The sequence below is a fragment of the Mauremys mutica genome, chromosome 1 (assembly GCF_020497125.1).
Source record: "Mauremys mutica isolate MM-2020 ecotype Southern chromosome 1, ASM2049712v1, whole genome shotgun sequence".
In the NCBI taxonomy this organism is placed as follows: Eukaryota; Metazoa; Chordata; order Testudines; family Geoemydidae; genus Mauremys; species Mauremys mutica.
In genome coordinates, this window is record NC_059072.1 from 164867242 (window position 1) to 164989137 (window position 121896).

General features: G+C 40.8%; 2 protein-coding genes and 1 long non-coding RNA gene across 9 annotated transcripts; 1 reads left to right on the forward strand and 2 right to left on the reverse strand.

The window, feature by feature from the left end:
* Positions 1-34180: 34180 nt before the first annotated feature.
* DCBLD2 (discoidin, CUB and LCCL domain containing 2) lies at positions 34181-96671 on the forward strand. Of its 4 annotated transcripts, XM_045001728.1 has the most exons (16): positions 34181-34311; positions 50923-51150; positions 57062-57199; positions 62423-62474; positions 64665-64737; positions 65773-65906; positions 67646-67686; positions 70054-70269; positions 74763-74887; positions 89137-89284; positions 89729-89863; positions 91143-91236; positions 91848-91897; positions 93094-93231; positions 95003-95441; positions 95672-96671. In XM_045001728.1, the coding sequence occupies exons 1-15, from the start codon at positions 34203-34205 to the stop codon at positions 95428-95430; spliced, it is 2109 nt and encodes a 702-aa protein (XP_044857663.1). In that variant the 5' UTR covers positions 34181-34202; the 3' UTR covers positions 95431-95441; positions 95672-96671. The 4 variants fall into 4 exon arrangements, with proteins under 4 accessions (XP_044857663.1, XP_044857662.1, XP_044857666.1 ...); XM_045001727.1 differs by having other exon boundaries at positions 95003-96671; XM_045001731.1 differs by lacking the exon at positions 95003-95441.
* LOC123361672 lies at positions 44390-50695 on the reverse strand. Of its 2 annotated transcripts, XR_006576186.1 has the most exons (4): positions 50644-50693; positions 49386-49497; positions 46909-47085; positions 44390-44887 (listed from the first exon to the last, which is right to left on the reverse strand). It is a non-coding gene; the product is annotated as an uncharacterized LOC123361672 (long non-coding RNA). The 2 variants fall into 2 exon arrangements; XR_006576187.1 differs by lacking the exon at positions 49386-49497 and having other exon boundaries at positions 50644-50695.
* Positions 96672-96686: 15 nt separating the features above from the next.
* Positions 96687-119104, reverse strand: LOC123361670. 3 transcript variants are annotated; one of them, XM_045001732.1, is made up of 9 exons: positions 119005-119104; positions 116290-116972; positions 111619-111721; positions 110103-110221; positions 106008-106109; positions 103778-104004; positions 101588-101651; positions 100657-100719; positions 96687-99970 (listed from the first exon to the last, which is right to left on the reverse strand). In XM_045001732.1, exons 1-9 carry the CDS (start codon positions 119081-119083, stop codon positions 99773-99775), a joined length of 1638 nt encoding a protein of 545 aa, XP_044857667.1. In that variant the 5' UTR covers positions 119084-119104; the 3' UTR covers positions 96687-99772. The 3 variants fall into 3 exon arrangements, with proteins under 3 accessions (XP_044857667.1, XP_044857669.1, XP_044857668.1); XM_045001734.1 differs by lacking the exon at positions 119005-119104 and adding an exon at positions 118555-118788 and having other exon boundaries at positions 96688-99970; XM_045001733.1 differs by lacking the exon at positions 119005-119104 and adding an exon at positions 118864-118985 and having other exon boundaries at positions 96689-99970.
* Between the last annotated feature and the right edge of the window lie 2792 nt (positions 119105-121896).

Here is a 121896-nt window from a genome sequence, read left to right on the forward strand (position 1 = left end):
TCCAATTTGCTCTTTCTGTCATATGTATGGTGCAACCCAGACATATGTTAGTCAGATCCTGAAGCCCACTTCCTCCAGCTCTGTCTCCCCAGTGGAACACAACAGAACCATTGCTAGGGTGACCAGACAGCAAATGTGAAAAATCGGGATGAGGGTGGGGAGTAATAGGAGCCTATATAAGAAAAAGACCCAAATATTGGGACTGTCCCTATAAAATCGGGACATCTGGTCACCCTAACCATTGCGGTTCTCAGGTTCTGAAGTTATTCAAAATGTCAGTTGCTAATGCACATCTTAGATCTACTGGATATTTTTGTGTGAACTCAAGCTGCTACCTGAGCAATCATTTCCAATTGAACTAATTATTCTGAAACACTAGTAGGTCCTCTCCGGCTGTTAAAGTAGACAGATGTCTTTTTGTTGAAGCTCACTTGACTATGTATAACAAGAAAGTTGTTTAACATAAACACTTGCCACAGAGGATCTCTGGAGTTGACTGGGGTATCTTCAAAAGGCATCTTTCTTGGATCTCGTTTCTGAAGTAATCCTGCACGTTCAGAGAGACAGCATAATTTCCTTGAAGGTTTCTAAAGCAAAGAAGACTTCTTTTCTAGGAGGGGGCTGGAAGTCTTGTTTTCAGTGGCACTGATTCCATTCTGGTTGTGACAGCTTGTTTGTTTAGGCTTCAATCACCGCCTCTTCCTTAGCAAACTTGAGGCCTGAGGTATCTGCCTTTTTATGCACCTCTCTGCTCAGTTGTGAAGTCCAGCTGAGTGAGATCAGATTGTGTAACATCCCCCACTGTACACTCTCTCAAGCAAACGCTGAGGCCTGGTCAGGTATATTAATGATTATCTGATGTTCCTTGAGGTAGCTGAATTCATTATTTTGTGAATAACAGCTTTTCTTACCTCCTGGATCATGGTAGACAGTCATATAATGTAATGATGCTTTTATTCTTGGATAGGGAAGACTGTAACAAACTAAATTCTGGGCAAGTCGTTGTCTCTTTTTTTAAATGTGATGTTCTATACACTTTTAACCCCCGTCTCCTTTTATTCTCATTATAGAAGCTTATTTTCTGTTCTTGCCTGCGGCCACCACAGCAGGCCGTGATATTCCTCAGAAACTGCATTCCTGCCTAGGAGGATAAAATTCTTGCTTTGCAGATGTCCTGCCTAAACATTAAGGGCTTGATCTACTGCCCATTAAAGTAAATGGAGTTTTTCCATTGCCTTCTGTGGGTATTGGATCAGAACATTTGCAACTCAGAGAAACAGATGTTAATAGTAACTTCCCCACCCCCCACCCCGCATTTAAAGGCACATACTCTCCTAAACAGTAAAAATCGACCTTCATTGTCACATTGGTCAGACAAGTTCCTCTCAAGTGGCAAATTACTATCTGTGATATTAAGGTGATTGCCATTTTAAAATCTAATATTAGAACAGTGTTTATTTCCTTAAACTCTTTAAACTCTGGCCAATCTTCCAGTCCTTCCGCTAAAGGAAATTAAAGGTTACAAGGAGACCAGGAGAAATATTTGCATTTTAATACTAGCTACATGTCTCCCAGTATCCCACCAGAGATGACATCATTGCTCCTAATTGGCAAGGGCTGGTCACATGGGAGGTGATGTTTTTATTATGATCAGCTGCAGAGAACTGGTGAGGATGATCTCATCTGCAGCTGAGTATGTTTGAACTTTGTACTTTTCAGTATGCGGAGTCAAAACCCTCTTAGACGGGGATATGTAAGACAGTCAAATTTCCTGTAAAATTTGAGATGTTAGTGAACAGCTACAAGAAAAGAACTCTTCAAGAGGGGAAAAAAGTAAATAACACTCAAGTGAACAGTCACTGTATTGACTGTGGAAGTTTGGCCCCTAAGGATATATTCAAGTCTTAATTAGGTCCCATCTGGATTAATTACGAAAGAGCCATTCTTATGGTATAAATATCAGTCTTGCTGCTAATCCTAAATCTTCAGAATAGCTAAAAGGATTTTTTTAATGTATTTTCTTGTATTAAATGAAGTGAATTCTACCTAGGGCCAAGGTGCTGGGAATCTTCTGGAAGATGCTGAGAACCCTCAACTCCTAGCTGAAGTTTCAAGAACAGGGCTTTAGTTAAGCCCTTGATAAATGTGTGCCACTTCTGCTTCACTGGGATGATTTCCAGGGAATGTGCACTTCCCTGACTTTCAAAGCGGAATGAATGGCAATCTAGTGGCATATTTGGAGTTGTCTACAAATCAATTTACAGTAGTGAAACAGATTTGAATTGATGCTCACTCTCATCAATGTTCAATTATGCAGCCCTTTGTTCATTTCATCCCACTTCCCTAGCTGCTAAAGGATTATATTTACCTTAATACATTTTTTGTTTCAAAAAATGTTTTGATACTTTGCACTGTGGCTAAATTCTGAGGCTGTTCCTGAAATAAAAGCAAATAACTCCCAGCACAGCATGAAACTCTGATAACAGAAACAATCACTTAATCAGCACATTTCTGTTACCATTGGAGTCAGGGCTAATTAACAGGATCAGCTTGTATACAGAGGGGAGGGGAGCGGAGGATATAAAAATATTTCTCTGCACAACTGATCTAGTCAAGTTTATTTACATGTTTTAAAGAGACAATGCTTTCAAAACAGCTTCCTTTCCAAGGTAGCCTGAGAAGCAGACCTAAGGGAGCCATGTGTTTTTGCCTAATATTAAGATTTCACAACCATTTAAAACGTATGCATGTGACTCATATGGTCTGTCTTACCTAATATCATCTATTCAGGTGACACTGAGTTATCCTGAGAGACATCTTGAAGAAGAGAAGGAGTGAAGAGAGAAGCAGAACTAGGTCTGGAAAATGTCTCCATTAGACACTCTCTCTCTCTCAGTCTCTCTCTCTGTTATGACTTAAGTGAAGGCAAAAAAACAACTTAAGGATATTCTATTATCACAGAGCTAACTTTGAGTTAGAAACATACTTTCTTATCTTTCTGTATTTTCTTTCCTAACTTGGGTTATGAAGACTGGGAGGCAGTAATTTGGTCTGATGCATTTTTATGAGTTAAAAAGAATGGATTTGGGGTTAAGACACTGGACTGGGACTCAGCAGATCTGGTTCAATTCCTGGCTTTGCCACAAACTTTCTATGTGCCACAGTATCCCTGTGCCTCACTTCCCTATCTGTAAAATGAGGACCATGATATTTTCCAATCTTACAGAGATGTTGTGTCATAAGGGCATAAGAACAGCCATGAATGGGTCAGAGCAATGCTCCATCTAGCCCAGGAGTCTGTCTACTGACAGTGGCCAGTGCCAGATGCTTCAGAGAGAATTAACAGAACAGGGCAATTATCCATCCCCTATCATCCAGTCCCAATCTCTGGCAGTCAGAGATTTAGGGACACTCAGAGCATAGAGTTGCATCCCAGACTATCTTGGGTAATAGCCAGTGATGTCCTATCCTCCAGAAATTTATCTCATTCTTTTTTTAACCCAGTTATACTTTTGGCCTTCACAACATCTCCTGGCAATTAGTTCCACAGCTTGATTGTGTGTTGTGTGAGGAAGTACTTCCTTGTATTTGTTTTAAACTGGTTGCCTATTAATTTCATTAGTAACCCATAGTTCTTGTGTTACATGAAGGAGTAAATAATACTTCCTTATTCCCTTTCTCCACACCAGTCATGATTTTATCGACATCTATCATATCCTTCACTCTTAGTCATCTCTTTTCTAAAATGAACAATCCCTATCAATCTCTCCTCATATGGAAGCTGTTCCAAACCCTTAATCATTTTTGTTGCCCTTCTCTGAACCTTTTCCAATTCCAATATATCTTTTTTCAAAAAAGACCAAAACTGCACACAGTATTCAAAGTGTGGGCATGCCATGGATTTATATAGTGGCATTATGATATTTTCTGTCTTATTATCTATCCCTTTCCTAATGGTTTCTAACAGTCTGTTAGCTTTTTTGACTGCTGCTGCATATTGAGTGGATGTTTTCAGAGAACTATCCACAATGACTCCAAGAACTTCCTTGAGGGGTAACAGCTAATTTAGACCCCAGCATTTTGCATGTATAGTAGAGATTGTTTTCCAATATGCACTACTTTACATTTAGCAATACTGAATTTCATCTGTCATTTTGTGGCCCAGTCACTTAGTTTTATGAGATCCCTTTGTAACCCCTCATAGTCCATAAATATTTGGGTGACATTCTTATACTATGATGATGAGGGGCTATGCAAGTACCTAGACAGGCAAAAAAGAATGTGACTGTATCTCAGTAAACTAATCTGTGAGAAAAAGGAAGACCACAGAGCTTTGAGGCAATCTACACATTTCCAATGAAAATGGGAGAGAACTGTGGTCTGAAGCACAAGTCTGAGCACCAGGTACTCCTGACTTCTAATCCCAGCTTGGTCACTGATTTGGGCATGCCATTTACACTGTGATTCAGTATCATCACCTGTCAAATGGGGATGTTACTTTCTTTCCTTCACTGCATATTGTGAGAAATAATTAATGTTTGTAAAGTGCTTAGAAAAAGAAACCTGCTCTATTAAAGAAAATTGTTTTGATTATGAAAATCCCATGCACTGAAATTTTTTTCTACATAACTAGCACTTTTACTGTCAGAAAGCATGCAGTAAACAGTAAGCTATTTCCCCATTATTTTTAGTGTGAAAAAATTCATTCAGAACTACACACTTTGTTATCTTCCATCTATTAGCTATATAGATCTATATAAATCCAGTTCGATCTTTGTGAGATCCAAAATTTAATAAAGTGATTGTTCTGGTCTCATCTTAGTCAGAAATTTAGTTAAGAGCCTATTATCAGTATCTAACAAGAGGTATTGATCTGTAAGCTCTTTTCCAACTTGAGTCTAACTGGAACAGTGGAACCCTGCCAAGATCTTAGTGAGATGCTGGATTGTGTAATATGTGAAATATTTGAGACAACCACTGAAACTTGGTTTGGTGGTCAGAGTGAACTCATTCTAATTACCATCCACTCCAGGTTACGTCTTTCTTTCCAAAGATTTTAATCACATCTGTGACTTCCGGACCATCTCTCGGCAAGATTAGAATCTCGGCCTATGTATCTGCCAATCCAGAGAGACTAATCATATCTAAAAGCTATCTTACATAAACTGACAATTTCCTAAGAGGTCTGCTTGGACCAAATGATGCAGTCATCTCATCTGCACTGATTATGGATTTTGTGAATAATAGAGAACAATGTTTGTAATTGTCATATAGGACTGTTGTTTTCCTAACTGTAAATCTGGAAATCTTCTGGTCCTTTTCCTGTGGCCATGTGTAGTGTTGTAGTATTATTCACGAAAGATAAAGTTACTGTATTTTCAAAATTACAAACTGGGATACTCTGTGGTGACAATACTTACACAAAAGTACCCTTGGCTTAAAATTGCACGCCGGTGTTGTGCTGCCATCTTCTGACTCAGCAGTGGCCCATGCATACTTCTTGGAATGAAGGCTTTTTTTCAGTATCTTATGTTCTGAGTATGTAGTGTGGCATTGAACAAAACAGCTTTGATGGTGTCATTTGACTTTTCTTTTCACTCCAAACACTATTTATCACAATGGACACTCATTCCACTGGACAGTTTGTTCCTGGTAAACATTGAGAAAATTCTATTCTCTATAATAAGTCATGAACAAATATTTTGAAGTTATTTGTAAAAATGAATATTTTGAGTGTTGGAATGAAAAACCAAGTGTCCTGAAAGTTCAAGAGACACCAGGACATCAAATGAAAATCCTGGACTGTCCTAGTAAAATGAGGACATATGGTCACCTTAGTTAAAGAGGGTTACATTACATAGGTTAGTTTCAGTTTGCAAGGCCTCAGAGTGTTCTGGGTTTCCTCAGAATCACTCAAGCGCACTCTCTCATTCAAGAGACACATATTACAAAGAGATTGATCAAAGGCAAAATACAAATTCAATGCATGAAGTGGCAAGAGGAGGGTATTACAACACTGCATAAAAATGCAGACAAATTGGTAAATAAACTAACAAGAATGGAGATTAATAAAAAACAAGGGAACAGCTTAAATAATGACCAATAAAATCTCAAAAGATGTTAAAATGGGGAACCTAATGACCCACTTTTAAGTCAAATATTGTACAGAAGTATTACTGACATATCTGAAATTTGGTACAGTAAACCATATTCCCAAATTCTTGAAATAGGCCAAGTCACCAGATGCTTCCTGACAGCTTGTGAGACACTTGGTGCTTGCGTGCAGTTCCTAATGCAGATTAGTCATGTGAAACAAAATGATCTAAGCTAAATTCCCAAGGCACTTGACCCAGTGTGTGATTTCCTAGGATCAAAATTATGTACAAAATACTGAACTAAAATATTTTCAGGGCTCCATATATACTATGATTCCATGGCAACAGAATTTGCTGTAGAACTGTGTTCCAGAAGCTATTATTATTAGTTAATGTACAAAGAGGATGCCCAGAGTCCCTGATCAGGATCAGGGCCCCATTGTGCCAGCTACTGTGCAAACGTGCAGTCCCTGCCCTGAAGAACTTGGGCTAAATAAGGGCAAGGTGCACAAGAGGGTGTAAGATATAATGGTAGCAGACATAGTGCTGAACTTCTAACCTTTGTTTTATGAAAGATCTATGTTTCTAGCCCTCTTGGTTGTAAAGACAGTATTGAAAATGCTAGCCAAGTATAATTATTGCAGTGAAGTATTCATGAGTTTTTAGACAGCTTGAAACAATACATCTGAGATATTAGCTGCCTTATTCTTCTGGATGGATTGTGAACTCTGGGTCTTAAATATCACCATGTAAATAGCAATACTGATAAGTGTTTAACTGCTGATGATTTAATGGAAGAGCTAACAGGCTCATTGCACAATTCCAAATTGCCTTTCACACCTCCGCAGCTACCACACATCCCAACTGCCCCTGCCTGGCTACCAAAACCTTCTGCTTCCACCACCAACTTCTACAATATGGTTATGTGTTGTCAACGCAAAAAATCTGTGGTGCATTGAACATGAAAAACGTAGGGACAGCATAAAATGAATTAAAATGGATATCAAGATAAGAAGCCCAGAGCTGCTTGTGCTGATTGGATAGTTTGATTTAATACGCAGTTAATTAAAACCCTACATTTTGAAATTTAAATGAAGCTGCCATAAGCTTTCCAGCTTGGTGCATGACAGTGCCACAGAATCCAAGCATCTAACTCCAGAATTTAGGTCCAGCTTTTCACTGAACACACAGAGCCTTGAATATAATATGCAAGAAATAAATACAGCCCCCGAAAATGTCTGAGTTTGATTATTTTTGAGCTGAGAAATTATGTTCTGTAGCTATTTTAGTCCAAAGGAACAGAAGAAATCAAATATACTATTGAGAAGACCTTAAAGGAGCTGATTTACATAATTTGTATTCAAGACCATGTATAACAGGGGTGGGCAAACTTTTTGGCCCTAGGGCCACATCTGGGTATGGAAACTGTATGGTGGACCATAAATGATCACGAAATTGGGGATTGGGGTGTGGGAGGGGGTGAGGGCTCTGGTTGGGGTGCGGGCTCTGGGGTGGGGCTGGGGATGAAGGGTTGGGGGTGCAGGAAGGTGCTCCAGGCTGGGACCGAGGGGTTCCGAGGGTGGGAGGGGGATCAGGGCTAGGGAAGGGGTTGGGGCTCAGGAAGGGGTCGGGGTGCAGGCTCCGGGCGGCACTTGCCTCAAGTAGCTCCCAGAAGCAGTGGCATGTCCCTTCTCCATGTCCTATGCAGAGGCATGGCCAGGCAGCTTTGTGCACTGCCCCATCCTCAGGCACTGCCCTTGCAGCTCCCATTGGCCACAGTTCCCAGCCAATGGGAGCTGTGGGGACAGTGCTTTGGGGGGGACAGTGCGCGGAGCCCCCTGGCTGCCCCTATGCATAGGAGCTGGAGGGGGGGACATGCCACTTCCAAGAGCCGCGCAGAGTGGCGCAAGCCCCCAACCTTGCTCCCCGGTGGGAGCTCGAGGGCCGGATTAAAACTTTTGGAGGGCCTGATGCAGCCCCTGGGCCACAGTTTTCCCACCCAATGTATAACGTATAATTTTTGAAGACATAATTTCACAGTCCTAAAAATACCTTTCTGTTGTATAGCCTAGACGATTTATTTGCATGATAATGGAAGCCAAGCACTAAACAATTCATACCCATCCATATAGGTCACTAATAGAGAGTCATACCCCTAAGATCCTTAACAATTCTGTCTCGACAAAATTCATTGTTGGGGTAAAAAATTTGTTTAGGTTTAAATTATGGTTAAAGGGTTTAATGTTTATACCCCTTCTGGTGTATTATTAACTGTGTCCGGTTAGCACTGAGTGGACTTTACGTACAACTTAAATGCATCTTATTTAGACATCTCTAATATGAAGTCCAAAGTGTAACTGCTGGTGAGCTGGCCACACACTCTACTGGCAATACTCTGTGGAGTTAATATTAGGGTAGAGGCCATTTCATATCAATCTTAATCCAATTTTGATACGCTCGGGTTTGTTAGCTTGTTTTTTGTCCAACTCTAGTTTGGAAATTTATCCCATCTTTATTTTATACTAGAAACTACAGGATTCATAGCAACAGCATCCCAGCAGCACAGGAGTTGCAACTATATAGGCAGCCCCCAAAGCCATACTAAGCAGACAAGCCAAGCAGAGACTCTCATGCATGAGCCAACCCCAGGAGACTATCTGAAGCCAACCAAGGGGTCAGCCAAGTTCAGGGAGCATTCCAATCTTGTCAAGGTTGGGCTGAGGCAAAGCCCGGGGCATCTGACGCCCACCAAAGGTAAGATGAGCTAAGCCAAGTTGAGACAGGGGAATGAAGGCATCTGAAGGCAAGCCAAGCCCACGGAGTTTTCTGAGTTTCACAGAGGATGAGCAAAGCTGACCAAAGTGCAGCAGGGCTACATTAAAGTTCCCCTTTATTCAATGGAACTGAAACCCACTACACTTAGTCACTAACAGTTTACAGTAAATTCTGAAGCTATCTATCCCCATCATCCTTCCCCAAGGCAAAGAAAACAGCACAACAGAAAGATGTTATTTTATTGCGATGGCAAGATGTCTCATACTCCCCCCTGTTAAGATAACACATCACATACAATCATTTCAGTTCACATGATGGTGAAAGACTGATTCACTCAGTCCACAGCACTAATAGTTCTTTCTTCCCAATGAAGAAAGGTCTATCTCTCTCTCTCTGATTCAAGCCATAGCATACTTGTCTCAATGATGTCTAAGGGCCAGATCTGAGACCTTTATTCATTCTGGATATTGTTTTACTCCATGAGAATTTCCGTTGATTTGATTGCGCCTAATTCACACTGTAAGATGCTATTTTCCGAGTTAGGGCGATATAATCAGGCCCTAAAGGCGGCATGCTAACAATCTACAACCATTTAAAGGGTGTAAACACCCAGAAGGGAGATTAATTATTTATTATGGTACAAGGGGGTGTGACTAGGCATTAGGGAAAGAAATCAAGATAGATCAAAAAATTAGATTGAATCTCAGGAAAAACTTCCTGACAGTGAAATGTATTATGCTATAGAAATGTCTCCCAACAGAAGTGGTGGAAACCCAAAGCTTTGAACTTGCTTTCAGCCTGATAAAGCACTATACTGTATAGTGTATACATATACTGTAGTGAACAATCCTGCATGTTTAAACTGGCTGACACAGGTCTTTTCCATCCCTAACTTCCACGATTCTATGTCTTCTACCTTCTCCTTGCTCCCTGATAGATCTTGTCTCTGTCATTGAAAGACCTACCTAACAAACCCCCTTCCAGATTGTTTTTCAGTTTTCCCACAACATTTTAGCCTAAAATTTGGAATAACTTTATACAGCTTTCCACCTACTTCATTGGCCCTTACTCTATTCTCCTCCTCCCCCTTCTTCTTCTTTTCTTTTTAAGTTCTGTTTCCATCTGTGGCTCAGGAAAGAAAAAGGGTAGGTGCTACTTAGCACTACTGCTAATGAGCAAAACATACTTTCAGGGCACTGCTTGCAACCTGCATTTGACTATCTGAGCCAAAACACAAGTGTTCTCATTCTTTCTGCTTAGTATCACGTTCTGAGGTTTGCAGTACCAGTGGGTAGGGGTTGATTTTTATAGAACTGGTTCACATACTTCTAATTTCTCCACAGTCCTTCTGTGTACATTGTTAAATTTACATACATTCCACTGCTAACGTTGTGTTGGAGTCATTCTTCATTTTCCATTTCGCTAATCCATCACTATGTACCCATCTAGATCTGTTAGAAGTGTTTTCTTTTAAAGTCAAGCTTTCTTACATCAGCTTGACATTTTAGTCACTTGGACAAGCTGGATTAATGGTGTTAGCATTGTACGTTTGCTTTGCAATGAATACTAAGCAGCTTTTGTATTGGCTTGTTTCCTCACATGGTAGCCACTAAGGGCCTGATCTGGCAAAACCTTATTCATGTGAGCAGGCCCATTGAAACTGATGGGTCAGGGTGATCAAGACCTAAAATTTGTTTTCAGCCTGAAGCAAGTGGCAGAGAATTATACCTTAGGTTTTGTCTATACAACGCACCTTTTAGCGACATGGCTGTGCCGCTACACCCATGCTGCTAAAAGGCGCACAGTGTAGCCGCTGTTTGTCAGTGGGAGAGAGCTCTCCCGCCGACAAAAAACATCCACCCCCAATGAGTGGCAGTAGCCTATCGGCAGGAGAGCTTTCCTGCCAACAAAGCACTGTTCATACCAGTACTTTGCATCGGCAAAACTTTTGTCATTCGGGGTGTGTGTTTTTTTCACACCCTGCCCTGAACGACAAAAGTTTTCTCTTTCAGTTTCCAGTGTAGACAAAGCCTTAGTCTCCTGCAGGGATCCTACTTTTATATATACACGATAATGGTTAATGGTAGATAGTTTTGTTCACCAGGTCTTCTGAGAATGTCTTCATTTTAGAGCTGTAGAGCTAACGCCTGCAGCCCCAATGCAGGCAAAACTGCCATTGACTTCAGTAGGAATTTTCCTAGAACTGCAGGATTTGATCTACAGTGCATAGCTACTGTTATATAGTATCTCTCTCTGTGTATGTGTGCACCTTTGTGTGTGTACACATTGATAGGGTCTGATTACAATGTTACACGGGGGATAAACATCAGGAGTAAATCCACTGAACTGGCGTTACACCAGCATGAAAGCTGTGTAAATGAGAGCAGAATCAGGCTCATCAATATATTAGAGAGGAGCCTGAACTACAAAGTTTGGATTCAGATCCAAAGTTTCTCAAACTTCAGGAAGTCAGACCCAGGGTTTTGATATGGACCCATGATATATAATTTATAAAGTGTGTGTTGTTGACTATAGCTTGTGAATGATTGGCGAAAGCTTTGAACATATGTATATCCCAGATAGAGATATAACTGGACTGGTTGAGTCTGCTTTAACCTGGTTACTGAAAATATCATAGCGTTATCAATGCATGTTTATTTTCAAAAATGATTTTCCTTCATTCTACACAGAGGAGGAGAAACAAAATAGAATGACTACATATGATTTTGGCATGGAAATTTTTAGTAAATGTCACAACAGAAGTGCAGGGAAAATATGACAAATCACAGAAAGGTCATCAAATAATGTAATTTCTGCTACATTAATATACACAAGAGTATAGTAGGGGTGCTAAAAAAGAGGGGGCTTGGTGAAGAGCAAGCCTACTCTGCATTCACCCCTCAGCAGCAGTTCCAGCTCCAGATGTTGCAACCCAGCACATGGGGGTCACAGCATCACTAAGGTTTGGCACATCTGCCCTCCATACATGGGGACAGACGGGCAGATGTCTGTCACATTCTGGTTGGGCTGCAAATCCAGATCAGTGGGATTATGTTACCACCTGTCCTGTAACTATGGGTGCCTCACAATGCTTTAGAATCATAGAAGATTAGGGTTGGAAGAGACCTCAGGAGGTCATCTAGTCCAACCGTCTGCTCAAGGCAGGACCAATACCAACTAAATCATCCCAGCCAGGGCTTTGTCAAGCTGGGCCTTAAAAACCTCTAAGGATGGAGATTCCACCACCTCCCTAGGTAACCCATTCCAGTGCTTCACCACCCTCCTAGTGAAATAGTGTTTCCTAATATCCAATCTAGGCCTCCCACACACAACCACAACCAGCTAGGGTGACCAGATGAGAGGAAGAAACACATGGGGGGTGGGGTCGCCGGCAGAGCAAAAAAACAAACAAACCTGAGTGCCGTGAACTATCAGGACAAATTGGTCAGGACGCGGGACAAATGCCTAAATATTGGGACATTCCCGATTTTATCAGGATGCCTGGTCACCCTACAACCAGCGTACCAGCATGAGGTCACACCCTGAGTGTCTGTGTGCTAGGCAGTCCTGGGTCAGCAGCTTTGACCCCAGCAGCATGTCTGCAGCCCCACTCTGGCTTCCATCAGCCTTGGTTACAAGGGTGACCCCAACAGACTCCTAGTCCCAAATTTCTCTGGAACTCTGTGCTCTGAAGTGTCCAGCCCTCTTCTGGGCAGCTGAGAGAAATAATGAGGTTCATTTGTTCTTCTAAAGACATAAAACACAACACAGCTTATTAACTGAACTGGGAGGAGGGGGTAACTACACCCTTCCCTTTAAACACTGCACTGAATTGGTTTCTGATAAAAATGAAATAAAATTCATAATAAAATATACATAGGATTAAGTGAGTCCAAGTATAAGGAATTAAGATAAAAAGAGTTACAAATAAAACAAAAAATATACATTTCTAAGAGTCAAAAACTTAATCTAGCAAAATACAGGCTTTGTTCAAGATGGTTCCTCTCGCCAGTCATTCTTCTTCCCAGCCAGGGCTGACTTTCCCTCAGTCAGGACCTTCCACAAAAGTACAAGGTGCTGGCTTCCCTTGTCGTCTTATGGGAATGATCTTTGCCTCAGCAGGTTTCTCACCTATATTCAGTTCTAGAGACTTCAAGCCCCCCTTGGTTGAAGGCCCCATCTTTCTCAGCTTGCAAGAGCTCGTGCCTCTTATGTCTGTCTAGTGATGGAGGCCAAAGATGGCTTCTGTCCTTGCCTGTATCTCCCAAAGCTCAATGACTTTGTTTCATGAGGCAGGATGATGATGTCATTCTGTTCTTCCCTTCCTGTGCGCTGGCCATCCCCACTGTGTGATTCCCATGTAAATGGGGCTTCCATTGTTTCTCATTCCACCAGGCTTTATTTACGTAGGAGACAGGTACATAGGAAATAGCTGTGACATCCCCTCCTGTCTGGACAGACCGTACAGCCTCATATCAATGAGTAGTCATAATTCCTTATATAGAGTTAATTCATGTGTTTTGCAATGATATTAATCACCAATGTATCATTAGCTTGCAGAAAAGACCTCACTCGATACGCTTTTATAATACAGTAATATTGTACACAATTAGTGTGATTCAGGTGCTAATCACTTGAGATTCAGCCCCTGTCTTTAGAGAACAGTACATTTTTAAATGGAGTCTTCTGAAAAGTAAAACCCAGCCCAAGCTTCTCTCTCCTGATGGATGTAGATGCCATGTTGTGTTCTCCTCCTCTTGTTAGTATGAGGTTTGCCTTCACCCTTTCTTAGCTTTATGGGTCTGTTTGCTGCTTATATGTGAAGTGAGGTAAACACACATTCCTTTGTTTAGGCTAGACCTATTTAACCACTCCCCCGACATACCTGGTTTGCACACATACCCCATGTGACTGGGATCCCAGAGGGGGCCAGCTGAGCTCAATTAAGGTGAACTGCAAAGAGTGGGGCAGACAATCCCCAAAGTGGTGGATTTTTCAATACTTAGATTTACCAAGCCAGCACAAAACATCTTCTTTATTACCTCACTGGTTGCCCAGAAACCAACAACACAGTTCCCTTAAAGTAGTTCAGCCTCAGGCCTCCATCCAGGTACCCAAGTCAAATATGATGAAGACTTCTGAAAATCTTATTTCATCATATAAAAGAAAAGGTTCTACCAATCCCAAAGGATCAAACATGTTACCTCTCAGGTTACTGAATATTCCGGATCTTACCCAAATGCACACTTACAGCCAATTCTTATTAACTAAACTAAAATGTATTAAAAAAGAAAAGAGAGAGAGAGTATGGTTAGAAGATCAATATACATACAGATCGAGTTCAATTCTTGAGGTTCAGATCTATAATAGAGATGGTGAGCTTTGTAGTTGCAAAGAATTCTTTTAGAATTTAGTCCATAGGTTATAGTCCAATGTCCAATATAATAGCCAGTGTGTACCAGCTTAACTGAGATCTCATCTTGCGACTCAAACTTCCCCTGGTGAAGCTTAAGCAGATCTGAGATACAAAGGATTGGGACACAAACATCTTTTATACAATCTCAAGCCTTCTTTGACAGATTGGAGTCCCTTGGGGAACAATAGGTCCTCATTTCCTAAGCATCATCGTTAATTGTTCACACAGATTAACATAAGATAATTGCCATTCACAAGTGATTTGCTATACATTTCAAAGAGCGATGAATACAGCTATATCCCGTGTTTATAATTCATTTAAATGCTAGGATGTTCTTTTGATCTCTGAATTATCAGAATACAGCATAGACCCATATATATGTAAATTCAGAAAAACACTGAATACATACATCATACAAGCATATAAATTATCCGTGAGTTATTAGTTTTCAAATGATACTTCACAAGGCATATTTTGTACAAGATTATTACAGTAGGGTGCAGGGTGCTAGCATCACAACGGGCCAAACCTAAGTGGTGCTGCAACCCCACGCACCAGATTGCAAAGCCACTCAGTTTGGGGGGGGCCTAGTCAAATGTGTTCATACGGCCATTTCCAAGATTTCACTGATTTTTTTCAAAATCACATTTTCCATGACTTCCATGACAAAATAGTAGCCCTCCACATGAAACTCGCTCACCTAAGACCTCCCCGTTTCAGTGGATGCCCATGAAAAGAGTACACACAATACCGCCCCAAAAAAAGTTCAAATGGGCCCTATCCTTAGGTGCTTAGGACCTGATTCTCAGAAGAGCTGAGAGCCGGGACTGTAACTGAACTCAGAGTGAGTGCTTAGCACCTCTGAAAACCAGGCCCATAATGCTGGCCTCCACTTCCAAATAAGTCTTTTTACAAACTCCCAGTTTTCACACTGACCTCGAATGGGCATTTATAAAATGCCTTCAGTAACTTATTACACTTTAATTATACCAGAATAAAGTCACTTTTATTCCAGAGTAGAATACCCACATGGGGTATAATGAGAATGCTATAGTTCTGCTGGTCAGTTTCCCTCTGTGGACAAGTCCTGAGTTTGTTACAGACCTCAGCTTGGGAGTTTGGCATTTTAGCCCTAGCTGTAGAGAATTATGCTTTCAGCTCTGGAGGTCCTTGGTATTGGACAAGATGATGGCTGTCACACTATGTTATTTAAGAGGGACTGATACGCATTAAGAAAAATAACCAAGCACCTTCAGTGTTATAATAATACATGGATCTCAGTGACTAAACATTAGTTCCACCAGTGTGAGAAAAGGGGAACATAGGGATCTCTTCACCCTCGACTGAAATGCAACATAACAAGGAGGCTTGAGATAAAGTAGGACACCCACTAGGTTCTTTAAACACTTTCCTGCCATTTGCTTTTTTTGCTAAACGTAGACCCCTATTCTTTTGCATTTCATTTAACTGAGGCTTTGTGAACCCAAAAATATGCACTAATTTAAATAAAAGTGTGTTTTTAAACCTAGTTAGCTAAACCAGTGCAAGTTTGTGTGCAGTCAAGGAGAGCAATCAGGAGAATTTCCCAGTCCGCCATCACAATTTACCATGTAATTTAGGGCCCATCCCCCTGGGAGTCTGCCACATAAAGCATCTTCTCACCAGCTCCATCCCTTCAACCTGATATTATCTTCCCAATTGCATATAATTTTGTGGGGGCAGGGGGGCATAACTAATGGCTACAGGGATAGGAGATGGGAGTAGGCAGTGTGCAAAGAGCACCACCCATTCCCTCTTCCTGTTTCAAATGCTTCCTTTCCTTGCAATTTCCATACATTCACTTCATTTCACACTGCATAATAGAGGAGGCCATCTGGCCCTTTATTAGGACAGATATTATACTAATGAATATAAATCAGTTACCAAAACAATAAATACCTTGAGGAACACTACACTGGTTGGTTTTTCATACCAGTGCAGGTCCTAGTGTCTCAGGAGAACAGAGTGAAAATTCCTTTTGTTGCTTATTGACTTCCATTGTTACAATTTGAGAATGTTATGTGATAGGGTACCGGGGCGCTCCCTGGTGAGCAAAGAGCTAACTCTAGTTCACCTTTCCCCTCCCATTGCTATAGAGTTACAGAAATGGCTGCCTTAAGAGAGAGGGGGAAATAATGACTTTGGGGAGGCTGGACTTTCAGAATTAGTCAATGGAAAGCAGAAATTTCCTGCAAATAAGTCCCTATCTTTGACTAGATCTAACTGGACCCCACACCTCGGCATCATAGGACTGGATTAGACTGCAAACTGGGGCGTTTTCCTGTTTACCTTCAGATTATGTTAGCATATTTTGCTGTCTTGTTATAAACACTGAGCCTTGTGGGAAAACCCATGCTGATTGCACTGTTTCTTTCTCTGCCGAGCCATTCCACAAGCATACATCTTGCATATATTCACATTTTATCTCTTCTAGGGCTATGCCTTGCATTCCTAACTCCCACCAAACTCCTTTTGAAATGAATGCGTTTTGCTCAGATAAGGGCTTCAAGATTTGGCTCCTAAACTTTAGAAACAAACAAAAAAGCATCACTTATTATTTCCTATAATATTATATTATAACATAATATAATAAATTGTGCTAGAGACTGAACAAACATATAGTGCTAGAGACTATGCAAACATTTAGTGATAGATGGTCTCAGCGCCAAAGAGTCTAAACAGTCAAAACAAAGAAAGGAAAGATCACATGGGGACTCACTTCTTTTTACACATGGGGAACTCACTTCTTGAACCCCAATTTTCTTCAGTACCTGACACATCAAAAGGAAAAACACTGAGCATTTAACCAAGTGATTTTTTTTTCAGTTTACTTTTCTTTTTTATTATTTCTAGCTATAAATTATGTGAACACGGGTGGAGATCGCTTTTTAAATGCAAATGCGTTAGGAAAGGAAAATTCTCCTCATTGAATGCTGGTTTTGTGATTAAAAGTCGATGCAGGGAAGTACACAGATAAGTTGTTGGCAGTGGTACAATAGAGTCATTCGCTTTGGGCCAAATCCTGACCATTTTGTGTGTGGGAAGGAGAGGGCACATAAGTAAATCTGGGAGCTCTGCCCTGGTTTGACTAATCTTGAGGATAAGCAGGCTGGCATGGAAAGGGTGTGGAACCACATGGTCAGGCCTGGTGGGGATGAAAGGCTCAGGGAAGGCCCAGGGAAGCAGAACAGTCAATGGGAGCAAAGGGAAACCTTCCCATAGTTGCAAAGAGTCCTGTGGCACCTTATAGACAGATGTATTGGAGCATGAGCTTTCGTGGGTGAATACCCACTTCGTCGGCTGCACCCATGAAAGCTCATGCTCCAATACATCTGTTAGTCTATAAGGTGCCACAGGACTCTTTGCTGCTTTTACAGATCCAGACTAACACAGCTACCCCTCTGATACTTCCCATAGTTGGGACCCTCCTTCCAGATGATGTTGGGGTATCCTCTCGCACTGAGGTTACCTCTCCGGGGGAGGGAACTCCAGTCATTAGGAAGAGGCAGGTGTTAGTAATGGGAGATTCGATCATTAGAAACATCGATAGCTGGGTTTGTGATGACCGGGAGAACCGTATGGTGACTTGCCTGCCTGGTGCAAAGGTTGCGGCTCTCTCGAGACATCTAGATAAACTTATGTGTAGTGCTGGGAAGAGCCGGTGGTCGTGGTACATGTAGGTACTAATGACATAGGGAAGGGTAGGAGAAACGTCCTGGAGGCCAAATTCAGGCTACTAGGAAAGAGGCTGAAATCCAGGACCTCTATGGTGGCATTCTCAGAAATGCTTCCAGTTCCACATGCAGGGCCAGGTAGGCAGCAGAGCTTCAGAGTCTCAATGCATGGATGAGACGATGGTGTAGAGAGGAGGGGTTTAGATTTATTAGGAACTGGGGAAACTTTGGGGATAGGGGACCCTATACAGGAAGGATGGGCTCCACCTAAACCAAAGTGGATCCAGCCTGCTGGCACTTAACATTAAAAAGGTTGCAGAGCAGTTTTTAAACTAAGAGATGGGGGAAAGCCGATTGCTGCAGAGGAGCATGTGGATCGGACAGAGACTTCTCTTAGAAGAGAGTCTATTGATAGAGATCCTCTAGGTTTTAGTCAGGAGGAGAGGACGGAAGAGGATAATGTATGGGCCAGATCAGATGAGAAACATTCACATAAAAAATAATGTGACACATCAAAAAAGGGCAGACAAACAGTGACAAGTTTTTAAAGTGCTTGTACACAAATGCTAGAAGTCTAAATAATAAGATGGGTAAACTAGAGTGCCTCGTGTTAAAGGAGGATATTGATATAATAGGCATCACAGAAACCTGGTAGAGTGGGGACAATCAATGGGACACAATCATTCCAGGGTACAGAATATATCGAAAGGACAGAACAGGTTGTGCGGGGGGGGGGCACTATATGTGAAAGAAAATGTAGAATCAAATGAAGTAAAAATTTTAAATGAATCCACATGTTCCATAGAATCTCTATGGATAGTAATTCTATGCTCTAATAAGAATATAACAGCAGGGATCTATTATCGACCACCTGACCAGGACAGTGATAGTGACGATGAAATGCTAAAGGAGATTAGAGAGGCTATCAAAATAAAGAACTCAATAATAGTGGGGGATTTCAATTATCCCCATATTGACTGGGTACATGTCACCTCAGGATGAAATGCAGAGACAAAATTTCTCGATACTTTAAATGACTGCTTCATGGAGCAGCTGGTACAGGAACCCACAAAGGGAGAGGCAATTCTTGATTTAGTCCTGAGTGGAGCGCAGGATCTAGTCCAAGAGGTAACTATTACAGGACCGCTTGGAAATAGTGACCATAATATAACAACATTTAACATTCCTGTGGTGGGAAGAACGCCTCAACAGCATTTGATTTCAAATGGGGAACTATGCAAAAACGAGGAGGTTAGTTAAACAGAAATTAAAAGTGACTAGAGTGAAATTAAGTGTAAAAATGTAATAAGAAAAGCCAAAAAAGAGTTTGAAGAACAGCTAGCCAAAAACTCCAAAGGTAATAACAAAATGTTTTTAAGTACATCAGAAGCAGGAAGCCTGCTAAACAACCAGTGAGGTGATCGAGATACAAAAGGAGCGCTTAAAGACGATAAAGTCATTGTGGAGAAACTAAATGGATTCTTTGCTTCAGTCTTCACGGCTGAGGATGTTAGGGAGATTCCCAAACCTGAGCTGTCCTTTGTAGGTGACAAATCTGAGGAATTGTCACAGATTGACATGTCACTAGAGGAGGTTTTGGAATTAATTGATAAACTTAACAATAACAAGTAACCGGGACCAGATGGCATTCACCCAAGAGTTCTGAAAGAACTCAAATGTGAAATTGCGGAACTATTAACTATGGTTTGTAACCTGTCCTTTAAATCAGCTTCTGTACCCAATGACTGGAAGATAGCTAATGTAACGCCAATATTTGAAAAGGGCTCTAGAGGTGATCCCAGCAATTACAGACCGGTAAGTCTAACGTTAGTACTGGGCAAATTAGTCGAAACAATAGTAAAGAATAAAATTGTCAGACACATAGAAGAACATAAATTGTTGGGCAAAAGTCAACATGGTTTCTGTAAAGGGAATTCATGTCTTACTAATCTATTAGAGTTCTTTGAAGGGGTCAACAAACGTGGACAAGGGGGATCCAGGGGACATAGTGTACTTAGATTTCCAGAAAGCCTTTGACAAGGTCCCTCACCAAAGGTTCTTACGTAAATTAAGTTGTCATGGGATAAGAGAGAAGATCCTTTCATGGATTGAGAACTGGTTAAAAGACAGAGAACAAAGGGTAGGAATAAATGGTAAATTTTCAGAATGGAGAGGGGTAACTAGTGGTGTTCCCCAAGGGTCAGTCCTAGGACCAATCCTATTCAACTTATTCATAAATGATCTGGAGAAAGTGGTAAACAGTGAGGTGGCAACATTTGCAGATGATACTAAACTGCTCAAGATAGTTAAGACCAAAGCAGACTGTGAAGAACTTCAAAAAGATCTCATAAAACTAAGTGATTGGGCAACAAAATGGCAAATGAAATTGAATGTGGATAAATGTAAAGTAATGCACATTGGGAAAAATAACCCCAACTATACATACAATATGATGGGGGCTAATTTAGCAACAACTAATCAGGAAAAAGATCTTGGAGTCATCATGAATAGTTCTCTGAAGATGTCCACGCAATGTGCAGCGGCAGTCAGAAAAGCAAACAGGATGTTAGGAATCATTAAAAAGGGGATGGAGAATAAGACGGAGAATATCTTATTGCCCTTACACAAATCCATGGTACACCCACATCTCGAATACTGCATACAGTGATGTGGTCTCCTCATCTCAAAAAAGATATTCTGGCACTAGAAAAGGTTCAGAGAAGGGCAACTAAAATGATTATGGGTTTGGAATGGGTCCCATATGAGGAGAGATTAAAGAGGCTAGGACTTTTCAGCTTGGAAAAGAGGAGACTAAGGGGGGATATGATAGAGGTATATAAAATCATGAGTGTTGTGGAGATAGTGAATAAGGAAAAGTTATTTACTTGTTCCCATAATATAAGAACTAGAGCCACCAAATGAAATTAATAAGCAGCAGGTTTAAAACAAATCAAAGGAAGTTCTTCTTCACACAGCGCAAATCTTCTCTGCTCAATTGATCCAGCTCTGTATAACCCATCCCCAAGACATACAGCACTCCCAGTACTGCCAATAACAAGCTTAAAAATCATGAGTCAGGCTCTTAGTAATCATGAGACCAGTTTAAAAATCATGTGATTTAAAAAAATAATGAATTTTGGATCTTTTTGTTTACCTTTGGAGTCTTCAGACGTTCAGGTGCACTCAAGTCATACGTTCAAGCTTCTTTCCACAACTATGAGGGCTAGAAACTTAGGTTTGTTTTTTTGTTTTTGTTTGTTTTTAATGAAAGGTGAGATTCTCACTCAATCACTTGTCTCCAGTAGCTGGGGACATATATCACGAGATTCATGATAAAATCATGAGCATTGGCAACACTGCACTCCACAGAGGGATGCTGGCACAGTTTGACCTAAAGTATACAGCTAGGAGTTTATGAAGAACAGTCCAGTTAGTTCTCTAGTTGTCTGTAAAATTTATCATATTCTTTCATTTTTGTATACAGAATTATTCACATAGCACAAAATTTCTTCTAAAATATGTGATTTTTGTCATTCTATTTTCCTTCTTTAATTCCAATTCCTTGTTGTTGCAATTAAAGACTACATTAAATTATAAGGAACCGTGCACTTTTCACCTACAATTCCTGCTATTTCAATTCCAAATAGCCATCAAGCTGTGAGTGCCATTCAGCAACTGTGCATTATTTAAACCTGTGCAAAAGATGCATACAGTTTCCATCAGGGACCTGGTGTTCCTTGATTTTATTTTCACATATTGATTTTCTCTCTTCACTGAAAACCCTTTTTGCCTTCCATTTAAGTGATGTGCTTGCAGCTTAGCTCTGACCATTGCTATGATAGGATTGCATTCAACCATACAAAACATTTAGGCTCCTGCCCAAGTTCTTTATCTGGAACAGACAATGTTGATACCAGTATTTTTCATGGTCTGAGTCACAGTTTTAGGACAGACAAAACAGAATCTTTTGTAGAGTGGAACTTCTTTGCTACTGAGATTCCTTACCTCATGTGCAAAAACTGATATCGTTAGAGAATATCTGTATTTATCAAATACAAAATTCTATTTGGAGCTGTGTCTATTGGATCAGTACCTAGATTCTAGGTACTGTATTTTATGCAGCAAATTGCCAGTTTTTTGGATTCTCAAACCCTATCTCACCTCAAGTTTGCACCTTCATCTCTGGCTCCTTGTTAAAGCTATAGACAAGCATTGCACTCAAATTACACAGCTTGGCATAACTGGTCATATGTCCTTGATGTATTTACAGGATTTTTTCAAATTTTGAAAACAATGGCTGATAATATTAAGCACTTAAGTTAAAAAAAAACAAGCACATAGAACCAGCTATGTTGATTATTTCTATAACATCGGCAAATGTGATCAGCACTTTACAAGCATGTTAAAAAAAATTAAAGTGGTCCCTGTCCTGGAGAGATTATTAGCTAAAGTCTGAATACTACAAATATTCCTATGTGTAGTTCTATTGGAGTCAATGGGACTTAACAAGGGAATAAGTGTTTGTCAGATCAGGGGCAAACTCAGACTAATACAATGGGTGAGATAACAATTCAAGGGCAAGAACAGGGTGAAGATATGATCCAGGGTGGGGAGAGCAAAGGAATCAACATTGCAAAGGTATATGTAACAAAAGGGTTTTGAAGGTGTGAGGGACTCTTGGTGCACAAGAAGTGGGAGACCATTCCAAGCAGAGGAATAGCATGAAAGAAGGTGAAAATCTAAGGGAGGGGGGAAAGGAAATGAGGGTACAGTTAAGAATGGAAAAGAATGTAGGGAATGAGAAAGAGAGAGAGTAGCAAGAAAGGAGAGGATAGAATCAAGGCAGTAGACTCAGAGGCCCCGATTCAACAACGTACTTAAGTACTCAACGTACTTGATTTCAATGGGACTAAAGAATGTGTTAAAATTAAACGTGTTTAAGTGCCTTAATGCCACTTTGTTCCTGCAACTCCGATTGAAACAGAGGATTCACCTCGCCCATGGAAGTGTAGGGTGCTCACCTCCAAACATATGTTTTGCTCTTTGCAGCATCAGGCCCACAGTAACAACATAGACTTCCACTTGATCTTTGCTGTAACCTACTGACATAGAAGCATCTCTCTAGTGCTGGGCATTGATCCAACAAACATGAGCTGCTTCAAGGGTGGAAGGACAGTCTGAAATCCTCCGGAGTGTTTTCCTTCCCCAAGTTAGTTTACACTGCTTACATAAACACAAACCAGTTTTTTACGTGTCATTTTCCAGCATTTTCTTTACATTTCACATTTGCAGTGCAGTAGAAAATATTTTCTGCATATAAAAATAAATTGTTCTTGGGATTTATGCCACAAGTTTTTCCCTGATCATAATTGTAAGGTAAAGTAAACTTAACAGATGTTGCCAAACTAAACCAAAACTAAATTTAAAATCACTCATTCTGTATTCAGCAAACTCAAAACATTATGAACCAAGTATCTCCAGATGCTAAAATAAATATGCACGTTATATAATTGTGAAACTCCTATCTAAAATTAATTAAAAATTCATCTTTGAAAAAGTTCTCCTAGAGATCTGGTAAATGAGTTTCTGAGGATGAGATTAATTGTACCTACTGATGTGAGTAATGTACAATCAATACCCATTTTCCATTTCAAAAGGCTTTTAATCAGAGCCAGCTTTGCATTTGGGATTTCTTTTCTTTTAAAAAAATATCAACACAATATGCAGAAAATACAGAACAAAGAAAAAAATTAAGAGGAAGCCCTTACTGAAAATCATAACAAAAAGTGGAAAGATCAAATAAGACTCAGGTGACTGGTTACGAGATATGAGAGTCTTTCAACTCTAAGCCCTGGTCCTGCAAACACTTACTACCAGACTTCAATCTTGAACCATGAACACTTAGTACTTCAGCTAGAACAGCTATAATTACTAAGCCTGGAAGTGAGTGTTTGCAAAATCAAGCACTAATTCCTCAGGTCTAGCCCAGACTTGTAGAGTCTAGAGCTAGCTAATTTTTTTTTAATGTTTCCATTTCACAGGGCTCATGAAATTTGTAATTCACATTTTATTGAAAGTGTTCTTGAAACCTGTAGCAAAATATTTTGTTTATTAAAACTAGGGATTTTGGTAAACACAAAATATTGATAACCATTTCTATACAGGGTTCTTTAATAATTGTAATAAAATGATCCATAGTTTTAAAGGTCAATTTACTTTTACAAAAAATGTTTTAAACTCAAAGGGCCATTTTTTATTAAAAATACTTTTCATTCCAAAAATTTTGGCCAGTTCTAATAGTAACATGGCTTTTCAATGCCTTGTATCAAATAAATTTGGTGGTCTGAGTTCAGTTCTTAGTGGACACGTGTTAACTTGACAAAAAACACCAGTATATTTATCACTCAGTAATTCTCAGCAGAAAGACGATTAATTGAACAGGACATGGATATTAAACAACTCTTTTATCTTTAAATGGTCCTTCAAGAGTGGGATTAAGGCACATCATTAGAGCGGTAGGGAAGTATGAAGTGCCACAATGTGTGTGCCTTCTCTGTGGATAACAGTTCCCAGAGCTGTTTATCTACTCCATCAGTGTCTCCATCCCCTTGCAAGAATAACATGAGGCTTGTTCAGGCTGTCTGCACTGAAATGAATTTCACTCTTAATGAGTAATTCTTTAAAACTCATTTTGATTAAACTAAATGCAACATTTAAAATTAGCTCTAAAAGTAGCGACTTTGAACTATACTATTAAATGCTTAGAGTATGCTATGGTTTGTTGCAGTTAAACACATGAGCAATTCCATTGAAGTCAATGGTTTACTCACATGCTTAAAATTAAGCACATACAGTACTTAAGTCTTTGCTGGCTCATAGACAGAGTTCTCAATACCTTGCAGGATCAAATTCTTATAGAAGATGTCTCTGAAAGGCTCTACTATAAAGTTAATATGCAATAGTGAGACAAAGTCGGTGAGGTAATATCTTTTATTGGACCAGCTAGACTGCTGGTGAGACTGACAAGCTTTTGAGCTTACACAGAGCTCTTCTAAAGGTCTGAGAAAGTTACTCAGAGTGTTACAGCCAAATACAAGGTGGAACAGATTGTTTAGCGTAAGTAGTTAACACAGATTTCAAGGGACCAGTCAAGATGAAGTAATCCATTAGCACCCCTCCAGTTATAGGGAGGAAATGAATTGTGGTGAAGGCAGCTGAGGGGGGTTGTTAGTGGGTTATAGCTTGTCTCTCTCACCAACAGAAGTTGGTCCAATATAAAATATTACCTCACCCACCTTGTCTCTCTAATATCCTGGGACCAACACGGCTACAACAACACTGCATGTGCAACAGTGAGCCATTTGTTTTGGTGTCAAGAGCTCAAAAACCATTAGCCCAAATTGATTGCACTGAAGCAGCAGATGTAATCTAAACATTAGGACACCATGTGATATGCTTATTATGTACATAACATAATTCTCTTGACTGAAAGCCCAACTAAGCCTGGGAGTGCATCTTGGAAAAAGAGGAACAAAGTGAATGGACTAATTATTAAATGCATATAAGAGATACTATGTGAAACCTGAGTATAGAGCAAAACATTTTAGGAGTGTAACAGAGTGATTGCTTTTGGGAACAATTCTTGTAATAACCTACCAAGCATGCTGTTAATACCCAAAGGGAGAAACTGTGCCCTCGAGTGGGCATGCAGAGCTACCATTAGCTTTGAAGGGGAGTCACTTCCACACTGCCACAGACCACAGCTGGTCCAAAATACGAAGTGTCAGGCTTGGGAAAGAGAAGGTGAGGGTGTTTGTAAGGACATGAAGCTTAAATGTTGTTGAAAAAATCAGTACTTTAATTATTATTATTTGTCCATTTGAAGATTATCAGAGGGGTAGCCGTGTTAGTCTGGATCTGTAAAAAGCGACAAAGAGTCCTGTGGCACCTTATAGACTAACAGATGTATTGGAGCATAAGCTTTCGTGGGTGAATACCCACTTCGTCAGACGCAACCAACCATTTGAAAATTGTTACTTCTTTCCTTTCACAGAAGCTGAAGGAATTCCCATTAAATAAATTCTCATTCAGCTAGAAAAGCAGAAGCAAGTAAAAGAGCCAAGTAAATCATAGAAATTAGAGAGAGAAAAATCTTAACAACTCATCTAGAGCATCCCCGGCCAATAAAGGTCTGTTCCCTATAGTATATTACCTAGTGATTTAGCCATTGAAAAGTGCATCTGAAATACAGTAAAAGAACCATGAAAACTAAAGGGTCAATGGTGGGGAAGAAGCATTATGCATCAGAATCCTCTCCAGGGAAAAGAGAGAGACAGACAAAATGAACCATACACAGAGGTAATCATTCCATTTATCTCTGGAAATTATTAGTGATGGAAAAGAACCATCAGAGAAAAGCTCACTGATTCTTTTTCTTTAATGGGCTAGCATCCTTATACTATGTATGGTAAAAATGGGTTTTTCTCTTAACCTCTGAAAAGGTTCCATTCTTTGTGTTTGTTTCTTAATATTTATTGGGAACTAGTCTCTTAATACTGATAGTTTATATATGTTTTGCATAATATTTTAATCCAGTATCTGTCTATTGGTCTTTGTTTTTTCTAAAGCATCTGTCACCATGGTATCTAACTGTAGGGCTAATTAGCTATAGGATGTTTAGATATAGACTAAGCTGGGGTCCATGTGAGCACCAGTGTTCCTACTGAGAACAACACTCAAAGGTTACAATTTATGGTATTCTGCAGTTATTCTAATTAAATCTGGTTTGTGTTTAAATCTACTTAAAGAAGGAGGCTTCTAGAAGCCAGCAGGAGACTGTTTGGATTTATCTCTAATTCCTTGGAATGATTTTGCTGTGTTTAAATAAAAGGTAAACATTTATTGAGGTAATCACCCAAGATAGTTGTGCTCCTGTGGGACAGTGCAGAACACAAAACCCAGAACGAGCACATGAAAGCTGTGGACAAAACATTCTCAGTCAAGGGGATCTGGCTATGGAACAAACTTCCAGGGGAGATTAAGAGAAACCAGCATTTAACTGTCTTTGAGAAACCCTGCAAAACCCTTCCTTTTAGAAAGTGACACACCAGTCTATCAAAAGAACACACTAAAATTAAAATAAAGTAATAAAAAACCTGTAATGTAAAAAATAACCCTAACCTAATGACCCTGAAAAATACCCCAAGCAAAGATTTTAACTCTAAAAAGGGAGACGTGTTAGAGACTACATAAAGTCCATTAGGGACTTTGCTATTGATTGTATATTGATTGTGGAAGATGCTCAGATACTATGGTGATGGGTGGCAGTATAAAATCATAGATATATCCAAGTGGGTGCTTTGTGATTTTTCAGTATTCAGTAGTTACCACTAATGATGGGGAATACACTGTAATTCAGAAAGGATATTATTACAATTATGTAACTGCTTTATGTGCCCTAGGGTAAGCAGAATTTCTATGTCCGGTGAATGAAGCTCAAAGGAATGCGTAAACAGATGACTTCTGATTCATGTTTCATCATACGTTGCAGAACTTCTTGGTAATCACTGCATCCCACAAACTTATATAAAACAGCCTTAGGGAGTACATCTTTCTTTTGTCCCTGCTTTTACGTGCATTATTTCATCTGCTGTTCTGTTTCCTTTGCAATAAGGAGTATAATTAGGGCTGTCAAGCGATTAAAAAATTTAATCGCGATTAATCGCACTGTTAAACAATAATAGAATACCATTTATTTAAATATTTTGGATGTTTTCTACATTTTCAAATATATTGATTTCAATTACAACACAGAATACAAAGTGTACAGTGCTCACTTTCTATTTATTTTTATTACAAATATTTGCACTGTAAAAAAACAAAAGAAATAGTATTTTTCAATTCACCTAACACAAGTACTGTAGTGCAATCTCTTTATAATGAAAGTTGACCTTACAAATGTAGAATTATGTACAAAAAATAACTGCATTCAAAAATAAAACAATGTAAAACTTTAGAACCTACAAGTCCACTCAGTCCTACTTCAGTCAATCACTCAGACAAACAAGTTTGGTTACAATTTACAGGACATAATGCTGCCCATTTCTTGTTTACAATGTCACCTGAAAGTGAGAACAGGCATTTGCATGGCACTGCTGTAGCCAGCATCACAAGATATTTATGTGCCAGATGTGCTAAAGATTCATATGTCCCTTCATGCTTCAATCACCATTCCAGAAGACATGCGTCCATACTAATGCCGAGTTCTGCTCAGTAACGATCCAAACCAGAGCGGACTGATGCATGTTCATTTTCATCATCTGAGTTAGATGCCACCAGCAGAAGGTTGATTTTCCTTTTTGGTGGTTCGGGTTCTGTAGTTTCCGCATCAGAGTGTTGCTCTTTTAAGACATCTGAAAGCATTCTCCACTCCTCATCCCTCTCAGATTTTGGAAGGCATTTCAGATTCTTAAACCTTGGGCCGAGTACTGTATCTATCCTTAGAAATCTCACATTGGTATCTTCTTTGTGTTTCGTCAAATCTGCTGTGAAAGTGTTCTTAAAACGAACATGTGCTGGGTCATCATCCGAGACTGCTATTACATGAAATATATGGCAGAATGTGGGTAAAACAGAACAGGAGACATACAATTCTCCCCTGAGGAGTTCAGTCACAAATTTAATTAACGAATTTTATTTTTTAATGAGCATCATCAACATGGAAGCATGTCCTCTGGAATGGGAGCCAAAGCATGAAGGGACATATGAACGTTTAGCATATCTGGCACGTAAATACCTTGCAACGCCAGCTACAAAAGTGACTTGCAAACACCTGTTCTGACTTTCAGATGACATTGTAAATAAGAAGCAGTCAGCAGTATCTCCTGTAAATGCAAACAAATTTGTTTGTCTTAGCAATTGGCTGAACAAGAAGTAGGACTGAGTGCACTTGTAGGCTCTAAAGTTTTACATTGTTTTGTTTTTGAGTGCAGTTATGTAACAAAAAATAATCTACATTTGTAAAAAGCAACAAAAGCTTATGCTCCAATACGTCCATTAGTCTATAAGGTGCCACAGGACTCTTTGTCGCTTTTTACAGATTCAGACTAACATGGCTACCCCTCTGCTACATTTGTAAATTACACTTTCACAATAAAGAGATTGCACTACAGTACTTGTGTGAGGTGAATTGAAAAATACTATAGTTTGCATATAATTTTTACAGTGCAAATATTTGTAATAAAAATAATATAAAGTGAGCACTGTACACTTTGTATTCTGTTTTGTAATAGAAATCAATATATTTGATAATGTAGAAAAAGATCCAAAAATATTTAATACATTTCTATTCGTATTCTATTGTTTAACAGTGCAATTAATCGTGATTAATTTTTTTAATTGCTGTTAATTTTTTTAATTAATCATGTGAGTTAACTGTGATTAATCGACAACCCTAAATATAATCAAAATACTATGAAAACAAATACTTAATCTCAAATTTAGTTTTCTGCACACACACAAAAAGACCCTCTACCACCATTCGCTGATTATTTGTGAAGCCAAATAGCTCCAGAGTGTGCACCACCAGTTTTTTGTACTTAGCTTGAGTCCATGTTGAAATCTTGCAAGATTTGGTGCATATGTGGTGTTACAGACATGCCCACGGTGTCCTAGAGGGTGGGAAGGGAGCCAAACTAAGCACTGCATACCTTGATACAGTTACATAGAATCATAGAAGTGTAGGATTGAAAGGGACCTTGAGAGGTCATCTAGTCCAGTCCCCTGCACTCAAGGCAGGACTATGTAATAACTAGACCAAATGTATGCAGGTAACACAGCCTTATTAATTGGACTTTTGTGGTATATAAAATCTCTCATACATCAATGGAAGAAGAGACCCTATAGTTTCTTCTTCCACTGGTGTGTACTAGACTTTATGCAGCCATGTTTCCAGACAGAATCTCATGATGGCTTTGCATTGGGCAGTTTATGGCCCAGATAAAACTTGTTTTTGTAAACCATATCTGAAGCTGTTTTGGTCTCTTGCCATATACCTCCAAAAAACAAGCCAAGACTTCAGATTTACAATACTGTCCAAATAATAAAAGCGAGAGTTAAGGAAAACCACAGGTTGCATGGACAAATGTAATGCAATGATTTGAACTACTGCAACTCACCTGAAGGGAACTGTGTCCCAGTGAATGTGATGCAGTCTGCCTTAGCAAACCCTTAACAAACATTAGCTAGCTAATTCTCAAAACAACTGTGTGAGGTAGGTAAGATAAAGCATTAGGGTGACCAGATGTCCCAATTTTATAGGGACAGTCATGCTTTTTGGGTCTTTTTCTTATATAGGCTCCTATTACCCCCCACCCCCTGTCCCAATTTTTCACATTTGTTGTCTGCTCATCCTATAAAGCATCTGTGGAATCGCTTCATTTACCACTGTAACGTAGCCAGTAGCTACCCTTTGGCTGGAATGCAGTAACTATAACAGTTTGACAGGAAATGCATAAGAATACTTTTCAAATTAAAACGTAGGGAGTAAGAATGGAACCATATGAGTTGGAGTTTGGCCAGGACACTATGGCCAGTACCTGCATTGGTCCTTTAACAGGAGAAGAGAGGAAACATGGAATCAGAAGGCTCCATGGCAGTAGCACGGCCACTCTTTAGAATGCTGGGCTCCAGAAGCCCCGTTTGAGGAGGTTGATGGATGGGAGAAGAGAGTGGCAGAAATCTTGGCTAATGGGGCTCTGAGGAGGGAAAGGTTCGGAGCTGAGGAATTTGAGGATGATTCTTGTTTCCTCTCTCTCTCCCCAGACCCTGATAGGAAGGGAAGAGAATGAAACAGAAAGCACAAGTACAGAAGTCAGTCTAGGACGGTGCTCCTGAACAGCTTTCCTGCAGCATCCTCATGCCTGCCTCCAGAAGCTCTGGCACTCTACACCCAATCCTGGATGTAACCCCCCACAGATAGATCATAGCCAGCTCTGGAATAACTATTATGTGCCAAGATGCTTCTATATAGCATTTGCAGTCAGCGTTAGCACAAGATCTGATGACTTAGCAAGCTGCTCTGGGAGGAGACAAATGCAGTTTTCCAAGCCATGCCCAACATGTGAACTTGAAACTGAAACTTGGAGGCAACATAGGACACATTTACACTAGATATTTCTAATTAATACAAGGCACTTAACACAATTGTAAAGGCTAGTCTACTCTGGACACTCCCCACACCTTTGCTTCAGGGCCACAAAAGTTTGTAGTTTACTCTAAGCTGATACCCAGGTGATTGGCACCTGGATCTGGCTGGATCATGTGTTTTGTCTCAGTTTCATTTGTCAGAGTTTAAAGTATACCCACAGTACCAGATTGAGTCCAAAGCTTGCTTTCCTCCATCCTCTGTCTGCAAACTCTGTCTCTGTCGCCCTTCCTGCAGCCCACATTGACCTGAAGCGGCGAACCGCAGCCAGTGGGAGCCACAATTGGCTGAACCTGCGGATGCGGCAGGTAAACAAACCGGCCTGGCCTGCCAGGGGCTTTCCCTGAACAAGCAGCGGACCGGCTTTGAGAAGCACTGATCTAGACCATCCCTAACAGGTAATTGTCTAACTCCAATGATGGGGATTCCACAATCTGCCTGGGAAATTTGATCCCGTGCTTAACTACCCTGGCAGGACATTTTTCATAATATCTAACTTAAATCTCGCTTGATGCAATTTAAGCCCATTACTTCTTGTCCTGTCCTCAGTGGTTAAGGAGAACAATTTATCACCCTCCTCTTTATACTGTTACAGGCATTTTACATGCCTGAAGACTGTTATCATGTCCCCCCTACCCATTTTCTCTCCTCCAGACTAAACAAACCCAATTTTTTCAATCTTTCCTCATAGGTCGTGTTTTCTAGACCTTTAATCATTTTTGTTGCTCTCCTCTGGACTTTCTCCAATTTGTACACATCTTTCCCAAAGTGTGCTGCTCAGAACTGGACACAGTACTCCAGTTGAGGCCTTAGTGCTGAATAGAGTGGAAGAATTACTTCTTGTGATTTGCTTACAACACTCTTGCTAATACATCCCAGAATGATCATATTACATTGTTGACTCCTATTTAGTTTGTGATCATCTATAACCCCCAGATCCTTTTCTGCAATACTTCTTCCTAGGCAGTCATTTCCGATTTTGTATTTGTGCAATGATTATTCCTTCTCAAGTATAGTACTTCACATTTTTCCTTATTGAATTTCATCCTATTTATTTCAGACTATTTCTCTAGTTTGTCAAGATCATTTTGAATTCTAATCCTGTCCTCCAAAGTGCTTGCAATCTCTCCCAGCTTCCTATCATCTGCAAATTTTATCAGTGTACATTCTGTGCCATTATCCAAATCATTTATGATGATATTGAACAGAATGAGACCCAGGACTGATCCTGCGGGACCCCACTCAATAGCTTGATTATGATCCATTGATAACTACTTTTTGAGTTTGCTTTTCCAACCAGTTGTGCACCCACCTTATGGTAGGTGTATCTAGGCTATATTAATCAGATCTAGTAAGATTCTGTGTAATGGACCATATAAGCAGTTATATCTTAGAAAAAAATGCTGCACTGATAGTTTTGATACACTCCTTTTTGAAAGCTGAGCATTACCAGTAGAAGTTGGTTCACTCCCTGACACTCTCTAACTGGATAAATTTCTTGGATGCAGAGGTGCTGCCTATAAGCAAAACAAAAACAGTGGTGTCAAAAACATCAAATTTATTTTTCTTCCATTGAGAGATATGCAAATCAAAGTGCACATGTTGAGCAGTTTCTTATCAATCATGATATTTTTTAATCCCATGGAGTACTTTGAGGGTGCATTTTCTCCAAATATATTTTTTCCCCATTTTGGGGAATGAAATCCAGTGTGTTGTCAACTATTACATTTCTCATGATCTTTTGTGTTTTTCCTAAAGCTCCAGCTCCTGGAGTCACATGATTAGGTCAAACTCTCAGCTTCCCTTTTTTTTTTAAAGGTAAGTTTGTAGCCCTTGTAGTTGCAGAACAATGCTTATAAACATGAACCCTAAAGGCTCAAAAACCAGAAGGCAAATAAAAAGAATGGACAATTTAATACATCATGATTCCTAAGCCGATCACGATTTTTTAATCATGACTCGTGATTTTTGAATACTTGGGATTTGCAATGCTGAGTCCAGTTCTCTTGTCATGCAGATGTTTATGTGGCTGCACATTCATATTTTTCAGGGGAAAAAGTTAGAAATATTCTTTGTCACAATATAGGAAATTTAAAGGGCATGTGTAAGGCACAGAGAATATATATGAGTGTAGATGGAGGAGACTTTTTATTCCATAGGAGTGTTTGGCCCCAGAGGCCTTTGAATCAAGTTAGGCTACCCTGAGTCATGCACATTTTTTAATTTAGGGCATGTATTATGAGCTCTTGGAGCAGTAAGGTGTGTACCTTTGCCTGTCTAGTCTGTTGGAGATCTGATCAGATGGTGATTTGAGGTTTTGTGACCCGAGCAGATGTTTTGGGGCTTCTCAAGGACAACATAGGGAAAGAGCAGGAGCAGCAACTATAGGAGTGCAACTACTTTAATGGGGTTCTCAGTGACAAATTGACTGAAGCCAAGTCTCTTGCTGGCATATTGTCTGGGTTTCCTTTCCTACGTTGCCTTCCGGCTGTGATGTATTTCTGCGCTGGGGTGTGTTGGCGGGGGGGACACACACGTTAGAATCTTTCTGGCCTGTTCATGTTTGCGGGGTGGAAGGTTGTGGGTCTGTCTGGGGGGATCCCTGGTGGATGTAGGGGTGGGTGTGTTTTGTGGTTTAGGTTAGTTTTTTTTTATGAACACCACGTTTGGGGGGGAGGGGCGTTTACTTTTCCGTGGCGCCTCCCCGCCCCCGCTGCGTGTGTGTGTGTGTGTGCAGAGGGGGGGACCGGGGAGCGCCGCAGCCCCACACTCAGGGGGGGGCAGGAGGGGGCGGCCGGGGTCGGAGCCGCAGACCCGGAAGCGGTTGCGCCCCTGGCAGGGGGCGGTGCGCGGGCTCGGCGGCGGCGGCAGGAGGGGCTGAGCCCGGGGGCGGCGCCGCTGGCTGGTCCCGTCGCCGGCCGCGGGGCAGGGGAGCGGCGCGGCGCGGCCCGCGGGATGCACGGGGGCGGCGGGCGGGCGCGCTGGAGACGCCGCGGGGCATGGTGAGCCCGGAGCGCCCGCTCCCCGCGGGGACCCGGCCGGCGGCCGCCGCGCTGCTCCTGCTGCTGCTCCTGCTGCTGCAGCTGCGGGGCGCCGGGGCGCAGAAAGGTGCGTGTGAGCGCGGGAGTGACAAACCCCCCCTCCCCCTCCCCCTCCCCCCCCCGCTGGGGGGTGGGTTTGCCCGGGGGGGGGTGAGAGGCAGGGACACCCCCCCCCAGGAGTCCTCAGCGCCCGGAGCCGGGTGTTTACCCTCCGCCCCCGGGGTAACGGGTGAACCAGGGGCGGTGTCTTGTGAGCAGCCCGCAAATCCCCGGGGCATCTGGAGGGGTAACTGGCCAGGCGAGAGCTTGTGTCCGCTCCCCCCGGTGTTTGACGTGCTCGCCCTGTCCCAAGCCCCAGGGCTGCCCCCATCCCCGCTTCTGCAAATAAAGGGGGAAAGAGGTGTCCAGTGTCTGTACCCCCTGCTCTGGGGTCCTCATCGCTACTCGAGGGGGGGGTGTCTGGTGAGAGATTTGTCACCCCACACAGCCCTGTGTAGTGCGGATGGAGAAGAGGGGAAGCCTGGTGCTCCTTCTTCCTAATCTCAGGTTCCGTGAGAGTAGTGATCATCGCTATCCGAGGACATGTAGCACCCCCCACCCCCATTACCCATCAGTCACTGAGTTGTTCCCCCAAGATTAGCGAGGGAGGTGGGGAAATGCCTCCACACCTGTCCTAATGTGGGAGGAATTTGGCATTGGTTGTATCATTTTAACGTTGCTTCAGCCCAAAGTTGAGGTGGGAGGCTTTCACACAAGCTGGATGCATGTAGGAGGATGGTACATGAAAGTATAGGGAGATGCCTTCCAGGATTTGGGGAGCAGGAATCTGTTGGCTCCTATGTTTGCATCATATTGTTGTGTGTGATTTCCTGGTATGTTCTTTTTCTGAATTGCATGTTACTGTATTTCTGAGATGATTTCAAGAAACATTGGAAAATGCAAGTTCAGGAGCTGGTGGGTAAAAGGGCAATATTAATGTTGGGGTGGTATGCATATTTGAAATGTGGTTTCTGTGGGATCTTCAGTGTATTGACAACGACTTGCAGGTTTTTTTCTTTCCACAATGTGTGCAAACTGGGATCAGCTAGAAGGCAGGAGTTAAGAGTGGTTAATTTATAAAACCAGAGTTAGACGCTAGAGATATGTAACATAATGTGTACAAGGGCAAAAGGGACATCTTTGGCAGAATAGCCATAAAATGCACAATTCTTTTAGGAAAGTTGATGAGATGTCTCCTTTTTTCGTGAAATAACTCACTGCACACTTATGTGTGCTGAAATTTACAAGGCAACATTTGGTCTTTTGACAATGGTGAAAGAACCAGGAGTGTAAGATTAACTATTACTTTGATTTTATGCTAGAAAAAAATGGCTGAAGGGAATCATTACCATCTTAAAAATCTCCATTCTGTACCTAAGATTGTAAATAAGAGATTTGAGGAAAAATATTTTTCAGTTTGCTTTGCTTCTGACTGTACATTAGAAATAGTGATGCTGACTGTGCACAGTTTTCTCTGGTTTTGCGTGTCTTTCAGATGGTAACACAGGAGAAGAAAACATTTTTTTAATTGTAAACTACAGGGGGACTCAAAGACTGTAGTAGTGTTAATCTACATTTAACTCATTTTTGACCTGTATCAGAGGTTGCACAAACAGTAGTCCACAGAGCATAGTAACCACACAGTTCGGCCTTTCCACCTTGTTTCCAGCTAACCGCATGAAAAGAAATTAAAAATACGCTACTTCCCATGTAAAACTAACACTAGTAGAAAGCAATTGCCATAGTAGCCACAGGAATGCCACATTGTGAATGGGAAAGCTGTTGATCCACAAGACACACTCTTTAAGATGTCCATCCATGAAAACGTACACTAGCTTTCAAGTTGACGGTGTCCTTTGAAATCTCACATTTCTCCTGAATGAGGAGGGAAAGAGGTGAGAACTAGATTAAATGGCAAATTTTGTTTAAAAGGGGAGGTTGTTCTAAAGTTTTGTGGCCCCAGTGTTGCTGAATTCAGTGCTGTTCAATATGAGTGATTGTCAGGACGTTGTAGAAAAGTGAGATATGTGTTATGTTGTTTCTTTGCGAAAAATATTCTTCAGGTTTTTTGGGCAAAGATTAACATCAGTCTGTTTCCAGGGGTGGAGGGTGAAGAGCCTGTTTTATTAAAAGCTATAATAGTCCTATTTTGTTAAAGAGTCCCAGAGTAAGATAAAACACTTCCTCCCTATGTAATCCATGAAAAATTCTATGCAAAACACATGAGAAACGATTATATGCAAAACGCACAAAATGTTTAAAAGAACATTATTGAGATTGCAAAGACTAGCACAAAAAAGTCAGGAAATGCCTATGTAATCTTAATTCAGCCCCTTGTGCGTATGCATTATGATGCAGTCTTTAATTACATGCTCTTACTATTTTTTCAAAGGACTTGTGCCCCATTCATTGTTTAGAATGGACAGTGCTCACTTTATGAGAAACTGTTCACTATTTTTGTGTGTCCTTGTTCAGTATGTGGCCCTAGGTTTTCTAATCTGCACAAACTCTGCTCTGAAGATAGCATGATTAATTTCCTCAAGGGCTTTTCTATGGTGGTCATAACTATAATATCAAAGTGCTTGAAAAATATTATCTTCACAGCATCCCTGTGAGGTGAGTGGGTGCTATGATGGCCCAGAGGAGTAAGATTAAAAGTTTCCCCAATTTGAGATACTAGGATCTGATTTTTCAGAGTATTTAGTGTTATATAGCATTTTATACATTCAGAGCACAGCTTCCATTGACTTCATTTGCAGATGTGAATGCTTCTGCTAATCAGGCCCCAGGGTCTCAAGTCAGGCATGCATAACATGAAGAACACACAAACAGTGACCCACTGCCTTAACCATGAGACCATCCTTTCTGCCCCTGCAGTTCCTCTGCCTCATTCACTACACACCTTCTGACTCATTCAACAAAGAGGCAGGAGTCCTACAGACAACAGCCTTCTTCATTACACAGTCCTGATTCATCCCCAGTGCAGGTACATTCTGTGCACAAAATGAGACAGGGGTCCTGTAGAAAAAATAGTACGTGATCATGTTGTTAAAGACTATCATTATGCATATGCACAAGGGGGCTGATTTAAGGTTGCACAGGTTGCTCACTCAACTTTTGAGTGCTTGACTTTGCAAGCTTAGTAATGTTCTTTTAACATTTTTTGTACCTGTAATTTCCTAGGTTAAAAATAAAGCTAACCCTGAAAAAACAAATTCCATCATGTGCCATCATGTTGACACTCACGTCCTGAATCTTTAGATCCACTCATGGTCCTTTGCCGCTTGAGCGGATAGCAATAATAATTTGTCATCTTCTATGTGGAGACCAGCACTAGACCAGAATGAGACACTTTGCCATTGAGTTTCATGGATATTTGCTGACAGCAGAAGAATGGTGAGAATCAGGAATTTTTAGTTCCATTACAGCTGTGGAGAGAAGTGTGCTCTATTGGGTACAGACTCTTCTGCCATTCCCCCCCAAACTTGACTTTTTCTATACCTCCCCCATTCCATTCCTGTTTCCTCTCCCTCCCCCCCCAGTTCCAACCATTCTCCTCACCTAGTCAGTCTCACTCCTCAGGCTTTGCCTCCCCATTGCAGTCTCCTTGCCTAGCCAATCCCAGCCCCTTAGTCTGGACTCCCCATCGCAGTCTCAGTCTCCCGTTCCCTCCCTGAGCCCAGTCTCCACTACCCTCTGGCATTTTGTGGCTCCTCTGCCTATCTGTGCCTCTCCTTCTCCTCTGGTGCCCCCAACCCCACTGGCTCCCAGTCTCCCTTATCTAATCTTAGTGTCTTGTTTTCCCCGCTCGCACCCCCACCAGTTCCTTCTCCCAGTTCTTCGCATACACCTGGCCTCTCATCATGTCTATCTCCCCTTTCCCATACCTCGTTCCCTTTCCCACCCTAGCTTTCTTTACCTAGCTGTTCCCAGTTTCCTTCTTTTCCCCCGGGCCAACCTCTAGTCCCTGTCTTCCCATTCCTCCTGTCCTCCCCCTCCAGCTCCTAGGCCCAGTTTACTCCCCAAGATCTGGCTCTTGTCCTGTCTACAGTTGAATCAGGCAGCTTCCTCTTCCCTGCTGCCTGGACCCAGCAAGGGAGTCATTGGGAGCACGGGAGCACAGGAGACACAGGTTCCCCTGCTCTTGAGTTCTGATGCCTGGCTTTGGCTCTGCCCCCAGCAGTCCAAAGCTGGAGTTACAGGGAAAGTCCTTCTTCGGCCCAGGCTGGGGCATACCCATGGCAGATGGAATCTTCAAGGAATTTAGCTGTGACGCTCTGGCAAGTCTTGACTGACCATGTGAAAATTGGGATTTTTCAAAGACAGTAACTTATCCACCTTTGGGTGGATTTTCATGGGATGGCAAAAGGTACATTCTGGACAGAGAGGTCGCCCCTTGGCAAATTTCAAGTTGCTGCTCCAAAGTATGGAGCTGGTAGAACTTCTGAAAGGAAATGTCTCAATAATTGTTTAACATGAGCAAAACAACATATCATACCATCACAGACTATCAGGGTTGGAAGGGACCCCCGGGAGGTCATCTAGTCCAACCCCCTAGTCTCATTCTCAGAAATGGCAAAAAAGTTTTGGCTGAAGTTTTCCAAAAAAAATTCAGCCTGAGGCAAATACCCACAACAAAATATTTCAGCTTAAAGGGTTACCATTTGGTAAAGTTATAAGCAACTGAAAACAGAGTTTTATGGTGGGAAGTGCTGGGCAACCTTAATAATGGATTGTGCTGCCAGCCCCACCTATAATAATTTGAACAAGGTTTGATAGTTTCCCAGTGTGTTTTGCAATATAATCTTATTCGAAGAAACAAAAGGTAAAATATGCATGCCATCTTGTAATGTTTTTCATTCAACATGGAAGAATGTACACTATAGATTACCCACGTTTTAATCAGTATGACAGCAGTTATAAAATACTCAAGAGCATAATAACCTCATTCCACAAATAAGAAATCTTACCAATTGCTAGAAAGCTCTTGTGTGTTCTTGGCTGTGTTTGAGCTCTGCTCTCACTTAACAGTTTCTTCCATATTCTCAGTAACAATCAAAAATTAACATACCATTTTTTGCGTCTTACGGACATTCTGGTCTGCTATCATACATTTGTAAAACAGTCTGCTGTTTGACATGTTATAAACATAATAGCGATAGATAATGAGGAATTAGTGAGCAATCCAACACACAGTTTCTCAAACTACTTTGTAGCGAGGACCATATTTTAATACAGATTGTCTCTTGGATCACCACTTATTCTATTCACAGTTGTGCAGACCAACTCCCTTTGCTCTTGTGATTATATAACATCCTTGGGGCAATGATAGCAGTTGCTTACATGGAAAAGTAATATTGGGAAAGTATTTAATGTATTTTTTAGCTGCTTTTAATGCCGTTTAGCAGCTGGAAATGAGAGAGAGCGCCAGCATCACGTAATCAGCCAGCTCTCCGTGGACCTCATCTTGGGAACTTCTGCCCTTAACAGATGTTCAGCTATTGTCTTGTACTCAGTGTGGCCTATTCATCAGTTAAACCTAAGTTATTTTGGCTGTCCGGTAACAAAACAACCAAGTGAGAAAAGGACGATGCTTACTTTTTTTCAACATAGAAATTCAGAAGTGTTTCAGTAGCTTGGAATTTATTTAGATTGTTAGGGTAAGGGCCTTCTCTGCTTTTTATTAATAAAGCAACTCGTACAGTTTGGCTGATGTGTAATGGAGGTATCTGTAGTGTCTCCATATTTAAGGTTGTGTTGTAATTTACACTTAAAGCAGGAATAAACTCCCATTGGTTTTTTTAATTTGAATTTAGACTCCAAATTTGATACAAAAATGGTTGAGGATAATTGAATTTTCTTTCTATTTTTTTTCAATAAAATCTTTAACTCTTGGAGATGAAACATCTTAAAATGTACCTCTTTGAAATTTAGCTCCCCTTCCCCCCCTTAATGTTTTCTTCTAAATTACCATAACCACCAAAAATGCCAAACTTCAAAAATACGTATTTGGATATAAGCTATTTTGAAATTTCAAAATCAAACACATGAAGAATTATTTCCCTTTACTACTTATAACCAGGGTGTGAAAAATCCACTTATTTAAATATTCATGAGGAGTCTGAATCTTCCCAGGATGCGTGTCATTGACTTCAGAATGGTCTAATCTTGTATTTAAAAGAAAAAATAAGTTTCTAGCCCCTATCGTTGAAAAGATGACCATCCAAATTTGAGCACTTAAGTTAAAAGCAATGCAGCAATGTCATCCCAAGCCTGCAGAGAGACAGCTCAACTGACGCCACTGGTGTTGTGTTACAGAGGAGCTCCTGTGGCGGCTGCTGCTGCTGTTAATCAGCCAGTGTGAGTGGGCTGGCTGCCACTGGGGGATACCCTCAAGCTTCCTGGAGAAGGAGGCAGTAGAGGAGTACTTCCCCTTGGAGTAGAGTAATGTATGTGTCCAGTGTAGATTGATTTAAATAATGTAGCAGGAAACCTTGAATTAAATAGTCAGATTTTTAATCTTCTTTTGCATTTGTACTACTTTGTTTTTATAAAGAAAGATTGTTTCTTGTTGTTTGGTAAACATTACAAAATGTTGATTTGCAACTAAAGATAGCCTTTCTACTAAATTTGGTACTACTTTTTGCTGACAAGGGGGATACATTATACCTATACATTTAAACACTTAGCTTCGCATACGTTTATTCAAATTCTTAATTTTTCATTGTTGTTATGTTAAAAAGTAGAGAATGATGCATTTCTTATTTACTAGACCATAAATGTTTTAGTTGTAATTTGTGTGAAGTGGAATTTGGATAAAAATTTTAATTCAATAAAAAATGTGCAAAAACAGCATTTTAAAATTTATTATTAGCTAAAGAAAACTACCTTACATGTGCTAGATAAATAAGGTTGATCAAAACATGTTTTGTATTTAAAACTAACTGATTTATTAAAGTATTATCAGTAGTCAGCGAATTAAAACTGGTTGTTTCTGCTCACCACATCCTTCAAGATTTCAGAATTAGTAGATCTCATCCTCTCACACCCAGTTTTTATTCATATCATGAAAGAGGGAAACAAACTTTCCTGCTTTTTCAATTTCCAATTGGTTTCTCAAGTTTGAATGAACTAGGCATTGGACTGAACTAGCTGAATAAACTCAAATGAAGAAAATAACCTGTCTGCATCTGCAGAAGAGGCTACTGTTGTCAAAAGCTGGTTTAGCATTTTAGTAAACTCTGGCTCCAGGTGCTTAACCAGCGACTTCCACTAGTTCAGTGGTTTGACTTCTTTAAAACTGGTTAGCAAATGTACTACTTAATATTAATTATTTGATTTAAATTATTTTAATATATGATAGTAAGTTTAAGCCTTAACATAAATTGTGGGCATTTCAAATTTAATTATCATTTTTTAAAAATAAACCTGTATTCAATTGAAATAAAGTCTGTTTTTTTAAAACAAAATTTAAATAATTTATTTGTATCCACTCTGTAGGGTTCCCAACAAGCCAGGTAGCAGACTGTGTGTGGCTACTTACTGCGGCTACCCAGTAGAGATCTACTAGGGTGACAGAAAGGACTTCTATAGAGCCTTTTGCTTGGGTGAGTGGCAGTGGCAAGGGGCCACACCCATGCAAGAACCCTCTGCTAAGGTGGAAAGCAGGGCCCTTGCTGTTGCTAGTCATCAGGTTGGTTGGGGCTTCACTGCTCCTCACACCATTGCTTTTCCCTGCTTGGACTAGGATCTGGTCCAGGAGGAAAACCTTCATCTTCTATTATACCAACAAAGGACTCTGTGTTTGGACAGAATACAATTTATTGAGGGGAGCAGGGGCTTGTCCAGTATTAATCTGTTTGTCGGTATGTGTGGTGTTGGGGAGCATAGATTCTTTTTGTGGGTAGGAGGACAACACTAATTTATTTGATGTTTATGTGGTGCCTCTGGCAATAATTAGGAGTACAAACTTCAGCTGTCAGGAGAGACTGCTCTTTGGGCCCAAGATTTTGGGGATATCTAATCAGGATGGAGTATAGCTCAGATATTCGGCTTGGCAAGTAGCCTTATCCTTGTTCTTGGAGATATTGAGTGAATTTTTCAAGTCCTGGTCATAACCTAATGCAGTTCTCCCAAGTTTAACTGACAGAGCTGCTGATATCCATCAGCTAATTCTGTTTTGACTCTGCCTGTCTTACTCACTACCTGTGTCTCGGACATACTCTGGTGAGACATGCTGGATAGCAGGGTTATGGGATGAGGGGGAGGGATGGAGCTTTGAGGAAATGGAGTAATAGTGTGGTTAGCAAGGGTGTGCAAGAGTCCAGAGGAGGAACAAGTTTGTATTTGGAGGCTATGGTAGAAGGGACTATGGAAGAGGATCCCAGTTCTCCTTTTGTGGGTTAATGGCACTTGAAGGGCTCCCCTGGTACTTCTGGTCTGTCTCTGGCATGCTGAAGCAGCAGCTCTATGGGAGCGCTTTACCCACTGATGCTGGAAATTTCAGAAGAGGTACCTTTTAAGAGCAGGAATTATTATTGGGTAGTTTTCCTTTTCCAGTTAGTGGTAGCCCTATTGGAGATATCTGAGGTGGTGGATAGAAAATGTGTGTGTTCTATAGGCCCCTTTTCTCTAGGAGATCCCTCTTCCAAGTAGTGATCCAACCCAGCCCTTCTCATCTTTTGAGGCCAGATGAGATCAGGCCTCACTAGCTTAGCACAGTCCTCTTTAAAATATTCATCAACCACTACTTCATTTACAACTTCTTGAGATTCTACTAATTAATCCCAGGATGCATTTTACACTCAATATAAATGATATAGCAAATGTATACTTTACATCCACAACTCAAAATGTTAAATCAAACTGTTGAGTTGTGCTCAAATGAAATAAGTGAAAACATTCTTAATTTTTTTTGGTCACTGTTGCCGTATATCACCTAAGTCATTTGACCTTCTTTGAAAACATAATTTCCCTCCAGTCTGTTAGTGGCATTGCCTGGGCTGACTTTTGCAGCCTTCTTTATACTAATAACATGAATCAGCATTTCCCAGATTTTGAAAGCTGAGTCATCCCTTTTGGGAAAATGAAAATAATCACCCATCCTTTGCAACCCCACCATGTGCCCTACACTTGGAATAATGCTTGTGTAGATCTTTGTAATAGGATTACTACTCATTTGTTATGAGTTTTAAGCATGAAATAACTAACAATGATGACATTTAAAGTATCATTGGCATCTGTGATAGCATCCACCAATATCAATGTGGGCTGGTCAGGGAAGGTGCATGACGCTTGCATCTTTAAGAACACAGGACTGCTCAGAAAGCTACAAACAGGGACTTTATTTCTCATTGGTGATGTAGAAATGCCAATTGAGATCCTGGGGGACCCAGCCTACCTCTTGCTCCCCTGGCTCATGAAGCTGTAGACTCGCCAACTTGACAGCACCAAGGAGCGATTCAGCTACTGACTTGGCTGGTGCAGAATGACAATTGAATGCACTTTTGTTAGATTAAAGGGACACTGGTATTGTTTACGTACAAGATTGGATCTCAGTGAGAAAAATGTCCCAATAGTTATAGCTCCCTGCTGTGTTCTGCATAATATCTGTGAAGTGAAAGGGGAGAAGTTTCTGCCAGGGCGGAGGTGGAACGTCTGTCTGCTGAGTTTGAACAGCTAGACACCAGGGCTATTAAACGAATTCAATGCGAAGGTCTGAGTACTTTGAAAGAGCGTTTTAACAGTGAGCCACAGTAACATGTTGTGGTGTACTGTGCTGTACTTGGCCTCGCTGTTTTGCTGCTTGTTAGGAACTGGTGGTGCTTGGTGAACATCTATGAATATAACACTGTCAGTGCACCTATTAATTTTGTCTGTCACTGATCCTGCGAGTTGTCATATTGTACAGTAACAAGTAATTGGTTGCTTTCAGAAATGGTTGGCATTCTGTAGCATATGGCGCGAGCTAATAAAGATGAATTATATTTCAAGTATTATAATTTTATTCTGTAACAAAATCAGTGAAAAGAAAAATCTGTACAGTTTTAAAGCAAATGCATCAAAAACTTCATAAATCCCATTCTTTTAATTTATTAAGGGGAAAGAACATTCATGTCCATTTTAGCTATATGTACACCAGGCATGGCTTTCACAGGTCAGTGCATGTGAAGCTGTGGTTGTCCTTAATGACCCCTGCGGTGAAGTGGTAGGGGGAGTGCAGTGGTCCCTGATACCACATGGAATGTGGTGTGAAGAGGTGTAGGGAGGTGCTGCAGTGGAGTTCTCCATAGACTGCAAAGACAGGCAAGCCTGGGATTGTTGAACCTGTAGGTCCACAAGAGTCTGCAGCATTTTTTTGCTGCTGGAGAAGCCCCATTATGTCCTGGTGCATCACCCTCTCCTTTTCCTGCTGGAACTTCTTGGCCTTTCTCCTTTCCACTCTTTCCTTCTCCAGGCTGTCTGCAGTGTTCACCCTCCAGACCCTGTGCTTATGGTTTGATGCAGCACTGGCTTGCAGGATTTCATTGAACATGTCATCCCAAGTCCTCTTCTTTCTCTTCCTTTTCTGACTCAGACATTCAGTGGATGTGGCGCAAGAACCCCTTAAGGCAGCAATGGCAGATAAAACACACACAGATACTATTGTCAGTATATACACAATGGAAAGCGAAAGTTAAGATTCATAGTTCCCTTCCCTTCCTCCCCTAAAGTTTTAAATGACCTGCTCATTGACACGTCTGCTTCGGAGTGCTTGTGCATAGCGCCACTAAGCACCAGCCAGGGTGAGTGTGACCTGCCAGGTATGAGAGTAATGCAGAGGGAATTGTGTGGTTGCATGAAACTATGAGTATAGGGCAATGGTACTGAATATTGGCACAATTTTCCACAGGAGGTGGTGATTTTAGCTCATATCTCACTCCTGAGGGTAACAAAGGCAGAGAGAGTGGCATGGGAAAGTGTCCGACTTCAGAGGAAGTTATAAGTCTGACATCCCTAGAAACCTTCAGGAGAGGATTGTGGAGTACCTCCATGAAAGTTTCTTCAAGATCTCTGAGGAGGATTCAGGTGCCATCCCTGTGTAACATAAGAGAGGCCGTACCGGGTCAGACCAAAGGTCCATCTAGCCCAGTATCTGTCTACCGACAGTGGCCAATGCCAGGTGCCCCTGAGGGAGTGAACCTAACAGGCAATGATCAAGTGATCTCTCTCCTGCCATCCATCTCCATCTCCATCCATGTACAGTTTACGTGTACATAAACTGCTCCGTGTGACCCCTTTGCCTAACTCTACGGGACAATGAAAAGCAGATAACAACTCTACCTCTCTTTGTTCTACTGCTACGTCTTTCAGTATGAGTAAACTAATGAAAAGTCAGTAGCTGTGTTCTGTTAAGTCGGAGGTGACAGAACAGTAATGGGAAATAAATTCTCCCCACGCGTTGCCTCTGCTGTGAACCACCTCTGGAAAAACTACCCCATACTGATCTGAGGTTCCTTCCCCTGCATCAGGCTTGTCTGTACTTGGTTGCTGGGACTGACTGGACTGTGGTAGAGTCTCAGATATGTTCTGGCTGACTTCATAGCTGGACCCCTAGTCACGTGTCCCTTGTCGTCCCCATGTATTTGGAGACATATTTGCCTCAGTTGAAAGGAATGAGAAGCTGACACAGCATCTTTGCTGCATTTAAACAGCAGAAGAATTCTGTGCAGAGCATCTTATCAGAGCAAAAGGGATTATGGTAGCCCATCAAAGTAGAGGGTTGCATATTCAGAGTTAAAATGAGCAGCTTGAAATTCCTTTCTTTGCTTAGATTCATCTAAGGACTCTGGTGCTGCCATCATTCCAATCAGTTAAGAGAGAGTTAATTTTTCATATTCTTCCTTGAATTCCCATTATTTGCTTTCAGAATATAGTACTTTATGCACACAAAATCTCGTCAAGAAGCCTAACAGTTAAATTCTCTCTCCTAACATACACTATATGTATTTAAAATGCATATCAAAATATGAATGTGAATTTTTAGATTTTGCATCCTGTGCACTTTGCAGACAATAATCAAAGTGTCTATAGATCTGGTTTCATGATGTTCCCTTCTCCATGTTAGGAATGGGAAGAGGATTTTCTTGTGTGAAGTTTCAGATTTTTAAATGGATTTTGATAGCAGTTCACTTTGTTCGCCAAAAAAGGTCTCGGAAGAAAATTAGAGTAGGTTAACTGTGTAATGGAGATCTCTAAATTACAGATTGCTTCCACGGGTGGTCTTTAGTTAAATACCCTGTTCCACATGAGTACACTCCTCTAATTTGCTGGGACTTAGCAGGCTTTTTATATTTTGTGTTGGGCCCCATGCACCATGTGGTGGTTATGGTTTTACAATTACTTTGTATTGATTTCACAAATTTCTTTGAGAAGTTGAAAAGTTTAATTGTGTTGCAGATTACTTGTTCAGTCACTTGGCCTGTGCACATTTTCTGGATGATCTTTTCAAATGTCAGAGATGCCACTTATTAAAGACAATAAAACTTGTCAGCTCATTCAAGAAAAATGTGTTATGTGGACTGTACGTTAAGATTCCCTGTCTGAACTCTAGTAATCCAATGTAATGTCCTTGTGTCCAGCTCACCAGAAGCTCGATCCTATGATAATTGAGTTTGATAATGACCTTCAGATCAATAAAACAGATGTCATTGTAGATATGTGCCTGGAATGCAAAGAACATTTGCAGTGAGTGTTTCCTCTTTCTTGAAGAAGTGTCTGATGGCTGTAGAACTTTTCCCCTTGATCAAAGATGTCTGTCCGTCTGCAAATGATCAACAATGTTATATAACTTAGAAACAATGACACACTTTTTATGCAGGTGAGGTTCAACTACTCTCAGAACTGATCAAGCAAAACGATTCCCTTGTTTCGCAAATCTCAGTGGAAGCAAATACAGATAATCTAACTAGTTCCCGAATGATAATGCTGACCTTGGCAAACTGTGCATTGGGTACTAGACATGCAGCAGTAATCTGTAAATTCTTCAGGCATAAAAATCTGACATTCCCATATTGCTAGACCAAATGAGACACCTAACAAAAAGACAGATATAAAATATGTGACCAGTGTGAGCCACCAGAGAAATTTGACTTTGACACAATGATCCTAGTTTGGGCTGCACGTGCCAGGTGGCATAATTTAGACCTTCCAAGAATGCCTTGAAGATTTCCTACTATTTCTACTCTTGTCTAGAGTCTGTAAAGCAACGAAGGCCTGGTCTACACGGGTTAGAGTGGTATAGCTTAAAAAAATAAAAAATTCCCACCCCCTAACCAACATAATTATACTGGTACAAGCCCTTAGGTGGACTCAGTTATACTGGTATGAAGGTGACTTATACTGATATAGTTATTCCAATTCCCATGTGGCAATATTTGTACAGGTATAAAGCACCTTCATATCAGTATAACTGCATCCACACTAGCAGCATTGTAGTGCTTTATACCAGGATAGTTAAAGTAGTACAACTTAGTAGAGTATGCAAGGCCTGAGAATGGTTTTGGTTCACTTAATTTTCAGAGACTCTGAAGCAAAATGTAGACTTAAATTCATAATCCTATATTCCCAGCAGGTCCTCTACCAGTAAATAGGAAGAGGTTACTTCAGGTCAGTGTGAAACAAGGCTGAACTTTCCATGCTTTGACAGAGTAAAACTGCTAAAACATTTTAACCTGCATTTTTTAAAAAGGTTGTGTTTAAAAAATGCATGTTAACATGTTTTAACTGATATATTTTAAAGGTCAACCTAATAATTTTGGCCTCCCTGTTCAAAGTCGGTGCTGGGTGTTTGGGTAATTATGGTGACATCGTATCTATGTATTATTTTGAATATATAAATAACTAAGCAATCACTAGTCCACATGACAGAACAGGAAAAATGCAGGTAGGAAGTATAGAGAATTAGCTGAATTGTTCATTACCTTAATTAGAATACAACCTGAAATCAGCTGCCATTATGCTGAAAATTATTTTTTTTTATGCCCAGGGTTTTGAAATGTTAACTATAGGTCTGAAATATGATCAATATGGATTGGCTAAAGAGCTAGGTATTTATTATAGTTATTTTAATCCACTGAGTTTCATGCTTTTGAACAATATACATTTTGTCTTCACTTCTCAGCAGAAAACCAGGAAATCTGATGACTTTGCTCATTACTAGCAAAGGAATTGGAATATTTTTTTCTTGAGTTTCAAAAATATTCTGAACAGTAAGGATTTTGACAATTAAGGGCTGTCTTTAGTCTATTTGCTATAAAGTTTCTTAATAGTAAATCTTGCATTCACACAGTCTTACTTTTATTGAGATCCTGAAAAATCCTTTTACAAACAAACGATATACAAAGTATACATACTGACTACTTAAGCCACCTCCATGGTAAAATGAGGCAACTGTTTACTAGTATACAGCAATGCCTATAAGGGTAGTAAATGAAAAAGACTTTATCAAGCGGGAATTTAGTTAGAGACAACATAATTACTGACCCATTACCAAAATGGAAACAACAGTGTTTATGGTATATAATGTCAACTAATGATGCAACAAACAATTTTCAAACAAAATGCTAAAAATAAGATAAAGCAAAGCATTGTCAAATGAGTGCTTTTATTACAGAACCTGTGACTACACTGAAATCAGTTTTGAACATGATCTCTTTTTTCCAAAAGAGAATATACGCTATTGTTTTAAGACTACTAGCAGAGGCGACTTATAACTCCTTTCTGTTTGGAATGCTAATCTGTATACTAGCTCCCCCAGCAGCTGGGATTTTAAAACATACACTTATCTTGCCTTTTTGATGTCCTTGGGAGTGCAAAGAAAACAGTTTTTTAAAATGAAGGGTCTCTGCGGGTTTAAGTCACCAAATATTATTAGTTTTTTGCGGTCTTTTCAGTGCAGTCAACTTGCTGCTACAGTCGTTCTAGCAAAAGGCACTGTCTGTTTTAGAAGGAATCTTTTTTTCATTTGTGTAGTCATTACATAGTCCTTAGACTTTTTAGCATGGATTGTTTTTTAACCATAGGACACAGAGTAGAAGGTTAGTATATAAAACAGTGGCATACCGTGAAAGCTGATACCTGTTGTATCAAAAAGCTCTCTCCAAGAGTAACGTTGATTGTTATGGAGTGCTAGAATGTGGTACCTGATCATACTTTCTAATAATGATGATGTCTTCTGTTAAGAAAAAAGTGAGGGGTTAAATGAATCTTTGGATGAGGAATATAGTGTGTGGGGTGGGGGGGAAGAGTACTTTTAAACAGAATGTTGAATTGGATTTGTGCCTGCACCCCTACTGTTCTTATTTGAATGTGTAAAATAAAGGCTAATACTTGTACTTTGAGTGTGATCTTGTGAGCTGCTGAACACTTCCAAAGGGCCCCTCTGGAAGTGCTCTACGTCTCACAGGGTCATGCTCTACAAGAGTAGTGCAAACCCTAACACAGTAATTTAATACAGCTGACTTCAGTGGGTTGGCTCCTTTGCTTCAAGTGCTAACACCGATATTCCAGTTCGCAGGAGCTGGTTTTATTCCAAATGTTACAATTTAGCTGGATTGAAGTCTTACAGTCAGAACTCCTTCCTTCCATCTTGGGAACAATGTTCATTGAGTCCTTATTGCTACTTATGTAGCACTCTCATGTTCAAAGCAGTTTACAAATGCTAATTGTATCAAATTGACTGCCGTTCATATTCTGCTATTGACTAAATATTCTTAGGCTTATTAGTTAGTTTGCCCTTGTTATGGATGTTATGCGAATACATTTGATTTATGCTTGTAAATTTACAGTCACATTTGATTTTCTATTCACAGATTCATAGATCTTCCTTATCATGGTATTATTATTTATTTATTATGTAGTAAGTGATAGTATTTTTTCACATTTATACAGTGGTGGTGCTTCAGAGGCCCCCTAGGCACTACGGAAACATAGGAATTGCAGTCCTTGCCCTAAAGAGCCAGTAGGATTAATACAAATATATTTTACTTGCCACCAAATACAGTCACCATCTTAAAATTAAACAGTTTATGATCACACGTCTCTTCAGCTATTTCCAGGGGTTTGTTTTGCTCTCCACTCCCCCAAAAGATCATGTTGCGCTTCTGCGCCTATTGCCAAAATGCTAAGAATTCAGAATCAGCAATTAAACTGATGTCTTCCTATTTAAGATCACAATTACAATAGGGCTGGATTTCCTCTCCCCTTTTTGTTAAAATCATTTTTGTGTGTGTATCCATACACCTGAAGAAACACCTATCCCACTGTTTGTGCTATGTGTTTTAAAAAATAAATAAATAAAACCATCACAGAGTAATCTTACCTATTGGGGAAAGTTGTTGCAGCTCCCCAGTCAGATGTGCTCAGGAATTTAGCCACTGGGTAAAGTTCAGTGGGTCATACTATATTATGACATACTATTTTGTCATAATTATAGTTTCACCATTGCCTATTTTGCTTCTGAGCCTTATCACAATGTAGTTAGTAAAACTTTCCTTCCAAAAATCTGTCATTCCTAAAGACCAGGTTGACTACTAATGACCCTTTAAAGGCACATGCTATATGAATCATTTACTTGTGATAAAACTTTTCTTTTTTTAAGGTGATGGTTGTGGACACACTGTTCTGGGCCCGGAAAGTGGAACTCTTACTTCAATAAACTACCCACAGACGTATCCCAACAGCACGGTGTGTGAGTGGGAGATTCGTGTAAAATCCGGACAGAGAGTGCAGCTCAAATTTGGTGATTTTGATATTGAAGATTCAGATGCTTGCCATTTTAATTACTTGCGAGTTTACAATGGAATTGGACCCACCAGGACAGAGATAGGTAGGAGCTTTTATGTCCCTTTGTTTTTTAATGTTTGAATGCTGTTGTGTGGGGTAGAACTTGAAAAATATTCATTCCCTACTATTTGTTTGCTTTCAGAAATACTTCTTAGTAAACTGTACTGACCATGAACTAATGTGTATTTAATATAATACACACAATAATTCTTCCCAAAATGCCAGAGGATTGTTACAATTACATTGAGTTCTAAGCAGGCTGGGACCTTGTCTACCTGTGTGTATGTGTGCAGTGCCTAGTACAGTGAAGGCCATCATGTAATAAATGATGAAAAGGAATGAGATGTGTACTGTATACAAGGGTCTCAAATAGGGAGGAGGAGTGAATTTAGTGTAATAGAGCTATCGTATATTTTCTCCTATTCCCAGAGCAAGAAAATCATGCAAAATTTTTCTTACTGTGATGGCATCTGCTCGTCACAATATCAGAAAAAAATGGACTAGAATGCAGTCAATTTGCTAATGATAGCACTGTCCTAAAAGCACTGTTATGGAAGAGTTAACTTGTCGCCGTGCTGTATGGTTTTCTGTTAGAAGGAAAGGGAGGGTAGAAGTAAAAATCTAACCGTATAAAATTTAAGAGTAATAACCCAAAGAAAAGGAGTCTCCGGATTTTCTATGCAGATGCATTTTGGCTGTTTTACACTTTCTTCTACAGATATTTCTTTCAGCAATAGTGTTTTTGTTTTTGTATAATCCAAGAATATTGAAGTGGCTGAACCAAATCTTGCTGTAAAGGCACTTGTGGAATGCTGGCTTTTTTCAAGCTGACTTGTCTTACTGTTGTTACCTAGATGACTGTGTGAAAATAAGTATGTGCTCTGAGCCCTTGAGCCAGACTCACTCTAAAATAACAAAGCACTGAGGTCCTTAAATGGCAAGAAACGTCCAGGCCTGATCAGTCTGTTACTCACTTGTAAAAGTGAGTTAAGTGACTTAAGTAAATGTTCTACTTCATTTGTTTCTTTTCTTTCATCTTTCAGCTGTATCCAGCTGGTGTGAGTATAATACGTTAAGCAGTATGTGTCTTTTTCTGCTACTAGCAGATTAATTCATGGAACTAATAAGGATGCTAAAAATTGCAGCCATGGCTAACACAATTTCTTGAATTTACATATTTGAAACAACAGATAGTGGAGATATTCGACAACTGACTCCCATTTTGACCCTGTCTCTTGATGTTGTCTCTAGGCAATTATCTCAGGTAAAAAAAAAATATAGAGAGTTAAGGTGGAAGGAATCTCCGTTCTGCCAAAAAACTTGTAGGAGAATGTTCAAGATTTTTCCTCTTCCCCACTAGCCCCTAAAAAACATTCAGGAAATTCCAAGTTAAATTTCAGCTTTGCAAGCCTTGGATTTTGGGTTTTATTTATTTATTGCACAATTAAGATCAGTCAAAGAATCTTAACTCTGAAGTGTCATCTGAGAACAACCCTAAACTCTGAGGCAATCTTCTCCATCCATGTGTGTATGTTGAATACCCTTACCTCTTAATAACTTTTTTGGGGTCATGAAAGAGATGAAGATGGATAAAGTTGTCGTAAGGAACTATGGAATCAGAGTTATGGATGTTTGTGACCCTGAATGTATTTTGTGTACTTCCAGGTGTTTTTTTGTTTTGGTTTGGGATTTTTTTGGTAAATTGAATCATTCATTTGGAATTTCCAGGCTTTCAATGTTTGTGTTTTTTTGGAAAACTACAAAATTCTCAAGTGTTGTTTAGCTGAAGTGTTAGTTTGTTAACTGAAAGTTAAGTTTGAAAAATTATTTGCTAGGGAATTTTCTTATATTAAAAAAATAGCATTATTCAATGAAAGGAGTCCCTGCACAATTTGGAAGCTCAAGAAGGACTTGGTGAACCTTACAAGCCTTTCATTCTTCCTAGACAACCTTTCATCTTCATGTGGCTTGATATCGCCTATTGCCATTTAGCCTCCTATGCCTTTCCTTTTTTCACCCCCTTCAAGTTTGGGTTACTCCCAGCAATCTATATCTGGGCCATTCACACTTTGCATGTATTATGCATATTTAAAAAGATGCACACATTTTTGAAATATGGACATGTATATAATATGGTTTTAAGTGTGTTTATGTTTAATGCAATAGTCTTTGCATTCTCATAACACTGTTAATATCTATGTAAGTGTATGTATACAAATGCTAGAAGTCTAAATACTAAGATGGGTGAACTCGAGTGCCTGGTGTTAAATCAGGATATTGATATAATTGGCATAACAGAAACTTGGTGAAACGATGATAATCAATGGGACACGATAATACCAGGGCACAAAATATATAAGAATGACAGAATAAGTTGCGCTGGTAGGATTGTGCACAATATGTGAAAGAAAGCATAAAATCAAACTTTACCATAGAATTTCTATGGACAAAAACTCCATGTGTGGATAATAAGACTATAGCAGTAAGAATATACTCCTGACCAGAATGGTGCCTGTGATCATAAAATGCTCAGGGATATTAGAGAGGCTACAAAAACAGAAAACCCAATAATAATGGGGGATTTCAACTATTCCCATATTGACTAGATACATGTCACCTCAGGATGGGATGTAGAAATAAAATTTCTAGACACTGTTAATGACTGCTTCTTGGAGCAACTAATCCTGGAGCCCACAAGGGGAGAGGCAATTCTTAAGTTTATATATGGTCAGAAACGTGACAAGCCAAAATGTAACAGGAAAGCCTTAGAAAAGTGAATCAGAGGGAAACTTTAAAAACTGCATATCTCCGAAAACTCTTCATTTATCTTGCTCCAAAAATATTCTATCCTATAATGAGATATGGAATGTGAAATGTCAGGTGTGTTGACTTATTTTTGGTGGATGTAGGGGTGGGTGGGAAAGTTTTTGAAAATCATGCTTATCATGGGAAGTTAGCTTTGTTAGCACTTCTTCATAATAGTGTTCAATCCAGTATATGAGTGCTGTATACCACTACATGAAAATAAATGTTTTACAAATACATCTTCCTGCAAATTAGGCCCATGTGAGTTCCACGTGCATTCTTATTTTGTAATTATTAAAAGGTACACAATACTGTTTATTGTGATCAACTGTTAGTTAATCTCTGCACAATGACAATAAACTTATACTGTGGATCTTTCCATTAACAAAGTAAAATTACAGCTGGTCAGCGAATACTGGGGGCTTGCATTACCTGAAAGAAAGTTATTTTTACAAAAGTCTTCAAACTCAAACCACAGTGGAAATTCCAGTCAGAAATTCCATTTCTCTACTAGAATTTGTGGATCTATGATAATTTTGCAGAACATCTCCTCCTTGCACCCAAAGATCTCCACAAAACTTGTGGCATACCTTAAATATCTGATGGAGAGAATCCTCCCTGAGCCTCCCACCCCACTGAGCCCGAACTAGCTGCATCCGGACCTCAACTCACCAAGTCCCACTCCCCAGCATCCAGACCTCACACTCAGACCACCCCGACAAGCCCCAGCCATCTTCACCTTGGACCCCCCTGAAGAGTCCCATTGTCCCTGCACCCAAAACCCTCAACGAGTCCCTGTGCATCCAGATCCCTCACTGAGCTGCCTGCACGCAGATTGTCCCACACAGAAATCTCTCACCCCACACCTGGATCCCTGCCCCCCACTAAGCCCCTCCACACTTGGATCCTGTTGGGCTGAGCCTGTATAACCATGTCTTGTGCACCTGGTGCAGAGGGGCAGGGCCCTGGGGTGTTTCTGGGACAGGGCCAGCCTTTGTACTGTGTCAGGGTCAGGTGCAGCCTCACCGCCAAGTCCCTGTCCGGGAGTGTGGGGAAGGCTGCAGGGTGATCTCCCACCTCCGTGCAGCCATGCTGGAGCTTCCACATTTATTTATTGATTGACCAAATTTGAAGAATTTTGCAGCATTTTAAAATATTATGTGCAGACTTTTTTTTCTCTGAATTTTTAGGCACAGAATTCTCTTAGGAGTAGATTTTGGAGATGTAATGTAAAGTGTATATTAAGCCAAACTACAGAGGGGGCATTATCTGGGGATTAATGGTCCATTAGGAAGAGCTGATAGCCCGAGATGCTCACTGTGGGACATCAGCTCATTCCAACTATTAATTAGTACCCAGATATGGATTAGGTGGCTCTTGCTATTAAATATAAAAACTTGCTTAAAAGAAACTTTCTTCTGGACTTCTTCTAACTTCATGGCTCTATGCATTTAATATAACTAGTATGATGTAATGTGAGTGGCATGTTGTATCCTTGGTGTCTGCTTTATGTCCTTTTAATAAAAAATGTTGGAAGAAAATGTCTGAATGCTTCAGATACTGTTCAAGATTATTTTAGTGAACATTAAATGAATTAAAAACTGGATAACTTGTCATCTCAAAATGCAGTATTTCATGGATTCATCCTCAGAGTGGGGGAAGAGTTTCTAGTGGAGCCCTAAAGAGATTAGTTCTCAGCCCAGTTCTGTTTAATATTGGTATAAATCACTTGGAAAAAACATATATAAAATCATTTCTGATCAAGTTTGCAGATGGAATCATGCAAGCACATGTATTTTTCACCTTATCTAGTAGGCTTTGCAGAATTTGAGCTAGTAGGTATTGGGGAAATTTTTCAAGCCCTTTTTCTAGGTTCATGGCTGGTCTTGCAGTATACGTAGGCTTGGCAGAATTCAGTTTTTATTTTATTTTTTATAATTTTGCTAGATATCTATCTATTTATTTAAATTTTCACACTTGTGGGAAATTATAGGGGGAGAAGGATGTCAGACAATAATTATTTAATTACCATAGATGTTTAGATTCAAAAAGTTAGAAGCTGTATAACTATTGAAACACAAATTGTCAACATCACATGTCAAAATATACAAAGTAAATATCCTTAAATCAAATTCTAATAAGTGTTTATGCAGCATTTTTCTTGCTTTGCCTATCTGTACATTTTGATGATTGATGGAAATATTTTTTCATCACTTTGTGTATGTTTGGTAATTTGACTTTTACTGACATTTTACTAATAAAAATCTAATCCTTCCAAGCCTAGGGTATACAGTGTTAACCAGGAGTCTGTGTCTATAGTAAACGTCGGACTTTGCTGCCAATAAATGCTTTCCCAGGGCTAAAACCAGACAATATTTAAACCTGTTGTGTGCTCTCCAGGTCTTAATAGTATAGGAACCTGTTGTTTTAGTCTTGCTGCTACTGGGACTTAATTCTCATACAATCTGTCATGTTGTTGTTGTTTCCCATTTAACAGTGGTAAAAGGTTTAGAAAATGTGACCTGAGGAAATGTTTAAAAAAACCTGGCTATGTTTAATTGTGAGAAGAGAAGACTGAGGGCGATATGATAGATCTTCAAATGTCTGAAGGGCTGTTATAAAGAAGATGGTGATCGGTTTTCCTCCATGTCCACTGAAGGTAGACAAGAAGTAATGGACTTAATCTGCAGCAATGGAGATGTCGGTTAGATATTAGAAAAAACTTTCTAGCTATAACGATAGTTAAGTCCTGGAATACGTTACCAAGGGAAGTTGTGGAATCCTCATCATTGAAGGTTTTTAAGAACAGGTGGGAGAAACACCTGTCAGAGATGGTCTAGGTTTACTTCGTCCTGCCTCAGTGCAGGGGGCTGGATGATCTCTTGAGATCCCTTCTACCCGTATATTTCTAGGGTTCTCTAATAGTCCTGTTTAATTGTTCTACTGTTTAAGCTCATGTTCATAGGTATCCCTGATTGAATCAACAATTGAAATGAATATGATGTCTGTACTCTCTGTCCATCTCAAATACTGAGCATGTTCTTCACTTACAATCAGTTCACTTTAGCCTCAATGTAATTAGAAAACTTTATGTGAGCTTACACTGAACATAAACAGATTTTTTTAATGAGTTTTTTTTTTCTTCCTAGGTAAATACTGTGGTCTGGGCTTTCAGATGGACAGTTCAATTGAGTCAAAAAGTAATGAAGTCACAGTACAGTTCATGAGCGGGACACACCTTTCTGGGCGTGGATTTCTTGCCTCATATTCAACCACTGACAAATCAGGTATTTGTCAGATTCAGTTAATTATTCTGTGTAGTGATTAAAATTAAAGCTGTATAATAAGTACAAACTTATTTTTCTGTGTTCTCAACATGAGCAGTGGATATCTAAAAATGCACACTCTTTGAGATGTCATCTTCACACTTCTCAACTGTCCTTCCCCCTGGATACACTAAGTTACTGTTCAGAGTGGGTTAAGCAATGAAACAGATGAAACAGCTGCTTTAGATAAAAGACTAAATACATTTTTTGGAGTATAACAACCAAGATGCTGGATGAAGATTTTTAGTGTAGATCACCTCTTGATAGAGTGGCAGTACCATGGAATTCTGATCCCATTCCCAGTCTCCTATAATTCCTATGGTAACTGTTGCATTTTTCTACCTTTCTGTTTTCACACACATCTATCAGTTCCAGTCTTTCTGTCAAGTATCAGAGGGGTAGCCATGTTGGGCAGGATCTGTAAAAAGCAACAAAGAGTCCTGTGGCACCTTATAGACTAACAGACATGTTGGAGCATGAGCTTGCGTGGGTGAATGCCCACTTTGTCAGACGCATGACTTATGCTCCAATACATCTGTTAGTCTATAAGGTGCCACAGTAATCTTTCTGTCTGATCTGCTGCTCCTTACCTTACCCCTGCATCATATCCTGTTTCCTTGCTCCCTCCAAGGAATCTTATGGCTAGGGCCCAGCTAGTGGCTTCTTGTCAGTTTTTGTGCAAACAGCATCTTTGTTCCCCTTCCATGCTCTTATGGTGCCATGGCCTGCAATGGAGGCGGCTATACATGTTCTTCCTCTTTCTTTACATTTGCTTCTACTTGTGTTCAGCCTAGACACCAATAGATGTGGGTGTAGAGCTACACATGATCCTCCAGTTCTCTGTGAACCACTAGCAAGTGTTCTGCAGGCCACAGTTTGAGAGCCTTGTTGTTAGAGTTAATACTACAAAAAAGTGGATGAGGTCTTCTTTTCGTTCTGAAATTTTATGTTTTCTCTCATTTGACTTGCATAAATGTATGTGTATTTAAACTTGACAGTTCAGATTGACATAGTGGGATAAACATGTCAGATTTTAGCTGTCACTCTGATAATGTGGGAAAGGCCCTCCTGTGTTCTGTACTTTATCCTGCTCCACTTGTGCAAGACTGTCATATGTTAAAACCCAGAACCCAGTACTAATTTCATCCTCTCTATTCAGTTTCCTCTTGTAAGCAGAGTATAAGAATTTCTGACTTTTTAAAATATACTACAGTGCACTTACAGGCATTCTGTGAAGCATTATCAGTAATAATTAAAATTAAACTATGCAAAATAAATTAACAAGATCAATTTTGTAATGTTTACATGCTAAATTCTCAGTGGATTTCCAAGTCATTAGTACAAATTATCAAGGTTCTACTGTACCATAAAAGATTCACAAATTAGTATGTTGTTTAACAAATACATTTTCATTCAAAGACTTTTTTGGTTGAACCACACACAACTGATGAGTCTGAAAAAAAACCAGGAGTACTTGTGGCACCTTAAAGACTAACAAATTTATTTTAGCATGAGCTTTCGTGAGCTAAAGCTCACTTCTTCGGATGCATAGAATGGAACACACAGACAGGAGATATTTATACATACAGAGAACATGAAAAGGTGGAAGTATGCATACCAACAGGCAGAGTCTAATCAATTGAGATGAGCTATCGTTAGCAGGAGGAAAAAAAAACTTTTTGAAGTGATAATTAAGATGGCCCATAGAAGGTGTGAGGAGAACTTAACATAGGGAAATAGATTCAATTGGTGTAATGACCCAACCATTCCCAGTCTTTGTTTAGACCACAGTTAATAGTATCTAGTTTGCATATTAATTCAAGTTCAGCAGTCTCTCTTTGGAGTCTGTTTTTGAAGTTTTTTTGTTGCAAAATTGCCACCTTCAAGTCTGTCACTGAGTGGTTAGCAAGGTTGAAGTGTTCTCCCACTGGTTTTTGAATGTTATGATTCCTGATGTCAGATTTGTGTCCATTTATTCTTTTGCGTAGAGACTGTCCGGTTTGGCCAATGTACATGGCAGAGGGGCATTGCTGGCACATGATGGCATATATCACGTTGGTAGATGTGCAGGTGTACGAGCCCCTGATGGTGTGTCTGATGTGATTAGGTCCTGTGATGGTGTCACTTGAATGGATATGTGGACAGAGCTGGCATCGGGCTTTATTGCAAGGATAGGTTCCTGGGTTAGTGTTTATGTTGTATGGTGTGCGGTTGCTGGTGAGTATTTGCTTCAGGTTGGGAGGCTGTCTATAAGCGAGGACTGGCCTGTCTCCCAAGATCTGTGAGAGTGAGGGATCATCTTTAAGGATAGGTTGTAAATCTTTGATGATGCGCTGGAGAGGTTTTAGTTGGGGGCTGTAGGTGATGGCTAGTGGTGTTCTGTTATTTTCTTTTTTAGGCCTGTCCTGTAGTAGGTGGCTTCTGGGTACTCTTCTGGCTCTGTCAATCTGTTTTTTCACTTCAGCAGGTGGGTATTATAGGTTTAAGAATGCTTGATAGAGATCTTGTAGGTGTTTATCTCTGTCCGAGGGATTGGAGCAAATACGGTTGTATCTTAGAGCTTGGCTGTAGACAATGGATCGTGTGGTGTGTCCGGGATGGAAGCTGGAGGCATGTAAGTAAGTATAGCGGTCAGTGGGTTTCCGGTATAGGGTGGTATTTATGTGACCATCGTTTATTAGCACAGTAGTGTCTAGGAAATGGACCGCTTGTGTGGATTGGTCTAGGCTGAGGTTGATGGTGGGATGGAAATTGTTAAAATCTCGGTGGAATTCCTCGAGGGCTTCTTTTCCATGAGTCCAGATGATGAAGATGTCATCAATGTAGCGCAAGTAGAGTAGGGGTGTTAGGGAACGAGAGTTAAGGAAGCGTTGTTCTAAGTCAGCCATAAAGATGTTGGCATACTGAGGGGCCATGCGGGTACCCATAGCAGTGCCACTGACTTGAAGATATATATTGTCCCCAAATGTGAAATAGTTGTGGGTGAGGACAAAGTCACAAAGTTCAGCCACCAGGTTAGCCGTGATATTATCGGGGATACTGTTCCTGATGGCTTGTAGTCCATCTTCGTGTGGAATGTTAGTGTAGAGGGCTTCCACATCCATAGTGGCCAGAATGGTGTTTTCTGGAAGATCACTGATGGATTGTAGTTTCCTCAGGAAGTCAGTGGTGTCTCGAAGATAGCTGGGAGTGCTGGTAGCATAGGGCCTGAGGAGAGAGTCCACATAGCCAGACAATCCTGCTGTTAAAGTACCAATGCTTGAGATGATGGGGCGTCCAGGATTTCCAGGTTTATGGATCTTGGGTAGCAAATAGAATACACCTGGTCGGGGTTCCAGGCATGTGTCTGTATAGATCTGTTCCTGTGCTTTCTCAGGGAGTTTTTTGAGCAGATGGTGTAGTTTCTTTTGGTAATCATCAGTGGGATCAGAGGGTAATGGCTTGTAGAATGTGGAGTTAGAGAGTTGCCTGGCAGCCTCTTGTTCATATTCCGACCTATTCATGATGACGACAGCACCTCCTTTGTCAGCCTGTTTGATTATGATGTCAGAGTTGTTCTTGAGGCTGTTGATGGCATTGTGTTCAGCACGGTTTAGGTTATGGGGCAAGTGATGTTGCTTTTCCACAATTTCAGCCCGTGCACGGTGACGGAAGCAATCTATGTAGAAGTCTAGTCTGTTGTTTCGACCCTCTGGAGGAGTCCATGCAGAATTAGATTGCTTCCGTCACCGTGCACGGGCTGAAATTGTGCTTACATGCCTCCCACTCAGCCTAGACCAATCCACACAAGCGGTCCATTTCCTAGACACTACTGTGCTAATAAACGATGGTCACATAAATACCACCCTATACCGGAAACCCACTGACCGCTATACTTACTTACATGCCTCCAGCTTCCATCCCGGACACACCACACGATCCATTGTCTACAGCCAAGCTCTAAGATACAACCGTATTTGCTCCAATCCCTCGGACAGAGATAAACACCTACAAGATCTCTATCAAGCATTCTTAAACCTACAATACCCACCTGCTGAAGTGAAAAAACAGATTGACAGAGCCAGAAGAGTACCCAGAAGCCACCTACTACAGGACAGGCCTAAAAAAGAAAATAACAGAACACCACTAGCCATCACCTACAGCCCCCAACTAAAACCTCTCCAGCGCATCATCAAAGATTTACAACCTATCCTTAAAGATGATCCCTCACTCTCACAGATCTTGGGAGACAGGCCAGTCCTCGCTTATAGACAGCCTCCCAACCTGAAGCAAGTACTCACCAGCAACCGCACACCATACAACATAAACACTAACCCAGGAACCTATCCTTGCAATAAAGCCCGATGCCAGCTCTGTCCACATATCCATTCAAGTGACACCATCACAGGACCTAATCACATCAGACACACCATCAGGGGCTCGTATACCTGCACATCTACCAACGTGATATATGCCATCATGTGCCAGCAATGCCCCTCTGCCATGTACATTGGCCAAACCGGACAGTCTCTACGCAAAAGAATAAATGGACACAAATCTGACATCAGGAATCATAACATTCAAAAACCAGTGGGAGAACACTTCAACCTTGCTAACCACTCAGTGACAGACTTGAAGGTGGCAATTTTGCAACAAAAAAACTTCAAAAACAGACTCCAAAGAGAGACTGCTGAACTTGAATTAATATGCAAACTAGATACTATTAACTGTGGTCTAAACAAAGACTGGGAATGGTTGGGTCATTACACCAATTGAATCTATTTCCCTATGTTAAGTTCTCCTCACACCTTCTATGGGCCATCTTAATTATCACTTCAGAAAGTTTTTTTTTCCTCCTGCTAACGATAGCTCATCTCAATTGATTAGACTCTGCCTGTTGGTATGCATACTTCCACCTTTTCATGTTCTCTGTATGTATAAATATCTCCTGTCTGTGTGTTCCATTCTATGCATCCGAAGAAGTGAGCTTTAGCTCACGAAAGCTCATGCTAAAATAAATTTGTTAGTCTTTAAGGTGCCACAAGTACTCCTGGTTTTTTTGCGGATACAGACTAACACGGCTGCTACTCTGAAACCTGATGAGTCTGAGAGATTCAATTTGATGGGCTTCATGTACTTTTTAAAAAGTTGGCTAAAATTGTTGTCTTTATCTTCTTCTTGACTTAATATTTTTTTTCTTTCCAGACCTAATAACCTGTTTAGACAATGCAAGTCACTTTTCTGAACCAGAATTCAAGTAAGACTGCTCTGCTTGTGTCCCCCCCGCCCCCGTCACTACGGTTATTTTACTGTGGTTTTATTCATACTGTTACATACATCATCTTCCACTTTGCCACTTTGTTTCAAACAGAGTCCTTTGGATGGTGAAATGTAAATGATTAAATGACAACATCGTAAGTTCTGACCTTGTAGTTTCCAAAAATGAAGATAATCATTTTAGTATGCAGTAGAACCTCTCTAATTTGCACTAAATGAATACACAGAAAAACCAGCAGTGTCCTCACTTTCCAGCCAAAATTAATAGTGCTAATGAGGGCTCATGTTACTAAGAATTCATTGCTTTTACAAAATAAATTACAAAATGTGCAGAAGTATTACCTTTAATACTCATGTCACTGTTTACAGTCCCAAATGACCACCATAATCACTCCCCCCACCACTACCCCCTCCCCCCACACACACACTATTTTTTTAGTTCCTGGAGAAACTGTGGTAACTCTCCCCCCTGGAATAGAATACAATCCCTAAAGATACTGTGTGTGGTTGCCATATCTGTCACAACTTAAATCTAACATACACTTGTCAGATGATAAAAGCATATTTTGTGATGCATTAGCCCTTGCTTTTCTATTATTTATTCACTTACTAATTTGTAAAATTAATTTGCCATTGGTCTCACAATTAGTGTGAATTAATGAGGTTCTACTGGGACGTAATAGACAGTTGTGTTCTTTCAGGTAAATGGTAGACAAGGCTGGACATCAGGAGACATGTTTTTCCCAAATAAGTGCATCATTTAAAGCTACAAAGTATTGTAAAGCCAATAAATGAATTTGGGTTACATTTTGGAGGGCCTGTAAACTCATGGCGCCACCACTCTTTCAAGATTTGATCTTTGCAATCCAAATCAACAGTTTGCCCCTATTTAGCAAAGTGCTTAAACACTTGCTCAAGTCCCATTGACTTTACTGGGACTTGAGCACATGTTAAGTACTTTGCTGAATAGTGTATTCCAACTTTCTTCCTCAAGTATTTGCTTTTTCTTATTTTGTGATAGAAACTGGCACTAGAAGGTGAACATGTGCTTTCATCAGCAGTACAACTATCTTGCCTCCTGCTTTCTGTGCTCTAAAAGCATTAGCTGAAGTCAACCAGTTTCTTATGATTAAAGCACTATATGAAGATATTCTGTAATGTACACTTTCCAGAGATACCATTTTAAAATATAACATATATTTATTCACTTATATATAATATTATAAACTTTTAAAGTGTGTGTGTGTATGTATACACACACACACACACACACACAGAGTTTAAAAGTTTATAATATTAATATATATATACACACACAGTTTAAAAGTTTATAAAATAAAAAAACACTAATGCTAGAGTTCTGGATTCTGATTTGAAAACTTCAGAATTTACAGATAATTGATGTATGCACACCAGCCATGATACCAGACATAGGGATATTTACTTATTAAAAATGTAGTTAAAGCACATACTTTCATGACATTCCTCTCAAATGCCTGGTTTTTACTGTTCTAAATCTTTTCCTGAATATATATTTCTGATTTATATGCAGTGGTGTTGTAGCCATTTTAGTCCCAGAATATTAGAGAGAGACGGAGAGAGACAAGCTTTCAAGCTTATGCAGAGCTTCACTTCAGGTATGGGAAACATACTGAGTGTGACAGTTAAAATACAAGATAGAACAGATTGCTTAGCATAAGTAGTTAACATTTTTCAAGGGGCCATTTTTAAGGGACCACTTCACTTGAAAGGCCCCTTGAAATATGTTCTCTACTTATGCTAAACAATCTGTTCTACCTTGTATTTAGCTGTGATGCTCTGAGTACATGTCCCAGACCTGAAGAAGAGCTCTGTGTAAGCTCAAATCCTTGTCTCTCTCTCACCAACAGAAGTTGGTCCAATAAACAATATTACCTCATCCACCTTGTCTCTGTTTCTGACTTGATAGAGTCTCAAATCTATCTACTTGATGGCTGTCTCAAATTATGACATATTGATAGGTGGTAGTTTTAGACCACATTACAGTACAGTATTACAGTCCTACCAAATGGTAAATTGTCTGTTCATGGTTTGAGATGCAAAACTTTAAAATTACAATGTGCTGCTTGCTCTTTTTAAACTGAAGTGTAATGGCATGCATATATTGACTTCATATCTCCTTTTCTTCCAGTAAGTATTGTCCAGCTGGATGTGTGATTCCTTTTGCTGATATTTCTGGCACTATTCCTCATGGATATAGCGATGTAAGTAAATTTAGACAGTACAGTATATTCATTTTAAGTTTGATTAAATTCTGCACTTTTTGATAAAAATCTGCTGCATATGTTTTTCTGTCAGCTCTATTTCCTTGGCTCTGGGAGTAGATACTTACTAATGTGACATGCTGCTGATTTTGCTCAGCTGCTTCATGGCTGGAGCTCCAGATGTTGCTGTCTCCAAGAAGTGGTTAAGCACTCCACGCTCTTACATTTTGATATCTGTTGAGAAATGTGGATCACTAGAATAATCTTCATTACTTCCCATTTTATTTCTGTTGGCTGGCTGTCTCAAGTCTGTAATATTCAGCTTCCTAGAGAGGAATCTGACTTCTTAATGGCATCCTCTGATTTCATGACACTGTAATGGATATCAATAAACAGCAGTCATATTTTAGCTCTTCCTCACAGAATGGAGATTGATTGTGTGGACTACATTGTACTCTGGCAACAAAAATAGCTGATTATCTAGTGTTTTCTCTAGTAATGTGTATAAAAACATCTAAGTTGTGTGTGTTTAAGTGCTAAAAAGTGTATTCTGTGCTGTCTGTTCTCAGAGATGAGATAATGTGATGAGTGGTGCTGTGTCAACAAATAAGTATGTAGCTCCTCAGAATTGTATAATGAGCAACTATACCCTTCCTGCACTTTCTGTTAAGAGAAACAGGTTACAGTAACCAGTTTTTTCCTACCTGGCTTTTAGCATATGTAGATATGTCTATTCTCCTTACCTAGTCTTACCTAAAAGATTCTCAGGAAAATAAACTGAAAATCACTTGCATCACCTCAGTATGTAAGTTCCAGCTGAAGACCTTATTCAAGCATAATGTTGTATTCCATACACTTCCATTACACTTCTCTTTTAGAAAACAGAAAAATGCATTTCATGTCTTATACATTCAAAAATGAATGGTGCCTGTGGGTAGTGGGGAGACAATTAAATAGCAGTTTCTTTATGGCATAAAAATTCTGAAACACTTCGGAAAAAAAGAATGTGAACATTATTTTCTATTTTCTTCAAAGTCCTCGTCACTTTGCATGGCTGGTGTGCATGCAGGAGTTGTGTCCAATATTCTGGGTGGCCAAATCAATGTTGTAATCAGCAAAGGCATTCCATATTATGAAAGCTCTTTGGCTAACAATGTCACCTCAAAAGTGTAAGTATATTTGCTCTGTTGTTTTCATATATTTAATGCTTACCTCTTGGTAATAGGAGATGTAAATCAATCTGTGATCATCAGTTGTATCAAGGGAAAACTTTAAACTAGTGGAGTTACCCATCCATAGGAATGGTAGATTCTGTTCTAAGTAGGTTCTTATGCTGTACTCATTTTTGTGGTGTATGATTTCCTGTCCAAATTATTGTAACATCTAGGCCATAAGTGAACATTAAGACTTCATTGCAAAACTAGGGAATCTACCTTCAAAAATATATGAACGGCCATAAACTCCTAATAGTTTTTCTTTTAAATAATAATTTGATTGAATATATGCTAGTCTTGACTGCTACTTTGTAGTTTGTTGTCATTCATGTATATAATAAAACAATATCATTTTTGTAATTCTTTGTTCAGTTTTCTTACAGTGGGGTAATTTTTTTTCCTCTTCCATTTAAAAAAAATAAATAGCCAGGGAAGGTTTTTTTAAAAAATTCTTACCTATTGCAGTGTAAAACTTCAGTTTGAATCTCAACAGCTGATCCTATAGCATGTCCTATGGCCGATAGATACACTGAGGAAAGAGCAGGTGGCTGTTGTCTGGTTACTTGAAACCTGTTTTTCAAGGCTGACTGCTCAGACCAACCTGAAACCCATTGTGGTGTGTGTTTGGACTTGTAGATCATTGTCTGTTTTGAGACCCCCATCAACATTTGGGAAATTTTCTGAAAATTTTCTGCCATTGCTAACCCACTGTTCAGCCCTGTTTGATGACAGCAGTGTTTGGAGCCCTAATGCAGAGAGACTACTGGCTGCTCCGGGCATTTTGAATACTGTATCATGTAAACGTCTTCAGAGCAAGTCCAATTGGTATGGTGTAAATGCCAGTGTCTGTTCTGCTCTAGGGCTCCCAACATTGCAAATACCAGTGGAGCTGAACCAGTGTTGGTCACAGTGGGAATTTTTTAGAAAAAGTTAGTTTAGACAGGACCTGAATGAGCAGTGAAATAGATTTTTTTTTTTAAATGGATTCATAGTCATGTTTTCTTCTGAAGCACCAACATACTGTGTTACGGAGTCTGCAGGATTTTGAGTATTAAAGGATTATATATTGTTAGAAGATCACAAACTGAACTGGGCTACTGGTACTTGTCTAAATTTGAAGCATCAGTGCTGCAGTGCTCATTGAAATATCAGATCTCGTAGAACAGAGCTTAGTTCAGTTTGATCTGTTGATATTTCAAGTGTAGTCATGCCTGGACATTTGGTACTTAGAAGAAGGATATTGCACAATGCAAATTGTGAGTAACGTGGTGGTCCTCTTGATTTAGAGCCTTCTGGTCTTACAAAACCCCAGTAAATGAGAGAGGGTGGAGGGAGCTGACCATTGTTTTCTTGTTCAGCTTCAGCATTTAGATAGCCAAATGTTTTTAATTTGCTCTTCTTCTAGATATATCATTAGCTGCACTTTTATACTTCTAGTTTACATCTGAAATCTTTTAAACTAGGTGGTACCTTCTAGGCCAGGTTTCAGCCTGAAGCAAAGGTGTTCATACTGACAGTGCTGAAACCATTATCCATAGTGGTGGTAACAGGTGCTACTTCAATAAGTAAAAGTATTTGGGCATGAATAGGTTCCTGATGGGATGCAGTAGTAGGGGGAAAATAAAATTGAGAACAATTTGTCTTAAATGTTCCAGTGGCAGCCACAAAAATAGCTTTCTTTTTGTTTTTTGCAGAGGACTATTATCTGCAAGTCTCTTCACGTTTAAGACTAGTGGTAAGCATATTATCTATGAACCGCATATTGATTTTTGATATAAACTTAGAGTGGGACACATTTTTTAAAAAATAGGCCTGTTGTGCTTGCAACTGACTTTTATTTTTATTGTGTTAATCAAATAGTACCTTTTAGATCTTTGGATTATTGTGAGGATTGGTCAGAGTTTGAGGACTTTGAGTATACAAATAAGTGATGAGTATGGTTGGTATCGATGCTTTGTCTAATTTAATGAGATCCTTTAATTTAATTCAGTTGCTCTGAGTCATATTTCAACTTACACATTCCTAAATGAAACCTCTCCATTGCTAGGTTTCAGGCATTTAAAAATGTGTTCCCTCCAGCCTCTAAAGTTATTCTTTAGCCAAGTTATAATTATTTTGCCCTTTAAATCTTTCCCCATGTGTCAATATTCAAGAAGGTTTTTTTGTCCTGTTACAAAAAGAGACATTCTTTTACCTTTTTGTTGCTTTCTTAATATAGTTTACAATATAAGAATAAAATTATCTAAGTGTATTCTGAAAAGTGGAAACATCAGTATTTGGTCAGTCATTCTATATTTGTAGCAGTTTTTTACATTCTGTTTCTCTGTTCTGTTTTACTTCATCCTTAAAGCTAATTTGTTGCCTCTTCCTGAGTGTTAACTGAGTTTTAAAAAATATATAATTCTCAAGCCCCTTAATTTCTATTCTTCTGTGTTCTTATCTTTCTGGTATTTTGATGCCCAGAACTGAATGTAACATGCCAATCCAGATTCTTTCTTGCCAGAGCCTTACCAAGAAACTGTCACATCCTTGCTATGCCAATGTGTATGCCTCTGCACATAAAGCCACAAATTCCATTGATCCTTTTTGTTGGTGCATTGCATTGAAAACTCTCATTCAATTGCTGTCCAGTATAATCAGTCTTGTACCTTTCAGACCATTACTGCTTTCCATGTTTTACCCTTCCTTCCAATATCTCTTCCAGATTATTTTCTCCAAGCTACATTAGCTGATGTTTTCCAAACTGAATATAACTTTTCTGTAGGTCACTTTTTTATTATTTCTTTGTCTTTATTGATATTTGTAACACCTCCAACTTTAGTTTCCTCTGTAAATTTTATTGATGTACTATTTACCCCCGATCTAACTCCATTAATTAAGTGATTAATGTCAGACTAATGAAGCAGCAAAGAATCCTGTGGCACCTTATAGACTAACAGACGTTTTGCAGCATGAGCTTTCGTGGGTGAATACCCACTTCTTCGGATGCAAGTCCGAAGAAGTGGGTATTCTCTTGCATCCGAAGAAGTGGGTATTCACCCACGAAAGCTCATGCTGCAAAACATCTGTTAGTCTATAAGGTGCCACAGGATTCTTTGCTGCTTCTACAGAACCAGACTAACACGGCTACCCCTCTGATACTTGTCAGACTAATGTTACTCAGCAGCCAAGTAGACCAGGGGTTCTCAAACTTTTTTTTCGTGGACCACTTGAAAATTGCTGAGGGTCTCAGCAGACCACGTAATGATCTTTCCAAATATTGTTTGTACCGTAAAGCGCTTTGGATAAAAGCGTTATATTTTTAAAAAAAAACTTAATAATAATTAACTTTTTTTGTTCTACAAATAAAAGCACAAAACTCATATTTTAATATCAGTAGTCTTACCTTTCTAATGTGATGGATGTGCCCTCTCTCCCCTGCTGTGCCAGCCCCCGAGCTAGGGCTGGGAAGGAAGGAGGTCTCTCCCCAGCCACAGAGATGGGGCTGGGAAGGAGGGCCGTCTCTCCCTGGCAGCCACAGCCCTGGAGCTGGGGGAAGTCGCCTCTTTCTCTGGCCTCCGCAGCCCTGCACATCCCAAATTCCCCCCATCACCTCTTCTCACCCAACTTCCCCCTCCCATCTACCTCCTGTTCCCCCCCCAAGGTCACCACATCCCCTTGTATGTGCATCTTCTCCAAGGTCCAGGCACCTAATTAGTGGAGCTACACCTGCACGGCTCCACTAATTAGGTGGGTGGCCCTTCATTCTCTTGTGTGCAGCTGCCCAGGCGCGCACCTTAGCGGGAACTATCCGCGGACCACCTGAATGGAACTCATGGACCACAGTTTGAGACCCTCTGCACTGGACAACTCATCTGTAACTGAATATGTTGCTTTTTATCATTACCCTTTGTTTATAGTTTTCCAATTTGAATTAACTTTGTGAATTTTTAGACACTGAGGTAGATAGTTTGCCTTGGTATAAAATTAAATATCAGACTTGCAAAAAAACAATATATTACACAATATAACTTTAATTTAATAAGGGAGAATTCAGAGCAAGAAAATTTGATTGTGTAACTTTGGATTTTGCATCTGAGTCTTCATCTCTTATGTTGTTCAGGTTGCTATGGGACACTGGGAATGGAATCTGGAGTAATCCCTGATTCTCAGATTACTGCATCATCAAGTCTAGAGTGGCCTGACCAAACAGGCCAGGCACACATCTGGACTCCTGAAAGAGCCAGATTGAAAAGGCCTGGACCTCCTTGGGCTGCTTTTACCACTGATGTGTATCAGTGGTTACAAATAGATCTGAATAAAGAAAAGAGAATAACAGGTAAGCAGATCTGAGATGGCTTTTAAAATTGTATTTGGAAAGATAGGAATAGGGTAGGTTAATAACTGATGCAGTTTTAATCTGGGGATATATATGAAGTTCAGTTGGCTTCTGACTGTAATCAGAGCAATGATATTTCCATGGTCCCTAACTTAGCATACCCAAGAAATTCTAGAATTACAGGTGGACAAGTTAGGCTTTACTCTAGGGGGTGGTTTTGCATAGGAACTTTCCAACAAGTTTTGTGTAACTGATTCCCACCTTTATATTGTTTTTTCAGCCTTGTCCTGTTTCTGCTGATTGTCCTTTTGGATCCACAAGGCTTTTCTGGCTTTCTTATATCCATGTCAATTCTCAGTTAATTCTCTTTAATGTAGCAGTTTGCATTCTTTGAAGAGGATCACCCAAAGGAGGCATTCCAATTTTACATAATACTTACAAACTAATTTTTGACCGCTGACTTCAGTCTTTTAGTGGTAGCCACATCTTAATCTTCCTTTTTTTGTTTGTTTAACAAGATCTAAAGTGGTATCTGTTAGTCTACATTCTTTTCCTAGACCCCTTTTCTGATTATGTAGTTAGATTTTATATCAAGTGACCTTCCTGTGATAAGGTTTTTCCTTGACACTATAACTACAAAAACTGAAGGGTCATGCTTCTGCTTATAATCGTTCTTAATTTAAAAAATGATGGATTCCAAGACTCATGCCTCATGTTGTTCTGATGCTTTCTTGTGTGTGCATTGAAAGCCCTTTACTGGCCTTGTGCATTCCCATCTGTCATCTCATCATCTCTTCCGTTTTCCTGTGCATAAAGTGATATCCTTCTAGTTCAAAACTGACAAGTGTCACCTTGCCATCTTCCATTAACCTGAACTGTAGCTGCTGTCACTCATGCCTCATTATATTAAAAGTATGTAAACAGAACAAAAAAAACCCAGGAAAATCACCACACTGAATCATTGTCCTTTCTAGCTGTTCTCCCAACAACTATTTTCCTTTTCTTCATACCGTATGGCCCGTTGTCACTTTTCCCTAATTGTTGTATTAAGATTAGAAAGATGTCTGAGACGAGGACCTTGCCAAATTCCTGCATATTATGGCACTATAGAAATAGTTATGTTCTAAAAACATTTTCTATCCCATTTGCATTATGATGCCTTTTTATTGACACATTCTTTTGTTTCATCTCTTGGAACCCATATCAGTGTTGCAGACCAGAGTTACCTCATTTGATTACTCGAGATGATAAATTCACTTTTTTTTTTTGAGCTACCAAAACCAGCCAAGTTGGATTTTAGTATGTTCATATGCTCTCCTTAAGGGAATTCCTTTGTCGGTGTTGCAGTTTTCTATCTTTAAAGACCTTTTATCACAAAGTTTAGTTTGTTTGGGTGGGAAGATACCTGGTAAATTAATCTGGAAATTCAAAATTGATGCATTGATTAAAAAAAGAGAAATAAAAGGCAATGCATAGTTAAACAGCATTAACTCTGATTCCGTTGCCCATCACTCTTGTGCCCACTTCATCTTGCATACAAAATAGAAGAGACAGAATCATAGAACCATAGAGTTAGAAGGGACCACAAGGGTCATCAACTCTAACCCCTTGCCAAAATGCAGGATTTGCTGTGTCTAAACCATCTAAAACAACTGGTAATCCAGCCTCTTTTTGAAAACCTCCAGTGAAGGAGATTCCATGACTTCCCTAAGCAGTTTGTTCCATTGTCCTGCTGCTCTTACAGTTAGGAAATTTTTTCCTGAGATTTAATCTAAATCTGCTATACTGTAGTTTGAACCCTCCATGGCAAGAGAGGACAATTTTTCTCCATCTTTTTTATGGTAGCCTTGACATCTTGAAGGAGCTTTTAGAAGACTGAAATATCAGTAAATCTACTAAATTCACTTTGTGTATTTTGCCTGTGCAGTTGGGGATCTTTGTACATTTTATTTTATATTCATTATTTATATGATCCATCACTACCTCATGTATGGAGAAACAGCACTTAAAAGGTTTCTCATCTCCAATTAAGTAGCGAGGGCTTAATATTATGTCTGTACTGCATCTCACATTATGACACACATTTGCATTTCAAACTTCATATGCTTTCAGGGAATTTTTCCCTAAGTGGTCATTTCTTGTGAAGAGATGTGAAAGCCTGTCTTGTTCCAGTGCCTATGTGTGATCAAAGAAAGCAGATGTATTTTGTAATAATTATTGATACAAGAAAGGTATACTTCAGTATAAATGCTACATTTATGTACAGTCAGCCTATCATTAAGTGTAATCCAATCTGGTAGATCTCTTCTCAGTTTTCCTTGTCACTGATAGAGAACAGACCGTGATAGATATCCCAACTCTGATCCTGGTTGAATATATTCATCCATAGAGCTGAGTAGAGCTGTAAGGTCCAGGAATTGCAAAAGTATAACGTCCTCATGTTGTACACCCATTTATGACTGCATGGTTTTGAGTGCATTCCCCACACTGTGTACATTGTTTAGAAGGCAAGCTGCCCTTTCTTTGGACAGACCTTGCCGTGAACATACACTTTTCATTTTAATAGAGTGAAGCATGTGACCACAGAAGGAGAAAGTAATCATCTTTTATCTTGCATGTTCTGTGCATGTTACTAATGTCTGTGCATGTGCTCTTTCAACATTCACATGACTCATCGAATTCATCTCTGTGTGCTTCAAAAATATTTAATTTTTTAAATATAGATGACAGGAATGGCAACACTAATTTATTTTTAATCTGTTTACAAAGCAGGAAAAAACCACCAGAAATTTCCTCCATATTTTCACTAAGATATTTGGGCTGTGATCTAGCACAGCAGATATGTGCAAGCTTAACTTTTATGAATAGTCAGGCGGACTACTCATGTCATAAAGTTAAGCAAGTGCATAGTGCTTTCCTGGATTGAAGCTTTGATGAGTGGGATGTGTGTCACAGCTGGCGCTCAATAACTATTAATTCAGTAATACAATAAGTTTTTGCAGTTTCACCACATATTGAACAGCAATGGAGTTTGGAGCAGTTAGGTGGGAACCGTTGCATGAAGGGATTGATAACTATCAAACAATCTTACATTGGGATAACAATTAGTGTGTGCTGGGAAATGGAACCCCTGACACTCATTGTGCCTTAATTCAAAGGTTTCTCATGACTTTGCAGTTGTGATCACGGGGCCTCCCCTTGTGTATATAATATAGCTGGCTTTTTTCTGTTGCTGTTGTTCCATCTGTTCTTAGTGTTTCCTGGGAGAAAAAGGATTAATTCATGTTGATTAAATCAGCCACCCATCTCTGAGAAGAGCTCTTCCCTAATTTTGTTCAGAAAGGCTGCTTGTACCTTAGTACCTGTAGTAAATATTAATCTAGAGAGAGAGTTGTATCTGCTATTTTTCTCAATTCCACCATGGACACACTGCTTTCTATTTGTGGAAGTGGGTGTGTTCCTTGGAGGTACACTACATTTGCTCTGTCCAGAACACACAAGCTAAGATCTTTAGGTCAAATCGTGGCCATGTGCTTCAGTGGATGGCAGCATGTGTTGTGTGTGAAGTAGCAGAGAGTTGGAATACTGGCTTGTGGTGTCTGTCTTTGTCAGAGTCTGGGGATGTCCCTCTCATGTAAACCCAACTGTAGGGCAACCACTGCATGACAGGTTGCATTCACCTCTATTTCCTCTTCTGCATTAATTCTTCAAAGTTGTTTCACCTTTTCCTTATTGTGTGTGTTTGCAATCTGCCTCATGCCAAAAATGAATTAGTTTTAGGTGGAGTGGTTATGTTCTCTAACACCTATACTTCAAGAAGACAATCCTAAACCATCCCCTTTTAAGTGGTCAGTTCAGTCCCACAGCCCTCTCAGGGATGGTCTTTGTAATCCCGGCTAATTGTCTCTCTGCCAGTGGCAGTACTGGTTCATCAACTTCCATACAACAAACTTTTCTTCTTCTTTCCATCTTCTCTCTGGCTGTGATTCACAGTTTTGATCTTACACTTTTCCTTTAATCTCATGCCTGTATTAATGCTTTCTATAAAAAAAACCTTTCTTAGACTGTTATAATACTGTAAGTACCTGCCTAAGAAAGCTTGTGGTCTTTCAATGCTGCTTATATATAGCCTGTGAATCCAGAACCAGGGGGGCTTTGGTTTTGTCTTTGTAAATCCAGAACACAAGGCCAAATGCAGCAGCCTGACGCCCCATCAAGAAATGCAAAGAAAAAAAATGTTAAGGACATTTTCAGAAAAGTAACTTAAAATAATTGTCAGCGGATGTGGAAGTTATAGATCCTGATGGTTTAAGAGGAAACCCTTTAAAATATTAACTGACACAGAGGAGATCATATGCTTGATTCCTCTACTTAAAGTTACCATATCCTGGGTATATGCTTCATATTATAAATCATTGTATAAAACATTGACAAAAACATTTTCAAAGAGAGACGTTTGGCATCTATGTAAATGGAAACCTTCATATTCACAGGCATTATAACTACTGGATCCACCATAGCAGAGTACTACTATTACATCTCTGCCTACCGAATTCTATACAGTGATGATGCACAGAAATGGACAGTATACAGAGAACCTGGTGTTGATCAGGATAAGGTAAAATTTAGTACAGACTTTCTAGATATAGTCATAGATGAGTGTTTAGATAATGTATATATGGTCAGGAATAATGAGGAAAATTACCAAGTGATTTTTCTTCACAGCATGTTAAATTACAGTTTTGATCCTTGGCCCAAGAATAGCATATAAGCAAAATTAAATCTGAATTCATACAAATAACATTCATGAGATGTGGAAAATATACAAATATCCAGTAAAGATCTGAATTACAGAAGTGATATAGGGAGAAAAGATCTCTATTAGAAAATTCCCATTATGAGCTTTAGATTGCCTTCCTATAATTGTATTCCCGTCAGAATATCTAGACTTTTCCCAAAATACATTTTTCTTCATATGTAGTAACATAGACCAGAGATTTTCTTTCCCTTGTGAACATAGCGTAGTATTTGGATTTCTCCTTTCTCTACGCTGTTTCTGTTCATCTCCCACTATTTTCACAAAAATATTAGCACATAATCTTTTTTTCCTCATGGCATTTAACCAATTAAATTCCATAGTAAACATTTCATTTTTAAAAGTTCTCATTGAGAATGAGTTATTGTGATATGTAATTTCAAAATAAATCTGTATTAAAAATGTAAGATTATTAAACACATGGCATATCCTGCACTTAAAAAAAAAACTTTAAAGGTATCACTTGAATGGCTATAGGTAACGAAAATTAGATAAGACTAATAATCTCTACTTAATTCTTCCCAGTGGTCTAAATTCGGATTCTGTTAAAATAATGGCAAAATTCCTGCTGACCTCACTGAAACGAGTATTTGGTTTATTTTGCTGCAAATTTGTAGGCACAATATATGTTACCTGATGGGTTTCATGCAGTGTCTAGAATCCAATAAAGTGACTTTTCTAGACCCTAATGTGAGTACAGTTTTTTTTTTTATTTTAAATTATGTTAATTTGCCGTGCTTGTTTCCATATACAGACAAAATTATAAAGAATCCAACTATATGTGGGAAGTCTGATCATTTGGCTGAACATGCCAATACTTTTCTTGGAAAAAAGATGCTATCTCATGCAGTTGAACAACCAACAGACTGTCACATTGCTACTCTGTTAAGAATACTCTTTAAAATTACACTAATAACTTTAATATCAGGCTTAGGAGTATTTCATAATGAGATTGTCCTACTTTGTCTCTTTGTATTACTGGTATTATACTTTGAGTGGGATTGCTCTTTTTTTTTTGTCTTTCCCAAAATGTTCATGTAATTAAATAAGATTCCAAGAAATGTTAGAGGAGACGGTGGCCAAACTTTTTAAAACCAAAAGTTAGAAATATTCATTTGTTTTTTCTCATATCCAGGCTTACCATTCCAACACTTGCTTCTTCTGGGCTCTGCAGCTTCAGGAGGTAGGACCAGACTTGTCAATCAGCCGAAAGGAGCTTCGTTCACCCTTCTAGAAAATTTCCTGGTTCCCTCTGCCTCCTAACATGAGAACATAGCAAGCACTTAGAGGAATAACTCAGAAGCCACGCTAGAATTCCTTTGTTTCTCCTAGCTGGGAACATCTCTGTTCCAGTGTTCAGTATCTTGTGGTCTCCCCAACCCCCCTGGCTTCAAGCAGAGCCAGAGATAGAGGCCTTAGATGGGCAGATCCCCTGCAGACATTCTCGGCAGAGAGATCCTGTTCTTTCTGTATCTAGGAGGAGCCCTTCCCAGTGAGTGCAATCTTGTAGCCTTCCTTCCGGTACCACCAGAAGTGACATTCCAGTTGCTCAGCTGAAATGAGGAACCTGGCAACCTGAGTTCCCAGCAGTAGCCAAACAGGAAGGCCTAATCAAGAGGGTTCAACAGTAGTGAGAGCAGCACCACTATAAATAATGGTGTCCTAGTTACCAGGTTTAGTTGTACATCTGCAGACATGCCAGTAACCAGCTCCAGTGCTGCTCCAGATGTCTCTTCCTGAACCTAAGGCTTCTTCAGACAATCTCCTGGATGCCACTGGCAGATTAGGGGCTGCTTAGCTGAACTCTGCACCAGAGCAGAAAATCCTGTCCATCACTGAACAGTCACACCCCAAACAGCTGCCAGTGCTTTCAGCCAGCCCCGGGGTAAGTAGCTCACCATTGCTGATTTTAAACTCCCTAGTTACCCTAGAGATAACCTTCTGCAGAATTTATCCAATGGTTGCTGCCAGTCTCAGACAACCAAACTATTCTGTCATCATCCTCCATCTCAATCATCAGTATGGCTAGTGTAGGATAGCCTACCATCTGAGCTGGTCCTGAGAGCCTCCTCTTCCCCGCTGGACACCAAATGGACTTTTTTTCAGGAGCAGGCCAGCAAAGGTCAAGTATATCATTCAGAGGGAATTTCAAATAAGGTGACATTGACCCCTTCTGCTTCCTTTCTCTTGGAGGAGGTGAAAGTGTTCCTGCAACCTATGAGAGAATTCTTCGTCCTACCGTGCCTAGCCTCCACCAGAATATGGCTGAGAGAAATTGGAGCTAACCAAACTCACTGATCCTTCTGTATAAAGGATTAAATCTATAGCTCTGGTGGTGAGACGCCAAAGACAAGAAAGAGGCATGTACTGAGTTCACCTAAGGACTCACTCATCTGAGAATTTCTTCTTCCAGACAACTTGCCTGCCTCAGGTTTGGATTCAAAGGAAGAATCCCAGGAATGGCTTCTCTTCTCTCTTCATTTTCTCTCCTGCCAAATCTCCACTCTGTGTATTGATACTCACATGGTTTCAGGGTTAAACACAGGACAGTCAACAAAGATGTACTTTCTTTAAGTTTCCAAAGTAGAGCTCTTGATCCAGTCCTGGAAAATATTTAAAAGCAGAGTGAGGCCTACCAAACAGGTTTAATCAGCACTCTGAAATGGCTCAAATTTAACAAAGCCTCAGAGTTGAAGTCAGACTGCTACCCTCACAAAGTGTTTACTCAGCCATCGCTAACTATGAGAATCAGTCATCCTTTTAGAAGGCAATGTTCTACCTAAATTGCTCAGTGATCACAGGCAAGAGTCCTCCTGGTGCTGTGGCTACATCTGCAGGACTTAAGCGTCTTCTCTTCTACCGCTGCTACATGTTTTGCTTGTGCCATTTTGGCCTGTATGGGGTTCCCCTCAGAAAATACCTGGCTGGGCCTAAGGACCTGAAATCAACTACTACATAAAATGGCTCTCTAGGAGCAGCTTTAGTATCAGATTTGTGCCTTCTTCCATTTGCTTTGTGGCTACCCAGGAGCACAATAATAAGGCATTTGGGGACTGTACAATGGAAGGCAGACATCCGAAGACTTGATGGTTTCTTTACTGAGCACTTTATTTTTGAGTGCTTTGAATGCTTAGACAAAGCAGTCCTAGAAGTCATAGGATGAGAAAATCCTGCCATTGGCAAGATACCAGAAGAAAGATTTACAAACCTCCAGTTAGGAACAAACAGTCCTTTTGAGGTTTTTCCTCATCTAACTTCTGCTGATGAGACAGTAACTTGATGGAAAGGGTGTTGGAACAGATCCTGCATTAAAACTCCCAGAAGTATTTTCTCCAGATATCCACCCTGAACAACAAAAATACTTTGCTTCCATTCTCTCCTGTACCCATCCGAGGGGGGAACCCTGTGGAGTCATGCTTCTCCAGTGTCAGCCAGTAGCCTGCCACCTCCTTGGATCAATGGGTGACAGAAGTAGTTGGTAAAGTTTCTGTAATAGAATTCAAGTCCCTTGAAGCTGATTCTTGCCTCCTCCCTCCAACTCCCTTTTCTTCTTTTCAATGTCTGATAAAGTATATCCAGATGATTTGGGAGGTTGCTGTCCCACTTGCCGGTCATTGAACCAGTACAAAACTGGAGAGGATACTCACGGACCAATTCCACATTCTTCTTCATCCTTTGCAGTCACAAGGGATCAGAGTTATCCTGGATTTGAAGAGCGTGAATGTGCACCCACTTCAAAGATTCTTATTCCTTCTCTCCCATGTTCACCTTCACGCTATCGCAAATTGTTCCAAAGAGCAGCTCTTATCATTAGCCTGGAGGTAAACCAGGAATGGATTCAAAGTGGGACACCTGGTTGAGAAACGGGACAAAATTGCAATTGCTAATGTGATGGCCTTTCTTGTTACCTTTCATCTTGCAATTCTAACCCATATTGTGATGGGAAGTCTTCTGTTGACAGTTGAAACATAGGAAAAGGTGTCTTCGTTACTTTTATTTTGTGTGTCAGAATTCTTAGGATACCTCTGAGCCTTGGAAACAGTCACACTGGGAAGTCTTCTGGAGAGGGGAGTAAGACACTCCCTGGTGACTGACAGGACTGGTCCTGCCTGCTGAAGCTACACAGAAAAACTGACTAGGAACTGTGAGTTAGCTTTGGGCAGTCTAAGAAACATAATTAGCCATTGATTTTAATTCTAGCTTTGACTGCCCTCTTCTGGCCTTTAAGGTAAAATCTTCGCTCTTTAGCCTGATAATTAGACTTCATGTCAAAGATGTTTAATTGGATCATTCTCCTGCCTGAGAATAGAAAGGTTTTCTATTTTTATATTTAGATATAAGCCTTTTCTACAGTGTATTTGAACTGTGTGTTTTTGTCTCCAGTATAGTGACCACCTGCAAATTCCTGAAGTGGAATACAATGTGTAGCTTGAAAATCCGTTGTAGTTAATAAAATAAAGTCTTAAATAAAAGAAGAAATATTTTTAAAAACATTTGTAGAAATGTACTTAACCAAAACCTGCCAGTTGTGATGGAAAAAGTATATTTAAATAATTGGAATTAAAAAGGAATCTATAGTTATACTGTAGTATACTCCCCTCTGCTCCTAGATCACCTTCTATACAGCTGTGATTTTCAGTACCCCTTCTATGCGGATGTTCTCCCTTTGATTCTTAAATATATGCATAGTACACACATCTGGAGGTTTTATTCCAATTTACATTGTTAAAAATAAGTTTAAAAAGTCAAGAGTTGAGCACTGTTGCAACTCTTGCTAGTAGTTTTGTAACTCTTGCAAGTTATAAGGAAAATTGTGAGAAGAAAATGGTGATGCAACCAGAGCTTTTTACGATTATGTTTCTGCTACTGCTTCTAACCTTTTATTTTGAAAAAATCAGAAGGAAGCATTTGAAGTGGTGATTAATGAGAAGTGAAAGATAAAAGCTAACCTGTTGTGGCTCATTTGCTTTCTGAAGGGGAGAGGAAAACAGCAGGGGCAGATAGGAATACAAAAAGAAGATGGAAATTTATTTTTATCTAAAAAAACCCCTTTGCTTCCCTTACATGTGTTTTCATGTTAAAAAACAAACAAACCGAGTTTAAGACAAATCTGATTGAGAGACTACTTCAGTGCTTGGTACCATAAATTTGACCTAAATAGAAAGAAGCAGTGAATGAGCAGCAATACTGTTCATTGTTGATCTTAGTGAAGACGCTGGCTAACATTATCAAAAGCAACTAATGATTTTAGTTGCTTCCATTCTTGGGTGCCCAGTTTGAGAGAGCTTAAAGGAGATTAATTTTCAGAAAATGCTGCGCACATGCCTGAAAATCTGTGCCTAATAAGATGTTAAATTGGGTTCACAGAACCCTTATACACATTAGGAAATTTTGGTCACTGTTTGGCATATTTTAAAAAACAAACAAACCACCTTTTGCAATTGGGTCTCTTAATCCAAGAGCAAATAACTGTTTAGCCAGTTGCAGACCAATCTTGCTCCATTCAGTAGTGTTTATTGATTAGCATTATGATATTAAACAGTCTAGAAAATAGAAGAAAGCATTATTTTCTATTGCTGCTATCACATTATCCTAGCAATAGTAACTGGCATATAGCACAAACAAGAATACAAGTGAGCAGTTAGGAGAACAGATCTTTGTGCATTAGGCATCAGCCCACTCATATGTCTCTCTCCTGAAAGAGCTCTCCTTCTGTGGGGCCCATAAATGCTACCCTATGTCAGTAAGAACTGTCAGCACACTATTAAAAAAGAAAATAGTCCTAAATTAAAGCCATCTTCGATGTCTCTGTCTGTTCTTGTGATCTGTCTGTTTAGATTATAAGCATTTTGGGATGGGGACTTCCTCTGAATTGTACAGCACAGAGTACACTGTCAGAAGTTAAATACCCTACTGTTCAATGATTTTAAAATAAACAGAATAGATTCCCTTTACCAACATACTCTCTGAGCAAATGAGGCCCATAATATATTTGCAGGCTTCAGTGTCTAGTTCATGCACTTATCATTCTGAAGACTGTTTTGATAAAACTCTGGAGCCTGGTGTGTGGTATACTGAGAACGTCTTTAACTTTGTCTTAACACACACACACACACACACACACACACACACACACACACACAACTCTGTTACAGTATGCTATCCATGTACTAATGTTGTTTATTTTAGTGAATGAAACTACTTTCTGTCCCTTCAGAAAGGAGAAGTACAAATTAGAAAGAAAGTTGGTCAGTATTTTCAAATTTGAGAAAATATACTTTAATCCCCAAGTATGTACTGCTAAACTAAAAGCATAACACACACATCATAATTGCACGGATGTAGTTCTAAAACAAGAGTGGAGGCAGACATAGTGTATTTTTTGTTTTTTGTACAGCACCTAACACAATGGGGTCCTTGCCGTGGCTGGACTAGATGCTATGATAATACAAATAATAAATAACAATAATTGTAGGGAGCATAGAGCCTACAAGTCCAGTCAGTCCTACTTCTTGTTCATCTAATCGTTAAGACAAACAAATGTGTTTACATTTACGGGAGATAATACTGCCCGCTTCTTATTTACAGTGTCAGCTGAAAATGAGAACGGGTTCGCATAGCACTGTTGTAGCCTGTCTCGCATTTATTTACGTGCCAGATGCGGTAAAGATTCATATGTCCCTTCATCAGGGGCGGCTCTAGCTTTTTTGCCGCCCCAATCATGGCAGTCAGGCAGCCTTCAGTGGCTTGCCTGCGGGAGGGCCCTGGTCCCGCGGATTTGGTGTATCTGCTGCTGAATTGCCGCGGGAACGGCGGACCTCTTGCAGGCAAGCCGCCGAAGGCTGCCTGACTGCCACCCTTGCAGGAACCAGCAGGGCGCCCCCCGCGGCTGGGCGCCCCCCGCGGCTTGCCGCCCCAGGCACACGCTTGGAGCGCTGGTGCCTGGAACCGCCGCTGCCCTTCATGCTTCAGCCACCATTCCAGAGGACATGCGTCCATGCTGATGACGGGTTCTGCTCAATAACGATCCAGAGGAGAACGGATCGGTGCATGTTAATTTTCATCATCTGAGTTAGATGCCACCATGTAGAGGGGTGGTCACCCGCTCCTGCCTGGAAGGGCTTAAAACAGCCCTTTGAGAGGGCTGTGGCAGGGGAAAAGCTGGGCTGATTGGGGGAAACCAGCCTCAGCTGTGGCCATGCCCCAAACAGACCCAGCTGGCCCTATAAAGGCCAGGAAAGCCAGGAGCAAATACACTCTCTCTCTCTCTCTCTCTCTGCCTTTAGAGGGAGAAGGGCCTGGCTGCTAGGGAACATACCTGGGTACCTAAGGTGGAGCAGGGCTGGGGGAAGGCAAGAGGAGCTGGGGGACCTCTGGCCTGCAAAACCCCCCCAGGCTGCAGGCCATGGGTAAGGCCAACTGGGTACTGGGGTTGCAAAGGGGCAGCCCACGAGTAGGCAGAGGCAGCAGGTCCAAACCCCTTTGCCTGTGATGAGTGGCTGATACACTGCAGTCTGGCCCAGTGAATGGGGGCTAAATAATGACTGGCAGTAGCCAAGACTGAGGCAAGGTGGGGATAGGGGGTGGGGGTTCCCCTGGGAGAGGAAACCCTGAGATTGGGGGTTACTGCCAAAGGGGCAGCACCCCAGAGAAAGGGGCACCGGGGTCCTGGGAGGGACACGGGGCCAGTGGTAAGGTGGATCACAGGCCTGCAGAGGGCGCTCTGATGGTTGGAGAGCTAATTCCCAACAGAGACCAGCAGGAGGCACCGCAGGGGTGAGTCCACTCGCTTACACACCAGCAGAAGGTTGATTTTCTTTTTTGGTGGTTCGAGTTCTGTAGTTTCTGCATTGGAATGTTGCTCTTTTAAGACTTCTGAAAGCATGCTCCACACCTCATCCTTCTCAGATTTTGGAAGGCACTTCCGATTCTTGAACCTTGGGTGAAGTGCTGTAGCCATCTTTAAAAATTTTACATTGATACCTTCTTTGCATTTTGTCAAATCTGCTGTGAAAGTGTTCCAAGACTGCTATAACATGCAGTATATGGCAGAATGCGGGTAAAACAGAGCAGGAGACATACTATTCTCCCTCAAGGAGTGCAGTCACAAATTTAATTAACACATTTTTTTAACGAGCGTCATCATTATGAAAGTAGGTCTTCTGGAATGGTGGCCAAATCATGAAGGGGCATGCAGATGTTTAGCATATCTGGCACGTAAATGCCTTGCAATGCCAGCTACAAAAGTGCCATGCAAACGCCTGTTCTCACTTTCAGATGACATTGTAAAAAAGAAGTTGGCAGCATTATCTCCCATAAATGTAAACAAACTTGTTTGTCTGAGAGATTGGCTGAACAAGAAGTAGGACTGAGTGGCCTTGTAGGCTCTAAAGTTTTACATTATTTTGTTTTTGAATGCAGTTACATAAAAAAAAATCTACATTTATAAGTTGCACTTTCACAATAAAGAGATTGCATTACGGTATTGTATGAGGTGAACTGAAAAATACTATTTATATTGTTTATCATTTTTACAGTGCAAATATTTGTAATTAAAATAATATAAAGTGAGCACTGTGCTGTAATTGAAATCAGTATATTGATCATCCAAAAATATTTAATAAATTTCAATTGATATTCTATTGTTTAATAGTGAGATTAAAACTGCAATTAATCATGATTAATTTTCTTGAGTTAATCACATGAGTTACCGTATATACTCGTTCATAAGCCAAATTTTTTTTTAGTAAAAAAGGGAACCACCAGAGAAGGGGGTCGGCTTATGAACGGGTATAGAGAGGGAGAGGTGGGACACAGCACCTCCCCCGAACAGAGGGAGCACGGAGAGGCAGCACAGCCAGCAGAGCCAGAAGGGAAGAGGCGGGGCCAGAGTCTCTCCACTTCTGGCCACGCTGCTCTCCCCCAGCCTCCGAAGCAGCTGCAGCTCCGGGGCTGGCAGGCTGCAGCCGTGCCACTCGGCCCTGTCCCCCAGAGCAGGCTATGGCAGCGCTGCCCGGCCCAGCCAGCTGGAGCAGCTCCAGCCAGGCCAGAGACATCCTCCCCTGGCCCTCCCCATCCCATCCCTTCCCACTTTATCTGGGGAGAGTGTGGGGGTCCCCAGCTAGGGGTGGGATTGTGGGGGGTGGGGTCACTGGGGTTACTCCCCTGACTCCCAGCTTCTCTTCCCCCTCCCTCCCCCCCCAAAAAATTTCCCCACCAGTTGCTGTCCCGGCCTGTCAGGGTAAGCGGCTGATGCGCCGGGACACTTTGTTTACTTAGCTTTACCTCCGTGCCTGCAGATGCTCGAGGTAAACAAACCATCTCAGCCCACCAATGGCTTATCCTGATGGCCCGGGAGCCAAAGTTTGTTGACCCCTGAATTATAGGGTTGGCTTATGAACGGGTTATAAAAATTTTCCATTTTTACTTATCCATCTTGGAGGAGGGGAGGGGAGTCGGCTTATAAACGAACTGGTTTATGATCGAGTATATACGGTAACTGCCATTAATCAACTGTCCTAGTTTTAACATAGTGTTAGTTATGGAGGTATGTGATATCTATAATCTTATATATGAAGTTAATTATGAAATTAGAATTTCAGCTCAGATTCTTGCTTGTTTGGACCCAAAACTAGAAGTGTTCTACACAGTGTTTGTAGCTGCACTTCCTTTATGGTGCTATAACAATCACTGATATTGGTCTGAATCTACTGAAGTAGGAGGAATTCTTTGAATGTTTTTTAACACATTACTTTTCTGCCGTGGAAGCATCTTAGACATTTCTGATATTGCCTATCCCTATAATATCATCTAGGTGCTATCCCAGTGTGCAGGCATAACTCCACCATCGCATACATCACAGTGTGCATTTAAAAAAGAAACCTGCACTGGTCTAGGTAATAATTGGAGATATACCAATCTCCTAGAACTGGAAGGGACCTTGAAAGGTCATCGAGTCCAGCCCCCTGCCTTCACTAGCAGGACCAATTTTTGCCCCAGATCCTTAAGTGACCGCCTCAAGGATTGAACTCACAACCCTGGGTTTAGCAGGCCAATGCTCAAACCACTGAGCTATCCCTCCCCGTCTCTCACTGTTGTTCACTACATCATTGTTCATGTACTATCTGTATTCCTGTAGTGCCTAGGACAGTGATTCTCAGATATGGCCAGCACAACATTTAGGGTCTTGGCGCCCTTTTCCCAAACTCCCTGCTGCGACCACCTACTCTACTCCCTGCAGCAGCTGCCAAAGCCCATGGTGGGCCCAGCAGCATTTCATTGTAGTGTAGTAGGGCTGCTGCCTCTGTGAATGAACAACTGAAGCGCCCTCTCTGTGATCCCTGTGAGACACAGCTGAGAAGTTTTGATGTGCAAAGCATTCAGATCACTTCAAAGAACCTGTGCATGTGGCTGTAGTGATGCGAACCATGTTTCCAACAACTGTTATACATAAGTGTGCTTTCAGGGCACTTCACTTTGTGAAGAGCAAATAGAGAAACAAGCGTACTGACAAAAACCCGGAGGCTGTACTCTGACTTGTGCCAGAAGAGAGGAGTCATGATCAGTTCCCTTTCAAGAACCTTTTGAAATTAAAAAAAGTTCATATTTACAACTATTTGGCTACAAAAAAATGAGATATTTTGTTTAAAACTTTTTAAAAAATTGTTAGTAATAGCTTTTATTAACTATATTACTGTCAATGTAACTTTTGTGGTATTGTTAATAGTACATATTAGTTTTTACACTGAAAAGATGTATTGTTTATTTACATGACACTTTCAGATAACCACATGACTAGTTTATCACTAGTATAATATTTTAACATTCAAAACTGTGGCCACTGGGAGTATGCTTTGGCCACACATTTGGCCACAGTAAAAACTCATTTGAGAACCACTGGCAGAGGAGTTCCCTCCACAGACCAGGACCTCATCCTATTAGGTACACAACAAAAAGACTGTCCCTATCTCAAAGAGCTTGCATTGATCCATAGTCTAGCAGAGAATACAATGCTATAATTAATAGGGGATTTGGCTTTACCTAGACTCTATTCTGTCCTGTGTAAAGAAGTGCAAAACTTGCAGTTGACCAGAATATGTGTTCAAGACTCTATTGTGCATTATAAGATGACTGTACCATAATTTTTTCTCTGGAATTAGATTTTTGTATAAAAGCAAAGATTGTATCAGCATATGCATACCCGAGCAATGCGCGAATGAGGAAGTTTGGGGTAAGTGCTCTTGCAGTGGGAGGCTGGCAATGACTTCTATTCAAGCACTTTTTAATCCACTGCAAACTGCACTCCATTCTTTTACATAAATATTCAGTGACATACAAGTTCCTGAACTAGAGATCTTATGTTAATCGTATCCAATTTACAGTAGATAAACTTGTGATACTGTATAACTAATCTTAATTAAAGTAAGAATGGAGGAACCAGTAGGAATTTTTGTTTTCTTTCTTGATGTATTGGTGGTAAAAGGGCAGGTGTTTTGACTTTCAATAGGAAATTAGCTGTCTTTGCTGCCTTTTTCCTGTAGATGGAGCTAAAAGTCCATGTGATGATCTAGCATTATCTTTTCCTTCCCACCCTTTGGATTAATAGAGGATTATGAAAAATACCAGTCATGAGCTTGGGGCTGCATCTAGAAGGTTGTGACAGACAAACGCTGCAGTAACCAAGGCCCTTGTGCATTGAGGTTCTCAACTTGGCCTTATCTAACACCTGTCTCTAATGCTGGCAGAAAGAAAATGCAAATAATACATAGATACATTTCCCTTGATTCAAATGCAAACCATGTCATCCTCTAGCTATCTCAGAACCTTGATGAGCTTGGCTTCTGGGAAAGACAGAGATTATGCTTGTGGATAGAATACACTTTGAAGAGCTATAGGGGACACTTGCCCTACTCCATCAAAATAACGCTCCGCGTAGTTGTCCTGGACTGATCCTAGAAAGAGCATCTAGAAAAACTTTCTTCCACTGTCAGCTGATCAGAATACATCCTATCCTGCCAGATGCAGACTTGGCCACACTGATAAACTTAGAGCAGATTGTTGTAATTCACTCTTCATTCGGGCACTAAAGAAAGCACAGCTGGTGCAGGGTGCACCTTCTGGCTAACCTGGGTTGATAAGAACACAGTATGTTTGTGTCCAGATAACTCTGCTGGCTGCCAATCGAATAGCAGATCAAGTTTGAAACTCTACCCTTGATCTAAATGATCGTAACAAGCTGGGTCAGTAGATCCTCTAAAAAGAATAGGACAAAGTGTGTCTGTAGGGACCCTAGCGGGCTTATGGAAAGTATTGTTTCCATGTCTTTGTTTTAGATACTTCTGGACAATATGAGGAAGTTGCCTCCATTCCCAGGATTACTCAGTAGCTGTGTTGTCAACCCTAATCATCAAGCTTGCTCTCTCAGGGTTGCTTATGATAGACTGCTTCAGTTGAAATTGCCATATATGAGGAAAGTATCCCATTAATATACCAACAGGGAAGTGCAGGCTCAAATAGACCTTGGCTCCCAGGTATTTGATTCTCCCTTCTCCCCCCACCAAGGAGGGTCTAGTTCCTAGTATTTTTCAAGGCCTCCTTCTGCTTACACTGCAAAGGAAGGAGGGAAGTAACTTTCTATTGGGATCTCATCCCCCCCTTGTAGTTTGGACCAACCAACCTATGTCCCTGAGTTTCCGGTCAAAGTTGTCTGATCATGTTCAGTACCTTCAGAGACACTGAATTTGGTTTCTCTTTTTCCATCACACATTCAAAGTAGTCTTTCTAAGTCATTAGTGTGTGTCAGGCTAAGTGATGGTGGGCAGATAGTAACTACACCTCGACCTAAGGCTGTCCTCGGGAGCCAAAAAATCTTACCGCGTTATAGGTGAAACTGCGTTATATTGAACTTGCTTTGATCCGCCGGAGTGCGCAGCTCCCCGCCCCCCCTCCCCCGAGGTCTGCTTTACCACGTTATATCCAAATTCGTGTTATATCGGGGTAGAGGTGTATGTAATGGCTGGCATTTGTTTGATTTGCTATGTGAAAATAATTCGTGGCCCGAAAAGTTCCATGACAGAAAAAATCCACAATTTTTACCTTGAACAAATATAAGGAATTGTTGCTAAAGGTCTTTTGGTGAGTTTTTCAAAATTCCAGAGTCCCTTTTGTTTCCATATCAAGATTTACAACGTCTGTAGGCTGCAACCATACAAGCACTAGAGTGTAATGTTGATTACATACTTGAGCGGGTTTTGACTTCCATTTAATAGAGGTTTTATCCATACGCATGACAACCTAAAATATAAAGGCATCAACAGTTTTTTGGCATTCTGTTGATGCATCTGCCTGCCATATAAGTACAAGACTGATGGATATAAGATGCATAATTATCTATCAGTAAGATTAGGCTTTTGCCATAGGCATTATATGTAAGATGACAATGGAGTAATGTCATGATAGCTGGCAGATTTTATTCTGAGACAAAGGTACTGGAAAGGAGGTAGATGATGGACACTAAAGTTTTAGGCCTGGTCTACAGTGGGGGTGGGTGTTGATGTAAGATACGCAACTTCAGCTACGGGAATATAGTAGCTGAAGTCGAAGTAGGTACCTACCATCCTCATGGCGCAGGATCAACGTCCGCGGCTCCCCCATAGACTCCGCTACTGCCGCTTGCTCTGGTGGAGTTCCGGAGTCAACGGGGAGCGCGTTCGGGGATCGATATATCGCAGCTAGATGAGACGCGAAATATTGATCCACAATAAATCGATCGCTACCCGCCGATACGGTGGGTAGACTGGACATACCCTTATTTCTACTTGTCTGATTTGGAGGTAAGATGTTGAGGTTTTGGTTCATACTTCACTACAATTAGTCACCCTTTCTCTTTGAGAAGCTTGTGTCAGCAGCACTGTTCTGGGAAACAGGTAATCAGTCCTAATTACACTGCTTATTTGGTTAATTGAAGTTATAGGGCATAGTTAGCAATGAATTGGTATAGCATACATTGTAGGAGCTAATAATTCAGTTTGAATTTTTTTTTTTTTTTTTAGATATTTCAAGGAAACACTGAGTATTACCAGGAAGTTCGCAATAACTTCATTCCACCTATTATTGCACGTTTTGTTAGGGTTAACCCGTTAAAATGGCATCAGAAAATTGCAATGAAAGTGGAACTGCTAGGATGTCAGTTTAGTATAGGTAAGACCATTAAAAATGCCTCAGTCACTGTAAAACACTGGAATATGTTTGTAGCTATCACTTAATTTAACTTTTGGCCTTGTTTTCCATAAGAAATCATGACAAAGCTTTTCTCTAAAATAATATTTTTGGGATCAGAAAAATCTCATCTTCCTGTAACGTCCACTGGACTAATATTTTCTAGTTTAATTGACACTCAAAATATTCTGGGACTTATGTGACTTGGAAAACACCTGCTTGAGGTGCTCCACGGGTAAGCTCCTTGTATCAATGATACTAGCAATTGGCTTTTTCTTTTCATGGGCTCATGTCCTTTTCTGACTGAACAAAATGAACGAGTTCTTTGGTAAACTGGCCACATTTCCCTTTCCTCTGTAGGGAGCTTGTTAAACTTAAACCAGCACCAGGATTGGGTAAACGTTTTTCCTAAATATGTTTCTACAGGTCGGGCTCCAAAACTTACCATGCCGCCGCCGCCGCCACCACCACAAAGTAACAACGACTTCTCCCTGCAGACTGATAAAACAACCTCCACTCCTGAGATCAAAAACACCACTGTGACTCCAACTGTAACCAAAGGTATCAACGCTTAAGTGGTGATAGTGCTTGAGAACTGAAGTAATAGGTCTTATGCTAACATATCTTTCACTGTTATTTGCAGTGTTGTTGGGCCCAGAATATTAGAGACAAGGTGTGTGAAGTGTTACCTTTTTTGGGAGCCAACTTCTTTTGGTGAGAGACAAGCTTTCAAGCATCACAGAGCTCTTCCTCTGTGTAGCTCGCAAGCTTGTCTCAACAGAAGTTGGTCCAATAAAAGATATTACCTCTCCTACCTTGTCTCTCTTACGCCAACATAGTTTATCTAAATGTAAATTATTTTGGATTAACTCTCTGCCCTTTATGGTGGTCTGAACTTGTACCTGCTGTAACGAATCCTATCACTCGAACTTTTTCCTTTTAAATATTTATATTACTATAGGAGAGACCCATATGATGGTTAACAATTTATAGCTACAGTCTGGCCTCAGATACGCAAATCCTTCGGAACAGCTTCTTTGTGAAAGATTAAAAAGACCGGATCTGAAGTTGGCTTATGCCCAAATAAATCTGTTAGTCTTTAAGGTGCCACCGGACTCCTCGCAGTTTTTGTGGATACAGACTAACACGGCTACCCCTCTGATACTTAAAAAGACTGGGACAGTTCAGCTTAGAAAAGAGATGACCTAGGAGGATACGATAGAGGTCTATAAAATCATGAATGGTATGGAGAAAATGAATAGGGAAGTATTTAATCCTTCACATAACACAAGAACTAGCGGTCATCCAATGAAATTAATACGCATCAGGTTTAAACCAAAAGCAAGTACTACTTCACACAACACACAGGCAACCTGTGCAGGCAGTGATGAAGGGTGGTTGGGACAGTAGTCCAAAGAGTAGGCTGCTGCCAAATGGTATATGAACACTGTTTAAATGTCATTAACACCTTCAAGTCAATTTTAAGTATTGTAAGTTCAGAAGTGCGTGTTCCTGTGCTGTTCTCATTTCTTTAGGTTGATATTCAGGCAAATTGTAATTTGAACTGTTTTTATATACACAAATAATAAGAAATGTTCTGACTCTGATACACTAGCTTGGAAAAACTACTGATTGTACAGATATGTGGAAAAATTGGGTGTTAAATCTATTATTATTTAACATTTACATTTAAGGTAGCGCCTAGAGGCCAGGACCCCATTGTGCTAGGCACTGTACAAACCTAGAAAATTGTGGTGTCTTCTCTAAAGAACTTATGAACTAAAAATGGATGTGCAAAAAGTTATTCTGTCCGACACCGCTTTTGTTTAATGGATTTCAGATGTGGCACTGGCAGCAGTCCTAGTTCCAGTATTGGTGATGGTCTTCACTACTCTCATTCTGATCTTAGTGTGTGCATGGCACTGGAGAAACCGGTAAATGAATGGATGATCAGCGCTCATGTAAAGTATTTTAATTTAGCATGTAGATATGAAATACACGGCATATGTAAGTATGGAAACTGTAGTTAAACCATTTCCAGAATGGATTTATTTGTTCAGAAGTTTATTCATGTATGAAGAGGAAATGTTCTGCATTCTGAAGATACCATATTTTATTGGCTAGCATTATGGTTTGCTCTATTCTATTGAGTTCTTTTCCTGAAATTTTGGGAGTCGCTAGTTGGTTGGGAATTATATTTTGAAACTTGAGCACCAGCTACAGCCAAGGGCATAGTCAAGGCATTCATTCCCGTCAACTCAGAGGGCTCCACCCTAGTACATGACCCAGCAGTCTCCTTTCATGTTGTCCAGGTTAGGAGGAGCTTGCAGGAGGCTGAAATTGGTAAGCTGCAGCTTCATATCCTCCAACTATCACCAGCTATCAGGATTTATAATAGAAATCATTACTAGTCTGTAAACATTTCAGTGCTATAACTTGTCAGGATTTTTCTTCTGAAGGAAAATGTTTGCTAAATCAGTATTCATGTGTTTTTGCATTTGAATAAGGTAGTTAAATGTGTCCAACTTTTTATTTTTTTCTCCAGAAAGAAAAAAGCTGAAGGAACATATGACTTACCTTACTGGGATCGCGCAGGTAACAAAATGGTGGCAAAATCTCTGCACTCAGTGCCAGCCTTAATGAGCATCAGTGTTTTAAAGCATGTGTTTTAAACAATATCTGTAACTTCATCTCTACCAGCTTGTTGTAGTAACACAGCGGTACTGAATTCCTTTTCCATTCAGACTTGTAACTTTTCTTTCTGTACGTTGGCTTCAAAAATAGGAAGACTCTTTTTTTCCCGGAAGTATGCTATTAGATCTCCACTCAGAATCTTAGAATACTCTCTTGAAATTCTATACAGGAAAGGTTGGAATCTTTCCATTTAAACAAACAAGAAATCTCATTTTGAGCAATAATTTTGCATATATAGTAATCAGATATCCTGTGAGTTCTGAATATTGATGAACTTTTGTAGGATTTTTTAGTATTGAAAGCACTTTAGTGTGCTTGTCAACTTTCTTTTCTATTTCACCATTGCTCTTTTAAGTGAGATTTTCTCAACCTTCCATGCCTATAATACTATATCTGATTAGCTTCTCGTGATTTTTCACCTTGTGAAAATCCGCAGTTTAACACACACTCCTGTGACACACAAACACCCACCTTGTTTTGAGGGGCGGGGGAAAGGTGGAGGGTGGAGTTAAAATCTATAGCCTAGAGGTGCTAATACATGGGGCTTCTTATTCACAAGAATGCTCACTGTTGTTCAACACAAGACGTTTGTGTTTAAAACTGTCCAGATGACCTCTGGAATATTTTCCATGCTGTATTTTGAGCCTAAAAATAATTCATTTACTGAACTGCTTACCTCTGTAAAGTAGGACCAGCAACGGGTGGTAACACAGAAATTCAGGGCTAGATTCTTCATTCTGTCCCTGTTGCTTTGGAAATGGTATCAGTCAAAAATTGAGTGGAAGCCTTATTACTGAGCCTCCAGCCTTTTGTCAGACAGATTTGTTGGACATCAATAACATATTAAATGTAATTTTATGGTTGTCTGGTAAAATATCCTATAAGCTCCAGGTGTTCTGTGAATAGTGATAACTAATTTCGTGACCTGTCATTTCTGGCGGGGGGAGGAGGGAGGAAAGGCAAGCCGTTTTCACAGAGGCTAAGAAAGGTATGTGATACTTTTAGCATCTTTAGTAACTTATGTGAATGAATTACCACTGACTTTTTATTATGCATTGTTGTAAGTTCTTACTACTTTTATTTCTAAAATCTTGAAGGGTGGTGGAAAGGCATGAAGCAGTTTCTTCCTGCCAAGTCAGCAGAACATGAAGAAACCCCTGTTCGCTATAGCAACAGTGAAGTTAGTCACCTGAGACCAAGAGAAGTCCCGACTATCTTACAGACTGAGTCTGCAGGTACCTGTTTTTTGTTGTGGACTGTGTATTTTGGCTTTATGTGTGAAATGATTTATATTGCATGCATTTTCTATAGCTGAAATCTGGTTTTACCCCTCATCTCCTATTGCTTGTGCTGGAGAGAGTACATGGCTTTACTTTGGTATATTCCTGCTTTCCTCCCTACCTGTTCTGTCTTCTCATAGTTATGAGAAGCAACCTTAATTCTGGCATATCCTAATTTTTGAGTATTTGATTTTGCAACCGTAATGTTCTCTCTCAACTTAGTTTTGTGTGTAACTTCCTAAGGCCAGGTCTACACTATAAACTTATATCATTATAACTTAGAGCTGTGAAAAATACACACCCCTGTGCGATGCAGTTATACCAACCTAATTGCTGGCATAGACAATGCTGTTGATGGGAGGACTTCTCTCCTCAACATAGCTACTGCCTCTTGCGGAAGTGGATTAACTACACTGATGGGAGAAGCCCTCCTGTCAGAGTAGTAGCATCTTCACTAAAGCAGCGCCATGGTACTGCAGTGTTTTAAGTGTAGACCTGCTCTACATTTTTAAATAGGCAAACTGAAAAAACAAATTCCATCTTATGGAATCATATTGACCCCTTTAACAGCAGGGTTGGAACCCCTACCTCCACATCACAGACCTCTCCTACTTGAGCTAAGAGTGACTGAGAGCAGTAATAGGTTCCCTCCTCTTTGTAGACCAGCCCTAGAGGGGAATGAGTGAGACACTTGTCCACTGGCTTTCACAGCTATTTGCTGACATCAGAGCAATGTAGAGATTTGGGAATCCTGGGTTTAATTCCAGGTTCTGTAGAGTGTGCTCTAGTGGGCACAGACCCTTCTGCCTGTGTCCCCTCCAATTTGTCCCTGTCCTGTCTTCCCATCTCCTGATCTTAGGCCTGGTCTACACTAAAAAGGGGGTTCGAATTAGGGTACGCAAATTCAGCTACGTGAATAGCGTAGCTGAATTCGAAGTACCCTAATTCGAACTACTCACCCGTCCAGACGCGGCGGGGTCGAACTCCGCGGCTCCCCCGTCGACTCCACCACCGCCGTTTGCAGTGGTGGAGTACCGGAGTCGACCGCGGCGCTTCCGGAGTTCGAACTATCGCGTCTAGATCAGACGCGATAGTTCGAACTCCGAGAAGTCGAACTCACCGCGTCGACCCGGACGGTAAGTGTAGACTAGCCCTTAGTCTCTTCTCCACCTGTTGGCTTCTCCCCTAGCCAGTCCCAGGGCTTCTCATGCCAGTCTCTCTCACCCCGAGGCTCCTTGTCTACACCTCAAGTGACCTGTCAAACTAACATAACTCTACTGAGCATGTATAAACTCTGATTTTTCATGGGAGAGCAAAAACCACATCCTTGACATCTGCGTATTGGAAACAGCTAAACAGTTTTCACCAAATCTTAGACCTGCTGGGCAGACACCCAGCATGAGAAATTTTCAGCCCAAGCAATTGAAGTTTGGCAGTTACAAAGCAAGTAAAATCGGGCTCTTATACTATGAAGTGTCTGTCAAGCTTAACTATAGGTGGTATCAGCTCAGACTGTAATAATTGTCTACTGCGGGGTTTCTTGCATCTTCCTCTGAAATATCTGGCACTGGTAGAGACAAGATATTGGCCAGATGGACCATTGGCTTGATGCAGTGTGATAATTCCAATGTTCCTAATGAGGGCTTCTCCTTTTAATACAATGCCACCATATTAGAGTTTAAAATTTTCCTGTCTGTAAAATTTTCTTTTTTGGGACATTGCACAGAGTATGCTCAACCACTGGTAGGGGGAATCGTTGGCACACTTCATCAGAGATCAACCTTTAAACCAGAAGAGGAAAAAGAAGCAAGCTATGCTGATGTGGATCCTTACAACTCACCTGTACAAGAAGTTTATCATGCTTACGCTGAACCATTGCCTGTCACTGGACCAGAATATGCAACCCCAATAATCATGGACATGTCAGGTCATTCCACCGCACCTCTTGGTGTCTCTTCTATTTCTACTTTCAAGGCTACAGGGAACCAGGCCCCTCCCATAGTGGGAACTTGCAATAAACTCTTAGCTAGGACAGATAGCTCATCATCTGCACATGCACTGTATGATACACCAAAGGGGATGCCTGGACCGGGTTCCTCAGTTGAATTGGTGTACCAGGTACCACAGAGCATGCCACATTTCACAGGAAGTTGAGGAGAACTGAGGTAAGTTATGAATGAGCTAGGGGTGGCAAATGTGAATTCTTAACACAAAATTCTTTGAAGGTGACTATATTAAAATGTCACTTTTGAATCACATTGAATTTTTTTTGTATTGTAAGTTGCAGTAACATGGAGTTGAACAAAAATGTGATGTGATATCAGAGGTCTAGGAAACTAACAATCCTGCCATTTCTTTGAGGGTATATAAATATGATTTATTTGTTGCTGTTCAGAAACCATGGACACCCAGTTTACTACTGTACATGAGAGAGAGGAGTTCCCTAAGATGAACTTCAGCAATTGATAGTCACGCTGCATGGAGAGGAATGATACATTGCTATAGCCTGAGAGCCAATAATTTAGACATTGCTGAAGGTACTGTTCCTGAAATACCAAGCTTTAACATTTCTGAAATCCACGTATAAGAGATGCAGCTGAGGGATTGTACCCAACAGACTGCTCCTGCTGTAACTGAACTCTAGGACAAACTCCCACTGACTTCATCGGAAGCAGGATCAAGCTTGAATGAGTACCAGTGTTCCACCTTTTCTTTGTGGGATCGGCAATCCAGAGTTGCTGGAAATCTGTAAGGCGAGCTACTTTGGAGGAAACTATTTTTCTACTGTTCTTAGCTTCCTTTAAAAAAACTAAACCCTAACATCTGTTAGCTTTGTAATGTAAGTTACCTTTGCAACATCTTCTCAAGTCTCGTGGACTTTAAGGTCAGAAGGGACCATCAAGATCACCTAGTCTGACCTCCTGCACATTGCAGGCCACAGAACCTCACCCCTCTCTTTTCTAGGGATAATTTCTCTGTACTAATTCATTGTGTGGTCAGACTCTTTTCTAAACAGAGACTACAGTGTGATCAGTGTCCTTAACAATTGTTACTTGGGAATTTATCCCTAGTAAGTGAGACTACTGAATTATCCTAATTTGAATCCTCTGAGGTTCCCAATTACCTCTGCAATGAGGCTGAAAACTTGGTCATTCTTTGAGGAAATTGCAGGTCTAAAAGAGTGACTCATTTTTTTTTTTAAAAGAACTTGTACTGGTTTAAATCAGTAGGCAAGTACTGCTGAGAGCTTTTAAGATTAAGGGATAGGTTTTCAAGCTTGTGCACAAAAATGGCCAGCGTAATCACATGAATAAAATGATGACTGCATGAAAGTTGGAGTTTGTGCATAGACATAAGTTTATTTACACAAACACTACACTTCAGGGTAGTTGCGGGTACATTTTGGCACAGGTGCATTTGAAAATTTGGTCCTCTGGACTTGTAAACGTGACTGCTCATCTCTAGAATGAAGGGTGAAAATTACCAAGTCTTAACAAATGGAGATTTATTTTAAAGTGTGCAACAGTTTAAAAGCTACTATGTAACCCATTGGATTCATCATATACTTGATTGTTTCAACTGTCCCTGCAGTATTTTTATTTTAGAATTAAAGCTGTGCTGAATTTCATATTAAGAGAAATGGTCTTCTGAAAGAGATTAGTCTACTTCTACCTACATGTAGATGAGATAAAAAGCTCCATAGCTTAGTTTAATCTTGTCAAATGAAAATTAAAACTTCTCTGGATGCTGTTTAAAAAAATACACCACCACCAAATTGTTTTAATCACTTAGACATTTATCTTGTAGAAACAATGCATACCTTGTTTTGATTAAACAAATAATGGTGAGTAGTGAAAAACTTCTTTAAATAGCTTTATTTTTTTTAATAGTATAATGGCACTGTTGGGAGGCTACTGAAAAGGTTTATAAAGGTGACATCCTTACATACACAGTAGCCCAGTTTTATGGACTTTTCTTTTGATTCAAATGAGCCTCGTTTTTTGTCCAAGGCCTGTATAATTGGACGTACAACTACTAAATATAGATATAAACTAATGCTGGTAAAGGTGACTGCCAAGCCCAAATGTTAGAAAATTGTATTTCGTAGCATCTTACTTCATTCTTACTGCAAATTGGAAAGCTTTACTCTGCCTTTTCCCTTGATTTTGAGTTTTTACAAAAATGTGATACATAACTTATTTTTCTCCTGTTACTGAGGTACTAAGACTAATCACGTTTGTGATAGTAACCATTTGGAATTATGTGCACTGTGTTTTAAGGCCTGATCCTGCAAACTCTTACTCACGTGACTGGTTCTACTGATGAGAATAAAGTTTTGTAGGATTGGCCTCTAAATGTGAATATTTTAAGTCTCAGTGGCCTACAAGCCTCTGCCTTCCAATAAAAGTTTCAATTACTAGCCCTATTACTTATTTGTACTAGTCCATTATTTAATGAAAAGATTACATAAATATTTGTTAAAATTCCCACAGCTGGTGACTGTTCTATCTGTGGTATTTTCCTAAATGTATTTGTTTAAAGTTTGGAGACTCTAGCTCTTAAATGTATCTGACAAACTTATTCTGGATAAAAAAAATATTGTAGTGCTACCTATGGGCAATCTGCACACATCAGTGCTTTGAAATAAATTTAACAAATGAATTGTCAAAACTGAGATCAAAGCTTTAGCCAAAAGAAATTATGACCCTTTTTTAAAGAAAAGGCTTAGCGGAGCTTATTTCACAATAACTTGAGTGGTGCAGGAAAAAAGGTAAAGATTTGCTTTAACCAGCTGCCATAGGAAAGTGGGGTCTAACATCTGTCTGTACCCCAGCCATAGCACATAAATACAAGGGAATTTATTCAAAGGCACTCATTTCTTAAGGCAGATCAGAATTTCAGTAGAAAAACCTCTAGAAGCAAAATCCCTCCAATGCAGTAAGTTTGTTTAGAAAACAGTTGATGAAGCTGTTACTGTTTGTCTTAAAAAAAAAAAAGCCAAAATATTTTATACTTCTCTTTCCAGGTTTACAAAAGCTAAGTTTAAGTTGATTTTGCCACTTTTACTCTCTGCCTCTTGCATGAAATGTCTATGTTGCAAGATAAAATGTTGCTAATGTACATCTGCTCAAATTAAACATGTTTAATTTAGTCATTTTTACCATGCCAGGATCATGTGCCTAACATACAGTTCAGCATCAAACTTGAGCTAATGGCCCGTATTGTAGATTTTAACTGAATGTAAGATGCAGAACTACATGTGGCATTGTCCCATGTACAGTAAAACCAGAGGTACATTGAGGGGTTGTTTATTCTATAGCAATAATAGATACAAAAATCACTGTAATTGACTATGGAAATGGCTGTTCTCCTAGAATGTATTTTCTTACCTCAGCCTGTACTGTAGTTACTCTGTATTTGTATATATTGCTAGACTTTAGATTGTATAAATAGTGAGATTTTTATGTATTTTGAATAAATTGTACATATGTCTCATGCTCAGGAATGATTATGTAGAACTCATAAGAAAAATCTAGACTGATATAGTAGCGTGTACCCTTGTCTTTCTTGACTCTAATACTTGAATGGCTTGCATACTGCTTGTGTAGGGTGGAGTCATTTTTAGCTCTGTTAAACCAAAGCTGGGAGTCTATTACACTTTCTGGCCTATGCCTCTAAGTTGCTCTTTCCTCCATTCTTTGTAGGATGCTAGTATAGCATCTACCCTTGTGTGACAACATGTATTTACTTTTTGGTGAATCTAGTTCTTCCATGATATATTTAACAAGAGGGGGCTGATGCCAGTTTAGGTAATTCTGTGTCAAGGAACACATTTAAGACAAACTCACTCTCACTAATAAACTATTTCCATTAGCTGTGCATTTTGTAAAAACTTATTTTAATATGCTGAATGTAACTAGACATCTGGCTCTAGGGCATCAGTAACTTATTAGCACCTGCTTTAAAACAAGTAATCAAAAACAGTTTAGGGAAAGGCTTCCCCCACCCCCACCATTGTACACGAGGAGTGATTACAAAGTACTGCCCATCTTAATTCCTAGGTACTAATCAATAAAATATATTTTATAGTTGTTAATTTTAGATACAAAGTGACACCAGGATTAACTCCTTCCAGTGTGCAAAATTCCTAAGGGATTTAATTCCTCCTCCTAGATGACTGATTAATTGTTTCAGACCCAGTGGTTTGAACACCTTAGTCTCCTTACTTGAAAATAGTACCAAAGAAAAAACCTGTATTTACAGTGTCATTTAAAACTCAACTTTCACATAGAGGACTCTAAATAGCCATTAACCCCATCTTCATGATTCTGGCTGCATCTTAACTGTTGTTAATACTGCAGATCTGTTCACACTTTCAACACAGACAGGTTATAGAATTTGGAAAACTCAGGTGCCCAACGGGGAGAGATCTGTATGTACAGTGGCAGCCCTAAAAGCCTCTTTGACCTAGCGATCAGATTTTTGCAAGGGGGTCTCATTGCAAAAGATTAAGTCTTTCAATTATTTTTTCCCTTTCTAAAAAGAGATCTGTTCTTCGCAAGATTCTGTTAAGTCTTCTCTTAAGATAATCATTGACAGAATCTTGGGCATTCTCTCGTGGCTGAGAAACAGTTGTCTTCTCTTTCAAACTGTGCCACTTCTCTATTTCAACTCTTGTATTACACAGGTGTGCCTAAAAAGGAAAATACATACAGATTAGCTAAAATAAAAGTAAAGACTAGCAGATGTAGCCCTCTTTGGGTATTTCAGAGCCTTCTCTGGGGCAGCAGATATGACTCATAGTTAAGCACTGGTAACCAAGGTAATTTGACAGTCGATTGGAGGGTTTTCTTTGTGAAGTGAGACTTCTCTACCATAACATCATGCAAACTGGTCCAGGATGCTAATATTAGTAATTGTATGTGCACTTCAGTGCTTTCAACCTAGCCTCAATCCCTTACTTAATGAGCCAGATGGGGAGTGTAGGTAGAAGGATAGTGAGCCTGCTGCCACTCCAAAGCAATCATCCTGAAAGTTAACATCACACTACATTGTCAAACTAAGGTTTATCAATATACATCTGGTTTAGGATCAATGAAAAAGTCCCGAGGGGGGGGAGAAAGTGTGTGTGCAGCAGAATAATAGAAAAGCTCAGACTATATAGTTACTATTACTTCACCCACCACACTGGTATCTGAGCACCCAGACTTAAGGTGAGTTCACCCTAAAAAAATGTATGTGCATAGCATTCACCTTGCAGTGTAGGCCACTGACTCATTAGAACAGACTTTGACTTCCAATGGTTATAGCATGCTATGCCTGTTTACTACTCCACAACCCCACCTCCACCCTACCATTGCACCCTTATGCCTGACTGACCTGAACTTCTGCTAGTTTTGACTGTGCTGCTTCAACTTTGCACTTCAGATTCTCCACATCTTCCTGGTAGAAAATTAAAAAAAAATGTAGCAGTTTTCAAGTACACTCTAGGTGGATAATCCCATTGACAGACTACAGCAGCTCGTGGGAATGGTGTGGGGCAGAAATGTACCAGCATTTCTACAGATTAAATACCAAAAGGAGCACCCAGCCATTATTAGAATTTCAAATATCCACGCTGTAGACACAGTTTTCTTGGTACCTTCTGCAGTCACTGAAAAGCAAATTGTAAGCACTTTGTGTAGTCACAGGTCACAAATGATCTGCACCACTAGATGACTCCACTGTAGAGAAGAGTGAAAAGATTTTTTTCCATGCAGAAGAAAAATTTCAACCAAATTTGCTACCAATCCAGAACAATCCATAACTTAGTTGTTCTTGTCACCACTGTCAGCCTCAAAGCTTTCCTCTACAATTCTAGGTTGAGGCTCCCCCACAAACTAGCAACTGTAGGTGCTGCAGCTTGGTCTGAGCTACCCAAATATGATCAGATTTATTTTTTAACCAGAACATTCTTGAAAGCTGTGTAGAAGACTTGCACAGCCTCTACCTGTATTAAGCAGTTTTACCCTCATCCCTTACAAAATGCTGTAGTCTTAACCTGCAAGCTTTGAAAGAAAGAGTGAGTGGAGAAACAGGTCTTCAATCCTTGCCCCCACTAAGTACAGTCACCCATTTTCTGTGGACCAAGCCTCATCTTTTCTTCATAAACCCACTTGTTTCTGCACTCCCACTGCCCTCTCATCATCTTACACCCAAAATTGTTCCATATACTGGACTTGTAGCCCAGATTCTATTTCTTTGCACACAGTGATCTAGAAAGACAAGGGACTTACTAGGAAGATGGGCTATAGGTAGTAAGATAACTTACTTGTGCTTTCTGTACTCTGTGTTTCACTTCCTGTATCCGTTGTTTATAAGACTCTCTTTCCAGCCTGGAAGACAAACATATTAATATTTCCTACTATGCGCCCTATTTCTGATTATCAGAACCCCTTTATGGAATTACAGCCTTCTAAATTAATTGGTGTTGACATGCAGGAGGACAAGGATGAAAAGGGAATGATTTAGTTCATTTAAGAATTTGTATTGTACATGAGCTTACGGCTAAACCCTTTAAAGAAGGGAATGAGTTTTTTGGGGTTGATCCAAAAATATCAGTGGTTTTAGGCCACAACAAAATCAATGCAGCTTAACCAGCAGCTATAAGAACAGGCAAACTGCTTCTTAGATAAGGTTCAAAGGCCATTTAGCGCAGTCAGAATGCTCAGCCAGACCCTGCATGCTTGCCCCTCAATATGCTTGCCCCCACTGTCAACGGGAGTTATGCATAAAGATCATGTTCACTTTTAGATAGCAGGTGTAATTCCAATTAGCACTGGGCATGGAACTCGGATCAGTCCAACCAATGGTTACTTGAGTTACTGGCAAAAGTTTAAGTAAATGCAATGCCATTCAACTCTTGAGCAGAGCCTTGGGAGGACTGCTTGAATATGCACATTAACTGAGCATGCAGTTATGTGAAATTAGGGCTCCACAACTGGGCAACTTCTTCTGAGACAGGCACGGTGAAATCAATGGGAGTTTATGTAGCAACTTCCTTGCACTACAGTTTGGCCTCTAATGTTTTGTATTTGTGACAGAAAAAGAAACACTTTTAAAAAACCAAACAAATATAGCCTGGTGACATTTCCTATCTTCCAGTATAAAGCAGACACTAACCGCTGCTAAACTCCACCCCCAACCACTGAACAGACACGATGTTAGGACTGTTCAGACTTCACTGGAATGCAGCATTCAGACATCAATTCCATATGGAGATAGACAAATTATGCAAAAGGAACTATTTCTGCACACAATGCACAGTCAGTCAATCTGTGGAACTCTCTGACAGAGGATTTTGAGAAGGCCACGACCAACAAGAGTTCAAAAAAGAACTACCGTATTTATCGGCGTATAACACGCACAGGCGTATAACACGCACCTTCATTTTAAGGGGGAAATTTCAGGAAAAAAACTTAAATTTCAAATAAAGGACTTTGAAGCAAAATAAGGGTAGCTCAGAACTTGTTTTATTAATATTATTACCACTTATAAGGTAAATAATGTAAAAGGACAGTAAAAAAGGCCGCTCGGGGGCTCGGGCCGGGCCGCGCCGCTCGGGAGGGGGGCGGGGCTAGGGCGGTGCTCCGCGGGTTAGGGCCGCTCGGGGGGGGGGGACGGGGACGGGGTCTCGGGCCGCTCGGGAGGGGCGCGGGGGCTAAGGCAGCTCGGGCCGGGCCGCTCGGGAGGGGGCTAGGGCCGGGCCGCGCCGCTCGGGAGGTGGGGGCTCGCGCAGGCCGGGGCTCGGGGCTCAGGCCCCGCCGCTGGGGGGGGGGAGAGGGCGGGGGCTCGGGCCGCTGGGGGGGGGCCTAGGGCCGCGCTGCTCGGGAGTGGGGTAGGGGCTAGGGCGCCGCTCCGCGCCGCTGGGGGGGGGGCGGCGCTTTTCTTTTCTGCCTGGGGCAGAAATCCTAGAGCCGGCCCTGTTAAGGTTATATCGGCGTATAACACGCACACATCATTTGCCCCCTATTTTCAGGGGAAAAAAGTGCGTGTTATACGCCGATAAATACGGTAGATAAGTTCCTGGAGGATAGGTCCATCAATGGCTATTAGCCAGAATGGGCAGGGATGGTGTCCCTAGCCTCTGTTTGCCAGAAGCTGGGCATGAGTGACAGGGGATGGATCACTTGATCATTACCTGTTCTGTTTGTTCCCTGTGGGACACCTGGCATTGGCCATCGTCAGAAGACTGGATACTGGGCTAGATGGACCTTTAGTCTGACCTACTATGGCCGTTCTTAGGGTTCTTAAGGTTCCCAGTCCTCAAATTGGGTGGGGGGCTGTCCCCCACAGGAAAGGGAAGCTGTAGCTTAAGTTTCAGCCTACCATTATACCATAGTTCTACGCTAGTCATGGTGTGTTTTTACAGCACAAAGTTGCAGTTAAGCGTATAAATTAGAAAAAGATTCTACACCCGCCCCCTCCAGAAAAATTCTCTAGACTTGTTGGTTTCCTCTACCTTATTCCCTGTTTCTGAGGCAGTTGGGCAATGGAATGTTTTAACTTCTTTAGCTCTTTTGTAAGTGCCTGAAGTTCAGCCTTCTCTTGCTGTTGAACATGCTGCAGTTTCACAGGATTCAGCTGTCCAAGTACAGCTTTTGGTGGCAATGCTTCGAGAACGGCAGGATCCATTTTCTTACCCAGGAAGGCTCTTCCAAGTTGGACTGTTCTATTACAAGATGTTTTCTGAAGTTAAGGCAGAAAGCCAGTGTTTCATGAACAGCAAAAAAAAAAAAAAAAAAAAGTTATTGCCCAAGTCAACAGGTTTCATGTTAGACTACAGATATGTATTCTTGGTTAAAAGATACTGGTAGAGTAAAACACTCCATGAAAACTCATACTAATAGGTCTAATCAAGCCATTATGTAGGCTTGTTTCATAATCACTTAGGTAAACTCAAACAGATGTTTTGTATTACTGTACACAATCTTACCTGATTTACAAAGATGCATTTAAGAACAAGGAATTAAGATGACTTTTTTCACAAAATGCTTTATAGATATTAATTGGCTAAAGCTTATAGGCGAAGGCTGTATATCTCCTTGCCTACCTCTGGAGTGGAACATAGCACCAGTTTAACAGCAGCACTCCTTAACTGTTTAGAGGAACTTTAGAAAAAGTTACTAAATTTAGAACTTGGTCAGGACACTAAACTAATACTCCTACTGGTGGAAAGAGAGTCAGGAGATTTTTAATGACCACAAAACAGTCAGGTTTTGTTATTATGTCTTATCTGAAAAGCAGCATCTCCACCAGCATAAAGGTCACTAGCACCATGCTTTTTAATTGGTTCAAAAGCAACCAATTCAGACGAAGAGGGTCACTTCTGAATCAGTAACACTACTTCCTGCATCATCCAGGTATTTCTTGAAGACCTCCCATATCTAAGTTCTGATCCAGCATGATGCTGCATAACTTATGAAATACAAAGATCACAACACACCTACCCAAAAGATTTTCATATCCTTTAAGCGACCCGCACTCGTAGCCACAACTCCTTTTAGGGTCCCTGAATCATAACCACTCTTTAGAGAACTGTCAGTGCTGTTGCTTGTTTTCTATAGGTTGCTGTTCAGTACCACAAGAAACTCCCACCCCCTGCAGACATAGGAAGATACCCTAGGAATACAAAACATTAAACCACAAGGCTTATCTATAGTAACTCCTCACTTAACATTGCAGTTATGTTCCTGAAAAATGCGACTTTAAATGAAATGATGGTATTTACCCATAAAGAATTAATGTAAAAGGGTGGGGGGAGAGAGAGGAGGAGGTTCCAGGGAAATGTTTTTCACCAGACAAAAAGCTGTATTTTATACACACACATGTTTTAAACAAACAATTTAATACTGTACACAGAAATGATTGTGAAGCTTGGTTGAGGTGGTGGAGTCAGATGGTGGAAGAGGGAGGGATATTTCCCAGGGAATGCCTTACTGCTAAATGATGAACTAGCACTCGGCTGAGCCCTCAAGAGTTAACACATTTTTGTTAATGTAGCCTCATACTCTCCAAGGCAGCACGAATGGAGGGAGGGGCGACAGCATGGCAGAGAGAGAGAGAGGCGCATTGCCCGTTTAAGTACCTCACTCTAAGTACATTGTCTTAAAATAAATAAAATCAATCAATCAGGAAGTAGACATAGCAACTATGGCCAGCAAGCTCTCTTCATCCTGAGCCATGTCCTGTCACCACCCTGCTCTATGCAGGAGTAGGGGGGAGGGGGACACCCTGACATTAGCCCCCCTCTTTCCCCTTCCCCTACACAGCAAGCTTAAACTCCTGGGAGCAGCTCCAGGCAGAGGGCAGGAGCAGCACATGGGAGTGGGGGGAGGGACAGTTGAAATGCCGACTGATAACCTGCTGGGCAGCTGCAGCACAGGGAATTTAGGGGAGCTGATACGGGGGCTGCCGGTCCACCCTGGTTCCAAGCCCTCACCAGCTAGCTGCAATGGGCTGCTCTTCCTGCAAGCAGTGGACAAAGCAGGCAGCTGCCAAACAACGTTCTAAGAGAGCATTGCGCAACTTTAAACGAGCATGTTCCCTAATTGATCAGCAACATAACGAAACAGGGACAACTTTAAATGAGGAGTTGATATAAAAAACTCATTACTTGAACTGAAGAAAGGAAACAAAAAAATTGGCAGCATTAATCTTGCATTGTAGTTTATACGTTGTGGGCCAGTTACCATTTGTACAATCTCTTCTTGCACTTTCTCTCGCTGTGCTAATAGCAGCTCCTTTGTCTGAACCATGCTGGTTAGTTCCTTTTGTAGATGTAAATATTTTGCCTGTAAAAGAAGTTTTCATCTTAGTATCACACAGACACACACACACACACACACACAGTTTTTAGTACTATATAAAAGTACAAAGCATTTCTGGTTCATAAAAAATTAATTTTTAAAAAATCTGGAGCATGCAAAAATAGAGCAACCTCTTTTTCTAGAAAGATTTGTGATTCATTAAAAAAACCAAAACCCAAACTACCATGTGAAATTAAAATCAGATAAACTACTGGAGCTGGTTCCTCACTAGTCGGTATTGCACATGACTGCTTATTCTGTTATACACATTTATAGTTATTCTTCATCAGCCTCTCTCACCTAGTATGACCAATATCCATTTTTATTAAGTCATGTAAATTACAAGCTTTATTTTAGTGTTACTGTACAAACACTATACTATTTGGTTACAGACAAAATGACCCTTTGAATTCTGTTCCAGCCTTGCAGCTTTTCAGGCCATTAGTTTCTCAAGTGATTTCAATAGAAAATTAAAATAATATGGAATACCTTGCTAACTAATTATTTAAACCCAAGTGTTACAGTGAATAGTCTGTGTGATTGTGTGCAAAAAGCTCACTATTAGCAGAGTTATGACTAGGGCCAGGGTTTTCCAGCAATTAAAATATGATGTATGTTTTGGTAATTTTGGATATGCATTATATTCATACAAAAAATATTGTTTTGTGTTGCAATACGAAGGGCTACAGCCAGCTGTGCAGAGGAAGTGGGAGACAGACACTGGACACTGAGGGCTGGAGCTGTGTGCTGGGGGAAGGGAGCAGAAGTCAGCTGTGCAGGAGAGGTGGTGGACAGAGGCTGGGCACTGAAAACCTAGAGCCAGCTCTATGCTGGGAGGCGAGGGGAAAGTTGGCAGTAAGAAGGCTCAACAGCAGCCAGCCCCCAGCCTCTTCCCTGGGGATGCGTTAGGTGTCTCTAGGCAGAAATCGGGGGGGTGGGCACATGACCCTGTATGCCCCACCCACGTGTCAGATCTACCCCAGGCTTGGCCTTGTGCCTTGGGGATGAGCCAGGTGTCTCCAAACAGAAATCTGGAAGGTGGTGGAGTGGTGACCCTGCATTCCCCACCTCCCTCTGATCACTGATTCTAGAAATGAAGAGTCATTTTGGAAAAAATGCAGCAATAATAGCTATTTCCAGAAAACACAGTCCCTAGTTACAACCATACTAAGTCAATAGGTTCATACTCTTACTATAACCTCAATCCTGCAGACATTGATCAAGCAGTTTATAACCAGTTAGTTATTTATGCTCTTTCACAAAACTTATTCTCTCACCAGACTGACAGATCTGGAGACCTCCATTACAGATGGAGCACCAGCAGTGCAAGCTTTCCCAATTACCCTAATTTGCTTCAGTTCTGACACACAGGGATCAGCATGTGGGATAAAAGGGTGCACATTTAATCTTTAGCCTCTTTTCCAAGACTGCTAACAAGGGTGCAAATCACACTCCTAGGAGAATTATGTGCCAAAAACTTAAAAATTCTATGCACAATATTTTAAAATTCTGCAAATTTTATTTGTCAAAGTAACAATATAATCACACCAGTTTCAATTATTTTGGTCATGTATTTCAAATGCCTGTCAGCAAGTATGTCAACAATGCAGACGACAAAAAGTGATTCCCTCAGGAGTAGAGGCTTAATGAAACCCCTATGACAACCCTGTGACTTTATGGAAATATGCTTATGAATGTATAAATGACATAACTGGAATATGTTTTATGCTACATATGCCATGTAATGTATCTCTGTAAAGGTTATGATCTACTGAATCTATTCATCCTATTTGTATGCATGTATCATTGTTGTGTTCGAAGTTATGAATAATCGGCTGTGTACTTGCTTGATTTCTAAGAAGCCTTAGTAAAGCATAGATTCTAGGACTGGAAGGGACCTCGAGAGGTAATCGAGTCCAGTCCCCTGCCCTTGTGACAAGCCCAAATACTGTCTAGACCATCCCTGATAGACATTTATCTAACCTACTCTTAAATATCTCCAGAGATGGAGATTCCACAACCTCCCTAGGCAGTTTATTCCAGTGTTTAACCACCCTGACAGTTAGGAACTTTTTCCTAATGTCCAACCTAAACCTCCCTTGCTGCAGTTTAAGCCCATTGCTTCTTGTTCTATCCTTAGAGGCTAAGGTGAACAAGTTTTCTCCCTCCTCCTTATGACACCCTTTTAGATACCTGAAAACTGCTATCATGTCCCCTCTCAGTCTTCTCTTTTCCAAACTAAACAAACCCAATTCTTTCAGCCTTCCTTCATAGGTCATGTTCTCTAGACCTTTAATCATTCTTGTTGCTCTTCTCTGGACCCTCTCCAATTTCTCCACATCTTTCTTGAAATGCAGTGCCCAGAACTGGACACAATACTCCAGTTGAGGCCTAACCAGCGCAGAGTAGAGCGGAAGAATGACTTCTCGTCTCTTGCTCACAACACCTGTTAATGCATCCCAGAATCATGTTTGCTTTTTTTGCAACAGCATCACACTGTTGATTCATATTTAGCTTGTGGTCCACTATAACCCCTAGATCCCTTTCTGCCGTACTCCTTCCTAGACAGTCTCTTCCCATTCTGTGTGTGAGAAACTGATTGTTCCTTCCTAAGTTGAGCACTTTGCATTTGTCTTTGTTAAACTTCATCCTGTTTACCTCAGACCATTTCTCCAATTTGTCCAGATCATTTTCAATTATGACCCTATCCTCCAAAGCAGTTGCAATCCCTCTCAGTTTAGTCTCATCTGCAAACTTAATAAGTGTACTTTCTATGCCAATATCTAAGTCGTTGATGAAGATATTGAACAGAGCCAGTCCCAAAACAGACCCCCTGCGGAACCCCACTTGTTATACTTTCTAGCAGGATTGGGAACCATTAATAACTTATCTGAGTGTTAAACACAGGAACACTTCTTCACCTGCTCCAATTAAGCCTACAGCTGTTAGGGGATGTGGTTCAGACCTGGCTCTGGGTTGGCATCAGGCCAGCGGGTCTGGCTCAAACCAGGCAGGGCACTGAAGTCCCAAGCTGGGAGGGCAGGGAAAGCAAGGGCAGAAGTAGTCTTGGCATATCAGTTGGCAACCCCAACGGGGTTTCTGTGAGCCAACCCGTCACAAATCCAATCCCCGTTGGGGGGTGCTGGAGAGGGCTGTGTGGGGCTGCCGGCCCAGACACATACCCTCCTCCCTCCCAGAGCCAGGTACAGGTTCTGCTGTGTAACCTCTGTCCCACTAGGGGACAGGGTTTGGCCCTGGCCTTCTTCACCCTTTGCCAGAGCCAGGTCTCCCAGGCCCACAAGGATCAAGCCGGTCAGCCAGAGCGTGCAGAGGCTCCATCCCCACCAGGCCGGCCAGTAGCACTGCAGCCCCAATTCTGTGGGAAAAACATGAAATTCTGCACAAATTCTGCATTGCACAGTGGTGCAGAATTCCCCCAGGAGTAAAATTAGTACCAGGACACATGGTCTTGTGAGCTACCTGTCCACTAGCTAGAGACCAAACTTATTTCACACCAATTACAAACTTCTATTAGATGGTAACAACTTGGACTGGCTTTGAACCATGGGAAGGCCCCATATTCTAATTCAGTCCTCTAATCTGACCCTCACTACTGCTTTATTTTTAAAACTGTATTCACCTCTCCCTACAAAAAACAACAACAACAAAACAAACAACGCAGGGGCAGCAGATGGCACTTGAGCTACCCGAAGGGAAAAATTCCCAATGACTGGGCAGGGGAGCACGCCAAGAGTGGAATGCATATGTGCAATCACTCAAAGAGCACAACCGTGTGGCAGCAAAGTGATACCACAGGTTTAGAATCTGGTTTCTGATTAAAAACCATGTACTATTACAAAGTGACCAATAGTTCCATGTGCTCTCTACCTAGTTTATTTAGAAAAAAAATGACAACTAAACAGATCCTTGTGATCCTTACATTCTAAGATGGAGACCAAAATAGACAGACAATCTTACCTTCAATTTCTGTGCTTGTTCTTGGTTTTTCATGTGTCGAAGAAATTCCATATCTTCTTTAGTGCATTCGTAGCCTTTTATTCTGTTAACCATCATTGATATATTCATCTCACTCAACCCTAGTCACATACAAAAAAACAGTTCTCAAAGAACCAGAAGTTGACATGGAGGCTCACTACTGCCAAGTATCTGCATATGCCTCAAATCTCTGGTCAGATGCGGTGCCACTGTCTTGAATGGGAGTTAGTAACATCAACTTCAGTAGGAATAAGATTTAGCTCTTAAACGGCTCTGACAATTAGTAGGTGAGCAAAAAGTCACTTATTAGCATGGTAAAAACAGGAAGGGAGCTGTCTGCTTTCTATTCCATAATACAATATTTCAAAGCAAAGCCAAGCCTTTCTTCCTAATCACTTATCAGGTGCAACAGAGGATGGCACTCGGGGGGGGGGAGGGGGAGGAGAGAGAGCAATGGGAATTTTAAGTGAAAATATTCTGCTAATCTATCTTTAGAATCACAATCAAAAAAGTGTGTTGCCTGTCTCAGGCACCTCTTTTAGAAACTGCAAAGAACAATCATTAAAGAGCTTTAGGCCAATAAGCCACAAGGCCAGAAATATTTTCAGTCTGTCATAACTTTAAGGGTGAGAGAAAGCAGAACTTCAAGTTTAACAGTTAGCTGTACTCTAGTGTGATAAATGGAATGAAGGATAGGTAGAAAGACTGCAAACAGGAAAATGCTTCTAATAAAATCTATTAAACTGTGGATGTCTCCCCTTGGGAAGTGTTTGAAGACCTGTAAATCATTTTAAAACAAGGCTGGACAGCAATAAAATATATTGTGAAGAAACTGGCAAGAAGGGGTGAGGAAAGAAGAGAAGACAGAATTCCTGTTATCTATTCTCCAACGTCTGTTATATAAAGTGGTACAAGGATGTGGAAATACATGGGTTTGCATATATCCCCATTAGATTTGGTGGGACATTGCACAGTTGGCATCTCTTCTGTGGAAGCGTAGTTCATTAAATAAAAAAAGCTTAAATCAGAAAATGGGGACTGCATGATAGCATTTTTCTTCACAGAGATTCAGATACAAGGCCTCTGAATGGCAAAGGAGAATGAAGGTAATTTACTTAGTCCAGCGCTTGGTCAACTGATTTGATTTAGCTTAGTTTTGTTTTGAGTTTGTTCTGGTTCTAGTTGTTTTGTATTAATATTTGTTCTAACAAGGTATACTGATGACAGTAACAAGAAAGGCAATTTTAGTGCTCTCATTCACCCAGAGTTGCATATGTAACCTGCGTTTTAAAATAGTCTAAAGTTAGCTTGTAGCTATGAAAATAAGCACTATTAAAAATTAAATGAAAGTTATCGCACTACTAAAGTCTGAGGTCTTCACCCACATCCTAAATTTGCACAAGAATTGTGATACAATTTAGGAACACATGCATTAGCAAACAATGGACAAGCGTGTCTAAACAGAAAGAACTATACATACAATAAAACCAGTACTTGCCTTGAACTGGTATCTGACTTAGTCTTGTCCTTTTTGTTGTAGTAGTGAAACACTTTGGTACTGGAGAACCTTGCAGAGGTTCAACTATTTCTTGTAATTCTTGCTGTAAAGGGCACACCCAGAGATGTTTACCATTAGTAAATCATAAACAAAATCTTCATAGAATACATAAAGAATATAAGCTTCTTTGCATGGCTGTTGAACAGATTGATAGAATTCAGGAACAGGTTCTTAATATACAGGGATCCAACATAAAGGTGTTTTATCACACTGAGTGCTCCATCCTGTCTACCTAAGGCCTGGTCTATACTAAGAAATTAGGCTGGTGTATCCCTAAGCGATGCAGTTAAACCAACCTTACCCCGGAAGAGACAGCACTAGGTTGATGGGAGAATTCGCCCGTCAACCTAACTACCGCCTCTCTGGGAGGTGGAGAGGAGTACCTATGCCAATGGGAGAACCCCTCCCACTGACGTAGGTTTTACTTTCATTGAAGTGCTACAGCAGTGCAGCTGCAGCGGTTTACGAGTAGACAAGCCCTTAGTCAAAATGGGCTGTGGAAAGCAGATACTGGCTATAAATGCCTTAGTACAGGGGTGGGCATATTTTTAGCCCAAGGGTCACAGCTGGGAACAGAAATTGTATGGTGGGCCATGAATGCTCACAAAATTGAGGTTGGGGTGTGGGCTTGCGGTGGGGCCAGAAATAAGTTCAGGGTGTGGGAGGGGGCTCCGGAGCGGAGTGCGGGGGGAGGGCTAAGGGTGCAGATGAGGTGTTTGGCATGTAGGAGGGTGCTCCGGGCTGGGACTGAGGGGTTCGGAGAGCAGGAGGTGGATCAGGGCTGGGGCAAGGCTCAGAGATGCAGACTCCAGGTGGCGCGTACCTTAAGCAGCTCCCCGAAGCAGAGGCATGTCCCTTCTCCAGCTCCTAAGCAGCAGCGCAACCAGGTGGCTCTACACACTGCCCTGTCCGCAGGCACCACCCCTTCAGCTCCCCTTGGCTGTGGTTCCCGGGCCAAAGGGAGCTGCAGGTGCGGCGGTTGGGGTGGGAACAGTGTGCAGAGCGGAAGCCCCTACACATAGGAGCCAAAGGGGAGGCCATGCTGCTGCTTCTGGGAGCCTTGTGGCACAGCCCCAATCCTGTTTCCCAGCTGGAGCGCCGAAGGGGGGGGACCAGGTCACTGCTTCCAGGAGCTGCATGGAGTGGCCCCTGACCCTGCTCCTCTTCTGGGGTGCTGGAGTGGGACCATGCTGCTGCTTCCAGGAGCCACACGGAGCAGCCCCTGACCTTGCTTCCCTTCTGGAGTGCCGGAGCAGGGCAAGCCCCAGACCCTGCTCCCCAGTGGGAGCTCAAGGACTGAATTAAAATGGCTGGCAGGCCGGACGCAGCCCGCGAGCCGTAGTTTGCCCACCCCTGCCTTAGTAGTATGTTTATTCCTGGGAAACATCACTTTTTCCTAGTGAATTATTCTCTCTTTAGGAGGATTACCATTCTTAATTTTTGTTTTTAAAAGAAGGCAGAGCTCCTGTCTAAAGACAATCTGGGGTGTTACCATGGGCTTTGCAAACAGTTTTAGAGCATTTGTAAAAATAACATACACTTTCTAAACAACAACTATAGGCCCCATCCTGCAACTGGATTCATGAAGGCAGATACTTACACCCTACTGATTTCAATGGGGCACCGTGCAGATGTAAGGATTTGCCCACAAAAAGCCCTATTTAAGTAATTATACCTCCGCATGGGCACAAAGATCTGCCTGCACAAGCTGAATGCAGGATCAGAATCTAAACATGCAACAAACTCCTGAAGAACCGTGGTGTGGACTTCAAACAATTTAAAGTACCATTTATACTCTTTCATTAGCCCATTCATTTATAAGCTGACCCCCCACACCCAAGATGGTTAGGTAAAAATAGCAAAAACTGTATGACCCTTTCATAAACCGAGCCTATATTTCAGGGGTTGGTAAACTTTGGCTCCCGGCCTGCCAGGGTAAGCCGCTGGTGGGTCGGGACACTTTGTTTACTTGGAGTGTCTGCAGGCATGGAGCCCCTTAGCTCCCATTGGCTGGGAACAGGGAACTGCGTCCACAGGTTGCTGAGGGGCTCCATGCCTGCAGACAATCCAGGTAAACAAAACAACAATGTATTAGACATTCAATTCAATGATTCCAAAGAGTTTAAAATCATCAAACTTTGGTGTAGACCCGTTTATAAGCCGACCCCCACTCTTTGATGCAGCACTTTTTTACCAACATTTGGCTTATGAACGAGTATGTACAGTATTTTATTTAAAATAAAATAAAGTCTCTTCCTATTCCTAGCTATAAGACTATGAGAGAGAGAGAGAGACAAATCCTAACAGTCACTTTACAGTTACTAGCCTGTTAAGCTGCATAGTTTGTACTAAAAGGATAAAATCTAGTAATTTAAGAGTGTAATACTTGGTTACAATAGACTATGAGACATCATTTACAACTCTATTTCAATCCTACAAACCTTGAGAACTTTAAATTCAAATATGCCAGTTTCCTACTGAAACCAACTTGCTTTTGGATTAAAGCACACTTTAATACTATGAATTGAAAGTTAAACTTGGTCAAGATCCAGGTCTTGCTTTTATAAAAGGAATACTATCAACCTGACTGCTTTCCAAAAAAAAAAAAAAACCCCACACCACACACACAATCTAGTTCCTAACATAGGATATATGCGGAGTTGGTTTTTTTTAAATCTTATTTTGATTTTTACTTTTTTAAAAGGTTTTTTCAGCTTCCATATTTATGTTTAAGTATAATTTTCAACAAGGGTTTAAAAATGACTACAAAAGAAAAGTGAAACTATACAACGTGCTGTCAGATGTACAAACACTGTTGCCAGCTTTTCATTAATAACTTTTACGTCTGTCACTTATTACTCTAGTAGTACAATATTTTTGGACACAGTTTTCAAGTTGCCATTGTCCCTTTAAATTTGTGAGACAGCAGAGCAAGATTTTAATATTCAAATACCACTAAGCCTTTTCCTCAGCCCCTCTTCAAGTCTGGCCTGATTTTAGTGTTCAGAATCTTGAGCTCGGTAAACACAGTGTATCCCATCTGAGAACATGTAATCCCACCTTTAAAATGGTATACAGCACTGATCATTTAGTCTTGGAGTTTGAGAGAATATAAACTGCTCTAGAAATACTGGATGTTAGAGCTGGGGTAAGGAAGATAATCAAAATAACCTTATTTTCAAGTATGGGTGCTCAAGATTTTAGTGATATTCAACAATACTTAGTATTAATAGTAAAACATCTCACAAATCCAGAAGATGTGTACTGCATAGTGGTTCCACCTCTCAGCAGAGAAGCACTTCCACCAGGCATTGGATGGTACAAGTACTAAAACAAAACCACCACCACTACCAAGAGATTGAAATCAGACTGGACCGATTCAAATCACAGTGGTTCAAATAATGAAATTTTAATTTAGTTGTGCATCTGTACTTTTTGGTTGTTTTCTTGAAGAAGAAGAAGAAGTTCATTCTCATTGTCTGGTAACCATTAAGAGATATTGATTTGCAACTAAAGACAGCTCTCTAAATTTGTCACTTACTGCTAACCAGGAAGATACTTCACATTTATATACATTTTATTTAAACAATTATAGCACAACATTCATTTATTCAGATTAATTTACAATTTTTAACATTTTTAATGGTGAATAATGCATTTCCTTTGTAGATTTTTTTTTCCACTAGTGGTTTCTGTCAAACTGCGTGTAGGCTAGAAATTGGAATTCAATTAACATTCAGCTAAATGCAAGAAAACAGCATTTTTAAATTGTTTTATTAGTTAAATAAAAACTACCTTATGTGTGTTTAACTTTGTTTAGTAAATCAGTTTTAAATGAAAATGTATAAGTAAGTTTATCAATTGATAGATTGTTTCTAGTCACTATGGACCAGATTTTCAAAGGTATTTTACGTGAGATTTTCAAAAGTTCTTAAGCAGGTTGCTTAACAAATCAGTGGGAGTTAGAGAACTAATGCACTTAGAAGCTTCTGAAAATCCCACTAGGTGCCTATTTAGATCATCTGGCCCCATGTGCTTCAAGATTTTAGAATTAGTAGATCTCATCTTCTCCCACCAGATTTTTATTTATAGACAAAGGAAAACAACTGACCACTGGCACTGACAGAGTTGATTTGCAGAGACTAAGGCCTTGGCTACACTTGCAAATTTGCAGCGCTGCAGCAGGGTGTGAAAACACACCCTCTCGCTGCAAAGCACCAGTGTGGTCAAAGCCCCAGCGCTGGGAGCTCCCAGCGCTGTACGTTATTCCCCACAGGGAGGTGGAGTACGGACAGCGCTGGGAGAGCTCTCTCCCAGCGCTGGCGCTTTGACTACACTTAGCGCTTTGAAGTGCAAGTGTAGCCATAGCCTAAGATTACTGGTAGGGTTTCAGTGTTACATTGTCAAACTTCATAGGTCACCGGAAAGCAAACTCTTTAATAGTGTTTTCAACAGACATGCCCACATGTCTGCAGAACTACTGGATTCTTCCCCCTCCCCCAAGTTGCATGTTTATGACAGAGTTAAAACTGCAGGTAAATAATTTTATAAGACCATTATTTGCACAAGACACAATAACAGCTCTAAAGTAACTGAAAGAAGACATCTTACCTCATCCTCAACTAGAGGTGGTGCCACCTCCTTGCCATTTTCTGTATTGCCAGAGATGATGTGGTTGTCATCAGGCTGCTGCATACATTGGCAAATGGAATCTTTGTTCCTAGTGTAAACCCATGCATTTGAGGCACAAGTCTTTACAGAAGTCTCCTCCCTCAAAAGTTTCTCCAGCACATCAGCATCACTCTGTAACTTAAGTGTTTCACATTCTGAATGACTAGGTCCAACTACACCTGTTGAATGTCTCTCATTCAGTACTGCATCGTCCTTTAAAGCTTTTAGTAAAAATTTCCCTTGTTGATTTGTGCATAATGGGGTACGAGGAAGTTCTCTCCCTGTGGGAATAATATTGTCTTTAAAAGTTGTTGTACTCCATTCTCCTAATTTGGGAATTTTTTTTGAAGAGTAATCTTCTTCTCCCACAAAATCAGATGATTGAGATGGCAACAGTTGTAGGATCCCTGGAGCAGGAGTTCTTGGAGTTTGCAGACCAAGACACCAAATGTTCTGAGGAGCTGGACAAAGGCTTTCACATTTGACTTCATTATTTTTACTGTATTTGCCATTCTCTCTCTCAGTCATTTTAAGATTACTAATTTCACTGAGAATATTTTCAACTTCATCTTTATTCAGGGCAGTTTTAAAGAAACTTCCATCTAATTTCCTTGTCTCCATGTCTTCTCCCAGTCGTAAAAAGCATCACACATAGTCAAAGGAAAACGTGAAGAAAAAAATTAACTTTCTTTAACCCCCATAACACGAAAGATTAACAAAGTACTGAAAAGTCTTCTTTACAATATCCCAAGAAAGAAAAAAGTAACTTTTAAAAGTATAATTATTTTCAGATAATTTGAGACAAAGCTCCATCTGAAGTACAGTTCTACTCAGTAAAGATACTGTAAAAATGCCACCTACTTATTCAACAGATCTGCTCTACTTGTGTATTCAGAATCAAATCTATTTACTTAACTGACTGAAGTGTATTGCGTTGTTAGCCCTGGAAAGCCAGTATAATTGTGGAAAAGCTAGATTGTCTTCTGGTTCACTGATTAACAGATTTGTGGCTTTGATCACGGATACTAAACTTAAAATTGCCAAAATTCTGATTGAAGAACATTTTGGCTCTGAGATAATCATGAAGAACCCATCTTTGTTTTTAAATCCCCAATATAAATTTGCAGGACTTGTAGTTAGAAATATCAAGGTGTTGCTTATAAAATGAGCATTTTATCTTGAGTCACTGAGAGTCATTAAACATGGAACCTCATGATGCCATTTTTACAGTCAATTTTCAAAGCAGAACTGCACTTGGAAGATCCTGAGAAAATCTGAGCTGCAGACTTACTGGATTGTCTGCCACAGCAAGCAGCATCCTAAAGAATTACAATAGGCAACTGTCATGACTAATGCAACATTTTACTTCAGACATGTCAAAGACTGTAATCACCACTGAGGACTCTGCAGGACAAGTTTGAATTCTGAGCTCCAGAGCGCATCTCTGAGGGTTAAAATAAAAATATTAAAAACAAACATTTTGTGTCCTTCCCTCCACCCCCATGGTTCTGTAAAATTTCTGCCTCCTCCAGACTGAAAGGGAAGTTAAAAAAAAATCAAACTCACATATCTTTGGGCTTAAACTGTGAATGAGAGTTTCAGGCCAAAGGAAAAAAGATGTAGAGAAAGTTGGGAGGCAGAGAAATAGGAGACTACAAGGAGTGCAGCTTCCAGTGTAAGTTTCTTACAGTACAGCCATTACCTAAACTCACTAGTGGAGACACCACAAGTCTGCAGGCCTTGTCTGTTTAGGAATAGCCCTGATGCAGCCATCACTGTAGCTGCTCCAGCACTGATCCTGAAACAGACAAGGGGGGCAAGCCAGTGTTTGCACCAGCTGAGTTTGAAATAGGAGTAAGTTGTATATTAGTTTGGTGCAAACTCCAGCTCATCCCTGGTCTTCTTTATAGGAAAGAAACTGAACTGGTTTAACAAAATTAATTTTAAATCAGTCCTGTTAAACCACTGCAAGCCCACAGCAAAGGTGAACCTCAACCAGTTTAGCACCGGCTTGGGTCCGCTTTGAACTGATTTAGCTAAACCCGGGGCTTGTCTACACACAGAGCTGCCCCGATTTAGTTAAAGGTGAAATTAAAAGAGGCAGCGCAGCCTGGTGGCTTGAACACAGGACTGGGCCTCAGGAGACCTGGGGTCTGCTCCTGGCTCTGCTGGGCCTTGCCCCTGCCTCTCCCTAGTGACCTCTACCTTGCAGTGGTAGGTAGCGCACATGCCCCGCGCACCGCCGGCCTAGCGCGGGTACAAGGAGTGGTGTGGCCAGCAAGTCCCTCAGGGGGCTCGCTACACACCCGAGCGGCGGCGCCGCCCCTCCCCCGGTTGTTGTTGCTGCAGCAGCAGCGGGGTGTCCCTCCCAGGCACCTCCTGCCTCGGGTGCTGTAACCGGGGGGACGTGCTCACTGCCAGGCCCGAGGTCCCACAGGGGCCGCCCCGCCTGCGCCAGCGCCGCTCCTGCAGCCCACCCGCGAGCACCCGCTGAGCCGACAGAACCAGTCCCACCCCAGCGCGCGTCTACACGGAGGCGCCCAATGCGAATTCCGGTAACTCGGGGAAACGGCTGCGTCACGAGACCCGGGCAGCTTCGCGGCGGCCCAGCTACAGCGCCGGACCCGGAGGGGGGAGGGGCGTCCCCCACCTTACCCGCTGCAGGCGGCACGAGCCTTGTACCCGCGCCGCAGCGCCGGCCGCTCTTTCCAACCGCCGCTCCTCGGGTTCTCATTGGGCAGAATGACCAGCGCCCGCCGATTGGCCTACTGCTCCCAGCCTCTTGACTGGCTACCACTCCAGCCAATCAGAGGAGAGCAGCGACCCGACCCCCCACCGGGCTTGCTTGTTTGCGGACACGCGCGGTGCGTTCCCAAAGCTGAGCGCTGCTGGCTGGGGCCTGGCGCGTGGCTCAAAAAGGGCAGGGAGGGGAAAGCTACTGGGGCGCTTGTGCAAACAGGGCTCCTTGTAACCCCCCCTCCCTGGTACCTGGGTCACACAAACCGTCTTCTAGGCGTTGCAGCCCAGTTCCTTGAGGAGGGGGATGAGAGAATTCCCTGCCCTTTATTGTCAGTGACAGTCACTGTAACTGGAGAATCATTAACACGCACATACTGATAAACTGTAAGGGATGAAATGGAGTAAATTCGGATCTAATGATATCCCCACGGAGAGGACGTTCTGTCACCAGCCGGGCAGAGAAACTGCTAGGAGGCCCCTACTGGGTTCTCCTGGCTGGGGGGGTCCAGCAGGACGGGGAAAATTGCATTTCATGGGGCAGGGCTAATTTGATCTAGCCAAAAAAGGCACTACAAGAACCAACAGCTGCCAGCTGAAGCCAGAGAAATTCAAATGAGACGTAGGCACACATTTTTGACAGTGAGGGAGACTAGCCACTGGAACAAATTACCCAGGGGAGAGGCGGAGTCTCTGTTTCCTGGTGTCCTACCATCATAACTGGTTGGGAAGGTGCCTTTTAGTGACTTACAAGCAATTGGGCTTCATATGGTGCAAAGTGTGTGAAATTTCATAGCCTGTGAAATAGAGGCCAAATTAGGAGATCGAATTGTGTCATAACCTCTATGAAAAACTCAGTGTGGGGTGCGGAACAGACTCTGCTGTTTTACTGGGTGGCCTGCTTGCTCCCCAGAATCAATATTGAGCAAGTGAGGTGATCCGGGGTGCAGCTCAAACATCCAGCTGGGCTGGCCAGGGGCAGACATCAGGCCTGCCAGGGAAAGGTGGGTGTGGCAGTAACTTCACAAAGGCCTTTGGCAGGAACTCAGCCTATTGGGTAAAGATGATGAAGCGTCTGCGACCTCACAGAGCTCCCTTGCCAACAGCCAGGCAAGACAGGGATGCGGGGCAGGGGGAACCTCGGAGAGCCCTGTAGCCTTGCTGCAGCAAGCCTCCAGCTCGCGGTCTCTCACTCAGGACCAAGAGACGTTGGTGTGCAGGAGATTCTGTGCGTGTGTTTTTCATTCCCTAGTGGATTTGTTTCAAAGACATTGTCATCTGTGTAGAAGGTAAGCAAAAATATAGGCTCTAAGTACAAGATAGGGGACTCTATCCTAGCAGATTCAAAGGCATCAGCACCCTCCTAGGGAAAAAGTTTTTGCTAATATCCGAGCCTTCCACACTGCAACTTGAGAGCATTGCTCCTTGTTCTGTCATCTGCCAGCTCTAAGATTTCATGAGAATCAATCTTTCATTAGGAAAATAATTCAAAAATGGAAATACAAAAAACTTTGAGTGAAATCAACCCCTCCTGATCTTTAGTGTCTGGGAGTGTGGGCCTTGGGGGCCAGACTGAGACCCTCATGGGCTAGTAACACCCAGGAAGCCAGTAAAATAATTCCAGTTCTCTTAGCATCCAGGCCTCTCCAATCCAAGGAACACCTGAGAGCTGCGGGAGACAGAGGGGTGCTGAGAAGGTCTAACTCATGACTGAAAATACAGAATGTGTTATTGGCTTTGGTTGGGGGACAAGTAACAAATCCGTCGGGATTCTTGCCCCAAACAACAATCGCCCATTGTCCTTTAGAGCACGAGGGCCCTAACACGCCTGACTTACTCAATCTCTCTCCTGCTAGGACTGAGAGAATTTTCTCCATACCCCATGATACCGAGGGAAAGAGAAAAGAAGTGACCTCCCTTTGGTCACACAGAGCAAGGTCATGCCAGAGCTAGAAAGAGAAGCATAAGAAAGAAGTTGTATCAAAATGTTTTGCATTTCAAACTAACAGATTTCTTAAACAAAGGCAATTTGATGTGTGGTTAGTGAAGTGAAATGATACATTCTTGTCTCCACGAGTTTCTAGATTGATGTACCAGTAGATCTATCCCCTAGTGTTCATCCCTAGATTGAGGGAGGAAAACAAGTTTGCCTGTTTTGTGAATTCCCAATGGCTTTCTTGAATTTCAACAAACTAGTCGATTGAACTGAACGATTTGAATAAACTGAAAGGAAGACAATATTTTCTGCACCTTTACTGCTGCCCAAAGCTGGGTTAGCATTTCAGCTAACTTTGCTTCCAGGGCCTTAACTATCACATCAGTGGTGCGACTGTCTGAAAAACTTGGCAGTGAACATGTTCTACTGAATGTTATTTTTTCTCTTCTATTTAAATTATTTAAAAGATTGTCATAAATTTGGCCCTTATTAGAGATTGTCAATTTCCAATGTAATTTTGACAGTGAGGGAGACTAGCCACTGGAACAAATTACCCAGGGGAGAGGCGGAGTCTCTGTTTCCTGGTGTCTTACCATCATAACTGGTTGGGAAGGTGCCTTTTAGTAAATTACAAGCAATTGGGCTTCATATGGTGCAAAGTGTGTGAAATTTCATAGCCTGTGAAATAGAGGCCAGATTAGGAGATCGAATTGTGTCATAACCTCTGTGAAAAACTCAGTGTGGGGTGCGGAACAGACTCTGCTGTTTTACTGGGTGGCCTGCTTGCTCCCCAGAATCAATATTGAGCAAGTGGGGTGATCCGGGGTGCAGCTCAAACATCCAGCTGGGCTGGCCAGGGGCAGACATCAGGCCTG

What these genes read in the sequence shown, in the direction of transcription:
- DCBLD2 (XM_045001727.1), top strand. Translation starts at nt 34,203, where the DNA reads ATGGTGAGCCCGGAGCGCCCGCTCCCCGCGGGGACCCGGCCGGCGGCC. An exon ending in ACCCACCAGGACAGAGATAG is followed by an intron (nt 51,151 to 57,061) that starts GTAGGAGCTTTT and finishes TTTTCTTCCTAG; the next exon opens with GTAAATACTGTGGTCTGGGC. An exon ending in CTTACAGACTGAGTCTGCAG is followed by an intron (nt 93,232 to 95,002) that starts GTACCTGTTTTT and finishes GACATTGCACAG; the next exon opens with AGTATGCTCAACCACTGGTA.
- LOC123361670 (XM_045001732.1), bottom strand. Translation starts at nt 119,083, where the DNA reads ATGAGAACCCGAGGAGCGGCGGTTGGAAAGAGCGGCCGGCGCTGCGGC. An exon ending in CACCTCTAGTTGAGGATGAG is followed by an intron (nt 111,722 to 116,289) that starts GTAAGATGTCTT and finishes TGCCCTTTACAG; the next exon opens with CAAGAATTACAAGAAATAGT. An exon ending in AACAAGCACAGAAATTGAAG is followed by an intron (nt 106,110 to 110,102) that starts GTAAGATTGTCT and finishes CTTCTTTTACAG; the next exon opens with GCAAAATATTTACATCTACA.